This window comes from Dendropsophus ebraccatus, chromosome 1 (genome assembly GCF_027789765.1).
Source record: "Dendropsophus ebraccatus isolate aDenEbr1 chromosome 1, aDenEbr1.pat, whole genome shotgun sequence".
Taxonomy (NCBI): Eukaryota; Metazoa; Chordata; class Amphibia; order Anura; family Hylidae; genus Dendropsophus; species Dendropsophus ebraccatus.
Window position 1 is genome coordinate 64,156,652 of NC_091454.1, and position 144,179 is coordinate 64,300,830.

Genomic DNA, 144,179 nt, shown 5'->3' on the forward strand with positions numbered 1-144,179 from the left:
CAGAAACTGCAGTGGCAGTTCGTGTGTGTGTGTGTGTGTGTGTGTGTGTGTGTGTGGAACCAGCATAAAACAAAAATTATGAAATATGACAACATTGCCCCATATATAGTACTTGTCAATTTCTCATGGATTTTAGGGTCGCTGCTTGCTATCATTAACTAGGAACCTGTCAGGAATAGCAGGTGAAGACAAGACACTTGACAGTGGGCCCTGAATCTTACCCCACCCACTGTCACCTGCCTACTTGCCTCGGTCGACCCTAGGCGGTCGCGGACAACCACGAAGACAATCCCTATGCTGTATACGTGCAAAACATAAAACGCCGACAGACAGACAAACACAATGCGGGGAGTAAACTAGCCGAGTCAGAAACCAAACGAGCAACGCAGTACAAAATCGGAACCGAACGGAGAGTCAGGGGTCAGGCAAAAGGTCAAAATCCAGGCAAGACAATAGAGGAAGGATAGGACAGAATACAAGGAACTGGGGAGCTGGGATCAGAAACAACTAATAGCCAGCGATTAGAGGCTGGTACTGACAACACTTTATACTGGACCAGGAGTCCGAACCAAAGGCTGATTGGTCCGGCCTCCTGAATCCAGACACATAGCAGCTGGTGCACTGCAGGCTGAGTGGCAGAGAGATCCGTCACTCAGCCTGAGTCCAACAGCACTCAGCTGCTCGGCCGGGCGGCGCTCACTGATGCGAGACCCGCGGCTCCCCTGGTTACTAGGGACGCCGTCGGGTCTCCGTGACGTCACCCGGCCCTGCCGAGGAGGGCGGCGCTGCGCTCCAGCCGGGCCAGACGACGCTGGAGCGCGGTCAGGTAAGTTACTGACATTACCCCCCCCTTCAGGAGGGGCCTCCGGACCTCTACCTAAGGGACCAGGCTTAGATGGATTCTGCAGATGAAATTGTCTAACTAGACGTGACGCATGCATATCCCTACTAGCTACCCAAGTGCGCTCCTCTGGCCCAAATCCCTTCCAGTGAACTAAATATTGCAAAGAACTCTGAACCCGACGAGAATCCAGAATTCTCTCTATCTCATATTCTAGTTCACCCTGAATAACCAACGGAGCGGGAGGAGCAGACGGTAACACAGGATTAACATATTTTTTCAACAGAGACTTATGAAAAACATCGTGAATTCTTAGACTCCTAGGCAACAGCAACTTAAATGATACTGGATTTATGATCTCTACTATAGGATAAGGACCAATGTATTTAGGAGACAGTTTACCAGATGGTGTCTTTAATTTCAAATTTCTAGTAGAGAGCCACACCTTGTCACCTACCCTGTACTCAGGGCCAGATATGCGTCTTTTATTAGATTGTGTTCTACAATTTTCTTGGGCTTTAACCAGGTTCTGCAGAGCCTGGGCCCAAACTGTGCACAGTTTTCTGTAGATTCTTTCGGCGGATGGATTAATGGATTCAGACGCATGTACAGAAGAACAACGAGGATTAAACCCAAAATTACAAAAGAACGGCGACATTTTAAGAGACTGACTTTCATGATTGTTTAGGGCAAATTCAGCCAATGGTAAGTATTCTCTCCATTTCTCCTGTGAACCTGCAACAAAACATCTTAAGAATTGCTCCAGTGACTGATTCACCCTCTCCGTTTGTCCATTGGATTGTGGATGAAAGGCTGAAGAAAATGACAAAGATATACCTAGGCGACCACAAAACTCTCTCCAGAATCTAGATATAAACTGTACTCCCCTGTCAGAAACAATATTCTCTGGTACCCCATGCAAACGTAAGATATGACTGATAAAAAGAGAGGCTAAGGTACAAGCATTGGGAAGCTTGCTGAGAGGAATTAAATGACACATCTTCGAGAACCTGTCAACAACCACCCAAATCACCGTTTTACCCTTAGAGGGTGGTAAATCAGTTATGAAATCCATGGAGATGTGGGTCCAAGGTCTAGCAGGCAGAGGCAGGGGTTGAAGAAGTCCCTCCGGTAACCTGCGAGGAACCTTGGACCTGGCGCAAATCTCACAAGCTTCTACAAACAGCTTAGTATCTGTAGCCCAGGATGGCCACCAATAATGGCGAGACAGTAGATATTTGGTGCCAGCAATACCTGGATGACCTGCCAGTACTGAACAATGTGTTTCTTCCAACACTTTTAACCGAAGATTTGGGGGAACAAATAGTTTGTTTTCCGGGGTGTTTCTAGGCGCCATAGACTGAGACTGAGCCACCTGAGCAGCCAGATCGGGCTGCAGTATAGCCACCACCACCCCAGGGGATAAGATAGTTTCGGATTCCTTTACGGGGCCTTCGTTAATATTGAAACTACGAGACAAAGCATCAGCTTTTATATTTTTGGAACCCGGCCTAAAGGTGATTTCAAAATTAAACCGTGTAAAAAATAAAGCCCATCTGGCTTGCCGTGGAGTAAGGCGCTTGGCTTTATCTAAATAAACGAGGTTTTTATGATCGGTTAAAACCTTAATTTTGTGTTTAGCCCCCTCTAAGAAATGTCTCCACTCATCAAATGCCCACTTAATGGCAAGGAGTTCTCTATTGCCTATATCGTAGTTGCATTCGGTTTTGGAGAATTTTCTAGAGAAGTAGGCTATGGGTTTAAGATTAGTGAGTGTTTCTGGACCTTGTGACAGGACAGCCCCTACACCCACCTCTGATGCATCTACCTCGACGATAAAAGGCAGTTCAAAGTCAGGTTGAATCAACACTGGGGCTGCAGAAAAACATGTTTTGAGTTTGTCGAAGGCCAGAATGGCTTCAGGAGTCCAGTTCTCCATATCAGCTCCCCTTCTGGTAAGATCAGTTAAGGGTTTAGCAATCACTGAGAACCCTTTAATAAATTTTCTGTAGTAATTGGCGAAACCCAGGAATCTCTGAAGAGCTTTCAGATTCCTGGGGCGCTCCCACTTTTCAATGGCTGCCACTTTAAGGGGATCCATACCAAAAGAACTAGGGGTGATCTTATATCCCAAAAAAGAGACCTCCTGAACACCAAACTGGCACTTCGACAACTTGGCAAATAACTGATTTTGCCTTAGAAGTTCCATAACCCTGCGGACATGGTTGACATGTGAGGACCAATCTGGGGAGAAAATCAAAATATCGTCCAAGTACACCACTACAAAACGACCCAGGTACTCACGAAACACATCATTGACAAAGCGTTGGAAAACTGCGGGTGCATTGCACAACCCGAAGGGCATGACCAGGTATTCAAAGTGTCCCTCGGGGGTATTGAATGCAGTCTTCCACTCGTCACCCTCCTTTATACGAATCAAATTATAGGCCCCCCGGAGGTCAATCTTAGAAAACCACCGGGCTCCTACAATCTGATCAAACAAATTAGGAATCAAAGGAAGCGGGTGTTGATTTTTAATGGTGATTTTATTTAACTCCCGATAATCAATACAGGGGCGTAATCCACTATCTTTTTTACCTACAAAGAAAAATCCGGCCCCAAGAGGAGAACAGGAGGGACGGATGTGGCCCTTATGCAAGCTTTCCTTAACATAATCCCGCATAGCTTCCCTCTCTGGTCTAGACAAATTAAAGATTCGCCCTTTTGGGTATTTAGATTCAGGAACTAAATCAATAGCACAATCGTATGGACGATGAGGGGGTAACTCGTCCACCGATTTTTCATCAAAAACATCAAGAAAATCAGACAGAAACTCGGGGATCTCCCCTTCTAATGCAGAACAACCTGTTAAATTTAAAGAAAGACAGTGAGCAGCACACTCTGGCCCCCATTGAACGAGTTCTCTGCTTGCCCAATCAAAAACAGGATTATGCTGGGTCAACCAGGGCAAACCTAAAATAACATTAGAAGACAAATTGTCCATAACCAAAAAATCAAGACACTCCGAATGGATCGACCCCACTTTCACTTCCAGAGGAGGAGTGATATATTTCACTCTACCTTGAGCCAATGGGGTAAAGTCCGCCCCAGTAATACTCAGCGGGCACTTAAGCTGAAGTGGGCATACCCCCAGACTGGACCAAAACCCGGAATTAATAAAATTAGCTGATGCCCCTGAATCGACATGGGCAAACCCCGAAATGCATTTCTCACCGAAACATAGTGAGATAGGGACCATTAACTTATTCTTATCGAGTGGTACCTGTGCGCCTGAGTGACCCCCTTGATAGTCACTCAGGCGCTGGAGTTTTCCGGCGATGATCCAGGCTTGGAGGTACACTCCCGAACACGGTGTCCAGCTTTGCCACAGTACAGACAGAGGTTATGTTGAATGCGATGGGCTCGTCTAGTTTTCGCATCGGTAGCACCGATCTGCATGGGTTCCTCCGATGGTGGTAACAGGGAAGGAGGAGGTTTAGAAGGAGACAGAAAAGAGGTAGGGGTTTTACAGAGTTCAGCGGTACCTTTCTCCCTACGTCTGTCCCGCATACGACGATCCACCCTGATGGCTAACGTCATGGTCTCCTCTAACGTTTCAGGGGGTGGATAAGCTACCAACAGGTCCTTTAGCTGCTCAGATAGGCCCACCCGAAACTGATAGCGCAGAGCAGAGTCGTTCCAACCGGATGGGATACACCACTGGCGGAACTCTGCGCAGTAGTCCTCAACTGGCCTTTTTCCTTGCTTTAAGGACGTCAATTGTCGCTCGGCTACAGCAGTCCTGTCAGGGTCGTCATACAATAATCCTAAAGCTGAAAAGAAATAATCAACAGAGGTTAACTCTATGGCATTGGGAGGGAGAGAAAATGCCCACTCCTGTGGTGGACCCTGCAGCAGCGACATGATAATCCCCACTCTTTGAGACTCGTCCCCTGAGGAGCGGGGACGTAGTCGAAAAAACAATCGGCACCCCTCTCTGAAGGTCCGAAAATTCCTTCTATCCCCCTTAAATTTTTCTGGGAGTTGTACAGGTGGTTCAGGGGGAGAAGGGGTGGTCATGGTAACTTGTCGGGGAGCAGCCTCCTGCTCCTGGACCCGTTCAGCAAGACTCTGCACCACTGTGTTTAGGTTCTGCATTTGTTCCACTAATGCTTTCATCGGATCCATTATAGAAATCCTGGTGCACGTCACGAAACTGTATTGGCTGGCTATTCTGTCAGGAATAGCAGGTGAAGACAAGACACTTGACAGTGGGCCCTGAATCTTACCCCACCCACTGTCACCTGCCTACTTGCCTCGGTCGACCCTAGGCGGTCGCGGACAACCACGAAGACAATCCCTATGCTGTATACGTGCAAAACATAAAACGCCGACAGACAGACAAACACAATGCGGGGAGTAAACTAGCCGAGTCAGAAACCAAACGAGCAACGCAGTACAAAATCGGAACCGAACGGAGAGTCAGGGGTCAGGCAAAAGGTCAAAATCCAGGCAAGACAATAGAGGAAGGATAGGACAGAATACAAGGAACTGGGGAGCTGGGATCAGAAACAACTAATAGCCAGCGATTAGAGGCTGGTACTGACAACACTTTATACTGGACCAGGAGTCCGGACCAAAGGCTGATTGGTCCGGCCTCCTGAATCCAGACACATAGCAGCTGGTGCACTGCAGGCTGAGTGGCAGAGAGATCCGTCACTCAGCCTGAGTCCAACAGCACTCAGCTGCTCGGCCGGGCGGCGCTCACTGATGCGAGACCCGCGGCTCCCCTGGTTACTAGGGACGCCGTCGGGTCTCCGTGACGTCACCCGGCCCTGCCGAGGAGGGCGGCGCTGCGCTCCAGCCGGGCCAGACGACGCTGGAGCGCGGTCAGGTAAGTTACTGACAGAACCTTTGTTTAGTAGAAGGACCATATTATATTATTGATATTCCAAGTTGATTCCAAGGCACATGCCATTTTTTAGCACTAGCACAGACATGTCCTGCTCACATCTCCATGAGATTGGCTCTGCTGTAACACAATGCCACATGTCTGCTAGATGCAATCTGTTTTACTGTGAATGTGATTGATACGAAAGGTGAAGAACAACTACCTATTCCTGTAATGGTGGGAGGTTCATTTCGGCTGGGAGCTTATACGAGAAAACTCTTGTCCAGATCATTGCATACAGAGAGTAGACAGCTGGGCAGAGATCCACTTTTATTTTCAACCTTTTATACAAAGCAAAATAAATGTGACTATCACTGAACGGAAGTGTGTCACTGGTCAGCCTCTTCCTGTGAGGCCGTGAAGCTCTAACGTTAGTTATGTTGGGCCACAATCAATCAGTACTCTGTGACAGCCACCTATTCCATTTTGTTTTTCACTAGAGCGATTCTGGTGGCACCTCTTTTCAATGCTCTGTACTTCATTGGCTCTTACCTGTGGCTGGTTTAGTAAGTTGTACTTCCTGTATTGCTTATGTACATGGTTGTAAATAAACTTTTAAAAGAAAAAAAGGCCAACCACTGCACCACCAATGCAAGTAAAGAACAAGTCCTTACAGTGTTCAAGAGGTTGTTCCTCTCATCTAAGTGAAATATATTGGTCTTGAAAGTCCACTGGTTCATCAGCAGTTATGTCAGTGCTCAGTAATGTAGGGGAATCTGCAGCCACAGTCAGCTGTTCACTGTAAGAAAGCCTGGAGCTGCTGCGATGCCCTGGCCCCTGGGGGCCACTTCCGCAGCGCTGGTGTTATGAGCGGGCAATGACCGGGGCAGCTGCAGGGGTTATACTTGTCACGGTATAGGCCTGAGGGCAGCACAGCTGCAGGGCCGGTCTGAGGAATCTGCGGGTGATGATGGGCATGCGATTCTTCGCTGCACTTAGTCAGGGCACCAGTTAGTAGACACCAATGCCAGGGTTCAGTAACAGCGGTTTTATTATAGATGAGGTAACTAGTAGCAACAGTTCTGTCCGGATGCAACCGGTATATAGCAGGCTTTGACAAATAAAGCAGGAGTGGTGCTGCATAGGCTGTGAGAATACGTGCCGGATGATGGGAGTAGGAGTATGAGAGGAATAGCGTTGCTGGGTGGATTAGCTTGAGAATAATACTTGCTGTGAATCCTTGCAGCGATGAGGAGAGATAACGGAATGACACCCAGATGAGAGAGAAGACTCCGGACACTTGAGCAGGCAGATACAGCCGAAGACTGATATATAGCAGCAGACTTAGTCACTCTTCTGTGGGAGAGGATAGAACCACACAACCTCCTTGCTTGGAAGCAGGGGGAAGACCAAATTGTCAGCAGGAAGTGGGAGGTCACATGGTTGCTCTTGGCCAGAGCTAGTCAGCCATTGGAGGAACCATGGCCACAGGTCACGTGATCAACAGCCTTGCATACCACTGTACACTGTAATAATACACAGGAATACATGAGAACACACATGAGAATGCACATTACCAGAGAATACTAGGGGAAAACCAGCAGCAGTTGCAGTGCAAACACTTACCAGAACAGGCATGGACACAGCAAGAGAAATTGCCATAATAGGAGTAGTAGTCTGCATGTTCTGGGACACTGCATACCTCCCTAGCAAATTTGAGCCGACCTCGGCGAATCTAGAAGGCAGCAAACATGAATAGACTGGACAATCAAACAACAGGAATGAATGATGAGAGTGAGTGTGATGAGGTGTGTGTTTCCCACGCCCAAGGCACAGGTGAGAAGAGAGAATGAGAAACCCTAGTGGCAGGACTTCACCTAGGGGTGCCTAACGTACTCTGGCGACCAGGTAGCTAGTGCGTGAACCATCTGACGTGTAAGCCAGGACAACTTAACTGCTGGCGGGGGACCCTCCATATTCCAGCCAGTTAGACAGTAGGTTTTCTGTTAAATGTGTTACCCTACTGGAAAAGAGAACTGTGAAGACCTGTGTACTACCTTGGCATGTCTGAGTAGTGTCTTGGATACCTGGAAGAGAAAAGAACAAAATAATAAAAGCAAACATACATGGGGAGCTCCCTTTCATAACGCTCAATCACACAAACAAGCACTCCACAGGCCAAACACACGAAAAGGTATCCAAGGTGCGATATGTATGGACAAGTGTGAAGGTTAGGTATGACTATGTGTGATAACTACTATGTTGGGACAAGACAGAGGTGAACAAATACTGGAAACAAAAAGGAAGGGAAACACAACAGACAACAAATACTGCGAGGTCTTGAGGAGAACTGGCTCACATGAATCTGAATGAAACCTGAGAGAAATCTGAATGAAAATCTGAGGAAAATCTGAATGAAAATCTGAGAAAAATTTGCATACGAACTGGCTCAACTAAATCTTTCCAGCTATAGATACGATAATAATACACAATAATGAGACTGGATGAGAAAATACACTCCTACAAAAACTGGACTTTCTCTGAGGTATATGTAAACTGACTTCTCTTACTCAGAGGAGGAGCTATCTGACGTAGACACTGGAAAATATACAGTTTTACAAAAGAGGCGCTCTACTCTGAGGCAATCTATGTAACCTTGTGCTTACTCAGAGGAGGAAATACAAAGACTTTGATAACACTGAAATGCCATAGTAGAAAAAAAAATGCAATAATGAAATGAGTGCAATAATACCCTGTGTGGAACACACAATCACAGGAAAGTGCATTAGGAAGGAATGGGTTAAGTGTCTCTGTTAGGTAGAGTCTCTTTTAGGCAATTAAACATCGTCCATGTAAAAGGCTCTGGGACAGGCACTAGAGAACCTTTTGTTATGGCAAGTGTCCATCAGCTCATGGCTGGTTAGTACAGGGAACTGGGTCAGGAGGACCAGGCACGAACCTTGAACGTTGCAGGAACTGGAACAAAACAGTTAGACAACAGAAACAGTTAAGGACTCATCTCTGTAGCGGATACTTAGCAGAAATGTCCTGGAGGACCCTGAGTAGGCTTCTTCTTTTTCTTCTTCCACGGATAGCGATAGCGTGAAGGGCCTGGAGCAGAAGCATCACTGGATGCCGTAGTGACTACAATGCTGGGCGTCACCGTGGTGATAGGAGAGATGATGGGGGCCACATGATAGGTGACGGTCGAGGTAGAAGAGGCAGCCTTAGCCACGGCAGTGGGGGCAGTAGAGGGGACTGTGGTAGTAGACGGGCCCGCTGTAGTGGAAGCTGCAGGAGTAGCGCTAGGCATAGCGGTGGCAGCTGTGGTGGCAGGCGACAGGGCAGCTAGGGCCTGCTGAATGTCCTCGATCAGCTGCATAATCTTAGGCCCTGGCCCGAGCATCCATTGCGGCAGGGGCGGCGAATCACGCCCTGGAGGTTGCCACAGACCCGGGGATATGAAGGCCTTAGCAGAGTTCTCCCCTTTAGGGCCAGGGACTGAGGACAACAGAGTCGGTCCACTTACGATCAGGTCACCCTCCGGTGATGTGAACCCTCCGGTACAAGAAGCGAGGTCAGCGGTGCTGGAGTGACCGGGTCCCGGAGAAATGCTGGTCTCAGGTATGAGCCCCTCATTCTGATCAGCAGAGGCCGGGATGAAGGCCCGGCGAAGACTTCCGTCGTCCGACGGGGCAGCGCCCCAGCTGGTGTCGCTGTAGGATGGGAGCGGTGCTAGCAGGCAGGCAGGGTTGCTCTCCGGCAGCTCCGGCATGACTGGTGCTGCGGCTGTGGGCAAACGTTTCTCGGGGGCCGCCATCTTGTCACGCTCTGGCCGGAACTTGTAGCAGGAAGGGGAGGAGCACCAGGCTGGAGGATCAGGTTCCAGAATCTGCCCAGCAACAGTGACGTCATCCGGCCCAGGCAGCCAATCAGGAGCAGCCAATGGAAAGTCTATGGCGCCGGGCGATTCCCGCGCTTTGGCAGCATGGCTGTTAACCCCCTCCTCACCGGGGTATGGCGCAGCCAGAAATTGAAGAAGACGGCGGCCATCTTGTGTACTGTTTAGGGCCCTAAACACCTCAATCACCCCCATAGTAATCGGCAAAGTCTCTGGGGGGTAGCAGTACAGTTCTGGGGACACTGACAGTTGGCACAACACAGTCTGTATCCTGTTCGTGACGCCAAAAATGCGATGCCCTGGCCCCTGGGGGCCACTTCCGCAGCGCTGGTGTTATGAGCGGGCAATGACCGGGGCAGCTGCAGGGGTTATACTTGTCACGGTATAGGCCTGAGGGCAGCACAGCTGCAGGGCCGGTCTGAGGAATCTGCGGGTGATGATGGGCATGCGATTCTTCGCTGCACTTAGTCAGGGCACCAGTTAGTAGACACCAATGCCAGGGTTCAGTAACAGCAGTTTTATTATAGATGAGGTAACTAGTAGCAACAGTTCTGTCCGGATGCAACCGGGTATATAGCAGGCTTTGACAAATAAAGCAGGAGTGGTGCTGCATAGGCTGTGAGAATACGTGCCGGATGATGGGAGTAGGAGTATGAGAGGAATAGCGTTGCTGGGTGGATTAGCTTGAGAATAATACTTGCTGTGAATCCTTGCAGCGATGAGGAGAGATAACAGAATGACACCCAGATGAGAGAGAAGACTCCGGACACTTGAGCAGGCAGATACAGCCGAAGACTGATATATAGCAGCAGACTTAGTCACTCTTCTGTGGGAGAGGATAGAACCACACAACCTCCTTGCTTGGAAGCAGGGGGAAGACCAAATTGTCAGCAGGAAGTGGGAGGTCACATGGTTGCTCTTGGCCAGAGCTAGTCAGCCATTGGAGGAACCATGGCCACAGGTCACGTGATCAACAGCCTTGCATACCACTGTACACTGTAATAATACACAGGAATACATGAGAACACACATGAGAATGCACATTACCAGAGAATACTAGGGGAAAACCAGCAGCAGTTGCAGTGCAAACACTTACCAGAACAGGCATGGACACAGCAAGAGAAATTGCCATAATAGGAGTAGTAGTCTGCATGTTCTGGGACACTGCACTGCTATCTGTTGCCATCCCTCAGTAAAAGGCTGCAGTGTGTCTAGATCATCACCAGCAGAGGAGGGAGAACATTTCATCAGGGGAAGTAAGCATGGTGAACTGGGATGACAGAAGCGCCAGCACTGGACTGTGCGCTGAGTATAGGACATCTCATCATTACTTTAGGTCCATTATAGGCTGTTGTTTGTTTTTTAATGATAAAAACATAAAAGCTTCTTTCCAGAAACAGCACCACTATTGTCATCAGTTTGTTTGTGATTTTGCAGCTCAGTTCCACTGAAGTAAACATAGCCACATTGTAATATCACACCCAACCTGAGGACAGGGGTGGCGCTGTGTTTTTTGAATCCTGGATAACCCCGAATTATCGAGGAGATTTATCAAAGCGTGTAAAATTTAGACTGGTGCAAACTGCTCAGAGCAACCAATCACAGCTCAGCTTCCAGCTCTGGTAAAATGAAAGCTGAGCTGTGATTGGTTGCTGTGGCCAGTTTGCACCAATCTAAATTTTACACCCTTTGATAAATCTCCCCTATATGTTCTGTCATTGTGATGTAGGAGGGGTCTTCATTTTCTAAAAAGTTTAACAGGTATGCCTCTTTTTAGCCCTGTAAGTACAAAAGACACCGGCACTCCGGTCACATCTGTGGTGCGGTGCACGTAGCAATAATGTTGCAGGAATGAAGAAGTTCCGGCACTCGCAACTGCAATTTCATATGTGATATATCTTTATTTGCGTGAGAGCTGCACGCGTTCCGACCGCACTGGTCTTTATCAACAGCATACAGATCACTGGTTAACGGTACAATTTAAACAGAGAAACTCGCGCCAAATGTGACGTCACTATTACACATCTCCATAGTGACAACACCAAACAAAAACAAAAACAAAACAATCATATGACCGTGGGAAACATGAATGGGACGCATATGATGAACGTGATGATACAGAGCGTCCTGGGTAAGAGGCAACTAGCGTTTATCCTATAGTTCCTTCCAGAATCTGAAGAGGAAACATAACAAGAAAATGTATCACAGTGTCTAACTCAGATTGCTGATTTCATAATCTCTATTTAAACCGTATGGTTCTAATGTACGGAGGCAGTGGATCCAGTACGCTTCCCTCTTCCTCAATAGCTGTTTGATATCACCTCCTCTTCTCGGCTGTTTGACCTGTTCTATGACCTGATATCGTAATTGCGAGATCTGGTGTTTATGTTTATGAAAGTGTGCAGGAACAGGTAATGGTAGATTCTGGCGCCGAATTGAGAATTTATGCTGGACAATCCTTTCTCTGACTCGCTGTATCGTTTCACCGACATATAAAAGTCCACAAAGACATTTCAGACAGTATATAACATTTCTGTTGTTACAGGTAAAATGGCCCTTGATGTGGAATGTCTTACCAGTGTGTGGATGGAATAAAGTGTCACCTTTAATAATGTTGGAACATTGTTGGCAATTCAGACAAGGAAATGTACCGTTTTTCAAGGGTCTAAGTGTCATCTGTCTAGCAGTGCCTGATGTCTGTCCTAAATCGGCTTTAACCAATTTGTCTCGTAAATTGGGTGCCCGTTTGTTACATAGAATAGGTGGTGATTTAAACTCCTCTACTGTGGGATGTGCCTCACTCAAAATGTTACAGCCCTATCTATGACATGATTTAAAGGATGGAATTTCCTTACGAATGGGATCCACGGTAAAGGGTTGCGTGTTCTATTGGAATTGATGGCAGTGGTATTAGTCAATAATTTTCTGGGATACCCTCTCTGTGCAAAACGTCCCTTCATTTCTTCTAGACGTAGTTCACATTTGTCGGGGTCAGTCACTATGCGTTTCACTCGCTGAAATTGGGATTGTGGTATAGATTTTTTCATGGCGTGTGAGTGGCCACTAGAAAAATGAAGTAAGCTATTCCTATCTGTATCTTTACGATACAGATCCGTGTGTATCTTGCCTGTAGTGTCCTTTGATACTGTGGTGTCCAGAAAATTAACTTCAGTCTGACTATAAGTGATCGTAAATTTCAATTCATCCCAGACCATATGGGAGGCCCCTCCCATATGCAAAACACGTCATCAATAAAGCGAAACCAGCATTTTGCATGGCTAACAAAATCATCACGGATATATATATATATATATATATATATATATCTCTTCAAATGACGCCATGTACGTGTTTGCATAGGGAGGGGCCATGTTTGACCCCATCGCCGAGCCCCTTTGCTGTATGTAGTAGGAATCCCCGAATAGGAAATTATTCTCACGCAGTACTAAGTTAAGTAGTTTAATAAAAAAATTCACATTGTGTCGAAGTGTGCTTCGAGTTAGTTAATAGTTCATGTACCGCCTGAATGCCCTTCTCGTGTACTATCGACGTGTACAAACTCTCCACTTCGATTGTCACGAGCCAGCTATCGGCTGTGATGGGTCCCAAAGCACTGAGTTTGGTTAGGAAGTCTCCCGTGTCCAGTAGGAAGGATCTAGTATGTCTTGTCAAGGGAGTTAGAATTTTTTCAAGCACAATCGATAGAGGACTCAAGACTGAATCGGTTGACGCCACAATGGGGCGTCCTGTATTTTAGGTAGTATGTACATAACCGGTGTGATAGGTGTTTTGTTGATGAGGTAGTCTGCTATAGCGGAATCCATAATGCCTTTCTTAGTGTATTTATGTTTGACCTCTTGTATTTTATTCTGGATGGTAGTGAGTGGATTGCATGGAACACGTAAATAAGTGTTAGTGTCTGACAGCTGTCGGTAAACCTCTCGTACATACATATCTACATCCATGACAACTATTGATCCACCTTTATCGGCTGGTTTAATTATGCACTTTTTCTCGTCCAACAGAGATTTAAGCCCTGTCCTGCTTTGCCTCAGTTTAAGGTTTAGCTAGTAGCGTTTATTTTGCAACACATTATACTGAATTAAAAAGTGAGCAAAGGTTCCAGGTGTCTACTTTCAGATACTATATATGGTATGGGGGTGTCATATGATTTCAGACAAGAGTCGTGTTGTCTCTGAAAGAAAGTGGCCATGTTTTTTTTAGCACTGGATAACCCCTTTAAATGTGAAAACTCTCCTTGCAAGAGTAAACCTTAATTGCAATATACAGTACCTGCCTTTGCAAATGTGATGTAACATAAAACTATTGCCACCTTGTGGACAAACTGAATCTCTGCATTGAATTAGTATATACTTGCACCTTGTAAAAAAAAATACTATGGGTTATAGCACCAAACCTTCAGTCAAACCTTCAGCCAAAGTTTTCGCTGTTTAGGCATAATGGGAATTTTAGCTTTGCAACAACTTGAAGGCCATGAGTTTAATACCACTGGGTTATAGGGTTTCAGAACCCTGTGAGAAACCACATTCCCACCTTGAAGCAATGATTCTAGGGAGGATATCTCTGTAATACACCATGTGCCAAACCATGTAACTATTTTTTCGTTCTGTCGAATTCTGTGGGCATTGTGGATCCACTATAATAATAGGATGGGGTACGCAATTCCAAAGATAACTTTTGAAGCTTCATGGTATATTCATGCATTCAGGTTTTTAATTGCAATTAATTTAATATTCTTCAGGTTAATATATAGGAATCTGTCTGTGTAGACACACCCTTAGGTGTGCAATGTGTTTGTTGTGGTTTTTGACACCAATCCACAACAGCATCCTTTAAGTTGAGAGGTGCAGTGTCAATAGATGGGATTTGTCTTCTAGCTCATCCCACCGATGTTTGATTACATTGAGCTGGGGAATATGAAAGCCAAATCATGTTTCTCAAAAGTTTTGCAGTGTGAGGGTGGGTTCACACTGCTGAATAGGGGTGGACAATTTTTTCGGCGGACGGCGGAATGCACCTGACCATAGAATGGAGTCAATGGCACGGGTGGAGATGCATGCGGGCGCGAGCTGTGGATTATCCATATCTATTCAGTAGTGTGAACCCACCCTGACAGGGCACTTTATCCTGCTGAAAGAGGGCACTGCCATAAGGGAATATTGCCATGATGAGGTGTACTTAGCCTGCAACAATGTGATGTACTTGACAATGCAACAATGTAAGTGTTACATGTTAAAATAATGTCCACATCAGTAGCAGGACCCAAGGTATCCCCAGCAGACCATTGCCCAGAGCATCATCCTGCCTCTGCCAGCTTTCCATCTTCCCATAGTGCACCCTGGTGCCATCTGTTCCCCAGATTAACTGTGCACTTGCATGATGTAAATGAAAATGTTATTTATCAAACCATTTAACCTTTTTTTTCCATTTTTCCATTTCTGATGCTTATGTGCCCATTGTAGGTACCAGACATTGTCAGCATAGAATGGACTTTTCATTGGTTGCCTTATATATCCCACCCACTGACAGATGCCACTGCCACAAGATATTGTTATTCATTTCACCAGTCAGTGGTTTTAATGTTACCAGCGTTGAGTGAGCATGCTCTGATGCTGCTCGAATAACTGACGGCCGAATGATAGTTATAGCTCCCGATAAACCCAATTATGTTCTTTTATTTTGTATATTTTGTTACTTCAGGGGATGTTTAAAGGGTACGTATCATTTAAACAAACTTTGTTTTGTATTAGTTTGTATCGGTTGGGGTCCGGGTGCTGAGACCCCTGCCAATCTGTCTCACTGTTGGATGGAATTATAGTGGAGCTCTATGAAACTTCCGGTACAGTGATTACTGGAAGTTCCATAGGGCACCACTATAATTCCCTCCACAGCTACTTTAGCAGAGAGACAGAGATGAAGACGCAGTGCATGTGCTGCTGAGCATGTCTGTCCCTTCATAACGCTCAGCGGGGGTCTCAGCACCCGGACCCCAACCAATACAAACATCGAGGTTTGTTTAAATGATAGGTACCCTTTAACAAAATATACAAAGATTAGAATGATAAAATGTAATAGCTTTCTGCAAAACATATTACAAATGAGACAGGGAGTTCGGGATTGCCTTCATTTGCCCCCTTAGCTGTAATGTGTTTTGCAGTAAGCCATTCCAATTTTTTGTACTAATCTTTGTATATTTAAACATGCCCTAAAATCTAGAACAAAGAAATTGAAAATTAACTCCAAACAATGATTCTGAGTTAACTATGTTAGCAAAGCACTTTCTGCTCTTGAGTAGCAGGCACCTGGTAAAATGTTCGCGTATCCCATTAATTACAATGGAGCTTGTTACACAAGTCAAGCACTCAAGCATTGAAAAATAATGTGGACTGAGTATTTTACAACTTGCTCTTCTCTTGTTACCACTAATTGGTGTATTTTGTATTCAGTAGTATAGCACCATCATCAGAAGCATTCTGGCTGCTGTATGGTTAGCTGTATATTATACAGTGCCTATATTCATCCACTTTGTAATGAGGGTACTGTGACTGTCAAATGCATATGGATAGCCAGGAATACCCTCCTAATATAATCAAATGTAATGTCAGGCATCTTGGTGTGGACATTTGGATACCATGGAGTTCATAGTACAACCATAATTGGTTTTATTACAGTAGAAGGCAGAATAAAGCAGGGGTTATGCATAGTATTTGGTCAGTATTTTTACCCTACAGCAAAAGAAGGTCCAAAACAAAGAAAGAAGTGCAAATGTTTCCATTGTTGTTTTTCTCTGTTGGTTCCACTCCTTTGTTAAAATACTGAGCAAAACGCTGTGTGAATCCACATTGGGTCATGTGCTTCTATGTAGCTTGCTAATATTAGATCCTGTCAGGTTTGTAAAGAACCTAACAGATAAAAAATCTCTGCATGAAAATTGATGGTATACATATTATTAAAGGGGTACTCAAGCTGGGGGGGGGGCAATTTTGGCATCTGGCCGGAGAGGAGGTGGCTGAGAGAAAAGACGTCCACTCACCTCCCCGGATCCAGCGGCGGGTCCCGTATCACAGTGCTCCGGTCCCCGGCCGCTTCCTGGTGTCTGACGCGGGCTCGAGACGTGACGTCTTAAGTCCAGCCAGTCAGTGACAGAGGCGGGATCTAAGCGGACTTGAAACGGATCTTGCCTCTTTCACTGACTGGCTGAGTGGACTCGAGACGTCACATCTCGAGCCCGCGTCAGACACCACGAAGCGACCGGGGACCAAGCGCTGTGATACCGGACCCGCCACTGGATCAGGGGAGGTGAGTGGACGTCATTTCGTCTTTTCTCTCAGCCACCTCCTCCCCGGCCAGATCCCAAAATCCCCCCTCCCCCCGCTGGAGTACCCCTTTAAGTGGTTTATAGAGATTCAATGGGGGAGGGGGTTCTAAGGTCTCTTATTAGAAATAATAATAATAATATAAAAGCTATGGCCAATTTTTTCTTACAAGCTAAAATACACTTACAATTAACCTGTTACACAACTCTCATCATGTGATGGTGAAGAATAAGACACAGAGAAGCAAAGCTTTTGGTGGGACCTCCATTTTATTGCAATTCTTGTATAAAAACAGAAAAGCTTGTTGACAGAAGATCCAGAATTTTCCACAACTAATGAATTTATCCAACATATGTCTGTGTTCAATGCCTCATAAAAAAAAAAACAGAAAACAGAAAATAACCACAGGAGAATGGACCCTTTCCAGACCCTCTCTGGACACTGCACCTCACTGAACTGCATGCACTGGATGAAAATTAAGGCTATGCAATTATGGAGAAATAAAACAGCAACATTTTAAAGCTAGGTAGCAAAAAGCAATTGTAAAACATAAGGCCTGAAGGTTAAGAAATCTTCAGCTTGAACTTCGTTTCAATTTTATCTGATCTGTGAACTTCTCTCTTAAATTCCAATTGTACCATTTGGTTGCTTCCCACTCTTACGGCTCTTGGCTGTTTAACTGAGAGATGTTATATTGGAGCGACCACCAGGGGGAGCTACGATTCTCCTGCTAGCAGAACGTACGCCGCTCTCATCTGCCTGGTTTCCTGTGAACAAAGTATAATGAAGTATTAAGAAGGCATTCAGCGTGGGAAATCCTGTACTTAGCTTTGATAGGATGAACACTGCCAACGTGAATAAATAAAATACCAACGCTTTCCTATTTTATGCTGAGTTTTATTTACTACATTATTACAGTTTCTGCACTAACAAAATGTTAATACCGACAGTCAGCTAATATTAAAAAATACTGTGCAAGAGGCTGTAACAAAAACACCTGGCTCATACAGAGCAACACATCAATCCCTGCAATAATGGTTAATAACGCTGAAACTAGTGCGACATGGTACAGGTTTTGCTTTCTGGAAGTAGGGGCACGTAACTCTGTGCATATGAATTAGGAACCCATCCTGGTTATGCTGCCCAAAGATGGAAGTTTGGGCAGCATAACAGGTAGAGGGGAGGAAGCAGGCAGTAATGACTGCATTTATCCCTTCTGCTGTAACATAAACTCAATAGTCAAGTCGAACACCTATCGAACTTCCTATAAAATTCTTTCTATACAGTGAATATTAAATTAATGAAAGGAATCTCAACATGTTGTGAGATCCTGGTTTGGGAAATCGTGTCTGTATCCCTGCCTTTTATTTATACATACCTGCTAGACTAAATCCGGAGTGGTGCAAGTTTCGCACTGGTGCAGTCTGTCTGGTTGGAGACCCCTTGGCAGAGCCTGCTGGTGTGCCAGCTTTAGGAGTTGATGATAAATCAAAGACTGGTCCGTCATACATACCCCGGGGCACGGCATGTAAATCTGCAATCTGTGGAGAGAACAAGGAACGTATTTGTATTATATGTAAGGGTTTTTGGGTTATACACTAGGAACAGTAAAGATAATGTACTGTCTTCCCTGGCGCATTGCAACAATATAAGGTGCCAATAAAAGCCGAAGGGTTGGTATAGATCATCCTATCCATATTCTCATTTGTCAGAATGGTTTTCCCACCTACAACATGTATTCTATCCATCAGATAATAAGAACAGGGGTTCACTGTCTAGGACACTGAATAAAAAACAGCTTAGTGCTGTACTGTATGAGGAGTGTTGTATTTTAGAAAGTTATAGGTTTGTGGCCAATGTATAAACAAAGCTTTTTCTAAAAAAAAAAGTAATTTTCAGAGTTTTACCTTAGTCCTGGCTTTGATTCGCTTGTACACATAGTCAGTGAATGGAGCACAGGGAATAAAGCGCCCTGTTCCCTGGGTTACATGTAAGGTACCATCCTCCATCATTATCTTGCCTTGGCAGATGACCACAAGTGGGGCTCCTCGTAACTCCATGCCTTCAAAGATGTTATATTCTGCAGCCTAGAATAAATAAAAATCACATACCAATATATATTTGTAATGACTGACCACAATAAACCCAACTTGGGTATAGCATAACAGAAACAGTACAAAGTCAACCTCTGCATGTATTTCATCATGGGCTACCACCAGATAGACACTTTATATTATTGTAAGCCATTATCACAGTATATAAATGAGGCAATTGCTCTAAATCCCTATATAATAAACCTGAGAAACCTTTAAAGAGGTTGTCAGTAAAAATTTACTTTCCCCTATCCACAGGCCCCTGGCTTCTTTGTTATGAATAGACGTATGGCACGTTGGGCTGTGGTGGATCCACCGGATGATGTTATGACAGGTAGTTGTGAGAGTTTAGCAAAAGATGAAAGTGTTGTGATGCTAATGCTAGTCCAGCACACAGGTGTGATGTTAGTACCTGCTTTGTACAGTGTCTAACTGTATTCCCCAGAAATGGTCGGTGACCTGCCGGGTTGTAATGGGTCGCTTGGGCTCTTGTGACTGTAGTCCTGAGTGGCAATTGACCCACCCGGACTATTGGTACCGCCACCCACAAAAAGGGGAAAAATAACCCAAGGTGTACAGTTTGTTTGTATAGGTGCTGGTGCGGAGGAAAAGACGACTCCCAGTGGTGTAAAAATATAACAGCTTTACTGTACAGTCTCTTGTAAGTACAACACACTTTTGCAGCAAATAGATAAATCTTTACACAGACTTTAGTGTTTAAATTTGTTTGTGCTAAGGAGATGCTTGAAGAAGCAGAGTGGAGAAGAGGTAGTTGTAGTGGTGCTTGAAGAGTTGAGAGTAGAGTAGAGCAGCATAGAGGAGAGGCATCCCAACCCAATTTAGCAGTGTGTAGAGAGTGAGATGTTTACTTGTACCCGTGTATAGACTATAGTCTGACCAGACTGTGAAAATAAAGGGCCTTTTGTAAGAAAGAGAATAGTCCCTTAGCAATGGCCCTGGAGTTCCTGGCATGGGCTAGGGTGTCCCTGGACTCTTCTCCCTCACTGTAGTTTAGCACTGTATAATAAGACTAGCTACTTGCTCAAAAGAAATCTGTGTCTTTAGCTGCATCTGAGTTTGGTTCCTGTCAGGGGTCCTGGTCCTGGCTTAACTGCAGCAGGAACTGTTGTCTTGTGTGTCCTCTCTCTGTGAGAATTTGGATAAAACTGAGGCTGCATTTTCTCCACCAAGTAACTAGCTTCCTACGGGGACTAAGTAAGGTACCCTGTGAGTGGTGGAAATGAATATGTGCAAAGAAAGAGAAGAAAAGATAGACTAGAGGTAAAGAGCATAGGTCAGCAAAACACATGGTAAATAGAAAACATTAACCCATTAGTACCTTCAGCCACGCAAGACATAGAAATACATAATACTGTTATCTAGTGGTGAAACCTTAAAATACCTTCATCACCACTTGACCTAGAGTGAGGACAGGTGTACAAGAGAAACAACACCTGTGGTGGGACCCCCCCCAACCCCCCCCCCCCCCCCCCCAATCTCTAATGTTTCCCCTATTCTGCGGATAGGGGAAAAGTTAATATTTTCTGGACAACCTCTTTAAGCCGGCCATACACATTAGATTATTGTCGACCAAACAAGCTGTTTGGGTATTGACAACAAATTACCAGCATTGGTTTTAACACAGAGACCATAAAAATAATAGGGTTGTAAAAGTTTCCTTTTTTATATCTTTCCTCTGAACGTGTCAGACATATTGTGGGATAATAAAAAGCTGGTGTATTTATTTTTATTATCTGGCTTAGTCATTGTTGGCATGTTCTCCCTGCTGCAGCGCTCCAGGATACGCCGTCATACAGTTAGATCATTGATACTTTAAAAGCCAATATATTAACAAAGCAGTAAATTAATGCCGGTTATTGTACAATTTGGACAATATGTATACCTAAACTCTATTGTCTGGGGGTCTGTGTTACTTACTGAGTGATGACTTTTGGCAGACACAATTTTCACTGCATCTGGATCCCAGATGACCAAGTCGCTGTCTGATCCCACAGCTATTCTCCCTTTCCTGGGATACAGGTTAAAGATCTTGGCAGCATTGGTACTGGTTACAGCAACAAACTGGTTTTCATCCATCTTGCCGGTAGCCTAATAAAACAAAGAGTATGGGTAAAAGAAAGATGATAGTTTATATTTTTCCTTCACAGTTGCCCTCCTGTGTTTGTTTAAGTCAGGTAAAGAGGGGTCTGTTTTCCATATTGATTACAATATTCACTAGTAGCAATAAGGGGATGCACATCTTTACAGGTATTTCTAACCTTGTAGATATTCTTAGTTAAAAGGTAGTGGTGATGTAATGTATGATCAAGGAGAACAACAGAGGGGAGGATATCTAGCTTTTAAAACCCTCCAGATAGTTTACCAATATTAGATCAGCCTCTTTAATCTGTCCATTGGCTGCAAGCTGGTTGTACTTGTAGTCCATACAACAACAGCCTCTCTGTTAGCCAACCAGCACACTGATGTAAAAAACCTACTCAGCCAATCACTGACTAAAGCAGTGTTCTACCCCAGCCACTGATTGGCTGAGCAGGCATTCCTGAGCCTGGGTATGCATTCTAAGTATACATTCTTTATTATGGTTTCGCACTTCCCTGCCCACACTATTTTTTGTTTTACCCAGACTTCTCCTTTAAATCTCTAGTCATGTCCTATGGCTTTTGTACTTTGGCTTAAAGGATTTTGCATATCATTTTTCACAATGGAACATTGCATGTGTTCATCTGCCTTTTGCAGCTCTAATAAACGAGAAACATTATTCCTCCAAACCTCAGGTTCTTGGATATGACTGCAAACAGTACTCATAGGCATATATATTAAGCATATTAATCAAATAATAAAATACAAGTAAATATCATTAGATGTGCCTATCTTACAGGACACTGGCACAGTCTCTTACCACTGCCTTGTCCCAGATGATAGACATTCTTTCTTCAATGCCATTGGTCCCCTCAGGAATAAGAGTGAAGTTGTCCTTCCCAATAGCCTTCTGTGCTGTGCTGAATGTAGTATGAGCACTGCCCGTTACCTGCAGATCACCGCTGTGAGGAAAACAGGATCACACAATCAGAACTGTCAGTAGGAGAAGCAGGCCAACAACAACATATGACCATTAGGTGGCAGCATTGTGCTTCTAAAATTGAAGCATTAGGTTTGGATGTGTTCTCCAGATGCACAGTCCGCCCCCCCCCCCCCCCTTTTCAAAAATGATAAAGAGCATCAAATGTCTGCTGAGAAACAATACGTCATAGGGAATTCTCGGAGGAGCAGCTTGTCTGTTTTCTTTCACTATATGACAATGATGTCATGTATCCTGCAGCATGCAGCTAAGTAAGTATGTCCAACCAACCAAGCACTTGTCTCATAAGTATATGCACACAGTCTGGTCCTTTCTGCTGTCTTTCATTGTGCACGGCCCTAGCTACACTGACTGTGCTACTGTCCTGTAACATAAAGATAGCAACTCCTTAGAAAGTAAAAACTGTGACATGAACATCTTTTAACTCTCTTCAGTGTCTGGCAGCAGGACTCCCCTATGTATACCTCCAAACTGCTGCTTATTCCCTTCCCTTCAAATTTGGCTTTAGTTATATCTTAAAGGAGTAGTTTACCAAAAAATTATTTTCTTTCAAATCCAGAAAGTGCCAGAGATTTGTAGTTTATTTAAAAATTTCTTAAAATAATCTCAAGTCTTCCAGTACAGCTGCTGTATGTCCTGCAGGAAGTGGTGTATTCTCTCCAGTCTGACACAGTGCTCTCTGCTGCCACCTCTGTCCATGACAGGAACTATCCAGAGATGTAGCAAATTTCCCTAGAAAACATCTACTGCTCTCCAGACTGTAAAGAATACCACTTCTTGCAGGACATACAGCAGTTGATAAATACTGGAAGACTTGAAATTTTTAATAGAAGTAAATAGCTAATTTCTGGCACCAGTTGATTTGGCACCTAGTCATCTAGTGTCCCCAAGATATTTTCTTACCTGGCCAAAAGGGAGTTGATGTAGTCAGGGGTGGTGGGGTCAGGGCTCAGGGGTGGTGATGTAACAAAAGCTGCAGCTTTAGCCCAGTTCTTGCTCCAGTAATGTGTACCATCAGTGCCCAGACTAGCTGTGACTGGTTCCCCAAAGACAACATTACCTGAAATTAATAGATCAATATGTTAGCAGTGCAGTAAAATTAAGAAAAAAAGAAACACAGTACTGGAATTACAGTCTCAGAGAACACAGCTTGGGTCAGATAGCAATATAAAATATATCACACACAACACGTCAATGATCTGTTCTATTCTGCAGTCTTCATGCTTCAAGCGAAGCAACACAATGGCCCGCCATAGTCATGTGACATAATTATGGGCATCAGGTTACACATGACTGAAAAGAATGTGATTTTTTTTTTATGTCATTGAATGTTGGTAACTGACAGCTGCACAGAAACTGTGAAAGTCAAAATAATACACGTCAAGTTCCAGACAAACAAACACAAGTCATATTCATTGGCGGTACATAATAATGTGTTATCACAGCGCACAATAGGAAATAATGAAGAGCATTACTAGACACAAGCCAATTGCAGATGAGTTGCTAAATGGTTATTATCATTTATGAAGCTCTATACTAGTGTCTCTTAATAGAGAGATGCCCAAGATATTAGTCCTTGTAGAAGAGGGTCTCATTAAGACTATAAGACAGACACAGTTGGGGACCTTTTCTGTGCAACTCAAGACATTCTCAAACTCCCTGACATACAAATATCCATGATGCATCTCCCTAGTCAGCCAGCACCATGTTCTGTACTGATGAGATGCCTACACGTGTTGCATTAATTCTCTCCCTTCTAGGAGACAATGACTTTGCATGCAAGATGCAGTCAGAGTTCATGCACTGCCTCATCAGCCACAACCTTCTTCTCCAGAGTGTATATTGTGGAGCCATTATCAGCTGAATCGGATGGCTTTTTATTCCTGGAATGAACTGCTGCCTTTGATTTCCTGGAAATACTCTCATCTTTTTTTGTTTTAGTGCTGATCTCTGACTGCTCATATTGGCACAGGAACAAATAGCAACATTAAAGTGTCTGGAGATTAACTACGTGGATGCAGTGTGGCAGACACAATGTCTTATACCATTTTGGGTGGTGGACATAACGGGAGGAGTAATTCTGTCTTTTGGTTGGCACTACACTTTGGTATTCTCATATAGGTGTTATAAACTTGTAAATGCTAGGCTAAAGGACTGTGATAAGGAGCTTTATAATTATATACCCCCTAGGCCTAATTCACACCTGCTCAGTCTCTTAATCCCACCCCTCAGTCTCGCATTTACACCTTATTTTGTAAATAAAAAATAAAAATAAAAAAAGTTTCCGCCCATCTATTTACATAGCACTAGAAGTAGGGAGAATAATGTACAGTATCCAGCTTCTCATACTTATCTGTGTGAGAAGCTTGATGCATTATTGTGACTTTATTTGGCACCTCACTAATACTGACCATTAGAGTTAAGTGAACTTTGAGCCCGCTCGGCCGTATTCATATTCTCCAGGACTCCTTAGAGCTGCATCCAACTTCCGCAGCCACCGCTAATCAAATGCCGCACGCTCGGGTTCGGATGAACCCAAGATTGCTCAAAGTTCGCTCAACTCTACTGACCATGCCTTTGTAGGCACTAGATTTAGCTGGATGTTTTATCTCTGGTCATTCACCTTTTTTCCTGGCTTGGGAGATGAGGTCTACTGAGCTTTTGCTCATCACTTTGGTCACATAAAGTGGACAGTTTGTTTGGCTTGCAATGGTTATGGCACGAAAAACAGCTTCTGCTTCCAGCTGAAAGAACAAGAAGACACAAGACACTGAGGAACGTAACACAAAAAGAGTTATCAACTTCTACAAACAGCAAAAACAGTGCTGGATACAACAGGGGTACACAAAGACTACAGAATACATGGCTAAATACTGTAACTCAGACCATCCTGTAAAGGAAACATAAAGCTATTCAGATAAAGAACCTTTATTATAAATCCCTTTTTCAAAGTATCATAGTTAAAGGGGTTATCCGGCGCTACAAAAACATGGCCACTTTTCCCCCTCCAGATTGGGTGGGGTTTCAAACTCAGTTCCATTGAAGTAAATGGAGCTTAATTGCAAAACACACCTGAACTAGAGACAAGAGAGGGGTGAAAATGGCCATGTTTTTGTAGTGATGGATAACCCATTTAAACAAAGTCATAGTTCACTCTCCTATTCAGCTGATCAATAAGCCAACTTTTTCAATGTTTCTTATCATTGACCTTTATGGAACATTACCTAGATATGTCACTATAGTCTGATGTGTGGTGGTATAAACAGCAAGACCTCAATGATCCCAATAATTTGGGATGCTGGTCCCTATCCTAGTAAACTGAGAACATACCCATACCATCCACCTAATGGTGGGCTAGTCTATGCTTCCCATGTGCATTAAAGGGGTTATCCAGCGCTACAAAATATGGCCACTTTTGCACCAATCTTGTCTCCAGTTTGGGTGAGGTTTTGAAACACAGTTCCATTAAAACAAATAAACTGAAAACCCCACCTAAGATGGAGACAAGAGTGGTGCAAAAGTGTCCATGTTTTTGTAGCGATGGATAACCCCTTTAAGGCCAGCATTGGTTCACTGGTTGTCCCTATTGGACCATAGGCGCACTGCACTTCTAGGCGCACTGCACTGTGAAATAAATCCAGTCCTATAACACAGTCACCATGAGCAATAATGGACATGACTCGGCCCAACAGGTGTTCTTTAAAAAACCTGACCATGAACTGTCTGCACAGAATCATCCACATAAGTACAGCTGCTATGCAGACGATTCATCCTTACGTAAATAATATCATTTACGGATCTGGTTCCAATCAATGGCGAGTACTTCCTTCCCATTAGTTCTGCCGGACTGTGAGCTTTTATGGCTGAGGCCTGTCAACATAGTGCATCTCTTATTCATGACATCACAGCCAGTAAAGCCTGTGAGCTTGGGTTATATAAATGCCTGGCAAATGGTTCAGTAAGAGGGAGGTCGACTTCCTGCATTCTCAATAGTCAGGGCGTTCAGCTACACTGCTACGTGTGCACATCTTTTCCTCATTACATAGGACTTCCTCTCCCATTACTAAAATAATCATTACACTGTAGAACTGGCTCATAGTCAAACACTGTTATAGACATGAAACTTTCCCTTTTCTATTATCCAAGTGCTGCTTTTATCTTTGATTATATGCCTCAATGTGCATATCCTTACCTGGGTGTTTCTGAAAGCCTTTAGAGGTTCTTGCATATATTATTTACCTACTATAACTCCATTCCTTGCTGTTAATGTACAGAAAGGTTAACATTAAGCCTCCTATGATGCCCTACCATTAGTAACTGGCCAAGTTAATCAGCACCACATACAAACATGATGAAGTCACCTAGAAATAGAACTTGTTTAGCTTCCATAATGTCTCCCCAACCATTAAACACTGCACACAGTCAACATCTGAAGGTTCTAAGTTTATAAGTACATGTAAGAGAAATACACAGAGTCTGGAATTCTCGTAAACAGGACATGAAACTTCCTACCTCCAAGAGACTATGGGGGATAAATTATCAAAATTAGTGTAGAGTAAAAAGTGGAAGAGCTGTCCATGGCAGCTGATCCAAGCTATCGTTCTTCATTGGTGTCATGGACAACTGCTTCATGTTTCCTTTGAACCAGTTTTGATATATTTCTTGAAACCTTTTGTTCTGGAAGAGGTCTAGCTTTAGTTAGGAGCAGGGGTCACATTGGGAATATGCAATAAAAAAAAACTGATATAATGTGATGCCCAAGTACGATTATACATTACATAGACTGGCTTAGATAGATAGGCTTTATAGTCATAGACAGCACCAGCACTTCTAATCATCATCATTAATAATAATAATGGGGCAGATTACCCTCCTTCTTTGGTTATAGTTTTACTATCATGTACTGCACTTTCTTAGTGAGTTGATGGGGCTGGCAAGTTGAGAATATTGTTGGGTAGTGTATTGACATATACATCTGCCAGCTTTACCTCTTTCTAATAGTTTTGCCAGGAGGAGTTTTCTACCAGTCATTGATTGATTATTACAGTAAATCTCACAACAATAAACTCTATCCAGGCTTTTTCAACTCCACTCACTCACCTCTTCTGGCCGACTCAAAACATGACCCTCTGGTCCAGTGATCCCCATTTCTAACATTCTTTGTTGTTCCTATAATGAAACAAACAATATGTATTATTTTATATTGTTTAATTATTAGTCTTTATGTTTATATATCAGAGTTAGGCTGCATTCCCACGTTCCGTGATCCTGAGGGATCACGGAAGTGGAATGCATGTACCGCAGTCCCCCCGCGCCCGGACAGCATCTGTAATTAGATGCTGGGAGCGGGGGAGACTGTATTCATAAGCGGCGCTTATGAATACAGTCTCCCCCGCTCCCAGCATCTAATTACAGATGCTGTCTGGGCGCGGGGGGACTCCGGTACATACATTCCATGTCCGTGATCCGTTAGGATCACGGAACGTGGGAATGCAGCCTAAGCAAAAAATAAATAAATTCAGCGCTAAAATCATGTACCCCTAACAGATGCAAAAGTCTGAAATCCTATAGCTTTCTAGGCGTTTGCTACACAGTGTTATATAAATGTAGCACAGCGCCATCTGGTGCTATACTAAAGAACTGCAACACTGTTCTTATCTGAGTGATAAAAACATGCTCTATTCTTCTTACTATGTCATCACTTGTCTTCTTATGTTACAATCTCCATGTAATTATTCTTGATTAGATGTACACTATTCTTAATGTACCAAATTAATGCTTGTACAGTTATAACATAAAAAACCTTTAATAAAATATCTTTAAAAAAACAAAACAAAAAAAAAAAACATTGGTCAATCGATGGAAATTATTGTGAAATGGAATTTACTAATTTACTAATTTAACTAAAACTCAAATTAAGAACAGCAATGTCCCATAAGGTCCAGGTAGAGTAAATCAGTCTCTAATATAATGCATAAACAGCAGTGGCTGTGGGGCTGGATACGTTGCTCCAATACAAGGCACACTGTGTATATACACAGCTATAACTTTCTGGGACGTTGAGACATTAGATGTCAAAACAATTTATCTTTCAGCAAGGAAAAATAATTTCTGATAATAATCTAGTGAATAACCTTGGTGTCTGAAATAAGGCATGAACCTTGAAATCATTTAAAAATATGTGACAAAGTATAAACTATACAGCCAAGGCAAAGTTTCCTATATCAGAGAGAAGTCTTTTCTCTACAATGTATTCCAATACGGATGGTGCAGCCCACATATACAAAGCCCTGCACAGTAACTAGTAAGCAGCCAGAAGCCTTCTACTTTCTGCAATGACACCCGGGCTGTGCACTGGAAATCACTATTCTGCTTGATCCTCATAACTAGTGGACACTATTCTCACTATATTTCAGCATAAAGCACTGCCTCTGATCTTTGGAAATGTTCTGTCCTTTCTTCAGGGAGCAGATTTTACTTCAATGACTTCATCTTCTCCATTTTGCGTTCCTGACCTCTTGCTAACATTTTGTATCAATTAAAAGGGATACATGAAGGCGAGCCAACAACTGCAGTTCAGAGTTTGGAAGGGATTCTGGTTAAGATTCTACTGACACACTGGCCAAAGCCGACTTCTTTCATCATTGTTATCCCTTGTTAAAAAAGTGAGAGTCTTAACAAGAACCGTTGAAATGGTCACAGTCAAATCCCTAAAAATATATTGTCTATTTATGGAAAACAGAGCTTATTGACTATATCAAACTTATCTAATGTGGCGCATGGGCTCCTTTTATTTAGGAAGCTTAAAACATTTTGCATAATTTGTAGTCCTAAATGCAGAATGTTTTTACAAATCATGGGTGTTTTTAAAAGTTTAACATATAAGTGAATATAGAAGACATATTAGACAGAACCTGTCAGTAAACAATTTTTTTAGACAAGGCACAAGTTTTAATCAGTCAAAGTGTGAGTGTTCAGACCCACACCAAACAGCAGAACAAATGGGGAGACAACCGAGCTGCCGACCCTGCTTTCTTTGACAGGGGTCCCTGCTCCTGTATGTTGTTTCAGGGATACCCTACATCTTTGACACGAGGCCCTACTCCTTTACTTTGTAATTAGGCTGAAAAATCCCAAATAACCTTAAGGCCATGTTCACACAACATATCTTTTCTATTAATCACATCTGTTGGTGAAAATTGCAACACCGGCTGTATTTAATAGAGAAGAAACGTTGCATTGAAGTCAGAGGAAATCCTGGCTGGAGTCCATACACATAGGGGGAGATTTATCAAACTGGTGTAAAGTAGAATTGTCTTAGTTGCCCCTAGCAACCAATCAGATTCCACTTTTCATTCCTCACAGATTCTTTGAAAAATGAAAGGTGGAATCTGATTGGTTGCTAGGGGCAACTGAGACAATTCTACTTTACACCAGATTGATAAATCTCCCCCATAGTACACAATACGGCCGGGATTCCTTGTGGCTGCACAAATAACTGACCTGTCATCTCCGGCCGCACTCTTTATTGTGTGCTATGGTGAATTGGGATATGGGCACACACGGATACACCTGCATCCCAATTCAACAGAAATTAAGTTCAATCTTCACTGACACCGTCCGTTCTGTGACACAACTGGAGTCACAGAACGGCCAGTGTCATACAGCGTGTGAACCCAGCCCTATTCAGATAAATTCACATCAGTTCAGGATAATTCAATTCACTGAGCTTTAGTTACTAGATCCCTGTAAGTTGGAAGAATTGTTCTCCATTTACATGAGGTGGAAGGTCTATCACTAAGCCCTTATTGTTCACTTAATAGACTTTGAATATAATTTTTGGTCTTTTAATTCACACAATATTGTACGCATTTCCCCAATAATCTCAGCACATATGGGGTCCAGTCGCTTACCTGGGCAATAATGTCTCCATTCTCAGCATGAACCTGAGCAATAGCCCCCAGGCTTCCAAGGAAAGTGAAGATTTCATAAAGCTGAAAGATACACAGATTGTCAGCTTTGAAAACAGAAAACGTAATGTTTCTTGCAAAAAGCTTTTGGCTTTTGTGTGATAGTTATGACGCCATTCCACGAATAAACAATATATAACAGAGACAACACCGGTCCCCTGTTATTGGTTACAACTTGTAAACAAGTAGTAATTCTCCAGATCATAGTGCTGTTTCCAACAGACACAAGCTAAAATAAGAAGAAGGTGGTTCAATCCATTTGGATTGTCGCCCAGAGAGGAAGGAAATATCATAGAACTTACCTCGGTGTTGGACATCTGATACAAATCTTTATAGGCCATGTAAACCATGAAAGAGTTAACACCTGGGAATAAAGAAAAAAAAAAGGAAAGATGGAAACTCAGTGTCAGATTTTTCCTGTGTAATAGCTGGGGACATGTGATAAATATTACACTCCTGTGGAATGGAAGGAGTTGGCTGGAGAAGTTAAACATGTAAGGAGAGGCCTTGTTTGGCACTGCTACTAAGACATTCACTGCAGAAAAACAGAGAAGGTAGGCGAGGTATCCCAGATGAAATGCACTAGGAGGCTAATAAACCCAAAAGCGCAATGTCCTCTTTAAAAGAGTGCTTAAAATAACACGTTTATGGCAGAACATATAAGTCATTATCACCTCCTTAGAAGAATTATGGGCTTGGAAGCGGGAAGCCTGGGCACCGTGACAAGGGAAAACACAGGTTCATTCACTTGCAGCATACTGGTACTTACAAGTGAGATACGGTAAAAAGAGTTTATGCGACAGGGAATAAGTGTCATTTATATTAGAAGAGCAAAGTCTAGACCCTTAATCCAGAACGAATAGTACCAGATAACAGGAAATACCATCAACAAAAAAAATAGTCACAGAATTTACACCCCCCAAAAAATTAAAGGATGCCTATATATTGGTCTGAAATGTCACTTACTCCTCTCCCAATACTTGATGTAGAGAGCACTAGGAGGCGCTCAGTTTCCTCTACATCAGGGACAGTAAGTGGCTTTACTTAGTCTGGGTATCATTCCTCAGGTTCAATTACCTTTTGTCTCTCTCTACATTACAGAGTGGACTTGGATGAGGTTTTCATTGTTATCCCATTAATGCTCCCCAGATGAACCCAGTATTTCATGATGGAAACACATTGGGACAAGTTTTTAGGTTTTTAATCTATTATGGGAATAAATATGAGAACAGCTACCATATCTTCTGTTATCTTGTTATCCACTACACTATGATAGGCCTGCATATGACTGACTATGACATATGACTATGATTGACAGCTCTAGCGTCCAGTCAGAAAGCTGCTAGAGCGGTCAGTGTGCAACAGCTGAGAAACTACTTGAAATGACAAATTTAGTTTAATAAAAATAATTTTTACGGAAAGGAATCTGTGTGTCTCATTTAAACACTTTCTTTTATAGCTAATTTTGGTCTATGTGGTTCGTTAACACAGACCCCACACACCCCATTTGCATAATTAAATAATAATATAATGTAATATGAAAATGTTTTGTTGACTGACTTTCACTATACTATAAATCACATGGCAGCACCTTTTTGCTTCACAAGTGTTTCCACTTCTTGTCTCACGCTGTCGTTCCAGTGGGTGATATCTACATGTAGAGAATAATCACAGCAGGTTTTCCCATCTGCCCACTCTCTCCACTTTTCAAAAGCTTCAATGATACTGGACTCTGGCTCTGGGATCACATGGTCAACTAAGGAGAAAAACATCTTGTGTTAAGGACTGGCATGCATTCTTTATTGATACTTATGGTATTCTGTCACTATACAATTCTGCCCCAGGTTAGGGCAGCAAAAAAATGTCGACTTTCCCTTTCATACTGATGACAAAGCAGGTGAAGATGGGGAAGCTACTGAAAAGAAAAAAACAGACACACATTGAGACTGCTAATGGTGGAGTTTCTTGTCTTCTATCAAGACTGCTCAGTACTGCCCCATAATGTCCAGTATACTTTGGCTACTTTTGTGGGTGTGCCATGAAAATATAAGAGGAGCAGGATCCCCTTTTTCTGCATGTATTGGTGTCATCATAGAAGCTAGTCTCACTCCACTATTACAAATTATACTATTGACAGAAATAGTGCTTCTCCTTATGTACATACATGTCAGTTTATCCTAAAAAGTCAGAAGAGATGTAAAGATAAAGCACACAAAGCCAGTGAAAAAGATGCTTTTGCTTATAGAAAACAACAACAACAAAAAGCCACCTACGTATCATGGTGGTTCCTCCTGCAAGGGCAGCTTTGGTCCCTTGGAAAAAATCATCTACTGTTGTCATTCCTCTGTAGGGCATCTGTAAGTGGGTGTGTACATCGATTCCTCCAGGTATTACCATCTTCCCATTTGCTTCAATAATCTTCACACCTCCTGGCACAATTAGGTTGTCTCCAATCTGCCTATGATGTAAAGAGGAAGAAGAATTTATTGCTATTGTGCTGGATTTGTCCATCTACTAAACAGTGTAGGTAGGTCCGCATCTACCATGAGGCAATATGAAGATCTCGCCTCAGACAGCAGATTATACAGCCCTTGAGGAGACTACTTACTATAATACAGCAGCAGGGAGTTTAGCAATACATTTTCTCTGCATCTCTATGCAAATTCCAATGAGTATTACACTAATAGTGTACCGCACAACAGAATGTAATACTGAAGATGGGACTCCAGTCTAACATCAGACTCCCTGTTCCTGTACTGTACTGGGTGCCACCGCTGTCATCTGTGTCTATGTGCTTAAGATGTTTGGGTACAGACACCACTGACAGAAGGGACAGAGCAGTGATCACTTCCAGGAAAGGAGTGATTATTGCTGCTTGGGGGCACAGGAGGGAGAGTAACACTACTTTAGGCCTGGGAGAGGGATTATTACTGCTTGGGGGACACAGGAGGGGGAATATTGCTATTTGGAGGCACAGGAGTTGTGCTATTGCTACTTGGGGCACAGGATGGGGGATTATTTCTACTTGGGGGTACATGAAGGGGGAAAACTATTTGGGGGACACAAAAAAAGGGATTTTTATAATTTGGGGCAAAGGGGGGGCATTATAATAGTATAGAGGCACAGAAAGGATTAAATGTCAGGGTGAAAAGGCAAAGTGAATGACTCTAATGAGAAAAGAAGATGAATCTAACCTGCTGACACGCCCTTATAGCACTGAGAATGAAGGTAAGTTTCTTACCTTTCTCCTCTGTGCCATTTCTATGCAGCTTGTAGTTTAATCCCTAGGCTAACAAGGCAGTTTGGAGTATCGCTCCAAGTGCACAGACTTGTCCCCGGCTGGCCCACACCTTCTAATGAATAGTGGAGTGGGACAGCTGGGGGGAGGCCAGATCAGTGCACTGGGGGACATAGTCCCGCCCCTGTGCACCAAATGGCCTTACTAGCCTCAGGATTAATAAAATGCACAGAAATGGCTCAGAGGATGCTTCTTTATTCAGTAGCAGTACTGGTGGTATTTTTCAGTCATTAAAGGGGTAGTGCAGCGGTAAACATTTATTCACAAAATAACACACATTACAAAGTTATCCAACTTTGTAATGTGTGTTATGTATGTGAATGGCCCCCTTCCCCATGTTTCCCCCCACCCACCCGAGGGTCGACACGAATGCGGTAAGTATAATGCACCTACACTTCCGTGTCTAGCATGGGTGGCGGGAAACACAGGGAAGGGGGCCATTCACATACATAACACACATTACAAAGTTGTATAACTTTGTAATGTGTGTTATTTTAGGAATAAATGTTTACCGCCGCACTACCCCTTTAAGCAGTAGTAACATGGTCAGGATGTGGCGATGTTATTTTACCCTTGTGTAGTGGCAATATTGCTTGTAAGACTTAGGGTACTATTACACAGAACGATAATCGGCCGAACCAGCCCTAGCCGTCCGATTAATGTTCCGTGTAATAAACACAACGATTAGCCGATGATCGTTGTCATCGGCTGATCGTTGATATAGGTTCTGACCTATAATTGTCAAATATAATATAATTTGCAAAATAAATACATTAGCTATCCATGGTCCAGGGCTCCTCTTGCTTCCCTTCTCCTCGGGTCCCGTGCGCTGCAGCTTTAGAGCGGCCTGTCTTAGCTGACAGGCCGCTCAGCCAATCACAGGTCAGTGATTGGCTGAGTGGCCTGTCAGTTAAGACAGGCCGCTCTGAAGCTGCAGCACGCGGGACCCAGGGAGAAGTGGACCGCAAGAGGAGCCCTGGACCCGAGATAGGTAATGTATGCCAGTTTAGCAAGGGCTGCAAGGACATCAGTAACGATGTCCATGCAGCCCTTGTTAAATGATTATCGGGCCGTGTAATAGGCCCAGTAAACGAGCGCCAATCTAGCAGATCCGCGCTGGTTTACTGTTATTATCGGGCCCCCATCGGCCCATGTAATACCCTTGGTCACTATGGCGTGGTAATATGTGGTCATTGTGTTGCTGTATTATTTGCATTTAGCAGCATGATGGTAATAATATTTGTTTCCTGTAAAGTGGTATTATTTGGTAACTGTATGACTATTATATAGAGGTATACGGTTGGCTGTGCTGATACTGAGGGATTTTGGGGTACTATTTCAGTTTTCACCCAAGTGTAGGCACTAATATGGGTACGGTAATTTCTTTTCCATCATGCTGAGAATGTAAGTCTACTATTCAGTATATGCACTAGTATTGGTACGGTCATTTTTGTTTCATAGTGCTGAGATTGTACATTTATTACACAGTGTAGGCACTAGTAGGGGTGCAGTCATTTCTTTTCAATTGTGCTGGTGCAATGAAAAAAATAAATAAATGCAGAAACCTGAGACTTTTCAGTAACAAAACAAAGCCCTGGGGCTTCTCTCCAGCGGATGTAAATTTCAGCTCCAGCTTTGGAGAGTATAAAGATGTACAGCTGTTCTTCTGTGTTTGTCTGTAAAGACCTTGTGATTCTACTCACATCCTACAGGTCTCATTACAGATGCAAAGTTTTTTAAAACAGAGATTTAATAGGAGACTCATTCCTCAATTCTTATACGGAGATCAACAGTTCTGTTGTGAAGAAACTTTATATTACATAAGATTATTCAGTAGATTCCATTGTCAATGCTAACCAATTCAGAGGTTCCCAAAGGGGTTGTCTTACATACCAGAGAATTATAATTAAAGGGGTTGTCCAGCTGTCCAGAGATTATTAATGTGTTGCCTATTTTTTTTTTTATTTTAATAATTAAAACCACATACTCATACATATTCTTTTATCTTTTTTTTTTTACTGTAGATTTTTATTCTATTTTCAGTACATCATTATGGGGAAAGCTTCCTGTGCTGCTTTTTAGCAGTGTTTAGAGATATGCTATTAAATAGTCACATGGACTTGGAGGTGTCCCACTGACTTCTATGGAAGAATTCTCTAGGCATGCTCTGTGAACTGTGCAGATGTCATAGTGCAGGTGGAGGAGAAAGTGAGCTATGACCATCATTTATTGTGAGTGGTGAAATTCTGTCTAATCTATATAAGTGTCACCTTTCAATGTAATCTTGCTTAAGATGATTATTACTGAATAGTTTTCGCTACAGAACAGCTCAGTGGCTCAGTGGTCAGCATGAAAACAAAGATGTCAGGATTTTTTAAAATGGTTAAAAAAATTTAAAAAGTTGGGGGCCTGTCAGGTTTCTATCTGGTGTCTGTTTATTTAGCTGACAAAAAGCTTGGAGACTTTGTTTTGGGGCCCTTTCTAACAATAAAGGAGGGTTGTGCATGGCAAATAAACCATTTATGGGGGGTGGGGGCGCAGATTAGACATAAATAAGACATTTATTTGAATTAATCACTATACAACCCTGATGCTTCTAAAAAATAATATAATTTATGGCAATGCAGGAGGTATCCTGCCAGAAAACACATGGTGTACTCTATTAATTCCATTTGCAGCAGATTTTCCAGGATGCTGTCCAGGGGGTATAACAGTACAGCAATACTGTCTATTTGGTCATTAGCCTAACTACCTAAAATTGGTCAATTACCTAGTAGCAATAATAAGTTACATCTGTAAAAGTAAATCTAAAATTTAAAAACTACAGGCAAAGACAATCCTTAAATAAGTTTGTACAAAATTCTCAGATACCAAAAATTTGTAAGTAGGCAAGAGGATAATTAATAGAAGAAAAAAAAACAATATAATGTATGCCTAAGCATTGAAAAAAGTCTTTTGAAAGAAATGCATTGGTAGATGGAAGCATGATTTTATAGGACTTACTTGATGAGGCCATCTTCCATATAGATGTCTGCATAGAAAGACTGGTCATCGTTCACTATCCGGCCTCCTTTGATGAGAAGACGATCACTCTGAAAAGAATGGAAAACATACAAGTTCAAGATAGGTCTGGTACTAAAATTAATGTAAATACATTGATATATCAACTCTGATAAAACTGCCCCTGGATTACACAGTATTATCCATCCACAAGTAAGTAGTAAAATGCAAGTATATGACCCAAACAATCCTTCTTACGTTCATATTTCATTCTATCATACACCAACAAGATAATATCAGGGAGCAGAATGTACTTTAAAGGGTGGCTGGTGACACTGCTAGAAGTATCCTGACAACAGGAATTAAAGGGGTACTCCAGAGAAAAAATTATTTATAAATCAACCGGTGTAAGAAAGTTATACAAATTTAAAAACTACTTCTATTTTTTTTTTTTTTAAATACTATTTTTTAAGTCTTCCAGTACTTGTCAGCTTCTGTATACACAGTAAGTTGTGTATTCCTTCCAGTCTGACGCAGTGCTCTCTGCTGTCACCCTTGTCCATGTCCTGCTTTGGACAGTTCCTGACACAGACAGAGGTGGTAGCAGAGAAAGAATACACACACTTCCTGCAGAGCATACAGCAGCTGATAAGTACTGGAATACTTGAGATCAGTTGATTTAAAAACCATTGTTTCTCTGAAGTACCCTATATGGTAGCTTCACATGTAGCGAATCACAGTGGATTTTCAGCTACTGTGAGTTTGAATGGGGTTACATACTAGGAGTGGAATTTTCATTTCGCTGTGAGTATGTAAATGCCGGCCCTCTTAACCAGCTGCCGCCGGACCATACTTTACCTCGTCCGCACTCCAACTGCATGTGAGGCTTCCAGCTCCCGTAGGTTCCACCCAGCCAATCAGTGTCAGGGCCCTGATTGGCTGAGCAGGACCAACAGGAACGGGGAGCCTTGGATGCAGCTGGAGCGCAGACCAGGTAAAGTATGTTCCAGACAGTAGATTTGAAAGAAAAAGATTTTCGCTGGATAACCCTTTTAATAAAACAGATGCAATCTGAATTTCCCCAACATTTGCTTTTAGAGTGTGTCTGTACACTTTATTTTTATATTAACTCTTTGAAAGACAAATAACGTCGGTGGAGCAAAGGGTCATGCATGATAAGATTTTCACTGCCCGACCCTTTTGTTTTCCGAGAGATAAGCAGGTGCCACAGCAGTCTCATAGTGGTTTACCCTTCCCCACCGGAATAGATAATGAAAGATGGTTTGGCATTCTATTGGCAGTCTCAGATTCACTTGGAGCGTGTGCCTTTCATTAAGTCTGACGTGGGGCACGGGGCTTAATGCAAGACTGCCATATGGGTACACCGGTCTTAATACCCCCCTGTTATTTTCACCCTGAATGATGGCAATTTTGTGATGCAGTGATTAAAATCACTGTTTTAAAGGGTGAACATTTAAAAAATGTGGGCTTTTTATACCATAGACCTTTAAAATGTGAAAAAGGCACATAAAGCCTTATACAATAAACACAGAAACTTTTTAATAGTGATGTCTTGCAGGATGCTGAGACAGAAGCGTACAGCAACACTTTATGATACTAAACAGTCTACAATGGTAACTAGCAGGAGATCTGAAAGCCCTAAGACCATTCAGTGCAATTCAATGAAAATTCAATGAGTAAAATGCAGTTCTGTTAGCAGATAAAGGAGCCGGGCATCTCAAATTCAGTTCAATAAAAGAGCGTATTCATTGGACACTGCAGAATTCAGAGCACTGATATATATCTGACCCTGTTGTATATAAAGGATCGCATGTATTGATGCACATATACTAATCAATGGGAACCCATCATTCTTTTTTTCAGCATAGTTAAGAAAATGAAAGCTGGATCTGACTTGATGCTACAAACTTATATAAGATTCTCTTCTTTTATTTTAGAATAGTAAATATAATTCTGTACAGTGTAAAGAGCTAACAGGCGATATTCAGCCCATGAAGAAAGAAACACTGCGTGGTCCCTTATCAAGTCTTTTCGGGTGTCAGACATTACACCCTAAAACTAGACGACCCACAACTGGTAGGAATGGGGTGCTGGCAACTTTTTGGAAGCCCTGAGACCTGAGTGTGGGTTGACCCATGTTGGCGTCAACTAAATAAAGTTGGTGTGAAAGAAAAAGAAAATGTGTGAGAGTGGCTAAACTAATTATCTTTTTTCTGCCATCTGTGTCATCATCAGTTTTTTTTTTTTTGGGGGGGGGGGGAGGGGGGGGGGGGGTGTTTCCTGTCAAGTGACCTGACCTGAAGGACTGTTTGTGACAGTTAGGTTTTGTTCTTCACCTAGTTCATTCTATAGCACCACCTACTTTATAATGATTGACAAAGTTTGTACCCACTGTGTACACGGAAATCACCAAGTTTGCTGTATAAGTTTTTGCAAAAGGTTAAAGATTCTAGATATGTCATTTAAGTTTGTGTCTTCATTTAAATGGAGACCAGAGACATGATTTTATACATTCTTGTTGGGATTTGTCCCACCGTAGAGCATCACTGCTGCTCTAGACAGTTTCTATTAAAAAAAAAAATATGATTTTTTTTTTTGTATCCTTTTAAATTTGTATTAGTCTTCAGTCATGGGCCTGTTATCAATATAGTACGGAAATTATTCACATCCTCTTGAAAACTTGCTGTGTCTAAACACTTTGTATACAATCAGTATAATGATCAGTCTGCTCAACTTGCAGAACCACATGATGTGTCCCAGATTTTACATCCAGAAGATTCATAATCTGATTTTTACTTTGCAGCCTTGAGGTCAAGTCAGAAAACATGTCACCGAAGACAGGAAGTGATGATGACGACATGACAGGAAGCGATGGCGTAATGAACAACAATTATATTTTTAGGACATTTTTGCACTTGATTTTGTTCCCTTGGGGAGCCTCCCAGTTGTTCAATGTTATTCTAAGTACACTGCCCTCCTTCCTTCTCTTCCTGCAGAAAGCCACGCTAACTCAGATTAGTGCTTTGTGAGCAACGCTTATGTTACTATACTGTATGCTAGAATAACACACTACTACCAGGAGGTAAGTGCCCAGAGTTCCATAGAGTTCAATAGGCAACATAAATGGCTCATGTGCTTTGACTAGCATTGATGTATGTATTCATAGTATACATATCACAGTAATGGTGGCCCAATATCAGTGGCAACAATGGACGTACAATAACGTACAGATGTTATTATGTCTCCACAGAACTAGTGGGTGTACTGGAATAATGCAGTGATACAATGTCCTTTATTTATTGACTGTCTGTTATATGACCGTTTGGCATGTACAAAGTACATCAGGTACACATTGTGCGTACTTAAGTCTCTATCTGAATTAATACAGTGTTTCCTGTACAGGGGAAGAAGAACTCTACACCACAGTAGGGACTGGTCTGCCTCATGACTCAGAGCTTAGGGGGAATTCCTCCAAAAGATCACATCATTCTCTAAGTAAAATCTGTGTATTAAATCCTACCAGTCTGCATAGTGGACCTGGAAATGCTGGGGTACAGAACTAATGGCTGCATTGTTTCAGGTTCACAAAAATGGTCGTTTTTTTAAGCAGTATTAATACTGCTCCTGTCAGTTCTGCTGCAGTGTCCTGCAGTTGTTGATGCCCTTTTTAAGGCAAACTCAGAATGGCAAAAACTAAAAAAAAATTGAAAGTCCTGGCTTTGGCTGACCCCCCCCCCCCCCCCCCCAGTAAAAAAGTCTAATTCCTGATCCCAAGTTAGCAATGTGAACAAGAACAACTCCAAGGTTGGGCAGTAGATGAATGTAACCATGTCAGCCATGAAAATTTTAGTATATTATTCCGCAGCAGTACAAACCATTTACATGCGTACGGCATACAGGACGAATAGGTAGAAAATAGTAATAAATGACAAAATGTGTGCAGCACTAAGAGTGTGAGTCTATAACAGAAACAGGAATGGGACAGTCTGTAGTGTTAGTGCTATGTGTGATTTATAGACACTGATGTCATTTACATTTTTCTTCTCTTGTAAAAATTTTTTATAGAATATGGTGAATAACTTATTTTTTATTACCTACTTTCTAGGCTATACAAGAAGAACAAAACTGTGAGAGATACCTGGTAGAGCCAACTACCCCGCCTAAATACTAGAGTGGTTCAGTAACCTATACTGACACTCATTAAACTGCATCCCCTCCTTTTGTACATGCTGCCCAATAGCCATTCTGTAGGGATGTAGAGTCTTTGATCACGTTATATCTTTATCTTTACACCCACGCCATGGCATGAGAAGGTCTAGTTCAGTATATGTGTGCTTTGACATTCGTCTGTGGCCATAGAGGCGAGAGATGGGACTCGGATAAATCTGGGAATAATACCGCATGCCACTTCCTTTATGCTTATAAACAAGAACGTCTTTCATTCCCCTCACATGTTCTGACACTACACAGAGCTGGTCATGCTGAATAAAACTTGGAAAACTTAGCTTGTTCTGAGCAACAAACCAAACCTTTGTGCTCAAAATACACGGAATTTCTTATTTCAAGTGGGCAGATAGAAAGCCAGGGATTAAAAGAGAATAAATAACGTTCAAAGGATTAGGAATAAACAAATAAATAAATTATATGTGATCATCCAAGATATTCTTCCTTTCTGTACATCTCTCATGCAGAACGTAGACCCTGACCAGTCATTGGAGTGATTATTTATAGCTAAAAGCATTATAGAAAAACCCAGTATGTTACATAGTTTAGGGGTTGTGAAACTATAACTTTGTGAAGTCAATAGCTGTAAGTTTCACCACAGCTTGGAGACCACCGACTTAGGCTGGCTTCACACTGCCTTAAAATCCTGGAAAAACGCTCTGTGGCAGTTTTTCCAAAACGCAGCCTGCTGGGTGTGCGGCTTTTTTGCAAACTGTGGCATTTTTTCTCCCGTAGACTTCAATGGGATTATTCTAGCTGTCATTGCTGTACATATGGCGTTTTTTTCTGGTGTTTTTGTCACCTTTTGTGGTCCAGCAGCTAGGTCATATGATGGCAGAGGAAAAACAGTCCAGCACACAAAAACACCTAAACCACAAACAAGATCATTCACACGTAAAGCTTAAAAAGGCTAGAAAAAAATGCCAGAAAAAAACACAAATGCTTGAAGAAAACGCCATGTGCCACTTTGGTATTTTTTATGTCCTTTTTTTGGCCTGAAAAACGCAACACAAAAAGTGTTCGTGAGGACACCCTTAGAGGATTATATACTGCATCGGAAGCTGTATACACACACAGTGTCGGACTGGCCCACCAGAAGCCTGGAGAATCTTCCGGTGGGCCCCCAGCTGTCATTTCTCTCTGGTTCTTCATTGGTGGGCCCCCAGGATCATTCCTCTGGTGGACACCAGATACCCCAGTATGACACTGTATACACAGATAAATGGCAAGGCTGAACTTATAGTTACATACAATGAGTTTCAGAATAAAATATTCAAATGGCTTCCATGTACAATACTTACATAAAACTATGCAATCATCTTGACATGGAGTGGAGCACCTTTCTTGGCTCACTAAATCCCCATGCTTGACTGAACAAGGCACCTTCAAATAGGAACACAGTACCCCTTATTGACCTAGCTCCTTCTAAGGCATATAACAGGTAGACTACAGAAATATGTTTACTACAGTCCAAGCTATGTCCGATGGAAGACCCTGTTCTAAAGATGGCCATACATAATAGATAAAGGTCTGTCACACAAATTGTATATATGACTGATGGCCCTATAGTAGTGGTTATAGATTTCCATCAGCAAAAGACACACATGTTGGGGATTATTGTTACAACGCATGTTTACTGCTCCTTTAGTTCAATTATATTATACTACAAAGTTTTTCATGATGACCAGAGGGTCTTTAGCAGACCCCTACCTACACGACTGTACATTTAATATTGTGTTTTTACCTGTTTAATATCATAGTGTAGATGGCTATGAAATATATTACAGCTATATCAAGTAATACTATAATATTAATAATAATAATAATAATAATATATGTTAAAAAGGGAGCTGAAAAACCATACAACCATAAAACCATATGGTTTTTCAGCTCCCTTTTTAACATATGTTTTTAAACAAAAGAATTAATTTCTGTTGTTTGTAATCAATAAAGTATTTTTTTGATATATGTAGAATACTGTCCAGCATTGTTCATTCATAGGTAGTGTGTATTATTCCTGATGCTTATGGACATAGGACCATTGGTGGTTCAAATTTGTTGGTTAATTAATAATAATAATAATAAAGTCTTTTCTGGCAAGTAAGTCTGTAGGTAAGTGACAAGTAAGCACTTTACTATTAGTTCATACAGGAAACATAAATGAATCCCAGAAGACCTGCTTTGGGCGAAGATATCCAGTATAGTGCATCATGTAGTTTCTTCCATGATAGATTATTTACTACATACTGTACACAGAGAGCACTTAGCTGATGGGCAGCTATAGACTAACATACAATTAGAAGGTAAATGTATCTGGTTTAACAGAGTATATTCTAGTACAGGCGGCTTTTTTCCATAAGCCATTATAACATATTAACTTGATAGAAGGGGTGCCATAAGGGACCCCAGCCCCTACTTGTTGCAGCCAAAGACCACATCAAGCAGAGTGCTCCAGCTTGGAGAATTGCCTGTGTCAACTGGAAGCATCCACTAACTAACTTCACATTGAGTCATGTAATTTTTCATTTTCCAAGACTTAGCAATTACACCGAGGCTCTGCTTATTATAAAATCCAATTGTGGGGGTCTCCAAGTATACGGAGGGAAATGCAAACTTTATATATCCTCTATAAAAGGACCTTGGATCTTATGTCCTGGGTGGGCCGTCCTATATATTTTCTCGTAATAACACAGGCTTCATGCATAAGCAGTTTAGCTGATTATAGAAGTCTGATTAGGATGGAATGACAGTAATCTGGGTCTGAATCATCTCTTACATCACATAATTATGTGTTACCAGCAATAAGCTTCATTCACAAACATCTGCATGTGTGTATAAGATATTATGTGGGAGGAATACAACTACACGCACCCATACAATCCAGTCATAGTATAGTTCTCTCTCTCTCTTTTTTTTTATTGACTCCTATGGAAAATACTTTTATTTTAACTATGTAGTATCATTCAGTTTCACTCAGTGCAAGATGTTAGGGAGTTACTGAGCAAATAGTAAGATATAAAGTAAATAGGACATTCTTGGGTAAAGAGCCTGTTTGATTTATTAAGTGGCTCTCAACTATGACACTTGAATTCATCTTACTTTATTACTTCATATTGCAGCAAAACAGTACATAGTACACAATTGATGGGGTATTCTGTACACAGACACCATGGCACATCTTGGTCTGCAACGGGAGGCCATGGGCGTGGCGAGAAGGGGCAAAGCTGTTATAATGGAAACACATATTCTCCCAATTGACCCAACTACAGGACGTTCACATGGAATATCAAAGTCTGATATCCAGGGCACCCCCACCTTACAGGAGAATGGGAGTCCAATATGCAATAGATGGTAACCTTATTTCTTGGTCGCTGTTCACACATAAGGATTTTGCTAGGAGAAGTGCCAATTGTTAACAATTTCTTTGTGTGTGGTTCCCCTAATTTTTAATTGGTAAAGCCTGCAAAAATATTTATCGGTTAAAGGGGTATTCTCCTTTTGGAAAGGAGTGGAAACCCCAACTTAACCAAACAGAGGAAAACATTCTACAATGGCTATTAAAGCCCTGTAGAGAATGAATGTTGAGGGGATGTGCAGGCCTGGAATGCTCCATTCATTTGGGGGCACCATTTTTCTGCATTCTTGTGATGGATAGGGGGTCTCAGTGGCCAAATTTCCACATATCCGCTAGGAACTATCTATCCTTTGGATATGGGATAACTTTCTGAAATAAAAACACCCCTTTAACACTGGAGTTAAACTTCAACTTTTCAAAGCAACTAGTTGTAGCGTATACACCAAGTTCCAGAAGCCCAGTGAGTATGACAGTATGGAATTAGATACTAGCGTTCAATAGTTATGAGTGAAGTTAGAATTTAAATGTTGATACACTGCTCAAACCATATCTATTTTTACTGCTGTTATCTTACAAAATACAGATGTCTGTACACAGGGGCAGTAATGTAATACCAAACTAAAAATAAACCGTAATAAGTGAGGACAAGCCAGGTCATCAGATCAAAATGAAACCATCTCATATTTATTCTTGTTATCTGGAAATTCCAGAATCCAGGCTTGAAAATTAGTTAGAAAAGAAATGCTGGCTTTGGAGAATGGATTATCAATGGTGAATTTTACCAGTCACTTCTGAATACAGTAGCATATAACACATTTGCTGTGTATTGTGCCAAATACCATGTGTGTGTGCAATGGGCAAAAAAACTTTTGGGATGGTATTGATGGCCAAAAAGCAGGCGGTGACCAGGAAACAAAAATTGCATTACGCAAAATGATAGGACTGGGGTAATACTAAAAAAGGTTATGGTAAGATTTTAGTAGAAAGTACGGTGGTGCCTTGGATTACGAGCATAATCCGTTTCGGGACCGTGCTTGTAATCCAAATCCACTCTTAAACCAAAGCAAATTTTCCCATAGAAATCATAGAAATTTCCACAAAAATAATGATTTATTATTCTGAATACCATGTAGAACAGATGACACAAACATTCAGAAACAGCAAAATATGTGATATTATAAATTACTGTACAGTAATGAAGAGGATGGGAAACACAAGGACTGACAGAGACTGCAGGGAGCATGAAGGAATGAGCAGGACAGATGTTTGCACATACATGCAGCACTCTCTGTCCGGGGAGAGAGGGGTTACAGCTATGGAGAGATTACCTCCACAGTCCTGTCCCCTGATGTAAGCCCCAGCCTGAAGTGGATCTGCTATGATTTGGAAGGTGAGGGAGACTTCCTGGGTCAGAGTACAGTGCTGTAGACCCCGCTATGCAGACCATGCCCCTCCTTCACTCGCGCTCCCATTCAGTACAGGGAGCTCTTAAACCAAACCAATGCTCTTAAACCAAGTCACAATTTTGAAAAATGCTCTTAAACCAAGTTACTCTTAAAACATATACTGTACATTGGTACCTTGGTTTAATGGTTTCAAACGTCACGAGTTGTTAATGATAACCCGCTTCCATAATTCATCAATACTAGGTCTGTTGGGGTCAACTAAGTCTAAATACTATATTGGTTATGGTGGAAAAAAAAATGTCCCCATACATCTTTGTAACAAAGCCTGATGTACCATCAGGCCTGGGCTGAAGCACTGGAGGTGGGCCTATCCCTCCCCAGTGGGAGGAAACCCCCAACCCGTTATGATACAGCTCCATTGATAGTAATGAAGCAGTGTCAAAGAGGGGCGGCGGTTTCCTCCTACTGGGGGTGGATCGGCTCACCTCCAGTGCCTCAGCCCAGGCCTGATGGTACATTCACTTTAAAGGGAACCTGTCACCTGGAAGTACTGACAATGTTACATAAAGTAGTTTTTGGAAAAAGAATAAACCTATTGCCTTTAACTTAGATGTCTGTTAAAAAATACTGTTTTATGTTACAGTGAAATGAAGTTTACAGTGAAGTTTTTGCAGTCACAGACTGTTAAATGAAAGGAAATAAGTGTAATAAATGCAAGACTCATTGCTGGGTAACATTTGGCCCAACACAGTGCTTTATTGACTAGTGCTTCCTTACTGCAACGTGGGCATTGTAAGTATGGACAAAATAATTTTTATTAAAGATGAGCAAATTTACAGTAATAACAAAGCGAAGCGCTTCCTTACCTCTCTTCTCCCATTTTTCCAGGACTGGATCCAGCTTTTCCTATCACCCTGGGAGGAGCAGCACGGAGTGGCAGTGAGTAAGAAGACAGCGGCTGATGAGAGGATTGCAGAGGTAACAAAGCGCTCTGCTTTATTATTACTGTAAATTCGCTCATCTCTAATTGATATTTAACTGATCTAGATTACATATAAAGTTTTTCTTATCTTGGCCATATTACAACTCAGGGAAAGTGCCCAATGTTAAATACTCACACTGAGCGGGACAATCTGCGTCCATGACAGCTACTAACATAAGTATCAGCACACTATTTATAATCATATTGACTAATATTTCCAGTCACTGATTATTTATCTATACTGAGAATCTGACACTTTATATAGATAAGGGTCCAATTCTCACATAACATTAGGTAGAATGTTACAGATGGTCATGTGCAATAACACCATATATCACAAGGTACAAATTGTAGCAGGGCATTGCATGGTCTTCCATAGTACAGAACAGCATCATTGGCTCATCCTTCCCTGGTGATAATTCATGTTTCTCTACCATTAAACCATATGGCGGTGTTAGTGTCTGGAGGACAGAATGAGCACTTGGTTCAGCCGCTGTGACCATATGTCGGGTTGTCTTATGATGCATTCCTTTCCACCATGTATTCTTCTAATGAATTACACTTTTAGCTCATAATGACTTATGAAGTTGCCGTTTATAACTAGTGAGTCACACAATCGTAATGACTAATTTATAAAGTAAAAGCAGCATATGGGGCCCCGCCCTGCTGCATCTTCTCCAGTGCATCTTTGTGCTACAAGAGATGGATTATTGTCCGGACATTAGTGGTCCTGATGACACAGACATCTTCAGCTAGAATACAACTGTGACATTAGATTGTGTTTAGAATCTACCCCACCATACTTGCTATTTTTAATGCACAATGTGTAATAATTAATTACATGTATATTTATGAAAGACTCAGCTTGTGGCCCTTTGTTACCACTGACTTCATACATATGACGCAGCAGGCTTGAGATTTCTATAGGGAATAAAAGACCTGCCTTGTCAACTAACCCAACATGCTAATGCTGTACCACCCAACCCCCTTCATTGTAATAAGCCCTATCCAAATTGATCACGAGCCCTTCCCCCATGTTACAGACGTGCCCCTTCTATTCATAAATAGGTCTGGTCCTAATGGCAATATGTTCACCTGCCTAGCAACAGCCCCGATAGTGGTGTAGAAAAGTGGACAGGGGAATAAAGGGACAAAAGAAAAGAAAATTGTATTTATAAAAGTATCAATTTTCTGCTACACATGAACACAACATTTTCAAATACAGAAAATAGAGTATATGTCACTTCATCTAGATCACTACCAACATCAAGAACCAATAAGTCTTAACTGAGAATATCTCACATATGTGCACTGAACTTAATAAAAGTCATAGTCACCCCTGTTCTAAATGCATTACACCTGGATTATCATGCATGTATTAAAAGGAGTTATCCAGCGCAACAAAAACATGGCCACTTTTGCACCACTCTTGTCTATAGTTCAGGTGTGGTGTGCAATTAAGCTCCATTTACTGTACTTTGAATTAATGAAAATGTCTTATGCTACATTTACACGGAACGCTAATTCGCAATTTTTTTTTTTCATAACGATCAGCGTTTAGACGGTACGATATATTGTACGGAAAATTCGTTTTGTGAATGCTTAAGCCTATCTCACACATTGGTTAAATCGGCGAGCGACTGTTCACACGGAACAATCAGCAAATTTTTTGCGAACGATTAACGACGATTTGAGAACATGTTCAAAGATCAAAATGAACGATTTCTCGCTCGTCGTTTGATCGTCCACTGCGTTTACACATAGGATTATTGTTCAAATTCGATCGTTATCGTGCGAATTTGCACGATAATCGTTCCGTGTAAATGCAGCATAACAATGGAACTGAGATTTAGAACCCCACCAAACTAGAGACAAAAGTGGTCATGTTTTTATAGTGCTGGATAACCCCTTTAAACAAAGTAGCCTTGACTGTGAAGTCAGTATTAGGTTAACCCCTTCTTCCTAGTCACTATGCCCTAGTCTATGGGCCTCCTGAAGATAGCTAGGTACAGAGTTTGCCTATCTTTGGCAGTTCAATAGAAAATAAGTAAATTCAAATGGGAGCTACTGGGAACATTCTTTTTTCCTCTATCCTATAGATGGGAGTAAGCATTGATGGTGACACAACCCATGTGAAATATTTACAACATATCCAGGGAATATGGCGTAAATGTCTGATAGATGTGGGTCTTACCTCTGAGACCCACAACTATGTGAGAAATGAGGGCCCTCCTGCCTGTCTGGCCCGCTTGCAGTGGCTAGAGGTGGTCAGGATGCTAAAATGGACCGATTGGGCTGTTTTACACAATTTACACACCAATAGAGCTAAACTGCATAAAACAGACTGTCTAGCTGTCTTCGGAATCCCAACCACCACCGGCTAATGCAAGAAGGCCAGCTATTTTTTACAGATAGGTATGGGTCCCAGAGGAGGTACCCCCATCTACCAGACTTTTATAGCATTTCCTGACCTGTCTGTTTTTGTGAACACTTGTACTGCCCATGACATTACAATGCAAGAGCAAGTCTTTTTAGACTGAGTTTTCAGATGCTGAAAATGCATATGGCTGAAACCATGCTCCAATGCATTCACCAACGTCTTCACTATGTTCCTCAAAGTTGCACAACACATTGAGGCATCATTTTGGTTCCATACATTCATTGGCATCTGAGAACGCAGCCAAAGGGTCCAATTACACAGAAAGATTATCTGACAGATTATCTACCAAAGATTTGAAGCCAAAGCCAGGAATGAACTATAAACAGAGATCAGGTCATAAAGGAAAGCCTGAGATTTCTCCTAGTTTCGAATCCATTCCTGGCTTTAGCTTCAAATCTTTGGCAGATAATCTGTCAGATAAGAATCAGATAAGAATCTGGACCCTAAGAATCCTGCATTGTGCCGTTCCTGTGCATAAATTGACAACTTTGTGTTACTAGCTGGGGCTGTGTCAGTCCTGACAATGTATAATCGGTGCTGGCAGTGCCAGACTGGGAATGGTTTCATTTATTCATAACATTGAGGAGGAATACAAGGAATGGTTGAGTGTACAGCTCTAAGAAGAGATGCTCCAGAATTATATAATGGAGAATACAAGTAAATCAGATAACAAATACAGACGAACCTTCCTCAAAGCAAATGTCAGCTACAATTCACATTTCTAACTGCTGACACTGTTCGATAGCTGTTAGTTCAAGGAGATGCATTGTTCTTTTCATATATCTGTCTGTGCTTCCAGAGGATAAAAAAATGTTTTTATTCTTCTGTATGTGTATGAAAATGTAGGGGGAGGGGGGAAGCCTTTTTGACACTTTGCACTGGAGAATAGAAGCATTTTTCTACCTTACTACCTTATAGATGTACAGACTGATATGAAAGGAACCATGTGCCTCCTTCGATAACAATTATCTCAGGCTATGTTCCCACAACATCTTTCTTAGGCAAAATAACGGCCGTTGTTTAATAATGATGGCTGGAAATAATGATCATGAACATTATTGATGGCCACCACTGTAAAATAACGGCTGTTATTTTTAAAACTATGGCTGTTATTTTGCATAAAAACACAGTGTGTGAACTTAAGACTAAAGGCCCTATTACACGAATCAATTATCGTCCGTATTGGACCGATTCCAACCGTTATGGACGATAATCGCTTTGGGTAATAGAAGACAACGATCAGCCAACATGCACAATGTCGGCTGATTGTTGTCTTTCAACAGGCTGAAACGGCAACAATCAGCCTATTGACGATCTTCTGCCGTTGCTCCATGTAATAGGAGCAGTGGCAGCAGACCGCTGCTGTCTCCTATGGGCTGCCCAGACAATCTGACACGGCTTCTGGCTCTTACCCTCCCATTGTTGGTGCGTGTAATAGTGCTGGCAGTGGGAGGGGGAATGAGGAGCAAGCTCGCTTGTTCTCCACATCGCCCGGCGAAGTAGGGGCTTAAGGCCTCCTTCACATGTCCGTGTCAGTTGTTACTGTCAGGAAATCCTTATCAGAATTTCCTGGCAGTAATCCGTTTTTTTTGTTCAAGAAATCATCAGGAGCTCCTTCAGGATTTCCTGATGCGCATCAGGAAAGCATCAGGATTTTCTAAGCACTCATAGACTTCTATGGGGTGCATCCATTCAGGAAATCCTGATGGAAATAGGACAGGTTGTACTATTTTCTCACCTGTTTTCCTGAACAGACCCCCTTTAGTAAAAATCCTGAAGGCTGTCAGTGTTCAATGTAACCCTATGGGTCAGAAAATCCTGACAGGAATTCCTGATAAGAAAAACGGATAGATTTTTCTGAGGTGTGAAAGGGGCCTAAATGTATCAGCAGTTTGGAACATGAATAGCAGCTATCAGACTCCCTTTACAGAAATTGTCTTAACAAAGGAAAATATAGAATATCCCTTAACCAATTTTGTCTTGCCATCATGCGATCATTGATCTCCATACATGGTTTCACCTACATGAGGCAGTCGTGACGCATGCAAAACATTGTCTTGTCTTCCTCTTATTATCAGGGTAGAAACTAAACTGCTAGAAAAAAAATCCCCAATTTCCTATGAGCACTTCCAGAGGCAGCAGTGCACGTTGTGTTTATTATTTGCTACACATATAATACATTGCTACACATATAATACATTGTATAACTAGTAATATGATATGAATACATCTGTATACACAAATAATACATTATATCAATACTAATATGATGTGAGTACATCTGTATACACATGTGACATTGGGAGGAACGTCTAGCCTCACAGACATGAATTTTCTAGGGTGTGGTCTGTATGAAAAGCAGGATTCCCATAGCGGCAAGGTTTTTTTATTTAGTTCAAATTAACAAAATAATTGCAGCTCCTGGGAGACCAACCCAGGGGAGTGGGTATGGTATTGTTCTTTACCAATAAGTAATAGGTTTTACATACTGAAATGTGAATCTACAAAAACCTTAATGTAAAGGAGTCCATCAATGCAACAATAACAAGCACAGACGACAACTGTTAACTATCATTCTATTATTGTTTGACAATCCATTTAACCCCTTTAAAGACCAGAATGTTACAGTATTCAAAGACGGGTGACCCTAACTTTTTTGTTTATTGGGCTGCCCTGATCCCCTGCTACTGCCACAAAGGCTGGTATTACACGGGCAGATGGGGGCCCGATAATACCTGTAAACGAGCAGCGATCTGCTAGATCGCCACTCGTTTACTGGGCCTATTACACGGCACAATAATCATTTAACAAGGGCTGCAAGGACATAGTTACCGATCTCCTTGAAGCCCTTGTTTAAACTACATACATTACCTATCCACGCTCCAGGGCTGCTTCTGCGGTCCTCTTCTCCCCGGTTCCCGCGCGTTCTAGCTTCAGAGTGGCTTGTCAGCTAACAGCCCGCTCAGCCAATCACAGGCCGTGACTGCTGTGGCCTGTGATTGGCCGGGCGGCCTGTCAGCTGACATGCCACTCTAAAGCTAGAGCGAGCAGGAACCGGGGAGAAGCGGACCGCAGGAGCAGCCCTGGAATGTGGATAGGTAATGTATATCATCAGTCGCCGACAGCGCCACTATTACACTTAGCGGTGCGCGGTCAGCGCCCGACGAAAATAGGTCAGAACCTATATCAACGATCAGCCAATGATCGTTGTCATCGGCTGATCATTGTATTTATTACATGGAGCGATAATTGGCCGAATCGGGCCAAATAGTACCCTTAGACATTCTCAGTACTCTACGTTCCTTTTAGCCTCTGACAACATGCCCACCCTGCAGGAAGTGCCTGCTTAGTCAGTCACTGGCTGAGGTGGGTCACTGCTGTGGCTACTGATTGGATGAAAGTGCAATTCTTGCTGGATTGGCCTCTAGTAGGAAGCAGAGAGCACTGGGGGTAGGTGTCCCTTTAAAAAAAAAAAAAATACAAAAAAAAATTGTCCCTGGACAACCCTTTTAGGCACTACGTAGGATGCACTTACAAACAACTAGGTCCCCAATTGTCTCGGAGGAGCTTTAAAAGTAGGACTACAGAGTGATACATGTTGCGCAACAGCAAATTACATCCAAGTTGCATGACCAAAGTATATTGTATGACTTGTCTGCGAACTGCTGATGTACAACTTCATTACAGCTGCAATTTGGCTGTCCTAAGGAGACATTTAAAGTCCCAATGTAGTTGTAGCATGAAGGAGGTATGCAGAATTAAAGTGAATGAACCATCAGGCCCGGGCTGAAGCACTGGAGGTGGGCCAACCCACCCCCAGTAGGAGAAAACCCCCGACCCTCTCTGACACTGCTTAATTAAAATCAATGGAGCTGTGTCATAACGGGGCGGGGGTTTCCTCCCACTGGGTTTGGGTCAGCCCGCCTCCAGTACTTCAGCCCGGGCCTGATGGTTCATTTGGTACAGTCACTTTAATAAAAAAAAAATATTACAGCTTGCCTCAGTTCACTTTAAAGGAATGGAGCCGCAATATCTCACACAAACTGAGAACAAGGATAGAGCTCATTCTTGGAGAAATCAGATTTTATTATTATTATTATTATTATTGCATTGTACCTTTGAAGCTCTAGATCTGCTTTATTACACATATAATTGTGTCAGAAAGCAGGTCCGTCCTAGTGGTAATTGTAGCTCACGTTCACATGTGCCCTATTGATGTACTGTATGTTGGGAAAGAAATTCTAGCACTCCATTCAGACATCAAATGGGCTGTATTTCAATGTACAGCACACATAATATAATATACTGAATCTCTGAATATGTGCACTACTACAAACAAAAATTGGGAATAAAAGCCATATGGTGGCCACACCTCCTACTACCCCTCCCTTTGCTCATAAGGAGTGGAAGGCAAAATGGCTATATACTGGAAATCTTACATGGCTGTTGCCTAGCAACACTGACTATTTGCCACCATGCATGTTTATACAATGTGTTTTTCCCCAAACCTGTATAAATAATGCCGTTCCTTCTCCTTACATATAACTAACTGCCTGTGCCAGAAATACCACCTGTATGCCAAGCATTTCTTCAATGATGGAAAATCCCCAAGGTATTTAAATTGCTGCAGGTTATGATTTTATAACCAGTAGGAGAATGATATTATCCAAAAAAGCAGTGAGCTAACTGTGCAGGCTGCCCCCACCCCGGACAAAATGCTATTGTTTTAGCAGGAGCACAGGCATCTTCTGGAGCGCTGAGCTTTCATTTCTAGGACAAGATGGATGCGGCTGAGGAGGATATCCTGAACACTCCCCCCTAGATGCTTTGTACTTAGTGAGCTCTTGTTAGGAGATACAAGAATGCAGCGGATTGTCACAATACTGCAGAGACAGAGACTTGTTCTGGATGACTGCACCTGCCTGCTTGCCTCTCTAGACCTCCACATGCCCAGCAAACCACACAGGCTTAGTGCCAGCAGCAGTCACCGGGCTGCTCATACTGGTTTGCATGCCACATCTCTTCAGAAGTGCATTCCATCCAAATCCTTTGTCATCACTGCTGGGATGGTAGGAGCAGCACATTCCGCTTCATGTCTTATATAGACAGCTAAGCTCCAGAGAGTGTGAAGAAAAATATTATTATGTTGTAACAAATTAAATCAAAACAAATGCAATTAAATATCAATACTGTCAACTAAATACAAAACATTGAAGAATAAGAACTGGTGATCCCTGTCAGCCCATGTTCCTTTTGTCTGACTGGTAAAGATGGAGTAGCTGCTACCTATTCCACTCCCAGTGCATCCCCCACCCATCACCCCACCAAAGGTCTAATTAAATTCAGCACAGACAAAGCCCAGCTGCACATCTACAATCTGACAATGAAGGGCAGGCCTGCTCCCAAACATAAGGAGGCCAATGATTGTCTGCAGAGCATTGCATTGCACCTGCGACAAATGGCTGCAATTTCCAGAGATCTTGAGAAGATGAAGCTAGAAATAGGTGGACGCTCACGAGGCTGCCCAACCATGTCTAAAACGTTCGGCCATTTGCAGGATTTTTTCAGATTTTTTTTTTTTTTGCACACATACAGTACACACTTGCACAGATTTAAAACTAAAAACAATATTACAGGATAAATAGAATATGGGATTTACAGCCCCCGTCTGTCCAAAAATCTGACCAGATGGCTGGCAAATGACGGTGACATTTATAGGTCATTTACAATGTTCTTAATAAAGCTGATATCAGATGGCGATATATATTAAGTAAAATGAATAGTATGTGGAAATCCTAAGTACATGGAAGTCCATTCTGAGTCCATCTAGGTGGTGCAGCAAGGACCACCCCTAACCAGGGTGTCATCCTTTGACATAAGAGCTGCAATAATAAGAAATCACTCCTATAACATGTTACTGTATAATGACAAGTATGCAATATCCATCTAGTGCTTTATGTCCACCTTAAGATATCCATGCACAGTTAGGAATTATACAGTGAATCCATTGATAAGGATGCATCCACCTGCCACACAGTCTGTGCCAGATTATAGTAAGGCAGCCATTGGCATGGCTGTACACTGATCCTAATACAGTCAGGTCAATTTCACCTTCTTAGGATAATCCTGGACACAGAGGGACTATTAAAATAAAGTGTCTATGACAGGAGCTGCTCCACAATACAGACAACATAGAAGAATAAGAAGCATGATCAGGATCAGTAAACCCTGTCCAGTGGCCAGCAGTCACCCCTCCAGACATGACAGCTAAGAACATACAAGAGATGCATAGACGACTCACTGTTATCCTAGGAATGTTCTTCTTGCCCTGGTAAGACATGATGCTCTCTCTCCACCAGCTTCCCTCTGCTGCTTGCTCCCTTTGTGTCTGTTCTACAGCAGATCAGGTGAGGGGATTTTGTTTTGTTATTTTTTTTCTTAGCTGCCTTAGACAATAGTAAATCCCTTTTTGCAGTGCCAGCTGGGACTCTGAAAAGAGAGAACGAGCAGCTCCGGACTCCTCCCTCACTAGTACTCGCTGGGCAGTGGCCTCACCCACTTCTCAGCTCTGCATCTGCACTGCGAGGCTTTGGACACTAGAGGGCGCCAGATACACTGCAGATTTCATTACCGAATCAAAAAACTAGAAAGCGGTTTTTTTTTTTTTCGTGGAATCTTTTCAGGAAACCAACCCCAGGATGGTGTGATGTCTAGGAAGAATAATGCTCAGTGTGACTGGTGTCATCTGAGTGTGCAGGGAATGATCAAATTGTAATGTGAATCAGTGTCATTACTAATACTGTGTACAATGAGGAGGAGGGAACCCTATGGTAGGAACAACTTTAGTGGGAAAAAAGCACACTAAATCTCTACATGGATAATCCCTGTAGGCAAAGAGTAAAACGTTATTTTTCCATGTATTTTTAGCCAAAATCAGGTGTAGGTTTATGAAAGGGGAACACAGACAAACACTTTAAACCTTGCAAGAAAATACCTGATTTGCTTAAAGGGGGTACACCGGCAACATATTTCTCTTTTAAATCAACTGGTATCAGAAAGTTAAATAGATTTGTTATTTACTTCTGTTTTAAAATCTTCAGTCTTCCAGTACTTATCAGCTGCTGTGTGTCCTACAGGAAGTCATGCATTCTTTCCAGTCTGAAAAAGCTGCTCTTTGCTGCCACCTCTGTCTGTAATAAGAACTGTTAAAATAGGAAAGTTTTTCTATGGGGATTTGCTATTTCTCTGGACAGTACCTGACAGGGGCAGAGGTGGCAGCAGAGAGCACTGTGTCAGACTGGAAAGAATACACCACTTCCTGCAGGACACATAACAGATAGACAATACTGGAAGTCTTGAGATTTTGGGTCCATTTACACGGAATGATTATCTGACAGATTATCTGCCAAAGATTTGAAGCCAAAGCCAGGAATGGATTTGAAAAGAGGAGAAATCTCAGGCTTTCCTTTATGACCTGATCACTGTTTATAGTCTGTTCCTGGTTTTGGCTTCAAATCTTTGGCAGATAATCTGTCAGATAATCTTTCTGTGTAAATGGACCCTTAGAAGTAAATTACTTATGTATATAACTTTCTTCATTAAAAAAACAAACAAAGCCGGAGTACCCATTTAAGTGCCAATAACATGCAGTGAAAAAATGCTAATAAAAAAGCAACAAGAACGCTCCATAAAACAAAATCAGTGCCAACACTCCAAAAAGCTAAAAAATTTTTTTTTAAAATAAAATAACTGAGGCTCACTTTGACAAGCATATATAAGCTTCCAACTATACAGTGTTAGCATCGTCTTAGGCTAAATAAACTGCACAGTTAGTGCATATCTTCTGCAGGACTGTTATAAGAGGCTAAGGCTGGCTTCACACTGCCTTAAAACCATGAAGAAAGCCAACAAAATGCCATGGCTTTTTTTTCCCCCCGAAAAACTCCAGCTGCCAGGTGTTAGCTGGGAGTTAATCAAAGTTTATGATCTCCATAACGCACATGGCATTTTTTTGATGTGGCGTTTTTTTTTGGAGCTAGAAAATCACCACAAAAACTGTGTGAGGGTAGCCTAAGGCCCCTTTAAAGGGGTTATTCAGCGCTACAAAAACATGGACACTTTTCCCCCTACTGTTGTCTCTAGTTCAGGTGCGGTTTGCAATTAAGCTCCATTTACTTCAATGGAACTGAGTTTCAAAACCCCGCCCAATCTGGAGACAAGAGAGGGGGAAAAGTGGCCATGTTTTTGCAGCGCTGGATAACCCCTTTAATTATCAGCAAAGAACATTGCTAGAAACACTAATTCAGCTGATAATCACCCTGTGTAAAAGAAAGGGCTTTTACACAGAGATTATCTGACAAATTTATGAAGCCAAAGCCAGGAATGCATTTAATAAGAGGAGAAATTTCAGTCCTTCCTTTCAAAATCTGTCAGATAATCTGTGTAAATGGATCCTATGCGCAGGTCTGGCATGACTGGGTCAGGAGGCAAGTGTAGGGGTAAAAGATGTAGTGAATGGTGTGGGAGACAGGGGAAGGGTATTATGGGTTAAACACAGTCAGTAAGGGAAGGGACAAGATGGTAAGAAGGGAAAAAATTATTAGGTCACATACTGGGGTGGAACTAATGGCCCTATAAGACGAGGTGAAGAAAACGGGATGGATCAGTTTCCCGCTGAAACAGTTTCAGTCCGCCCATGTTGCAGCTATTGAATGTACCGGTGTCTGGGTGTGGGCGACAGCAGATTGTTGCACTCCACGTCATTTGTCTTTTAACATGCTGAAAGGCAATGAAAGACAACGATCAGCCGACATCGTTCATGTCAGCTGAACGTTGCCTTTTATTACACAAAGCGATTATCGTCCGTAATGGCCGATAATCGGCCAAACACGGCTGATAATCGCTTTGTGTAATAGGGCCTTAAACCACTTAATGCCACGGCCAACATTAACTGCAGCAGCTAAAGGGAAATGACAAGGATCAAAGTTACTGTATCTGTTATCATGACCCCTGCAACTAATAAAGGCACAAGGTGAGCCCGCACTATTACATGCACAATGGCTGTCTTTAAAGGGGTTATGCAGGTTTAGAAAAACATGGTGTGATTTCTCAGCTCAATTTAATTGAAGTGAATGGAACTGAATTGTAAAAACCACACTCAACTTGGTGACAGGGGTGGTGCTGTTTTTGCAAGAAAGTAGCTGTGCTTTTTCTAATCCTGGAAAAACCCTTAACTAGATGACAGCATGTTACAAAGTGGAAAAGTAAAAAGAAGTAGCAATAAAAAAAAGGTAAAAAAAAATGTATCAATAAGTGATCACTTAAAAAGTTGTGACAATTATACACCAAAACCGACACGAAAAGCATTGATAATTTCCCCCCATTGTCTGCTAGTAACTGCTGTAAAACAAACATGTGCCACATAGTATACAGTTTTGGGTACAGTTTAAATGAGATGCACAGTAAACTGTGTGACGTTTACTGATAAACCTAGCCCAACAGTGCAGAAATTATTGCAACACATCTGCCACATATGAACATATCCTTACAATGAACTTTGCTGCAGAAACTGGCAGGAAGACAAATCCAGAAGAAACGTCAGAAGAGACACCATCCAAGACAATCAGTATACAGCATTTGCTCACTCTAAGAGAATACTGATGACACTGTAATGAGGAGTCAGATTTGGAAAAAAATGAACAATTTTGTGGAGGTTACTTAATGTTGAGTTCACAGAGTTGCGGTTCTTGTGTGCTAAAGGAGTGGTGCCAAGAACTATTCCTTTAAAGCTCTAGCTGTGGATCAATGTGTGCCAAACCACAATGCCAATTCAGATGTTGGCCTGACTCTAGTAATAGTAAATGATGCTTTATATACAAGTATACAAATCCAGGGGCATGGAGCTTTTACTTTAGGACACTACAGACATGTCAAAGCTTTGGTTATGGTCTGGGTCTTCACCGATTATCAGAATAAGCATAGAAAAGTGAGTGACTGTGACTTACTGTAACCTTTGTCGCTCTGCAGGATATAGGACTCATCATAAGGACCTTAGGCCTAAATGCAGAACAGATAGACTTGCTGCTGACAGCAAGATCTGCGTGAAAAATTTGCATTTCATTATGTGAATTTAAAAAATGGTGTGAAAAATAATGCAAATATTTACCTTCTGCATTTATTTCAATGGGGAATAGTGGAAACAATCTGCAACATTGACATGGTGTAATATTCACACCATTCCATGGGATTATGATATGGCTCTCCGTAGGCTAAGACTCCATGCTTATTGTCACCATCCGGCCTTCTATGACTATACTACAATGCAGATTGTCTGTGGGATATTCCACTTTTAGTGTACATTAACCTTAAAGAAAGAAAATTTTTATTAAAGTATTATATTGCCCCCAAAAGTTAAACAAATCACCAATATACACTTATTATGGGAAATACTTATAAAGTGCTTTTTTTTTTTTTGCACTTACTACTGCATCAAGGCTTCACTTCCTGGATAAAATGATGATGTCACGACCCGACTCCCAGAGCTGAATGAGCTGTGGCTGCTGGAGAGGATGATGGCAGAGGGATGCTCAGTGTCCCTCCAGTGCCCTGTGTCCCTCAGTGTCCCCCTGCCATCATCCTCTCCAGCAGCCACAACCCGCACAGCTCTGGGAGTCGGGTCGTGACATCACCATTTTATCTAGGAAGTGAAGTCTTGATGCAGTAGTAAGTGCAGGAAAAAAGCACTTTATGTGCATTTCCCGTAATAAGTGTATATTGGGGATTTGTATAACTTTTGGAGTGCATTGCAATACTTTAATAAAAATTTTCGCCAGACTTCTCCTTTAATGGCTTATTCCACATTTCGTGCACACGCCATATATACAGACGGTGTGCCTTGAAATGGATGATCAGAACGATGATGATACATGATGTCGGGAGCTCACACAGCTGTGTCAGTAAAGTACCGCAAAGCTTTAAACTGTTTCATTATGTTTTGTAATGAACTGTTTCATTATCCAATAATCTGTTCCGATTACAATGCATACCGTTTATATATATGGCGTGTGCACGGAACGTGGGAATAAAGCCTTGGGCTGGGTTCACACACTGGGAAATGAAATTTAGAAAAAGTAGCCATAAAATAGGTATAAAAAATAATTAAAAGCTATAAAAAAGCATTGTATAAAACTATGGCTGTAATTTCAATGGGAGAAGCAGGAGAGTGGACTACTGACAACCTGCACTGGCCAAGCGTGCACGTGCAGATCACAGTTTAGGGACGCCAGAAAAGGAAAAGAGCAAAAAGCGCACACCACCATTGACGTCACAAGCACTTGCCAGCTGGGCCAGGCTGCTCTGGGTTAGTGCAGGTTTCTATATGTCAATCTAAATTCTGTGGGCGTATACTGGTGGGCCTGAAGGTGTTGATTTGGAGTGAAGGGGTTAAACTATGCTGGGCTTTTGAAGCTCTGTGGGCCTTATCCCCTAGTTACATATTTTTTCTAATGCTTTGAGCTGGAGCACTGGATAACAATAAGAATGGCATCTATAGATTCTGGGTAAGAACCCCTATTGTACACTGCCTTTAGTTTAGGGATAAAAAAGTGCTGATAGGTCGGCTTTAAAGTTACATTTCTCCAGTTTTCTATACACCACACATAGAAGGGTGCTGAAATAAGTGCTTACAATTTCCAGAGTGTACTGTATTTGTTTAGTTAGGCTGCACCGCTCTAATGACTTCTACATCATCTGCCTTCTTTCCAAGTAAGGAGATTTGATCTACAGTCCTTATTACTAGATTAGGTTCATACTGTTTATTTGTATATATGACTCTAATTCTACTTTAATGAGCCATTTTCCAACATTTCCCACAGTTTTCACTTCATGTCTTATACTTTGCATGCCTTATGGCTCTAATTATTATAATTTTTTTTTAAAATAATAAAATAAGCAAATATGGCTAAATGTTTCCGAATGGATCAGTGCTTAAATGTGGTTCTAGGCTGAAAACAAGTCATGTTTTTGGCTCATCTAGTCAACTGCGCTGCCAACTGGCCTTTTGTATGGGAACTCTATCCCTTACTTGTAATAAAGTCCAAAGCATTTTAGTGTACACAAGAGCATAAAACTAATTATTCTTGGTATGTACAAATAAGGTACAAGAAGATACATATAAGCCACAAGTATGTGAGTGTTTACAGTGACCATTGCCCATAAGCACTTTGGATGCCACACACGTAAGCCAAGCTTGTAGATTACCAGTTAGGTTTTCATCTTCTTATTTTTCATACATATGACACGATGTATGGCAATGATCTATCATCACACTGCTTAGATGAATTAAAGCTAATCTTGAGGCGTGTCAGAGACATCTGTTGCCAAGTAGCTGCCTCGGCTACCATCCAGCATCAGCCAGAGACATTTTTTTTTACTGTGTATTCCTTAATATATATATTAGACTGGCTGCTTCCTTCTAGGTTTAATGCATGTGTCACCTAAAAGAACCCAAAATGTGGCTCCTCTATGCTATCACGTAGACGATCCCAATTTCACTTTTAGAAAATGTGTTTTTCATTGCCGAGTCCCTCTCAGACTAGACATGGCTTTTGGAACCACAAATTAACATCTGCCATAAGATACGCTGAAGAACAGGATGTGCTACACTCCAGCCATTCAGCGTCTCACTATTGCCTAGTCATAAAATCTCTTTCATCTTCACTTTTAAAATTTGCCAACGAAGAAAAAAAATGTTGAAGAAATGATTTACATTCACTGTCTTGAGAGAAGGCCTTGGTCAAGCACCCATATTAGAGAATGCTGAAGAGTCCTACTGGGATGGTGAATGGACCTTGACTCATGAAAACCAGAATGTATCACACCTATATTTAGTCCCAGCACTAACATTTCATAGCCTTATGGAATGCCTAAGATGTGGGAAACCTCTAGTAGTGACTACATACATCTTCCATCCACATTCCTATAATTCATGTCTGGCCATGCTCAAAAATTCATAGGCAATTAATATCTGACCTAATGAACTAAGAAAAAAAAATAAAAGCTGTATTCACACAGAGTGCCTTTGTAGTTTGTAGTGAAAAATCACTGAAAATGCATGCGATGTACGTGAAACTAGACTAAGGCCTCATTTATACTACACTATTCTGGTTAGTATTTTGTATTAATAATTGGAAGCAAAAACCATAGAACATACAGGAACATTAAAGGAGTTGCAGAAGCGGCTTATATAGCTTATCAAATTATGGACTTCTGGACTGGGGACAATACCTACAGAGAGGGGAAACTTGGCTAATGGAGAAAATTATCTACAGGGGGGCTGGCTATGGGGGGATTGCATATGAGGGGAACCTACTTAACTTTAATAATGAAGACTAGCTACTGGGGACACCTGTGTATCTACTGGAGTAACATATCTAATGGGGGGACCTACCTTTGCCCCCCAAACCACTTACCTACCTACTTTATTTTATAAGACACCATGGGGCATTATTACAGTTTGAGGCACTATATGTGGGGAAAGGTAAGGAGGGACCTGGAAGGATGTGAACCTAAACTTTTTGTCTGGCAGGTTTGAGGAAGATGAGCTATAGCTGGAAGAAATTATCTAGGCCCAATGGAGAAGAAAAGAAAAGTGAACAACTCCAATATGAGAAAACACCCCCTTTGAGTCACTGGATGGAACTGTACAGTAATCTGTTATAGGACATGTATGGTCTGTGGTGTTTATGAGGGTGGTCAAATTATTTTTAATGCATTATTTGTATGGGGGTGATTTTTTCCTGTTGGCCAGTTTACCTAGAAAGTGCCCACCATGGTGGATCCGCTACATATTTAATGCATATTTGTGCTGCAAATTTTTTTAAGTTTTTATACTGAAGGTCATATAACACATGTTGATTTTGCAGTGGATTTTTCATTGAAAATTTCATATGTGTGGACCTACCCAACCATAGAAAAAGCAAAAAAGCATAATATTTACACCTCTACCATGTTTCAGAACCAATCTATTGTATTTTATAACTCTTCAACTACCTTGTTGCAAAATGTGATCTTGGCCTTACTACATGAGTGCACATGGCTGATTACAGCCTGAACTATGGTACAAGTTAATAACAGACATGGCACATAAAACAGACCCTATTTCAGGGTAGCTTTACACACACCAGCGTATTTTCTGAGGTGGATCCACAGCTGATCTGCAGCAGATTTGATCAAAATAACTGAACACAGCATCAAATCTGCACCATCAAATCTGCTGCAGATCTGGTGTGTGTAAAGGCACCCTCAATGATAATCAGGTACGGGATTCCTTTACTAAGATATGTGGTCACATACAGTAGGGTAAAAAAATGGTTCATGGTTCTAAATCCTATCCAAATGGTGAGTTAGGCTGTGTTCACACATTTGTATTATGTTACTGCATTATTTCATTGCAGTAATTAATTTAATTGCCATCCAGTTGTCCTTCCTTGGGGTTTATTCCCACGTCATGTACAATATTATGGAGGCTACGGATGGGGAATGCCTGTAATGGAGTGCTTCCCTGCCCAGCAAGATGTATCAATATCATGCCGGTAGCTGGGAAACTTATGGTACTTTTACACGGAGCAATAATTCGCCCGATCGCATGATTAATGATTTTGAATGAACAATGTTTTTTGTATAACGATCAGCGTTTAGACGGAACGATACATCGTACGGAAAAATCGTTATGCGATCGTTTTGCGATCTCTTAAGCCTATCTCACACATAGGTGAAATCGTTGAAAGACTGTTTACACGGAATGATCTGCGAATTTTTTGCGAACGACCAACATGGTGAAAGATCAAAATGAACGATTTCTTGCTCGTCGTTTGATCGTTCGCTGCGTTTATACGTACGATTATCGTTCGAATTCGATTCTTATCGTGCAAAAACGAACGATAAATCGTTCCGTGTAAAAGGACCATTAATCTCTGCAGAGATTCTGTGCCGCAGAGTTTCAAACAGTTTCCCCGCTCCTGGCATAATATTAATACATCATGCCGTGTGGGGAAACACTCCATTACAGGGCTTCCGTAATATACGGAACGTGGAAATAAGCCCTTAATACATACCCTAAATACAAGATACCCCAGACACTTGGGCAACTTTAATGAGATCAGTGTCTTTGTATAAATGATATTATACTCTATAGTCTACACAATTCTTGTTTTCTAGAGCTGTTTCATTCATCCCAAAGTTATGTAGCAAGGATGGTCCCACCCAGCAGCACACAGTTGCCAGGATTTTAATGACAGCTTCTAGTTCTTATAATGACCACATGAGATTACCCAGAGGCAGCATGTGAAATAAAATATGGTACTGGCATAGAAATAATAAACTAAGAGCCTAGACAGTCCTTTTAGGAATTGAAGTATCTTTCTAATGTAGACATGAAATGTCAATGAAAATATTAACATAGGGCACATTACTTGGAATAACACTGTTATTTGACTGTTAGAGGTCCTATTGATACCTTTGGGAAAAAATTTACAAAACCAGAGTTTCATATATTGGGCTTATGTACAATCCTGGCACTTCTATGGCTGCTCGTGAGACAATCTCAGAAATGTCAGCCAGGTCCAAGCTGATGTGGGTTTCCATTATAATTTCCACCAGCTACTCACATAAATTATTGTATATGTGGCTGGTGTGTGAGGCCCCCTTTCGAGTTGGCATAGGCAGTGTTGCAATTTATTTTCCTCTTTTTGGGTGTGTTCACACCTACAGGATCCGCAGAAGATCTGCAGCAGATTTGATGATGCAGATTTGATGCTGTGTTCAGTTATTTAAATGAAATCTGCTGCGGATCCTGTAGGTGTGAACTCACCATAATGGCGTCTTTCATTCTACCATAACATGTATGATGTATAAATTGGTGAAATCGTAAAAAAGAATGCAATATGGTAACTTTTGGAGGGTTCCTGCGTCTAAGTAATACACTATATGGTAAAAGCGACATGATACCATTATTCTATAGGTCAGTCCAAACACAACCATATGCAGGTTTACACAGATTCTCTAATGTTATATATATATATATATATATATATATATATATATATATATATATTTTTGTAATTAATTATTAATAAAATGGGCCTATTGTGACGCTTATAACGGATTTATTTTTTCACCTACAGGGCTGTATGGGGTGTAATTTTTTGCGCCATGATCTCTAGTTTTTATTAATACCATATTTGTACCACCGGACGTATTGATTACTTTTTAATACATTTTTATATATCATGTAACAAAAAATCAGCAATCCTGGCGCCTTTTTCCCTCTTTCGCCATTTGCGATGATAATTGTTATATTTTAATAGATCGGACAATTATGCACGCTATGGTATATAATATGTTTATTTATTTTTATATTTTTTATTTATGTTTTATTTATATAAAGTGAAAAGGGGGTGATTTTAATTGGAGGAGGGGCTTTGGGGTACTTAAAAAAATATTTTTCCTTTTTTTTTTTTAACACATTTTAAGTCCCCCTGGGGGACTTTTACCTGCAATCATTAGATTGCAGACACTGTACAATGCTATGCCATAGGCATAGCATTGATCAGTGTTATAGGCATTGGACCGCAATTGGAGGCAATTGGACCGCACGGAGGAAGGCAAGAGACCGCCGGCGGTACGATACAGCAATTGGAACTAATCGGTAAGTTAAAGGGGACTGCCCCTGTCACTTACACCTAAAGGCCACAGCGTTTAAGGGGTTGATGACACGCTGCAGCGCGATCACTGCAGCCTGTCATTAACTGCAAGGGTCGGCCCCCTCCTATGAAGCGCACTTCTCTCCAGAGCGTACTTCATAGTACGTAGTCACCCATGGCGTACCGGTATGTCCTAGGGGTTAAGCAAAATACTTTCCTTATATACTCAAAAAGCTTCTTTCCTAGCTCCCCTCTCACTTTAAAGGAAGCAGGATTTCTGTGTCCTTTATGCTCTATGGAGAGGGTAGGGGTCGAGGGGGTGAGTGAGCACGGAGAGGAGAAAAGCAGGGCTGTACAAAATAACATCCTGCAATCTTCTCTCACCAAGCTCCCACATAAGCACTGACCTTTCTGACCTCTTAATCCAGCATTTTATGTGCCCAGACAGTCTGCAAACCGTACAGCTACTTCTCTGTTCTCCCTGCTCACTCATCCCCCTTGACCCCTCCTTTGGTTTGCTGAGCCCCATTATAACCTATCTTCACTTTGTTCCTCTGTAATGAATACAGCTTTGCCTGATAATGCACTAATAAGAAGGGAGGGGTGCTGAAAAACTTTTTGAGTACAGAAAGAGGCTTTTTAGCCTAATAAAATCTATTACAGAGTTTCTTAAAACCGACGTAATTTTTTTGGGGAAAAAAATGTAAATGATAGTTACACTTTAATGCAAAGGCTCAGTCTGCTTGATTATTTTATAAAACTTCCAGCGTAAAGTGTCACTGTGGTTATACCTTTCAACACCTTAATCAACAGAAGATGTGAAATAAAGCAATTTTGCTCAGAGCGAATATTGACAAAGCCAAGACACACAAGAGTTCTGTATATCGTCAGTTGGTTTACTTTAAAAAAAGTTTATTTAAAATTTTCTTTATTTACTTTTTCCTTTTTTTGTGTGTGTGTTTCTGACGTTATAACTTTCAAAATATAAATAAACAGCAGATGTGATATAAAGCAAGTTTGCAATTTACATTGCCATTACATACTTTTTAGGCCCCCAGTTGCAAGGCTAACCACACAGCACCCCACAGTCATTGACAGACAGAGACTGGTAATCATGTAACAGGAGAGACCAATAACTACCTTACTGACTAGACTGTTGACTATAGCATCTAGGGGGTTAAACGTTGCAGCTGTGTAACACATCCAACCACCACTGTGTATGGAGCAAGCTCACCTCCTGAGATAGGATCTTATGTTGTAAGAAGCAGAAAAGTGAGAAATCAGATGGCGGAGAGAAGATAAGTGTAGAACGGAACACAGTATTTTATATATATATTTAAAATTGGCAACTAAAAAACTAATTTGGCTCTTACATTTATAAGTTTCATTGCCAAGGGCAGTGATGTATTTTTTTCTAGTTTGCAGCACTGTAGTTTAAAATAATTTAAATAGTATGTCTATGTGTGTGAGAGATAGGTAAGTAAGATGGTGCACCCACTGGGGAAAGTGGCTGATGTGCATGATGACAAGCCTTGCACAGCTCTGTGTTATTGTGTTACTGGGCTATTCCTATACAGCACACACATACTAGCTCACATGTCAATGAATCTTCCAGCCCCATCTGCTGGTAGAAAAATCGTTGACATAATTAGATTGAATTTTGCCTTCTATTTGTAATGTATTGAGAATTTTATTATGAATAAGACACCACATACTGAACCCTAACAGTTGTAGGTCCTACATATTTTACCCTCCCAATGAATATAGTATGATAATATATCATACCAAAGCTGATAACATAACGCTTAGCCTCTAACGGGACCCTGTTATCCAGACACACATGGGTGATTTGCCAGAAACATTGACTGCCCTTAGAAGCTCCGCATACTTTTCCTCTGAAATGCACTCCAGGGTTTTGCTTGTGAAAACAATAGGAAGGGCTGACAGATGTAGTGCCTGGAGCCAAGAAAACACTTGCATTATTTCAATGTGCTGTTTAAAATTCAACCTACGGATTTGCAGCCCTTCAAAGAAAGCCCATTACCAGATACGCATTATAATAGGCTATTAAAACTGCAAACAAAGTGCAGTCCCTGATCAGAAGGCAATGGCGTTACTGCCATTACATTATCTAGAGATGACAATGTTTAAATATTCATCCCATAACCAGGGCTCTGATACAATATCTTACAAGCTACTGAACAAGTAGGATTCTGGCACAGAGAGTACGGGCAAAATTTGGTCCATCACACGCCAGTCATTGTAAAAGTAAAAGCTCTCTCAGCTTCTTATAACTAAAAAAAAAATACTATCATACGGAATTTATAGTATACAGCATACTGTTATACACGGCATAGACACCAGCCTGTGTGTTGGGGTGTGAACAGAGCTTTACTTGTAAATGAAAGTTTTAGAAAGTTAACTGTAATTACAAGGGAAATCACACAGGGCACATTTACATGCTATGGCAAATGCCTGAAAACATAGGAGGCGTAATAACCTCTGACAGTGAGGCCTGTTGCTAGGTAGGCGAAAAAAAAGAAAAAAAACGTTTATATGCTGTGCCTGCATGCATTATTCATTAGGGGCATAAAGTACCCCCTATAGAGTAATTGCAATGGGAAAGCATGGTTTATTCCTTAAAGGGTTTTTCTGAGGCTTAGGTATTTGATTGGTGGGAGTTTGACCCTTGAATCCCCCGCCAATCAGCAGAATGAACGGGCTGCCTCACCTTCACTGCTTATACATGCATAGTTCATTTCAGGAGAGGCAAAATAGCATACACAAAAAAGGACAGTGAGCCCTCACTAGTCCCGCCCACTGTCCCTGCCTACTTGCCTCAACGGCCCTAAACGGCCAAGGACAACCACAAAGGCGTTCCCTACACGAGATATGTGGAACACAAAACACTGGCAGACAAACAAACACAATAAGAGAAGTCAGACAAACCAGGTCAGCAACAGTCGGGTGGCGCAGTACAAGAACAATAAGCAGGTGGATAGTCGGGGTACGATGCAAAAGGTCAGGGCTGGCGACAATAAGCAAAGTCTAGGTAGGCAACAGAGGTCAGAAACACAGAGAACAGAGAGAAGGGATAGGGAGCTGAGCAGTTGAGTAAACTCTAATGCTACGTTTACACGGAGCGATAATTCGCCCGATCGTACGATTAACGATTTCAAAGTAACTATTTTTTTTTATAACGATCAGCGTTTAGATGGAACGATAAAGGGTACAGAAAATTTTTTTGCGATCGTTTTGCGATCGCTTAAGCCTATCTCGCACATAGGTAAAATCAGTGAACGACTGTTTACACGGAACGATCTGCGAATTTTTTGCGAACGATCAACGACGATTTAGTAACATGTTCAAAGATCAAAATGAACGATTTTTAGCTAATCGCTTGTTCGTTCGCTGCGTGTACACGGAACAATTATCGCCCAATGTGATCGTTATCGCGAAAATTTGCCCGATATTCGTTCCGTGTAAACGTAGCATTAGGGTCCGTTTACACGCACAAAGATTATCTGACAGATATTTGCCAGATTTTTGCAGCCAAAGCCAGAAATGGACTATAAACAGGGAACAGGTCATAAAGAAAAGACTGAGATTTCTCTTTTTTTTCAAATCCATTTCTGGTTTTGGCTGCAAAAATCTGGCAGATATCTGTCAGATAATCTGTGTGTGTGTGTAAATGGACCCTAATAGTCAGCAGGAAAAAGAGGAGTCTGCTGCTATTTATCCAGAATCAGAGACTGGGTCCAGCAGCTGACTGGACCAGCTCTTATCCCAGCACCAAGCTCAGCTGAGCAGATCTAGCAGTGCAGTAACCCCTGCACTGCCAGAATTCTGACAGGAAAGGCGGGTGTGGCTGGAAATTTCAGACACAATTCAGACAGTGAAAAAATACAGAAAAGCGCAAAGTCACATTCCTAACAGTACAGTTGTGGTTGTGTCTGGTTCCGCATCTCAATCCTGCTGTTCTGTGAAGGCTTTCCACTAGATTTTAGACTGATATGGGGTATGTGTGACTATATGTGGGTATTTGTGTTTACAATACGTTTTGCTGACAAACCTGAACTCTACATTTAGGTGGGGTGTCCACATATGTTTTTTTGTATCTTGTATACTTTATTTTGAGGAGAGACCTGAAGGGGGACTCGGGAGACCCTAAGATGGTAGAGGGATCCCCTCACCATTTTTATTTTTGAGCACTACACATGATGGCTGGTTGTTAAGATCAATGGTATTGCTATGCACTTAACTAGCAGCTGTTATATACCCTTAGTTGTGTCTTCAGTTATAGAAGGTTGCAAGTTAATTATGAATTTAATTAATTGTGTATGTTCTAGGAATGTTGTGTATAATTTCCAGTACGAGGGACATTTATAATTCTTTCCAGGACTTGTAAAGGTCACTTTGTTGGGCAACTGCTACTGCTCTACATGCTGCACTTGTGCACTGTGGAGTTTAAAGTGTCACTGTTGTTTAAAACTTTACTTCAGCAGTAGATGTGATAATTTACATCTCTTTTTTTAAGTTATCTTGCTGTAAAACAAAGCTATACTTACCAGAAATCCAGGTCAAGTCTCCTGAAGGCAGATTTTTAGTATTGTGCTGGTTGAAAAAAAACAGACTAAACACAGGAAATCTGGCCAGTACAGAGAGTCATGGCTCAATGTGTCTATCAATCACATGACTGAGCGCCCAGATGACCTGGAAAAAACGGGACTTCCTGTGGTTAGAGTCAAAACACATGAAGTGTGATTTAGATTTTGAAAGTTACAATCTATAAGGGCCTGCATACACATTAGAAAAAACCTGGCTGAACCTATCAATTTAGGTGGGACTAACTATTGTTTATAAGGGCATCAAGGGTTAATCATACTGGATTACAACTGAAAAATCCTTTTGTTCTTAGACATATAAGCTGCTGCCAGAGGAGTTTGGCAGTGACTTTCTCCTACTCTTTCCACTAACAAGGAATGAACCTAACATTCGTGTGTATGAAGAGATCAGCAGTGAAAGTTGTCGGATAGAATGAACCGACAGCTTTCTCTAGTCTCATATTCCCACTCCATGTCCTTTCCAGGAACAAAGGGGCAGAGCTAAACTCTGTAGTAGAGAGAAAACAGAATGGTGGAATGACAGATAAAAAGGCTAAAATTACATGATGCCATAAATATAACTGTATCACATAGTAAAGTTGCCTCCTGAGGCCTCCTGAAATAGCTATATTTTAGTACATTTTATACAAGTATTTTCCATAACACTCAGCATCACTTCTGGAATTTACTATTATGTCTTTATGCTTTGAAAATGCATAAATATATCAATCAGTCACTCGCTAGCTTTATCTTTTATTTATACAATAGAGGAAATGTTGGGAATGCCCATTCAGGCTTCAGTAGAACTTAATGAACCTATTTTTAACCAAAAATACAACATTTTATGTTATAATAAGAAGGCAGTAACACATTTGTAGTCACAGGCAATCCCTGTACCCTAATCTTGCGACCCCTAACCTAATAATCCCATGGGTGAAAGAGACAAAAGTAAAAGTGTCACTGTCGTTATAACTTTCAAAATCTAAAGGTCCTATTACACATTATGGCCATTACTCATCTTGTGTAATAGAACACAACGATCAGCCGACATGAACGATGTCGGCTGATCATTGTAGTAATATAGCAGCGATCTGCTGCCGTCGCTCCATGGAATAGGAGTGGTGGCAGCAGACCGCTGCTATATGCTATGGGCTGCCTGGACGACCAAGCGATCACTTGGGCACCCCCCCCCCCCCCCCCCGCAGATCCCCGCGGCCCCCCTGGCTCTCACCCACTCGCTGCAGATGCGTGTAATAACACCAGCTGACAGTGCTCATTTGCTCGTCCTTGTAATAGGGGCTTAAGTCAACAGTAGATGTGATATAAAGCAAGTCTGCAATTTACATTCATTATTATTTTTTTTTTAGTTATCATGGAAAACAAAGCACTTGTCCTGTGTATCCCAGAGCATCTGAGCGCTCACAGAGAGAAGGCAGTCATGTGATTGATGGACACATTGAGCCGTGACACTCTACTGGCCAGAATTCCTGTGTTTAGTCTTTTTTTTACAACCAGCACAAGTCAGAAAATCTTCCTTCAGGAAAGTGGACCTGGATTTCTGGTAAGTATAGCTTTGTTTTACAGCATGATAATAACAAAAATAATGAATGTATGTTGCAAACTTGCTTTTTATCACATCTGCTGTTAATTTAGGTTTTGAAAGTTATAACGACAGTGACACTTAAAGTCCAACCTGGTTACACCCTTCTCTGAGCAATAACAGATAGGTGGAGGTTCTGCTGGTGTTGTAGGGTTAGAGAAATCTTGCAAGAATAAAATAATAATAATAATAATAATAATAAAAAATACAAAGATAGACACCTATTTCTTCAAACACAGCATTGCATAATAAATCATCCTATCATTGTTTAAATATCGCAAAGATTTCATGAACAAAAAGCCTACACTCTGTTATAGTCTAAAAAATCGTAAGCATTACATCAAAAACCACAGACTGCAAATACAGCTTGTTCTCTCCGCTGATCACTTTTTGCAGCCCAAGGGATTCAATCATCTCTGGAAAATGAGTCCGGATATGAAGTCCTTGCCCTGTCAGCCTGGAACAGGATTTTCACATTACACATTACGTTTTGGATGGTGTCTGTGTCCAGGAAAGCAGCTTGTGATGTATTTATTTTCCCTGCCTCTGTTTTGTGCCATACACCCGTAGCAACAGCTGTAGCACATACATGTTACATGATTAAGAGGTTTACCTCATCCTGATAAGGACTCTGTAATCTGCAGACATCAAGTGGGGTGAATGTGAAAACTGCAGCTTGTCGATCCTTGTCCTGGCCTTTTCATCTAAGTTCATATTGAGACAATTGCAGTGTCTTACAAGGGACCCCTGCAGAGGTGGTGGATGGGTGTCCTATGTACAGTTTACATTTTGTACTGTAGTTCATAATGTTTCATGCTCTAATGTGTTTGATACTGTGATTGTTAGCTATACACACACACAAACACCGTAGGAACCTTCCAGAAAAAGAAGCAAAGCTTAACCTAATCCAGCCTCTCTAAAGAGAGGAATTCCAAGCACTTCAGGTGAAGACAACATGGAGTGAGGATCTCCAGATACCTAGTTTAACCCAGAACATGGTTTGACTGCAGGAAATGATGAATAAAGATGCTCATACACCTTAGGTTAAAGTTGATGAAAAAAAGATGATTCTAGAGTGATCGTTTGTTGGCTAAGATTCAACAAACCACTTTTATTGTCTGAAAACAAGTCAGCTGTGTTTGACATTTCTTGACGATAGTCGCATGGAAGACTATGGGGGACATTTATGAAGACCAACTTACGAGTACGCTGGTCTAAATTAGGCCCCTCCCCCTCTTCCCTGGCATGAGCCTCTTAGTATACCCGGCCGGCTCTGTGACCGGTGCAAAAAATCTGCTTCTGCTTTCAGCAGGTGCAGATTTCTATCATGATTTACACCTGCGAGCAATCATAAATCATGATAAATTAGGCACAGGATGAGGTCACGCCTCCCCCCTCTTTGCCACGCCCCCCTCCCCCCAGGCAAGCAGCAGGCGTACACCAGTGGCGAAGCCTTACTAAATGTCCCCCCCCCCCCCCCCCATTTGTTCAAGAAAGATTGTTCATTCACAAATGATCTTTTGGGAAAGAACATTCTCAGAATATTGCCAAAAGGGTTGTTCATGTTTCCGGTGTTATTGATCATGTACGTTTAAACAATTTTAAAGTCAGATATGGATTACAATGTGGTTGTGTCTGTGAAGAATTGTTCATCAGACCATTGTTTTTTCAGTAGCTGTCCAACCATCAACTTTTTTTTTTTAATCTAACGTATATAGCCACCTTAAAGTTTACAAACTGTACCCCACAGCTGGGAATTGCAGTACTGGGGAGTCAAGCAATAAGCATCGCTGCCTCTGAGCTACACTATGGGACAAGCAAACTAGACCCTCTGGCCTCAGAGCTTTACAGCAAGACACACACATCAGCAAAACTTTTTGACAGGTCACCGTTGTATACTTTTTTAATTGTTGGTTTATAGGTTCTGTGACAAATCAAATCAATCAAAAGTATTAACCTTTCAGTAATCGTCCCACCTTTAGGTTCTACTACTGCACGTAAAGACTCATCAAAATCTTGTTAAGAGGTATAACACATTCTGCCTGGATGTGCTCCTTTGTAAATCATGATCTCTGCACAGAAAGGTTCCATGACAGTTTCCAGGCAACTTTCCATGATCCTGTAAACAGGCGACCTAATGTAAGGTTTGGGAGGACTAGCCAACACTGCAGGGAGAAGTAATCTGGAGTGTTTCTTTAATGGATACTGGAGTCAGTAACTTCGTAACATAAACTGAAAGGCAACATAACTACAGGGGCAATAGAAACATAACAGGAAACTTTAGAACAAAAGTATGCACAGGGATTCTTCACAAATGCAAAGCAGATGAAAATCAATGGTCAAAAACTCTCCATGTATGAGCCCAGCCCTGACAGGTACCCCACTATAAATGTACTAGCTGTATACTAGACAAATCCAACAACTCATTGCAAGCATCCCTCTTATAAAATGTGCACAACAAAATTAAGGGTGTAACTGTAATCCAAAGGTAGGATTTTTTTAAATGGGAAACTAACCTGCTGATTTGTCTCTATTACGCACGGGGCACTGAAGATAAAGGGGTGTTTCTTACCTTCATCTTTTGCACCATTTCAGTGTGCAGTTTGTAATTAAATTCCTAGCCTAGTAAGGCAGTTTGGTAGAGCTACTACCCCCATTGCTCCAATCTGCCTTGCTCTGTTGATAAATTTTTAGAAGGAGCAGGCCAACTGGAGGTGAATCAGTGCACTTGGGATAGTAGTCCCACCCCCAGTGCACCAAAAGGCTTCATTAGCATAGGGAAAGTTACCTTCATCCTCAGCTCCCTATGTGCTACAGTGACATATCAGTAGGTTAGATTTGTCACCCATAGAGTTCTTTTCTGGAAAAATTACCTGTATGAAATCACCATTGGTGAAGTGGCGTTACCACCAGAAAAAGAACAAAATAGAAAAAGTGTACACTTTTTACCTGGTTTTCATGATAACAGTACAAAAAAGTACTTTGTCAAATAATAATGATAATTACATATATAATTTCTGTTATGGCTTGGCTAATTCTCGTTTTGTAGTAGATTGGCGGTCTTGGTTGTTGTCTGAGCCTAGAAAGGTAAGTAACAGTGAAAAAAAAATCATTTCTTAGTACCATATGTTTTGGGAACAATATTGTTGGGAAGGAAGGGGGGCATAAGGACAATGAAGACAATGCACTGTTATTATTAGCCATATATACACTCTCCCAAAGAGCCTTCTTAAAGGAGAAGTCCGGCAAAAATGTTTATCAAAGTATTGTATTGTCCCCCAAAAGTTATACAAATCACCAATATACACTTATTACTGGAAATGCACATAAAGTGTTTTTTTCTCTGCACTTACTACTGCATCAAGGCTTCACTTACTGGATAACATGGTGATGTCCCGACGCAACTCCCAGAGCTGTGCGTGCTGTGGCTGCTGTTGAGGATGATGGCAGGGGGACACTGAGGGACACAGGGCACTGGAGGGACACTGAGCATCCCTCTGCCATCATCCTCTCCAGCAGCCACAGCCCGCACAGCTCTGGGAGTCGGGTCGTGACATCACCATTTTATCCAGGAAGTGAAGCCTTGATGCAGTAGTAAGTGCAGGGAAAAAAAGCACTTTATAAAAATTTCCCGTAATAAATGTATATTGGTGATTTGTATAGCTTTTGGGGGCATTACATTACTTTAATAAAAAATTTTGACAGACTTCTCCTTTAATGATGCAGTGTGCTGAGCTCAGTACAATGAGTCTAGTGGTAAAGAGATGGAATCCAAATTATTGTTATAAATCTCCATGGTAGCAGCTGCTGTGCAATGGTTTTCCATAAAATGTGGAAAGTTGAACTCAGGTTTTCCACAAAAAGTGTTTTTTCCATTTTAAACAGAGAGAAAATACCACTTGTTTCTGCATGTCAACAAACCATATGCTATTTAGGAGAATTAGCAGATTAAAAGATTAATACTTAGAAAGAACAGCTGGCTGAGGAAGAAATGCCCAAGTCTTGGAAAAGCAGGACCTATTTTCATGTTCTAGTGCCAGACAACATCTTGTGTCTTTACCAAGTGATGTTATCTCCATATGATGACAACCAGAATAGCATTGTAAGCTCGGACATACCAAAGGAGATGAATTATTTAGGGCATAATAACAGGACACTCTTACACTTGGGTCTCATCCTTACTTTTTGCCTCAGAGTAAATGTACACTTAAATTTATACTTGCAGCCATGGACATTTCCTTTGGAAAAAACCTGCAGGAAAGCAGTTACTTAAGAACATTAACATAGGACACAAAGGCATTAAACTGATTCCCTACGGAGCAGACAGATGTCATTTCCATTAATCTTGACACAAAGGATGTGTGGGGATGGGTCTCAGGCCTTCTTTAAAGGATTGGTTGGTGATTGCTGAAATACTGCAAATACCTATTTAATGTATTATACAACTTAAGCTGGGAAATCCTAACATGATTTAGACTACAACTAACCTTCCACTTCCACTTTCACGTCTAACAATATTCTTTCTAGTTCTTTTAATGCTTAAATGTGGCCAGGCTGTATTCGCATGTACAAATAAAATATGATCTCCTGACACCACCATTCCAACAGATAATGTTGCTCAGAACTTCTTGGTCTTGGTCTTGACAAAGAAAGTGCTCATGGCCAATGGGTAAGGTCCCTATTACACCGGGCAATAATCTACCGAATCAGTACAGTAAACAATATACACACGTTAAATCCAATGCTTGAGAAAGAAGCGCTTGCTTCGAAACGTCCCAGACGTGAGCTCTCCGTCTGTTCCGTGAGTGTCTTAGTTTCCTAATGTGAACCTGGATCAGCCCGGCTGGGCGGTGGACGTTTTGGTACTATTTTTTACTATGGTCCTCTCATCAGAGTTATTTTGTATTTATCACTCAGTGGTGAAGTTTTTGTAACTATGTAACTAAGTTTTGCTGAAGAAAAATAAATTAAGAAGCATTGGATTTAACGTGTGTATATTGTTTACTGAATTGGAATCCGGGAGTTCAGGCTCCTATTTAGACACACTGAGAAGAATTCATTAGCACAGTGCATTTTCTTGTGTTGGATACCGAATCAGTACGCCAGTAGATATGAAGTAAAGACAATGATCAGCTGATCGTTGCCATTTTAAATCATTGTCTGCCAGCCGTACATATGACGGCGGTTGACATTGTAAAAATAATAAAGTTTATGCTTACCTATTCTCCCCTGTTGTCCTGCAGCTTTTCGCCCGTATTCCCTGATCACCGCTGGCACTTTAGGCCCAGTCTCTTCATTGGCAGGCTGCTCAGCTAATTACCGGCAGCGGCGCTGTCCCTTCTCAACCAGTGATTGGCTGAGCAGCCTGTCCCTGAAGAGACTGGGCCTGAAGCGGTAATCAGTGCACCAGGGGCTGTATTACCGCCCCCAGTGCACTAAACCAACAAATTAACAAAGAATTACAGGAAAACTGTGCTGAGAAGGGTAAGAAAACTAACACTTTCCTCAGAGTCTCCTGATTCTTCTAACCTGTTGTTAGTTGCCCTTTAAATAAGGGTAAGTAATGGTTACTGTGATTTAAAATAAAGTTCATCCATGTCCACTTAACTTACCAAAAATGACTTCTTACCCGTGAAAAATAGCTCTAAAGTCTTGGCCACTGGGTGTCTCACGTCAAGCTGCTATGTCTGTCTGTTGTTAGAGGAACTCTGTCTCTACAGAGACTAGGGTGGAACACAGGAGGTGACACATGGCTTAGAGGAGACAGCCTGGACTGTGAGCCTGCAAGCTGAGACTGTCTTCCTTCAGAGGGTCTATGATGTGCTCCAGGGGTCCACACTATGCATGACAGGTGAAACAAGGCTTCCCTCTTGTCTGTCAATCCATAAAATTATAGACAGCAGTCCCCAGTATAAATATTTGGGAAAGCAAGTCCAGGTGTCAGTACTGCTAGCAAACAGCTCGGCTTTCTTCTCACCACCTGAAATTGAGGGAGCGAGAAATGGCTGTGTACTATGGAAAGGACTCTCAGGGGTTCAATAACACTTGGGAGAACAATAAAAAGACCTTGAAACCACTCTGAAGAGTTCATATAACAGGACCATGCACGTTTTTTAACTTTTTCTTTTGAAACTACAGATACACTTTAAACTATGCTATGAACAGTCGGGCATGAATCAAGGTCTTAAAGAAGCAGTTCACTTTTTTTTTTTTTTTGCCCCCCCGGGTAGCCGCTGTCATGTATACTTACATAAGATGATCGGTGTCCCGTTCCCGTCGGTCAGTTCCGTCCCGGGGTGCCGTTCACATCGGGCGCGCGCTCACTTCCGCCGGCGCTGTGACTCCTCTTCTCTCCCTTGTCATTTGAACGCCGGAAGTCACGCGCTTCCATAGAGAATGCATGGAAGCGAGTGACTTCCGGCGTATAATCACTGGGCAGAGAAGAGGACTCGCAGCAGCCGGCGGAAGTGAGCGCGCGCCCGATGTGAACGGCACCGCGGGACGGAACTGACCGACGGGAACGGGACACCGATCATCTTATGTAAGTATACATGACAGCGGCTACCCGGGGGGGCAAAAAAAAAAAAAAGTGAACTGCTTCTTTAAATGTAAAAAAAAACAAAACAAAAAAAACTATAACTATCTGTTAAAATCCACAGCTTTTTTGCAACATAGTAAAGATACACTGACAATCTGCATCTGTTTCCAGGTCCAGGATCAGGCCACCATTCCAGACATGTGTAATGCATGACATACAGTGCTTGCATGGACATCTGTAATCTCACTATTACAAAGTATATGTGCCGCCTCCACTGCCGTGTTTGTTGTGCCAGAACTAATAGACCTGTTGATGAGCCAACCTGTTAACTCCATTTTTTGCCTCATGTCCACCTAGTTGCTTTTGAAGGGATGGATGTACTATATTTTGTATTATTCCAACTGTCATGGCACGCACATGATGCAATTTTCTTGGCTGAAGGACCACTATAGATGAGCTGGATGATTCTTCATGACTGCTCTTTGATTTAAGCCAGTGACCTTCTGCTTGGGAATCAACCTTATAACACTGAGCTAGTAGGGAATGTGAGACAGGTTGGAGGTTGTAGTATACAAGAAGCAAAAGGATGTGCCGCCACCACCAGGAGCAAACAGTAACAATGCAGTTACATGACAAGATCCTACATAACTAAGCATATGCTAAATAGCTGCAAGTCAAATTTATGTATGAGAGAGTCAAGATGACTGTCTATAGAATGATGGTAGTCTCACATTGAAAGCTATAGTGGATGGTGAGATATGGAGCCTGAAAGCGAAAAGTTCAACACATTGATACCCTTTTCTTGTCAGTGTACCGCCAAATTAAAAATCCATGTCATGCTCACATTTCTGCATTGATTTCTCTGCTACACGTGGACAAGGTTTTGAAGACCCTGCCCAACTATATTGTACTGACAATTTAAACATAATTTAACGTATCCCATAAATTTTGTTTTCGGTTAAGCCATTTTTAAAATCATTACGAAGACCACCATTGACTAAAGGTTTATTTTTTTTATTAAAATATACTTTTTAATTTTGAAAATTAAAAAAAAAACACATTAAAAATATACAACGTTAATGCTCAAATATACACTGGGGAAATGTATAAGCAGTTAACATGGAAGGACTTGAGGGTGACTTCATGCTTGATTATTATTGTTTGGACAGTTTGTCAAAAACTACAGACAATCTCCCATCAAATATGGTGCCCATAGCAGTAGAATTATATCACAAGTTTTAAAAATAGGTTACGATTCAGTGCATGAAATGCCTTTATTTAGTAAACAGTACCTGTAAACTGCCCCCTGCACCCTGCCGATCAGTGACTAACCTGTGGTTAGGCCATTATATCTGTTTTGCCAAGAAAACCTCCTTTAATAGCCATTCTAGAAATCGGCTAAATGTTGTATATGACGGGATACCTGTTTTTGCTTTAAACTCCAGCCAGCACCCATTTTTTCAAAATACATGGGGATCCCGCCTCTGCAGTATTCAGGTGGCAGCACTGGAGCCGGAGAGGTAAGCGGATGTTATTTTTTTTCTCACACCTCCTCCCTAGTTATTTTGATAAAATGGGTCCCAGACAGAGTTCTCCTTTTAGTTTATTATACTTTATTCATTTATCGGATATGGTAGACAACAGGGTATGTGTATTTTTATGTTTACACTGAAGAAATGATCTTTGCAAAGCTTTACAAAGGGGTAGTAGAAGTCCCACTTTTTGTGAGGCTATAAATAACTTCAGAGAGTACAGCAGGATAAAAGACCTCCTGATAAGGACTATTTCATCCAGAATAAAGAATGTAATTGTAATATATGCTTCTATTTCTAGCATCCAGAAGAAACGTCAGTATTAGTGATGAGCGAGCATGCTCGTCCGAGCTTGGTACTCGTTGGAGTATTAGGGTACTCGATGGTACTCGTTACTCGGACGAGCATCTCGCGATACGTGAGAAAATCTCATCATCCGTTTCCTGTAAGTTTGGGCGCTGTTTCTCAGCCAATAAACATGTAGGAGACTCTTTGGTACATCCTGCGATCACATGGGACCCATACATGTCGATAGCAGCGATTGGTTGGCCAGATCAGATGACCCTGCCGTATAAAACGCGCAGCCTGCAGTACTCGCTTCAGACGTGTGCTGTGAGAGATCAGGGACAGAGCTGCTGCTTCTTAGGGAGAGTTTCAGTGTAGGATTTAGCGTTCCAGTAGGCAGGGTATATACTAGCAATATAAACAAACAGCCTTTTCAGGGCTTTAAATCGTTTTTTAATAGTATTACTACAGACTGCTGGCTGGGACTTGCAGTGCTGCTACCACGATTTAACCAGCACACTGTGGTGATCGGCTGCTGGCAGAAAGGGAACATTAGGTGTTGCATACACACCCCTAAGAAGTGCTCAGTGTACTCCTTTTTTATTTTGGGGCTGGTGGTGCTGCTGTACTACATTGGATTGCTTGGATTTGTAGTACACCTGCATAAAACCTCACTGCTCATTGTAAGGGGGTATCACAGAGTGTGTATCTAGGTCCAGCCACTACCACATTGTACAGTACAGCCCCCCCCCCCCCCTAGACTAGTGGGTACTACACTGTATTGCTGGGATTTGTAGTACACCTGCATAAAACTTCACTGCTCATTGTAAGTGGATATCACAGAGTGTGTATCTAGGTCCAGCCACTACCACATTGTACCGTACAGCCCCCCTAAACTAGTGGGTACTACACTGTATTGCTGGGATTTGTAGTACACTACCCCTCAAGTGATGATCCCTTTGCATGAGACAATTGCCAGATCCTCAATGATCAAAGTCAAATTCAAAATCAAAACAGCGGTGGGGGGAGAGGTGGTGAGTCACATTATGCAGGGAATGTTACCCCAACTGCTGCAGTCAAATTGAAAATCGAAAGGGTGGTGGGGGTAGAAGTGAGTAGTTATATTATGCAGGGAATGTTACCCCAAATGCTACAATCAAATTGAAAATCGAAAGGGTGCTGGGGGTAGAAGGCTACTTGTTGGCTACTGCTGGGCCTTAACTGGCATCCATGTTGACTACTGGTGTGCCTGCCCTTGCCTCCTTGTTGCTGGGCCTTAACTGTCATCCATGTTGACTACTGGTGTGCCTGCCCTTGCCTCCTTGTTGAGGGGCCTTAACTGGCATCCAGGTTGACTACTGGTGTGCCTGCCCTTGCCTTCTTGTTGCTGGGCCTTAACTGGCATCCATGTTGACTACTGGTGTGCCTGCCCTTGCCTCCTTGTTGCTGGGCCTTTAACTGGCATCCATGTTGACTACTGGTGTGCCTGCCCTTGCCTCCTTGTTGCTGGGCCTCAACTGGCATCCATATTGACTACTGGTGTGCCTTCCCTTGCCTCCTTGTTGCTGGGCCTTAACTGGCGTAACTGGCATCCATGTGTACTACTGGTGTGCCTGCCCTTGCCTCCTTGTTGCTGGGCCTTAACCCTTAAAGGACGGGGCCACTTTTCGTTTTTGCGTTTTCGTTTTTTCCTCCTTGTGTTTAAAAGGCCATAGCACTTGCATTTTTCCACCTTGAAACCCACATGAGCCCTTTTTTTGTGTCACTAATTGTACTTTGCAATGACTGGCTGAATTTTTGCATAAAGTACACTGCGAAACCAGAAAAAAATTTAAAGTGTGGTGAAATTGAAAAAAAAAAACGCATTTCTTTTATTTGGGGGGATTGTGTTTTTACGCCATTTGCCCTGGGGTAAAACTGACTTGTTATATATTTTCCTCAAGTCGTTACGATTAAAACGATATATAACATGTATAACTTTTCTCGTATCTGATCGCCTGTAAAATATTCAAACCATTGTTAACAAATATACGTTCCTTAAAATCACTCCATTCCTATGCTTATAACGCTTTTATCCTTTGGTCTATGGGGCTGTGTCAGGTGTCATTTTTCGTGCCAAGATGTGTTCTTTCTATCGGTACCTTGATTGCGCATATACGACTTTTTGATCGCTTTTTATTACATTTTTTCTGGATTTGATGCGACCAAAAATGCGCAATTTTGCACTTTGGGATTTTTTTGGGCGCTTCCGCCGTTTACCGTACGAGATTAGGAATGTGATTAATTAATAGTTCGAGCGATTACGCACGCGGCGATAGCAAACATATTTATTTATTTTTATTTAAAACCTGGGAATAGGGGGGTGTTGTCAGAGCGTGTCTTCAGTGCAGCTGGTGCCATCATCACTGATAAGCGTACCCGCCTGTCAACTGACAGCGCTGACAGGCTGACGTTTATAAAAATGAACAAAGCCTGGATTTCACCTGAATTATACTGTCCACTCGGGGAAAGCAGCTCAACATGAAGATTCTTGTTATCTCCTCTCCTCCTCCTCTTCCTTCTCTTCCTTCAATTCTCAGCCAACAGCCAAGTCTTTTTCCGCCATGTAGTGTCTGGCCTAATTATTGGGAGGCTTAATTGCTTCCTCACTCACTTCTAATGCTTCTCTGTATCCTCACTGCCATGCTCTGATGTCACACTACGTCTGCGGAGGAGCGGGACTGGTTGCCGATCGCGCCCCCGCCAACCAGCCAGTTGCTTTATTTAAATTTTTTTTTGTCTAGCCGTGGCCGGGGCATCACCACCCCTGGTCAAGAGGTATCAGGTGTACCCTTGATGGTGACTTACAGCTGGCCTAGCCAGATTGTACCGTAAAGCCTCCCCAAAACTCGTGGGTACTACACTGTATTGCTGGGATTTGTAGTACACCTGCATAGCACTTCACTGCTCATTGTAATGGAGTGTAACAGAGTGTGTATAGGTCCAGCCACTACCAGATTGTACCATACAGCCCTCCCCCCAAAAAAAACTTTAGGAGTATTTTTCCTGATTTCTGTATTTCATACCCAAGGCCTATCTAAGTTCCATACTGTGCAGTGTCCATAAAATGGTGAACCCCAGGGGTAAGGGTCGAGGACGAGGGCGTGGGTTTCCAAGTGATGCCATTGCCGGAGGCCGTGGATCAGGGCAGGGTGACACAGCAGAGCCTGTTGGGGAGGTAGCAGTGGCACACCGCAGACGTCCACTCCCTAGCTTCTTTGCCCAACTTACGGGGTCTCAAGGTAGACCGATATTGAAACCGCAGCAGCGTGAACAGGTGATCACGTGGATAGCGGATAATGTGTCCAGTAACTTATCCACCTCCCAGTCTTCCACGCTATCCACCCACGCTACCCAAGGGAGTGGAACCCTTGCTCCATTATCTCAGCCTCCTTCCCCACAGCCTGGCCCCTCCAGGGAAAGAGGGGATTCAGATCAACCACCATGCTCCCAGGAACTCTTTTCTGGACCTTTCCCTGAGTCAGAGCAACCGGAGCAGTTGATCTGTCATGATGCCCAAACTATGCAGCTCACGCAGTCAGTGGGTGATGAGAGTGGGGACTTGCAAGCGGGGTTGTAAGAGGTGTCTGATGATGACGATGAGACCCGGTTGTCAGACAGTGAGGTTGTTGTCATGGATGTAAGTGAGGAGGAGAGTGAGGAAATGGAGTTGACAAAAATGACATTTAGCATACACACCACCACAGTTAATAGTTTGTTAATGCTGTTTGTGCCTTAAAGGGGAGGGTAACTATCACTTCATAGTACGATTGACGTGACTATAACTTTCATATTGACATGTCAGCCTTCTTACCCCCAAGAGTTGTCAAAATAGGGCAGAGGTTGTCAGGTCGTCACTTTTTTGTTTCTGTTTGTCTATCCGGGAAGTGATGATCAGGAAGGAACAGATGCCGCACTCTGCTGAGGGCCCTCTGCCCCTTCCTTTAAGCAAGTAGGGTTAGGGTCAGCACTTGGACCCTAACAAGTTTGGTGACATGTCAGAAATTTGGAAATGATGGTTACCCTTCAGTTTATTTTGTTGGGATATATACATATTGTAAGTTTGCACAGTATGAGAGAGAAATCTATCTAGCTGTGTTCATGCTTGTTTGTTAGCACTTAAACCAGTTAGCACTTAGAATTGTCACATTAGTCAACTAGGGAATGGGATGTCACTATTGTTGGGTGACTGTTTTCAGTTCATAGTTCACATTGTAAAAGTTTAAAGTTCTGCACTTATCTCACTTTTCATTGGTTGTTGTTGTTGTAAGACACCATCTATAGATATATTGTACTAATTTAATTTTTTATTAATTTTTCTTAATGGTTCTCTGTGTGCTCACTGCCATGCTCGTTCTGGTATCAATTTTGTAAGGCTCACTGGCTACCGCTTCTACCTTGTTCACTCTGTCCTCACTGCCATGCTGTGTTAGGCAGATTTTTTGGGTGTTCCATATGCCTACCTCTGTTTTAACGAGGCTGTTACACAGAATTAGGCATAATGGTGCCATTAGGCAGCCTCAGAGGCATGCATACATGCTGCCCCTGCTGTATCCTGTCCATTTCTGTTGTGTTTTTATTCATTTCTGAGGTTGACAGGTTTTCACATGACCTTCCCTCTACCGAACCTGAGTCCCCTGCAAAAATGCTCGAGTCTCCCATTGACTTCAATGGGGTTCGTTACTCAAAACGAGCACTCGAGTATCGGGAGATATTCGTTTAGAGTAACGAGCACCCGAGCATTTTAGTACCAGCTCATCACTAATTAGTATCTTTCAGACACCATACCATTTTATATCCCTACAATTTTCAGCCAGATCATTGATATATTTCAATGCTGTAACATGTGAACATATAAAAATTTTACAGTGGTCCCTCTTCTTAGATATATATATCTTTTATATTTGGGAAGAGAAATAAATTAAAAGTAAGTATAACATATATAATAGCCTATACATGTTATTAAACGAAAAAATAGTATTGGTCTAATGTAATCAATCAGTAACATTCTTTATGATAGATAACTGATGTCCCAACTCCTATAATTCTACTATCCTATTTTACCACTTCACGACCACAATCTGTATATATATACTGTACGTTCCTACTGCACATGCCCTGTACAGTAGGAAAGCATATATACGTTCCGGGACTGAAAGGGCTTTAAATGTGTACGGGACTGCTCCAATGCGGGCGGTCCAGCACACATCAGTGTGGCAAGCTGCAAAGCTAATTACAGGCAGCTGTGTTCCCGCAGCTGCCTGTCAGTAACCCCCTTAAATGCTTTGATGCACATCGATCGCAGCTCTCAGGCAGACTCTATGTACAGATCGCTGATAATAGTGATGAATCCTATGCTATGGCAAAGCATTCATCAGTAGTGATAGTAGCATAGTAGTGATTTAAAAGACCTATAATTTGTAGTAAAACAACACTTACATAGCTTAGAAACTCTCAGAAATCAGAATAAAGTAAGGTTGTTTTGTTTTCCAGCTAAATGTATATGACAAGGATTTTTGGCAATTTTCTTACTGGGAGATTCGGTTAGCAAATTCACAAATATTACCTTGCATGCAGTATTTCTCCCTGGAGAAGTGGATCCTTTAGGCTACAATCAGTAAGTCACTGGCTAGATTGGGGTGCAAAGCCTAAGGAATCTTCATGTTTTTCACCCTTAACCCTCTGTGAGGGGTTATGACCATTCCTGTTGGATTCTTGGTTATACAGGCTAGGCACCAATAGCTAGTCACACATGGAATAGCAGTCAGAAACTGACAGAAGATGAGACTGAATCTGTAAGGGAAAAAAACTGAGCTAAACTTGACCAAGATCAGTAATAGAGGAATATATAGCAGAGCAGCACTTTAATTGGTATGCAAGGAGTTAAAGACTTGAGATTTTTTAATAGAAGTAAATTGCAAATCTATAAAACTTTCTGATATCAGTTGATTTATAAGAAGGAGATTCTCTCTGGACAACCCTTTTAAGGCTGAAGAAAGAAGAGGAAGGACAGCAGCAGCAGCATCCAGCAGAGGTCCTAGGAGAGCTAAAGAGGCATTGGGCTGACTAGGAACTAGACACAGTTGGGATGCACCACTGGAACTGGGCAAGGTGAGTAACATTAAAGGTGTACTCCAGCATTTTAAACATTTTATATAATCCTAAAACATTTTATATAATGCTACAATATACAACACAATAAACATTATTATTCTTACCTCACCAGGCTCCTACTGCGGTGTCTTCAGATCCCTCGCTGACCGCTGACGCCACCACTTCCAAGGCTAGCAGTGACAGCCTGCTCAGTCAATCAATGACTGAGATGGGACTGTGCAGTGAGCTAAGAATAAAATGTTTATGTTGTATATATGGGCCGAAGTTTATAAGTTTTTAAGTGCTGTAGTACCCCTTTAAACATCTTACATGGCCATGATGTCCTTATCGCACATCCACTGTTGTTGAAAAAAATATGCATTTGCTTTAGGAGGTCTTTATGGCAGGAGGTTGTGAGCAACTCTGTCCCTGCTATCCACTTTTTTGATTTACCCCCTACACTGTGACTTTACGGCCCTAAAGCCACACAGAGTAAAAGGGATGTCAATTCCGCCTCTTTTATAGCCCTATTTCACGGAACGATTATCGTTCATAGACTTGCTCCAACGACCGCTCATTAACGAGCACTTAACGATTTTTTAAGCGAACGATAACACATAATACATGTGGGAACATGAACGATATCTGTAGTGTAACGATTTTTTTGCGATCGTTACATGGTCGTTTAAAACGTGGGGAAATGTAGGTAGACATTTCAAGAACGACTGAAAGATTTTTTATTCAACGAAAAGATTAGCGAATTATTGTTGAAAGACCAACGATTTTTTTTCGACATGTTAAAAAAAAAAAAAATAGTGAACGACTCAACGGCGATTTCGCTGTTGTCGTTCGCTCGTTTACAGCTATTCCACAGAACGAATATTATTAACGATCGGTCGTTTGAACGATTTTATGAACGATAATCGTTCAAAAAAGTTCTGTGGGATAGGGCCTTTACTCTGTGTGAATGGGCCCTTACAGACTGCCCCTATATAGCTGGTTCTTTTGCCACTGTCATAATAATCTGTACTTGCTATATGGCATTTTGATATTTTATATTGTTGGTCCCCATTCTGTGAGTATTAGAGGGAGGAGGGGTATGTCAGACATTTCTGGTGGCAGTTTAAAACAATAGGGTCAGGTAGTTAAAATCCATCATGCCAGACCATTCTGTCCTCCAACATGATCTGTCAGAGGAGGGTCTAAAGGCCCTCCATCACACACTAAAACTGACTGGGTTTGCCGACTTATCTTTAAGGTGCGCGGAGATCTTTAGAGGACTTCATAACATCCATTGTCTTCAATCTCTTTCTGTTTGGAATACACCAGCTGTGCCATTTGGTTTTCTATACATGACTTGCAAACAGTTAGTAATACCAGTTAGGGATCTGTATATCTATCCTACAAAGAACGAAATATTACTAATTCCAAACCACAGTAGTGTCTAGAAGGGCGTGATTCACCATCTGACTGACTGAGATGCCAGCTGACCATTCTCTTCCATCTACATAATGTATGAATCATACTCCTTACACACATTATTTTAGTCTACTATATTTCTAGAATGTGGTTTTAGACAGCTCCACAAGTCAATCCCAAAGTCTTTTTTTAATATGCAGTAGAAATATTTTATGTTCTTAATAAAACTCTTTTACGGGTGGTGGATTTTTAATGGACATAGAAATCACTCACAAAATATCCCTATTTCATCTGTGTTTATGACACTGCAGCATTTTGATCAGTATTCTGCATCAGCACTTGTACAGTAAGTCCTTGTCCTTGTTCACATACTGTATTTTAACATGAAACCAAGGCCTTTGTTGCAGGTTGCAACATGGCCTGTGAACATGGCCTAACAAGGTGGATCTAAAACAGGGATGAAGTGAAAATATTTTTGTTATAGTTTTTTTCCCTGTGTAAGTTCAAAAAAAAAATTTTAAGCCAACTTTTTGGTCAGAAGTTTTGTAGGGTTTCCCACCATTCATTTACAGTCTACTGCCAGTGACAAAGACCATTTTAACACTTCTCTAACAGATATGTCCCAATAAAAAAAAAGAAATATAAAAAAAGAAATGTACTGCACACTCTATCCATATCTGTATCCATATTTTATATCTTTATCTATTGCTGCTCAGTAAAATCTATAAAATTAACATGAGCAACTTAGTCCAAGCTTTGATCAAACTGTATAAGCCTACTTGCCACTTCATGGAGACCCCTGTTAAGCAACTTTATACTACAATAGAAGTAGCAATACTACACAGCACCATCACCGGTTTTTCAGCAACCGGTAATCAAATGCCTAACAATCAGACTCGGGCATGCTTGAGTTGTGCCCATTTAGGGTGCGTTCACACATAATGGATCTGCAGCAGATTTCTCGCTGCAAATTCACAGTGAGGTCCGCTGCGGATCCCTGCCCTGTACACTTATGGGCAGACAAAATTGCAGCTGGATGAACATTACCGCTGTGAGCATGTCCGCAGCCCGCCCTGTTACCCCCCCCCCCCCCCCCGCTGCGGGAGCGTATACTTCACCTTCTCCACGCTCCGTCTTGCTTTGGGGCTCCTGGCTTTGCTGCCTCAGCACACTGATTGGCTGAGCGGGACGTGAAGATGCTGGGAGCCCCAAAGCAAGCCAGATCGGGGATATGCATCCCGCTGCGAGTTTGTCTGCCCATATAGTGTATAGGGTGGGGATCCGCAGCGAATTCACATTGAGAAATCTGCTGCGGATCCGTTACGTGTGAACGCACCCTATAGTGGATATGTACATATATTTACCCATTTTGTCTAGGTAACCGACAACTACATAAGGATCTAAAAAACTGGACATAATCATTTACATAAAAGTTTTGGAGCGGTGCAATTTTTCCCCATTGTAGGAGACTGGTGTTTCCATCAGTTGATGTACCCATCTCAGTAGGTGTGCTGCTAACTGCTGATTGATGACCATGGCAGCATCATTGTGATCGGCACCTAAATTGTAGATATGTAAAAAAAAAGGGTTCTTGCTAAATTTTTTTCTTTAGATAAAAGAGTTATTTAGTGAAAAAGGTGTTCATCAATGATATTAAATTGCAATAATAGACTGTTTGCTAACGTACTTGTAGCACTGGTCTCCATCCATTCCTATGCTGTAACATAGGGACATAGGGCTGCCTCCACCTTGTGTTCATGTTAGCTTGTGTCTGCATGGGGTTTGAACTAAGATTGCCAGCCTCTTAAAGTCTTGTGATTGCTGACATTTTGGCACAAATGGGATGGAGAGGTAATACGCTGGCTTCATAGAAGAGTAATGGATTTATTGAACCTTCTGAGTCACACTGTGCAGGCTGCAGCTGAATAGCTGCTATTGCCATCAACTACTTACGTCATTGGGAATCACCAACAATACAGACTGGTGATGATACAAGATGACAGTGACCCTGGAACATAATCCACCAAGGTCACTGAATGTAATAGACACAAGTCACTGCGAGAATTTGTTTGTCACATCACAGGCTGATAACACATCCAGACCTTGTTACACATGAAAGATTTGTGGGAAAGCTGCTGTATTGCTTTACAGAACAGGAGGACAAACAAGGAAGCGGTGTAGTTATTAACATAGTAATATGCCCGCACCATGTAATATTCTGGTCAGTATTCTCTTGAACAGGATAGAAGGGGTTGCTGGCATTTGTAGTCTCTTACTGTGCACTGAAAGGCTACGTTCACATACAGTATTTTAGTCAGTATTTTGCAACCAAAACCAGGAATGGATTAAAAACACAGAAAAGCTATGTTCACACACTGTTGAAATTGAGTGGATAGCCACCAATTAATGGCAAATTATTGCCTTTATTTTAAAACAACTCCCATAAAATGACGGCCATCCACTCAATTTTAACAGTGTGTGAACATAGCCTTTATGTGTTTTCAATCCACTCCTGGTTCTGGTTGCAAAATACTGAGAAAAAATACTGTGTGAGAGCATAGCCAAAAGACTTAGTGCTGCCTGTAAAAAAAAAAAGTAAAAATAAGCACAAGCATCATATCGGTGATAGGTGAGGAAGCAACTGTTTCACAAATGTTCCAAATTAAAGAATGAAAACATCTGTGTAGTTGTGCTTAGGACCATTTTTTCCCTATTCTCTTAACCTTTACTGTTAAAATTCAAGACATCCGAGAAATCATTTTCACTTGCATTTTGCTTCTTTTAGACTACACAGATTCTATGATACTGTAGTAGTTTAGATAGTTAAATCAGTGGGTATAAGTGTCTTCAAAAGTGGTTCATGGTTTTTCATCTACCGTTGGCCACCTAATGGTTTAAAGGGGTAGTGCGGTGTTCAACATTTATTCACTAAATAACATACATTACAAGGTTATACAACTTTGAAATATGTGTTATTAAAGTGATTAGCCCCCTTCCCCGTGTTCCCCCCACACCGGAGCTGTGATGACGTACACTAACCGAATCACTGTCAACCCTGGCCGCCATCTTGGGTCAAACACAACATCTCCAGGAGGCCGGCCGGTCGGCTCCAGCCCTACCTCATGCCGGATTTCCTCCAGCCTCGGCCTCCTGAAGATGACGTGTTTGACCCAAGATGGCGGCCGGGGTCGGCAGTGATTCGGTGAGTATACGGCATCACACTTCTGGGGTGGGGATAACACGGGAAGGGGGCCATTCACTTAAATAACACACATTACAAAATTGTATACTTTTGTAATGTGTGTTATTTAGTGAATAAATGTTGAACACCGCACTTCCCCTTTAAGGTGGTTATACACTTTCAATGACTAACGGCCGAACAATTGTTTGACTGTCAGTTAACTCTCCTAAACAAAATCACCACCTGAACTCTTTTAATAAATTTTAGGATATTTTATATCACTATCACCCCTTGGACCTGCACCTGTTTTACCCGCCTTGGAGTGGAGGAGGATACTGACCAGTGTCGGACTGGCCCACCAGAGCACCGGAGAATCCTCTGGTGGACACCCAGCTTTAGAACCTAAATTAAGACTGACTGACATGTCGTTTTCCACTGGTTCTTCATTGGTGGGCCCCCAGGGTCATTTCCTCTGGTGGGCCCCACATACCTCAGTCCGACACTGATACTGACGGTCTTTAATCGGGAGTCGGGAGTGGCTGCGGTTCATTCACATGCTATCAGTGAGAGTTGTGCCTTAGGGCCCTATTACACGGGACGACTATCATGCAAAAAATCGTTAAATCGTTCGAATTTAAACAATAATCGTTCTTTGTAATTGCAGGCAACGATCAAAAAATCGTTCAGATGTCGTTGATCGTTGATATAGATCTGAACCTAAAATTATCGTTAATCGTTTGCTGTAATTCCATGTTCATTCGCTCAAGTTCCGCGTTTTTTCACTAATCGTTCAGTGTAATTGCACATTGTTCATTGTTTTTCTGGGATCAGAAGGAATAAACGATCATAGTAACGATCGCAACAACGATCATAGTAACGATTGTAACTAGCGATTATCGTTCTGTGTAATATGGTGAACGATTTCAGGCTAACGATAAACAATCTCTTTGGGATCGTTTATCGTTAGTCGTTAATCGTTAAAAATCGCTCAGAGTAATAGGACCCTTACACCAGCACAACCTACTCAGGTTAGAGTTCTATGTGCTTTCTTTCACCACTTCAGCTGTGTCTGAATTATGGAGTGCTGTCTAATATTTTGTTTCTAGTTAACTCTCCTGTCCTTCTTGTAGACAGGATTATTCGACAGTATTTAGCCTTGTGTTCTCTGTGGCTTATCACTCTGAGAACAAAGGGGTAGGGTGGTGATTTTCTATCTAGACAAATCTAACTTGTTGATAGTCCCTTATAGCACCGGGGATGCTGAGAAGAAAGGTATGTGTCTTACCTTCGTGCTCAGCACCGATCCCCCACTGTTAGTCAGAGTAATCTTCGCTCCAGAGCACTGTTAGGAGCACTGTTTCGTCCTCCGGCCCATCCCTTCTAATGATAATCAGACAATTACTCTGAGAAAACATGCATGAAACGGGAACAATCTTTTTGCCATTGAAATGTGTTTTTTAGATTTTTTGATAAATATCACAACTATTGCCTAATACATCAGTAAGAAGTCAAGGATGAAGAAAGGCTAGTGAATGACTGCAGGTCATGAGAAGTTGGCCAGACAAAGCTCTACTTTCCATACTCTTCTGCCGAGAAAAAGCTCATGATTCAGATTAACGGCTTCCAATGCAGAAAGAATAGAAATAATTTAAGACTATCCACTGGCCGAACATTTATTTTCAACTGTTTTCTACCCCAAGGGGACTCTGTCTGGTCCGGGACTGTCAAATAACCAATGGATATGCAAATATCCATTTACATGTCAGTGAGGGTGATTTGCATTTGAATAGTGTGAACTTGTGTACAAATTTCAGAGCAATTCCTTGTTATATATGTTTGTAATACATCAATGTAAATCCAGACCTGGAAATTTGCTTTATTATAGACAGTTTGAATGATGGATTCATGGATTTGATAACAGATGAAATGTAAAACATATGAGAAAGAAAGCTGTATAAGAAAAGTAGGAAATTCCATACAGACCACAAGGTTGCCAAATAGTGGCTGATATTGTTTTATCTTTTTTTTGGTTCCAATTTATTAGTCCTTTATTCCAAATGGCAGAACCTAGCAACAAGGCTTTTAGTTTTCTCTTGCTAAATTATTCACTAAATGTGAAAGTTTCAAAAATTCTGCTTGCAAATATGTTTCTGTTCTACTTCCTTTTTACTCTCTTTGGCGAGTTTCACATGAGCTTAATACAGGGGCATATTATGAGACTATGATCTGAGATTTCGGGTCAGCAAGCCTGTGATTGGGCCAGGACACTCGGCATAAAAATATTCTCGTAAAATGATCAAGCAAAACCAGACTTTATATGCAGAAGTATAATGTAGGCAACAATTGTACCTTCTACAGCTATGTCCTCCATGGCCTCCACAGAATACCTCATCTGTAAGCTGAGCAGAGAGTATAGACTAGGAAAAGGGGTGACTGAGTAAGACCCCCTTCACATTTCAGGAAAATCCATCTGGATTTCTTATCACATTGGCCAGAGGTAGCATTATACCTCTGTCTACAATAGGCTGCTTTCTTGTGAAGCCAATGGCTTCTTGCCCTGTCAAACATGATTAGAAGCGCATACAGTTAAAGGGCCAAGCACAGCACCCAAAGGTACTTGCTGATGGCTTGCAGCACATTCGGAAGTCCGGACAGTTTCTGGATGTGCAAAATTCCAGATGCTCCCATAGACGAGGATGCTCCAAATTAAAATAGAACCTGCTCTATATTTTATGGGCCTATTTTCCAGAATGTACACCCTTCAGGAAAAATCGTGAAGGATGTCCATGTCCAATATAACCCTACAAGCCAGGAAATTAATCTGGATATCCTGATAAAAAAATAAACTGCCTAATACTTTTTAAGATAGTGGTGACATCAACGTATACAGGCAACATGAGAGAAGTATTAAAATTATGAAGAAGAAAATTGGCAAAAGGCCTTGTTTTCCATGATAAGCCTCTCTATTGTATATGAGGAGGAAACACTGCAGGGAACAGGTGAAACAGAACTCACACTATCCTAGAGGTCTGCCATCTCATGGACCAGTACTAAAGGGCAGATAAAGTCTATCAGTACCCACAGTAGGCTGTGTGATGGTGGTATGGAAAAGGGCCAGAGAGGGACCTGGGCAGGGGGCTTCCTGCCAGAGTTCCTCTTATTAGTATAGTCCATTATTCAGGGTATAGGAATTTGTCAGGAAACCAAAATTATATATTTAAAGAAAGTAAAGAAGTGCTTTTTTATTTGTAAAAAAATTAAAACTGAGTTTTGTTATAGGATTTTGCTACAAAACATACACTCTAGTCAAAACTGATTTCAATTACCATTGTAAAGTAAACACACCCCACATAGAATAACAAAAGGGGAAATTAATTTTGCTTTCTTTTTATTGAATTATGAATGTTAAGACCATCATTTGTGACTATTAATTATTTTCCACAGTGGAAAGTTTTCCCTCCTGAAAGATCTGGGAGTTATTGTCATGTTCTGCACATTTTCAGAATCCACTAAAAGGATAATTTACTTATCCAGATGAATGTATAGATCCTGATAATAGATAAAAGCAAAAACAACAAAGAGAGAATCTGTTGTGGTAGAAGCTCAAGGGAAAACATGACCCCAGGTATTGTAACAAATCTGTTTTAATCCCATATAAAGAAACAAGTTGTAGCAACAAGATGTGTGGTAAAGAGCAAATATTGTGATATATTTTGGAATCTATGTATATATAAATCAGGGGTGGGGAACCTTTTCCCAGTCGGGCATTAATAAAATCATTTGAGGGCCCCATACTGTGCGCCGCAGTTTGTATCGTGGGTTAGCAGCACCCGGGGCAAGGCGAAGTATTGTTCCCCTAATGCCCCTGCTATTGTAGTTAACCCACTGTGATGCCTCTAGTACCTGATGTGAATCCTTAGTGATGCCCGGTAGCAAGGGTTTACCCCCAGTGATGCCCCCGGTAGTCCTAATAAACCCCCAGTGATGCCCCTGGTGGCTGATGTTAACCCCCAGTAATGCCCCTGGTAGCTGAAGGTAACCCCCAGTGATGCCCCTGGTAGCTGATGGTAACCCCCAGTGATGCTCCTGGTGGCTGATGTTAACCGCCAGTGATGCCCCTGGTAGCTCTAGTTAACCCCTTATTGATGCCCCTGGTAGCTCTAGTTAACCCCCAGTTATACCCCTGGTAGCTCTAGTTAACCCCCCATTCATGCCCCTGGTGGCTCTAGTTAACCCCCACACACACACACACAGCCATGCCCCTGGTGGCTCTAGTTAGTCACCCCCCCAGGTCTTGCCCCTGGTGGCTCTAATTAACCCCCCCCCCCCAGTCATGCCCCTGGTGGCTCTAGTTAACCCCCCAGTCATGCCCCTGGTGGCTCTAGTTAACCCCCCCAGTCATGCCCCTGGTGGCTCTAGTTAACCCCCAGTTATGCCCCTGGTAGCTCTAGTTAACCCCCAGTCATGCCCCTGGTGGCTCTACTTAACCCCCCAGTCATTCCCCTGGTGGCTCTAGTTACCCCCCCCACACACACACACACACACACCCACCCAGTCATGCCTCTGGTAGCTCTAGTTAACCCCCAGTGTCTGTCTCAAATAAAAAAAATAAACTTCCAACTCACCTTTCCTCGGCTCCCATGCTGCCCAGGTCCTCTTCTCTCCCCTCTAGCCTGTGACCATCTACTCCTGCAGGCGCCGTGCGATGAAATTACGTCATCGCGCAGCCTGCAGGAGAAGGAAGACATGCGCTGCTCTGGTGGGGAACGGGACGGCACTCACAGCATTCTCCTGTGTCTGGCAGCCATCTCAGACACAGGAAGATGCTGTGTATGCCGGCTCCTACCCCACTAGAGCGGCGCAAGTCACAGGAGAGCCACAGGCTGCATCAGGAGGTCTCAGGGGCCGGATGCGGCCCGCGGGCCAGAGGTTCCCCACCCCTGATATAAATGATAAAATAATGACAGAGCGTAAGATACTGATTTGTAATAAATGTTGTTTCCTATAATAAAAACCATACATTAATAAAAGAAGATCAAGAAACGCACCAAACTTATGGAGAATTCTATAATCACAACTTCCGCCAAAGGCTCCAATAGGAACAATACGATATTAGTAGCACTGTGTGATATCATTAGAAAGAAATGTTATAATCGGACGAATCAGGCCGCGGCCAGTGATTGGCTGAGCAGCTGGTGGCCTGTCAGTGTAGAGACTGAAAAAGAAGGCAGAGCTGCAAAGACCAAGAAGATCACTTTATGATCGTGCCTCGTAATAGGACCTTTAGGCAAAGACAGTGGTCAGAGCAGGATTGTCTTGTGACTGTAAATATTGGCCATGCTCTTCATACAGGAATCAGCATAATATTTTACATATATATAACAACAGTTATTTATTTAATGTTTGCTGTTAAATTGTAACTGTCATTTCAAACAACTTTGCAGAAATCAATAGTTCAAGTGACTATAAGAAACTGTAATAGATTTTAATGGGCAAAAGAGCCTCCTTCTGTACTGGATGTTTTCTGTCCATTAGCCCTGACTACTGGCACCTTGATCCGTGTTCCGCGGCTACGGAGAGCGCTACAGATGTTTGAATCAGGCCTTATTGTCAGGCACATTATTAACATGATCTTTCTGGTAACTTTTTTTGGTAATTGAGGGTATGGCGGCATATGAGTGTTTAGTTTGCACACTAAAATTAAACGTGCAAAAACAGTGAAATGCACTAAAGAATTCTGTGTGAACCCAGCCTAAATTGCTATAAGAAATGCCAAACAGTACTATATATTATCAACATTATTCTCTGCAGCCATTTTCCTTATATCCTCATAAATATAGAAAGCACTAGTTCTCTTCATTATATATGCATGCTCTTTGTCCTTCATCCACCTACCACTGGTTGGCAGCTTCTTGCCTATACTTGTTCATTGGCTGACTGCTGGGCTTATGCAGCCCTAAAAACAATTGCTTGTCGCCTACACATCTTCACTTGTAAACAGTGAATGTAATGCTGACAATGATATAAGAGCCATTTAAAAGACTCATTATTCAAGTGCCAATCTGCTAACTTGGTTCTCGTATTAAAGAGAAACTGCATATTGTACGTACTAACCTGCTGATATCTCCCAATAGCTGCCTTCCTCCTCCTCTCACCAAGGTTTATCTTATGTCAATATGTCCTGTTGTTTTTGAGAAATTTACAGAAATATTTAAATTAGCTCCACTGGTACACTGGGGGCGTTCTTTGGCACCATTCCGCCTGTCCGTCTCGATGCTCAAACCTACTTATAAATACATAATCAGGAATGTCTTCCTCGTGTATGTGCAGTAACAGCACCTGTGTGTAGAAGGGCTGCTGTTCCTACGAATTCACAACTCAAAAAGGAAGATTTGCTATCCTTTGCAATCTTGAATCTGCATAAGTAGGTGTGAGCATTGGAGACAGCGAGGGGCAGCGAAACACCCCCAGTGCACCAAAGGAGCTAATTTACATATACTTATCAGGAGGAAATTCTTAGAAATGCCTCGACTTTTCGAGATTAGAAGAACAGTGTTGAAAAAAGGAGGTAGGTGGCTACTAGGAGATATCAGCAGGTTTGTATGCACAACCCTGATGATAGTTTTCCTTTAAGCATGGGTCTGCCCCCTAAATGGCCCCATACTTTTAAGGCCTACTAGCTTCTTTGCTTCACATGATGGTAAAGTCAAAAGAATTCAGCAAAGACACAAGAAAAAATTTGTATGCAGTCACCAGTCTGTGGGCAATTTCTAAACCCCTAATGATCTCACATTTACCTGATAAATGATAATATGCAATTTTAAACACCATTGGTCTACAGAGCCATGATACCATTCAGTAAAGATGACACATTCTATGGCATAGAGATAAACATACCTTGGTGTGTAAAATCTTAATCGGTCCGAAAAACAACAGAAAAAAATTGGTAAAATGCTGAATGAAACAGGCACAAAAGTATATATATAGTTTTCATAAAATACATCCAATATTGAAAGACTGCTCAGCAAGGAAGAAAAAGCAGGGAAGTCAGGAGTAATGGGCCAAAACTCCAGCTATGTATTGTGGGAAACCTGTAGAAGGCTGGACAAAACATTTACCCCGCTTAAGACTACATAAAGGCAATGCTACCAAATACTTACCACATGTATGTAAACTTCTGAGACACTGGGAATGTGATGCAAAAAATAAAAGCTGAAATAAATTACTACCACTAGTAATATTATTTCTGACAAATTCTTGTTACATAGTAGTGGTCTTACCCGAACTAGGAAAGGGAATGTGTACTAGAGTAAATTTTAGGAACTCTGAAATAATTAGTTTTAGTGAGCGTGACCAAGGTACAGTATATGGAAACATGACTACGCTATAAATATATAAGAGAAATTGAGATATTGCTTTAAAATGGTCAAAAGGCGTAACTTCCTTCTAACCTATCCTATGTTAACAGTAAGCGGATGACATACATAGTAGTTATGGAAACAATACACAGAATGTGGCAAATTGAAGAAAACAGAATTAAACACTTACTGGTGCTATCCTGCAGTCTTATATAACAGAAAAGAAAACCCCAACGCCCCTAATAAGGAAATACTTGCCACAACTTCTAATTTTACTGTAAGACTGGCCAAATGCCACTTGGAGTCTCATCACAAAGCTCCAACCGAGCAGCGCTTTATTGTACTTTGGAAATGAAGAATAGAATAAATCTGACTTGTTGAAAAGCTGAAACTGGCAGCATGGAAAGCACACTGGCACCTACTGCAACAACTTCCATCAGTTGAGATCACGGTTCAGGTGCTTTAACACATGTTCTGTTATAACAGTCTGCTCCTGTATTCACAACCAGTAGATTGGGTTACGCTGTTCAGTGTTACACTTCAGAATTATATGGCCACAGTTAGAATCCTTCATATCATCAGATTATCATAGGATTTTGTATGAAGTGGAAAGAATAAGTTTATAAAAACAGTCTGATACCATAGTTTATTTCATATATATTCCTCGGAAATCCCCTCCCCTCTGTGACGCTGCTCTGTTAGAATCAATGGAGCCGTGTCATGAGGAGAGATGAAAATGCAAAAGAAGAGCCAGTGGAGCCTCATCAAAGAGTCTCGAAACACAGGACCAGCCAGATATCCCTCCGGGAAGAACCCAGCCAAGCGGTGGCTCCTGTAAGGAAACCACCAAAACCACCATATTAAGTGGCCCTATAAATAAATGTAATGACAAGGGAAGAACCAAGGCAAGGTAACCATCCACATACAGCTGTTTCGGGGTGTTGCCCCTCATCAGTGTGGAGCAGGATTCTGGCTAGGTGGGAGCAATGCCTAGTAGAGCCACAAGAGAAATAGATCGCTGATCTCAGGGAGACCAGCCAAACCCTGAGATCAGCGATCTGTTTCTCTTATGAGGAGAGATGGGCACACTGGGGGCAGGTGGGTACATTGGTACATTCACTGTAAATATAAGCTCAGTTACATAAATATATAGGAATGTGCTGACAATGAGTCCTCTCCTTTGATAACCCAAAATGAGCTTCAACACTCCTCTCAGCTCTATAGACATGCATGTGTTGAATAATTTAAAAACTGATCTTGTGTATAGATGTTGCAGTTAGATAATGGTTATAATGCCTCTAGTGTTCTTTTGATCACCTGTTAAAACATTCATATAGTTAGTCCAGTGTTGGCTGTGGCACATGCCTGTCAGACCTGTCCCCTCTATCCTCTTAGACATGGGCAGGGTAATTATACCTGTTATTGTACATGTCAAACATTACGAATCTCTGCATAGAATTGGCCTTTTCACATTAGCTTTAAAAATATTAGGTGGGAGTGCTAAGAGGTAATGAAGTGAACACCAAAGAATTCCAATAGCAGGTCTGTGTCAGAAATGTCCAGACAACAGCCTGTTTGGCTTGATCTAACAGAGTCAATATTTAAAGGGGGTGTCCAACACACCAGACCACCCTTTTCCCGAAGGTGCCTGGTCACCACTGCTCACCACTTACTGGTGATGTTTTGACACAAGGAAGTGCTTTTTCAGCCAATCACTGGGGGTGGTAGTGATCTATCTCAGGCAGCAATTGGCAAGGTGGCCACTGCCTTGTGTTGAAAGGGGTTAGCAGTGAAGACCAGGCATCAGAATGGCAGTGGTGGGGGATAGTAAGTACAGAATCTGCACTTTATGAGCCCTTACTGATACAGACATGTTTGAAACCCCCACCAATCACTACAACAAACTGGGAGAAGCATTTAATTCTGTGCCACTTCTCCCCACTCTCTGCAAAACATAGGTTGTTTAGAAAATCCTAGAGCCCATCTTCTGCAGCAAGGAAAGAACACTGTTTCTGCACTCGACTTAGAGCACTATTACACAGGACGATTATTGTGCGAAAAATCGCTATATCGTTCACATTTAAACAATAATCATTCTGGGTAATTGCAGGCTAGGATCAAAAAATCGTTTGTGTGTCGTTGATTTTTGATTTAAGGCCCTATTCCACAGGCCGACAGTGAGGAGAAAATGAGCGCTGTTAGCGTTAATTTGCTCCTCGTTCCTCGCTCACTGCCGCCGCTATTACATGCAGCAGCGAGCGAGTCCGGGGAGGGCCAGGGAAGCTGCAGAGGGGCTGTCCGGGTGATCGCTGCCTCGCCGGAGCGCACTGATTGGCTTACCACCGGGAGATGCCGGGAGGCCCAGAAGCAAGCAAGAGCCTGGACCAGGCATACATTATCTGCTGGGCGCCGCGGCTGTGTGAAGCTCCCGGCTCCTGTCGCTCCCCATCAGCCAATCCGTGTTGCTGTGCACTGATTGGCTGATGAGGAGAGAGGGGAGCCGGGAGCTTCCCACAGCTGCGGCGCCGAGCAGGTAATGTGTGCTTCGGGCCGGGGCTGCCGACTGCCGGGGGTTAAAGGGGCCAGGTCCCATATCTGCAGCGAAATGAAAATTCCGCTGAGGGTATGGGACCCCATAGAACTTCACTATACCAGGATCCACAGTGAATTTCGCTGCAAATAAAATCCGCTGCGGATCCGGTATGTGTGAAGCTACCCTAAGAACTTCTCCCTATTTCTCTTTGAGATCTGTGCGTGTCTCAGCACCGAGACCCCCACTGATAAAAACTATTCAAATATCTTTATGACATGACAGTAACTATTTAAACTCAAGACTATCCAGATTATTTATTACACTGAAGAATACTGCTTTTTACATACAATATTATACCATCAAGCAATGACATTCAATAGTCGGTAATTACAATGATCACTTTTAGCCACAATTCCTCAGTGTACCTCCTTTTGCTTTGTCACATGTATTTCTTTGTAGTGTTTTCATGCACTTGTGTTTTCCTGTATATGAATTGCATGTTTCAAACTACTGGACTTGCCTCTATAATTTAGGTTTGTGGTATAGCACTCCATGACCCTAAATTCCTTTTTCCAATCCACAGAATAAAAAATTCATTTGGTTAGCATGTACTGTATGGCTAAATTTCAGTTTGCTCAGTACATGCATATTTGATAAGGATTCACTGAGCTTCAAGGGTTGAATGGACATCTGTGTAATACAAGGATAGCTCAAGTCCCCCAGAACTAGAGCTGCTCTTATATATTGGCTTTCTATTGTGGCTGATAGAGGGTGGTCAGATCTTTATGGTGTCTGCAGGTCTATTTAAAAATATCAGCATTTTTAAAAAATTTGCTCCACTAAGTTATATTTCCATGAATAGAACACACCTTCATAAAGCATTATACTCCAGACCCATAGATTGTGTATGGAATACTATCAATACCATTAAAGCTTTCCCAAATAATTCTTTTAGTATCAGGGAGGTTAGATCAGTGGTCTGTCAGGGCATGCTGGGAGTTGCAGTTTTGTAACAGCAAGAAAGCCATAGGTTGGAGAAGACTGAGTTATGGGAGCAGCTATTATCGGCTATTACTGCTATTGCCTGTTTATGAGCTCACCAGGCCAGTAACAAACCATCTGTCATACTGAGTACAGGCTAATAAAAATGGATGGAGAATTGTCTGGAAACATTTGTGTTAACAAACAGCCTGAATAGCCAACATCAGTGGATGATGTTATCTAATATACTGTTATCCCATGAGTCATATGGGCAACCTGTTTCTCCATTAGCTGCTAGACTTTATTGTATATAGGTAACAGATATGAGCAGCTATTAGCACTGACCAATAAGGGTAACTCTAAAATTGAAGATGAATGGAAGATCAGGCTATTCCATTGGGTTTATTATGTCTCATGCATGAGAATAAGACAGCAGCCTGCTTACATTTCTTTCTAGATAATGTCTATATGGTACTTGATGAAGCTTCACATAGAGGTCAAGTGAATAGTAATAATAAGCACACTTTTCAAAAGTTTAGTTTGGCAGGTTCCGAAATAAACCTTAAATGAACTGCACTAAAACAGTGAAACAAGGGCAGCTATAGCGGAGTTATAGGGGTTCTCTTGACGCCTTTTTTCGGGGCAAAAACTTGCTTTTTAATGTCGCATTGATCTTAATGGAAGAAGTGGCTTTTTGAACGTTTCTGCTTGCGCTTTTGCGGCAAGACTGCTGTGAAAAAAACATCAAAACCCATGGCAGAATAGCGTGGTGTAAACCAATGGGGAGCTGCCTCTCTGGGCCTGTGTTTCCACCTCTATATAAAAGTGAAAGTAGAAGAGTATGGTGAGCGGTGTGCGGCATGGTGCAGGTACTCCTGAGTGAGATGGCTACCCTGAGTCAGGCTGTACACCAATGCTTTTGGCAGAACATGAGGAGGAGTTGGACACATGGCATGTGGCACCCTCATCATCACTGCCCAGCTATAGGATGGCTATTAAGTCCAACTGGATTAAGGACCCAATTCCAGACAATCCACCACATATTTGGAGGCAGCATGAAGCACGCACACTTATGATGCTTCTCAGAACCAGAGTGGTATGTCTGTGCATGCCGCAGTCTTTCTGAGTTTGCCATGCTCGCCTGAGCTCCCACCCTTGCCTGAGCCCCCACCAAGATTCCTTACCAGGAGAGAAATAAGCAGGAGTGGGATGTCATAATACATCTGGAGCATCTGGTCCCAGGTGAACAGTGTCCTGAACTGTACAGGAATTTGATAAATGTAAAGGTTATGGCTTTCTGAGGGACTTTCTACATGTTTGTTGGCAGGAGCTCTGTAAAAAGCAACTCCCTCCCAGAGCTAATGCCTAATCTTGAACCCAGTAAGTATGGTGGAACACTGGCGTACAATGGCTCACTGCGTGTCAGGGATCCACCACTGTCCAGAGCTCTCCTGCATTAAGTTATTCCTGTGAGTCACCTGCCAGGTTTTGTCAGCTAGTCTGTTCTAATACTGTGTCTGGTACCAGAATAAGTGTTATTGACAATAACACTGCTAGATATGGTTTTATGCTACCTGACATAACCTGGCAGGTGACTCACAGGGTTAAATTCACCCAAGAGAACTGTGGACATTGGTGAATTACTGGCATACAATCAATTAATTACTGGCATACAATCAATGAATTACCGCTGTTTAGAAAAATCCTGGTTGAAACTAAGCCTGTGAAGCACCTGCCAGGTTATGTCAGGAAGCCTGCTGTAAAACCGTGTCTGCCAGAAAAATAAGTGTCATTGACAAAGACACTTATTCTGCTGCCAGGAACGGTTTTGGGACAGGCCACCTGATGTAACCTGACAGGTTCTTAACAGGGTTAACTTCACCCAGGAGAGCAGTGGACAGTGTGTACTGACAGACAAAGTGACAGTGTATGTGTTCAGTTCACTGGAGATGACTTTCTCCAATATATATAGTGAAGGAGAAAGTGACATTTTGGGCCAGGTTTTGTCAGCTAGTCTGTTCTAATACTGTGTCTGGCACCAGAATAAGTGTTATTGACAATAACACTGCTAGATATGGTTTTATGCTACCTGACATAACCTGGCAGGTGACTCACAGGGTTAAATTCACCCAAGAGAACTGTGGACATTGGTGAATTACTGGCATACAATCAATTAATTACTGGCATACAATCAATGAATTACCGCTGTTTAGAAAAATCCTGGTTGAAACTAAGCCTGTGAAGCACCTGCCAGGTTATGTCAGGAAGCCTGCTGTAAAACCGTGTCTGCCAGAAAAATAAGTGTCATTGACAAAGACACTTATTCTGCTGCCAGGAACGGTTTTGGGACAGGCCACCTGATGTAACCTGACAGGTTCTTAACAGGGTTAACTTCACCCAGGAGAGCAGTGGACAGTGTGTACTGACAGACAAAGTGACAGTGTATGTGTTCAGTTCACTGGAGATGACTTTCTCCAATATATATAGTGAAGGAGAAAGTGACATTTTGGGCCAGGTTTTGTCAGCTAGTCTGTTCTAATACTGTGTCTGGCACCAGAATAAGTGTTATTGACAATAACACTGCTAGATATGGTTTTATGATACCTGACATAACCTGGCAGGTGACTCACAGGGTTAAATTCACCCAAGAGAACTGTGGACATTGGTGAATTACTGGCATACAATCAATTAATTACTGGCATACAATCAATGAATTACCGCTGTTTAGAAAAATCCTGGTTGAAACTAAGCCTGTGAAGCACCTGCCAGGTTATGTCAGGAAGCCTGCTGTAAAACCGTGTCTGCCAGAAAAATAAGTGTCATTGACAAAGACACTTATTCTGCTGCCAGGAACGGTTTTGGGACAGGCCACCTGATGTAACCTGACAGGTTCTTAACAGGGTTAACTTCACCCAGGAGAGCAGTGGACAGTGTGTACTGACAGACAAAGTGACAGTGTATGTGTTCAGTTCACTGGAGATGACTTTCTCCAATATATATAGTGAAGGAGAAAGTGACATTTTGGGGAGGGGGGGTTGTAGCTGATTTCCCAGCTGCAATGGTTTATGGATAACCCCTTGCACCTGGGTTTTTAATGTAATGTACAGTGTGTGGCCACCATCTTGGCCTGGGTTTGTATGAACTTTTCAAAAAGTTTGGTTCTGTTGCGAACCAAACTTTTTGCAAAATTTGTAAGGAATCTTAGTTCAGTAACTTCAGTTCGCTCATCTCTAGTAATTAGAAAACCACAAGCCTTCTGTGAGCTTTTTTGCAAAGTGTTGTGTGCATAGGGCTAGTACAGCAGTGCACACAGGCTATGTGTCTCCATATGCCAGCAGATGGGGTCCATCAGGTGCTCTACATAAGGATCTGATCTCCTCTACAAAGATTCTAATATTTATTTCAGTTAGATACTGATACTTTGCATTAAAATGAACTTATGTGTGTACAGCCTAAAAGGGCAACTAAAATTTTCTAAAACTCGTGACAAGTCATAGCGACATGTTAGAAGTCTTGGTCAGTTTGGGTCTGGAAATGCTCAGCTAAGTACTGTGCCCCTTTGTTTCTGATCAGATCTGCTAAGAGAAGAGCAAACAGTGAACAGGCTCATGGGAAGTCTGTAGCATCATTGAAGGTCTATAGAGTCTGTTGAACCAAGAAAGATCTCTCACCCCTATTAGGATGACCTATCAGAAACAATGTTCAGCTGACCACTTCTGTCCCTTTGTTTTAGGAAGTGATTGTTTCCTTTTTAATTCTAAGTCTTCTATTGGCCTATTCTGGCTTCTGGTAACTTTTAGCCTATAGAATTGGTGATATTTATTTGTGTGTTTTGTTTCTGTCTCTTGCTCATTTCACACTTCTGGCATATGCCTAGAAATCCCCTAGCTTATTGTGTTTATAGGCCCCATACACCCACCATATGTCAAAAGAGTGTCCATTTATCATATATTGGGCCAATATGCATCATATGCATATAAAAGCTTAGACTACAAAGTTTTGCTCTGTGTAGTGTGGTATAATAAAACATCAGTGGGTGACATATGCCAACATATGCCTATACAGTGTGATATATCAGAAGCTTTGGTAAATTACTAAGCTTTCCTGTACAGACAAAATTATACTATGCAGTAATGTATACATATTTTTTTAATGGAGGTATGTATGCCAATGTACAATGGGGAAGATTTATCAAACTGGTGTAAAATAGAATTGTCTTAGTTGCCCCTAGCAACCAATCAGATTCCACTTTTCATTCATCACAGGCCCTTTGGAAAATGAAAGATGGAATCTGATTGGTTGCTATGGGCAACTTAGACAATTCTATTTTACACCAGTTTGATAAATCTCCCCCAATATGTCTATATATAATATGCGTCAGAGGTATGTAGTATGTAAAAAAAAATGGTATACAATATATCACCAGCATAAAAAAAAGAGGTGAAGAGAACCATAAAGTAAGAATTCCAATTTATTATGGCACATAAGTCTTGCTGTGTAGTCTGGACCGCCCTCTTATAACTGTTTAAAGACAGACATAGAGTGATGCAGACTACAAGACCAGATAAATGTGTGCAGGCTAATAGACTTCTCATGGAGCTCTCAGAGTACCTCCCACCTTGCAACTACTACATGTGGCAAAACATGCCTGCATTCAGTGACCAATGAGGACACAGCTTTATCACACAGTAGTTTTACCAGAACAATTGTAATTATTTCTGCAAACAAAGGACAGAAGCCAATAAAAAAAATATTACAAATGTGTTTAGGATTACCAGCTCTATCTGAATCTATATTTTCATTTGTGTCAGAAATTCTCATTGGTGGAGTCCAGGCTAAAATCACCAGAATGGAAGGATGATGGTAGCATGCACCTTTGGCTTTCATCAGCTTCTCTTGCTTTTATTAGACAGGGGTCAGGAAGGGGAGGAAACTCGAATTACTGTTTACCATACGTTAAAAGACAACCATTCATTCATACATCGGCAGGGCAGGCGACACCAACAATGTCATTTTAAGACAATTTCAAGTTGTAATATCTGATCTTTTATTAAGCATTGATCATCTTAGTCTGAATTGTTCCATCAGAATGTCGTTTGTTGTATATGGGCTCCGTCAGATGGAAATGTAATATAAGTATAATATAAGAGCTGGGACTATTGGATGATGGGATCAAAGTGACCCCTGCACCTGGTAAATGGGGCATCTCCTTGTACTTTGCATTCCTTATAATTGGCGGAAGGGGTTTAGATACATCCAACAGACATATAGATTAAATTTTAAGTGAAAATCCCCTTTAAGGCTGCAAGAATGTAGGAAGCAGACACAATATCCAGACAGTCAGTACAAGAAAAGTTCAGCTTACAGGCTAAATGATTCAAAGTGAAAAAGTTTGTTCCCCACCCTTACAGAATAGGGGGGCATATAAATAATGCCCATTCACAGCAGTGAAGTGTATTGTCCTATAGACTGAGCTGGCATGCATCTGAGGGATCATTCTGGGCACTTCATCTCATAGACAGTGCGTGGCTCTCAGCCTCTCCTTACCTTGTCCTCGGTGAGGTTCTGCAGCAGCTCCTTCCCTGAAGAAGTTTTAATCTCCACCCCATGGTTCTCCACTTCTTTGTTGCTGCTCGTCTTCTCCGGAGTTGGGGTGTTTGCCCCTTGGCGGGCAGAGTTGCTCTTTCTACCCCCTCTCTGTCCCACACTAAGGGAGTCAAAGTCTATAGTCTTACTCTCATATGCACCCTCCACATTGCAGAACATGCCCCCGTACTTCACCCGGGGAACCTGGTCTGCCGTGCCTGGACGGGCTAGGTAGAATGGCAGATCGTCTTCCTTGTCCCATCCCCTGTTGCCCGATGCCATGGCTGAGACAGAGCGGAGCTGGAGCCGAGCACAGTCCTGAGAGCAGGGACAGGAGGAGAAGAGCTGCACAGCTCAGCCAGAGGAAGGGGGAGAGGGGAGGGGTCAATATGGCTCACAGTAGTCAGAGAATGTAAAGTCACACTAGTCATCATCATTATCGATTAGCTAGGTATAGCTAGGCAGTATACTGATCAATGGAGGCTGGGGTACCGGGGAGAAAAGATACCTGTATCTATCGGTGGAGGTCACAGAGTAGGATATGCTGAAATAGATAGTGAGGAGTAGTAAGTAAAGAGAACATCTAGGCATGAAAGGATAAAAGAGGACGCAGAGGGAGGAAATTAGCTGTTGGCAGGTGTAACTTCATGTGGCCATATGAATTGTGGTGTTCGTGCTAGGTCTATCTCTTTTAGCCTATTTTCCTATCATTCCTCCCCAGTACCCCAGCCACCACTGATCAATATATTACCTATACCTTGTCTATACCTAGCTAATCGATAATGATGATGACTACTGTGGCTTTACATTCGATAATGATGATGGCTATTGTGACTTTACATTCTCTGACTACTGAGAGCCATGCTACGCTATGAGACTATTATGACTACTGCGCACAAGCCTGAGTGATGATGACTACTGCTATATAGCTTAGTAACCATCCACTCCCTTTACTTTTAGCTTCTTGTCTGTGCCTACTGTGCCTTGCATTATAATATGTCATTTTGTGTACAGCAGGTGTCTTTTTCTTATGTTGGATTGTGATTTTATATTTTTTCTACCAAAGACTCCTTGCTAAGGTGTAACTACCACCGAAATATCGGGCAACTAATTTATGATCTGTAATAAGAACCGAACAGTGAAATAAATATGCACTAAGCGCACTTTCAGTTTAACAAGGACCATTGAGAATTCCTTTGTTGAGCACATGGAGTGGATACTATATATGATAAGAATATTACTTTCCACTAACGTTTCTTGAGTGTGATCCACCATCTTATTAGATCATACAGACTTAGGCTATCTTCACACTACGTAAAACTACGGCCGTAGTTCTCGCCGCAGAACTACGGCCGTAGTTTTGAGGAGTTGAACATAGCCTTATGTGCAATGGGATCCCGGCCGGAGCGTACACACATCGTATGCGCTCCGGCCGGGATCCCACGCGGTGCCGGAAAAAACTGTTACGTGGTGTGAACATAGCCTTTTATTCCACATTGCACACAAAATAGACTTCAATGTCTTTCCAAATACCATTGTATAATAATGATGAATCTGCTAAAATTTGGGCAACAGTAACAAGTTCAAGCCAATTTCTACATGTACCGGCTGGTGAACTATGTGAACACTATTATGTACGGGAATATAAACAGAGTACATCCTTAGAACTAAACAAAGTTACGCTAGCAGAATATCATCAGGTACAAAGAATATCCAGGGGCCTTAGAGTTCATCTCAGGCCGACCTTCTTCCAAAATAACCAAGAATATTGCACTAAATTTGAAGGTATTCTGAATAAATGCTCAATCTTTCTCTCCTTAGAATTTTTAGATAAGGAGATACAAGAATCAACAACCAAACTATGAGCCACTGAAGAACAGCTACGATAAAGCCTTTCAGCAGATGATTGGACCTTATTGAAAACCAAGACAGATAAACTTTTTGAAGACTTAAATAAAAACTACAGTCCAAGAAGAGAGGAAAGTTCACCAGAGATACTGAGGAATATCTTTGTAATCAGGTTTACAAGCGGCACAAACCCACCTCACATAGACCGTTCCTAACGCTCATACTACTTATCAGAAGACCAACATTTTTCAAGCTTTGGCGGTGAGCAAGGATGACAACAGTTTTCAGGCAGTAACAGAAACAGAGGCACCCAGGGAGGTTGAGGAGGTTCCACCAGAGACACAGGAGGCAACAAATCTGTCAACAATAACCTGCTACAAAGGGACTCTCGTTCTGTCCAACACTGATATTTAATTTTTTTTTTTACTGGAACAAGAACTCTAAGACTCAGGGCACACTTTCACAAATCATATTTGGATACCAATGAGACTAACACCCCCCCCCCCCCCCCCGGGATTTTTACCCTAAAGAGTACAGGCCTGCGTAATCGCAGTATTTTATGCCACTAAGACACCACCACTCAGTAGAACGTATATTAACTTAGTCCAAAGTAACATTAACCGCACGTACTAAGAAAGGTGGGTATCACCTCTAACACAATTTAAGCACTATAGAACAGAGAGCACTACAGAAATTATCTAAGGACAAGGAACTGATCATCAAACAGCAGTTAAAGGCAGGGCTATTGTGGTCATGGATAGCAGATACTATATAAAAGAGACACAATTTCTATTGAATTACACACAGCTACTAATCAATCGAGATGCCACAAATGAAACAAAGCATAGAAATACCACACCTACTAAATGAATACAAATACCAAAATGTTATTGATGCCCAATTGCAACAATTCCTTACAAACCTTCATCCTATTATCCCGTCTTTAACATATTGCCTAAAAAAATCCACAAAAATTTCCAGAGACCACCAGGACGCCCAGTAGTGGCCTCCACTGATTCTGTTTTCTCCCCTCTAGCTAAATTCCTAGAAAAGTTAATGTAATTGTAGCAGCACACCATTACACAGTCCGTGGGTGCCTGTGGATTAACCCTAGCCAGGTTTGAACTTGATAGAAAGGAATTTCCAACAGTACTCCAATATAATGAAAAAATAGCTTCATGTTTTATTCCATCAAACGTGAGAACAGCACAGCAAACATCAGGTACATACGACAATTCTAAGGCCTTTCGCCTCCACCTTTAAACCCTTTTTGTTGAACACCTCTGATTTCCTAACATGCCTCAACAATAGCAATCACATTCCTCTTAATAGCATACTGTTCATCATGGACATCAATAGCCTCTACATATCTATACTACATACCCAGGGCATTCACTGTACTCAGGTGCTTCCAAAAAATCCACATTATTGTCCACATAAAAGAAACTATTTTGTATCTCCTCAACTATTCAAATTGCCATGCAGGACAAGTCTAGGATTCCCTACCAAAATCTCAATTTTGCATACAGTTGTTTCCAGAATTGTCATTGACAACACCATGAAACAAACCAGATTAAAGGAAATGGCCAATAGGTTTAAACAAACAGGATATCCACAACAGGACCTCCAAACCAGCCAACCCAATCCCATTTCCACTAGCACCTATCTGAAACCCCCACAAGTGGCATTCGTCAACAAATGTCATCCCTTTTCTCCTTTGATTCATCATGCTGTCCAACAACACTGGAATATACTCACTAGCTCTTACCCAGACACTGAAGAATTCAGTACTGTCCCCTTAATCTTGGAATTTAAGTTGAGTCACACTATGGTTCCTAAATAGTGTAGTATGGGAAACCAAGTCTTACCAACAGTGCACACAGTTGAGGCAAGGAAATGTGCCTTTCTGTTTGGAACCAATGTACAGTAGGTCTGTTTAAGGATTCTGGTCAGGGTTCCTATATCTGCTCTTATTAGAGAATTGGTTGGGAGGTTCTGAGAGCTCTTTGATGTCGGGCCTGTGTAACAGGGGCCAGTATTTAAAAAATACAGTTTACATTTTTGGGACCATGAAATGGTATATGTGTACAAACAATTCACGGTTTCTGTTGTTTCTTTTGGGACAAAGGGTCTGAATAGTAAGGTTAGAGTGTACTTCATCCTGTAGGAGTTTCTCAGGGTAATTCCTTTGTCTAAACTTATTAGCCATCTGTTCAAGTTGATTTAGTAACAATTCTGTATCTGAGATGATGCAAATTAGTTTCTTAAATTGTGATGTTGGTAGAGACATTTTTGTGGATCTAGGGTGACCACTGCCAAACTTGAGCAAACTGTTTCTGTCGTTGGGTTTTGTGTAGATGTCAGTGTGTAGAATGCCTTCGGTGTCTTTACAGATCAGCGCGTCGAGGAAGCAAATCTGTTTGGGTTCATATTGTAGGGTAAACTGTAATTCTGCTCTAATGCTATTGAGGTCTGGGGGAAAAAAGTATGTAGAGAGTTTTTAATGGCCTTCCAGATTCAGAACATATCGTCAATAAAGGAGTACCGGCAAATTGTGTTTGTTTGGAAAAGGAGATATTTTCTTGTATATGTTCTTGTTAAAAAAAAAGCCATGTACCTGTTTCCATACGGTGAACTGTGTTCTAACAGACTGTTGTAGGGTAAAGTTGTCACTGAAGAGAAAAGATGTGTAGGAGTTGTAAGCAAAATTGGATGGACTCAGGGGACATTGTTGTAGAGTGTAATAAGGTCTCAGCTGTATGTATACCTTTGTCATCTTTCATAGAGGTATAGAGACTACTGACATCTAGTGTGACCAGAAGGTTAGATGGAGGAACTGAAGCAATGGTTTTGGGATTGTGTAGAAAATGTCCCATGTCAAGAATAAATGAGGGAGCAGTTAATGGTACTAGGAGATGGCCTGGTGGGTTTGTCAGTGATTTGTGGATGTTAGGTAAGATACAAAACACCGGAGGGGTGGGATGTAGATTGGGGAGAAAAATCTGTGTCTTAGAGTGTTTAAACAAAACACAGAAATCACTGAGCTCAAGGAGATCAGTGAAAAAATTCTAATGAAGTACTCAATCAATAGTCTCCACTGATGCCCCCAAAAATTTTAATATGCAAAAAAGCAGTCCGTGGAGCCTCGGTTGTAAGTCTCAAAACACAGAAATAGCCATATATGCCTAGCCTGTTGCCATGGGGTGCCTCCATGATGGGGAGAGCCCCACACCACCCTGATAGGTAGCCCCTTAAGTCCCACTTGGTTGCGAGTATTGGAATATAAAGGGGGAACAACAGGGTGGCCCCTTTTGTGCCAAAGTCTAACTCAAGGTGCGAGTATTGTGACATGAAAAGGGCCTGTCAAGGCAGGCAAGTTGGAGGATTCAGCTCTGTCCAGTACTTTGGTAATGAGTTGACATATGATAGGTGTGGGGTCCCTGGCAAGTTGGATGTAGGTGGAGGTGTCAGATAACTGGTGGACTACCTCCTTGATGTAAACAGTTTTGTCAATTACCACCGTGGCGCTGCCTTTATCGTCGGGTATGATAATGATTTGCTTGTTAGATTGTAGAGATAGTCCATATCAATTTAATACTTACCCCCCTTTTCCAATATGCTGCATACACAGGACAAGATCCATTCCACAGTGAAACACATCACCGCCCGACTGCATATGTGGCTGTCCGGCAGTTCCACACAGGGCATACACATATTGCATCACAGGAAGTGACGTCACAGACGTGTAACTCATGGCCATATAGCCAGCGTCCTGTTTCCACATGCCCACTCTGTCTAATCTATCCCCAGTACGGAAATTCAGAAGCCCCAAAGTGCAGCATTGGTTATATTATCTCTCTATGTCTCTCCCTGCCTCACCCAATTTGCTGATTCCCTTCTCGGACCTTGACCCTACAGTCCATCTGCCAGTGTTGGTTCATTACTACACTGTTCTTATATTACTAGAGCATGTATAACTGTATCGCCCAGATCGATTACTGCATATCCAGCTGTATGAATATCCAACTGTACTTTGTTTACTGTACCAGTAATCCATATTTCTTTTCCCTTTATATATAGTTACATATTGATTACTGTTTTTCCTTTATTCACAGTAATGTTGAAAAAGGCCTAGGCTAGGCCAAGACTTCTAACAGTCCCTACTACATTTATATGCTTATATTCATGCTTAAAGAGGATGTACCATGGGTGGAATCCCCCGCCCCTGTATGACGCGGCTCCATTGATTCTTATAAAGCTGCATCATGATGCTTAAAGAGGATGTACCATGGGTGGAATCCCCCGCCCCTGTATGACGCGGTTCCATTGATTCTTATAAAGCTGCGTCATAGAGGGGAGGGAATACCCTCCCACTGGGGGCGGGCCAGCCCGCCTCCTGTGCTTCAGCTTCGGCCTGGGACCCGTGGATAGAACGGCGACGTACACGGTAACCGGGCCGCGGTTCAAAAAACTGACTGCGGCACCGGCTTCCCCGTGATGGCGCCGATCTATCCCTTGGTCAGATTAAGGAGGATGTACCTGATGGTGCATCCTCTTTAAAATTAACAAACTATATACCTGGACCTATGTTTATGAGAAAGGCAAGCACATATTACTCATTTTATGCATTTAAATAAAATTTATTGCATTTACAAAACAAGTGTGCTACAGACTTTATTGCTATTTAGATTAACGGAGCATACAACTCATTCCAAAAATACCTTAACCAGTATACAGTACTTGTAGCAAAGTCCTATTATCTGTTACAGCTCAACCAGAGGTGGCGCTAATGGGCCTGACTTGCGCTCAGTGACACAAATACAGCAGGCATGGGGGGAACTGCAGTTGAGGTCACAGGACTGTAACAATGAATCCTGCGCTGACCGTGATAGTCTATATATTGCTACTATCTGCTGAGGGAGATGTAACACCAGACTGTACAATGTATTCTTTTCTGCATACATCTAGCATTGTTCAGGCTACATTCTAAGCTGCAGATAAGGCGTGGCAATGTACGTTGTATTCAAGTCATGTGTTTGTTTGTTTTTTCATGAAAATCTCAAGATGAATAGAAATACACATATTTATCAGACTGTATGAATACAAAACCCCATTCACTGCTATGTCACTAAAACATTACACAAAAAGTTTGCCCTATCCTGTGTATACTCTAGATAGGACATAACTTCCCCAGATGGAAAAACCCCTTTAAGTGCTGCTGGTAGTTGTATATGAAGCTCAGTTTGTTAGCTAGGTTGTTGCTATGCTAATTAGCTCAAACTTTGCTTTAGAGCAGTGCTTCTCAATTCCAGACCTCAGGCCTCACCAACAGGTCATGTTTTGAGTGATTTCCCATACAAAGGACACCTGTGCTCATACCTGATGCACTAAGTATAATTATATCACCTGTGAAATACTAAGGAAATCCTCAAAACATGACCTGTTGGTGAGGCCTGAGGACTGGAATTGAGAAGCACTGCTTTAGAGGATTCCCACAGAATTCGCAAACTGCGGTGTACTGTATTGATGTAGACTTTTACTCAATGTCCCTGTCATTATAGCTTTCAAAACCTAAATCAACAGTAGATGTGATATAAAGCATTTTTGCAATATACATTCATTATTTATTTTTGTTATGCTGTAAAAAAAAAGCTGTACTTACTTGTATTCAGGTCCAGTCTCCTCAAGGCAGATTTTTAGTCTTGTGCTGGTTAAAGAAAAGAGACTAAACACAGGAATTCCGGCCAGTACAGCCTTCTCTCTGGGATTTTGGAGATGACCTGGGAAACACAAGTTTTCTTGTATTTAGACTCTTTGGGGAAAAAAGAGAACACAAGAAGTGCCATTTTTTCCATGATAATTAAAAAAAATAATGAATGTATATTGCAAACTTGCTTTATATCACATCTACTGTTAATTTACATTTTGAGGCTGCGTTCACACTACATATATTTCAGTCAGTATATGTATATTTCAGTCAGATATTTCAGTCAGTATTGCCAAAACCAGGAGTGGATTAAAAACACAGAAAGGATCTGTTCACACAATGTTGAAATTGAGTGGATGGCCGCCATTTAATGGCAAATATTTGCTGTTATTTTAGAACAACGGCTGTTATATTGAAATAATGGCAGTTATTTACTGTTATATGGCGGCCATCAACTCAATTTCAACATTGTGTGAACAGAGCCTTTCTGTGTTTTTAATCCACTCCTGGTTTTGGTTGCAATACTGACTAAAATATACTGACTGAAATATACATAGTGTGAACGCAGCCTGAAAGTTATAACGACAGGGACACTTTAAGGTTGTGTAATAGTCCCACCGCTAGGCACTAATGCAAACCTAAAGTGTACAACAGGGTTTCTTATCCTGAAACCATAGATGTAATTCTTATTGCCATCCAGTGCTTCAGGATTGAAATATAAGCTTTAGAAACAATATACAAAGTCTAGCTCCTTTACTCTAAAGTACTGCTTCCAGGCCCACCATTATACACCCACAGACATGTACAGCACAAGCACTTTGGATGCCACTAATGTCACATGCTTTCTGTCCTACTCTTCTCCCAGTGGCTTTAAGCTTTGCCTAGCACAGGTCATCACTAGAGGCAACTAAGAGAACTCAGTCTGCATGTGTGCTCTGCTTATCTTCTGTCTGCTTAACCTGACTGGCTCTAATGACAACCTGTGCTGGGCAAAGCACATAAGTGCAGATGATCATAGCTTCAAGCTACAGAGAGAAGAACAGATCAGAGAATGCACCACCGGTGATGTCAAACACACTTGGGCTGGGCCAGGTTACAAGTACCGGCTTCTATCTGTCAATCTAAAAACTGTGGCTTTATCCTGGTGGGCTTGGGAGTAGATATTATTTCTTTAATATTTTTTTATGTCAATTTTAAAAAGTTGTATTTCATAAATGTGGCTAAATGATGGCAAGCAGTAAGCAATGTCCAGTTTTCTATGCACTTTTACCAATGATATGCATGGTGAAAATTCAGGCTCTAAATTCAGGCATTAATGCTTCTTTGCAATAAAAAGCACCCAAAACAGGCAGAAACACAATAACAAATGTAAGTCATGCTAAGTTGAAAACATTTATTGTACTGTCACATCTTTGTTGGGAATCATGTTTCTCAGTTTTGTCATATGAGCAGAGAATTTAAGCCGTAATAGACCTGTCACATGATGGTGTACAACATTGCCCGATGGACTTCATTGATTTATAATAGTACCTTCTGGATTCCCTTGTTTTGTCCATCATTTTGACCAGAAGAACAGTGTTGCATGCTGCAATATTTTATATGGTGTTGTTTAGGCCATTAGATTATATTTGCCTGACCAGTGGGGTCTTATACTTTTGTGGAAATGCACCAAGGCTGTCTACCATCATTTCAGACCTTTGCACCTGAAAAAATATGCACACCCCCTAGAGGAGACAATGCACATTGCATGCTTAGACATCACAAAGCATAGTGGATGTTCTAGCTGGACTCGTGTCTTACATGGATTGAATCTACCTAGGGAACTCCTGATTTATTACTGGATTCTAATCCAGTGACTCACTCACAGTTTCAGCTTTTTTCAATAGTATATACTTGGATGGTTCCACCATTTAGATTGCATGTGAATATTTTTCTTCTCATGTTGGTTCATGGATGTGCATGTGATTTTATAAGAATGTGTTTGATATTAATCAGGTTCATATGTGGTGGGTGCTGCAACAATGTGACATTGAGGTGCACCTGGTTTGGCCATTCCCACTTGCTGCCATTATTTTACTTGCTTTCATATTTTGTACTTAAGCCATGAGTAAGGGTGTTTAAGGGCCCTATTACACGGGACGATTATCATGTGAAAAATTGCTATATCTTTCGAATTTAAATGATAATCGAACCATGTGAATGCAGGCACTTGATCTTGCACCATTGTTGTTACTTTTAAGAGATATAAATGTTCATGGGATTCACTTTGAATAAAAACCTATATTTTATATAAGTAGAAGATACCATGCTGTATTTCTTTTTATTCTGTTATATACTTTATCTCCAGAACAACTGGTAAGAGATGTTTAGGCCATCCAGCATTTCACCCTCTTAGTCCATATCTGAATATAGACAGTGTAGAGCCGTCTGCACAACAGCGGTGTGATCCCTCTTTCTATGTACAGTGCCCACTTCACACTTATTTATACTGCTGTGCCCAAAACCATAAGAGCTCACTTGGACAAAGATCTAATGTCAGGAAAATGAATGGAATGGACAATCTCAAAAATAAAAGTGCAGACATATTTTATAGGACTGATGAATTGCAGATAGAAACATATATTTAGGATAATTTTTCCTTTCACTCTTGGCAGCAGAAGAAAACAATATATTTGGCCTTGACTCACTGATACAGTCTTGAAGTGATTGTTTCTTTCTCTTTGACAGGCGTGACCTGTATAATGGATATAAAGTAATATAACACATTATATACACATTCCCTGTGTTCAGTTCTCATACTTTTCTAGACCTTTACTTTTGGCCAAAACCCTGAGGAATGTAAACAAAAAAACTCTGTAATATATATATATATATATATATATATATATATCTGCCAGCAAACTATAGTTGTTAACCTTTAAATCTCTGTAGCACAGGGTGGAAGGTCAGCCTGACAAAAGAATCTTTTAATTTCTATCTTCTAATCACAAATGTGCTATACACGCCTAGAACAGGGGGCATACAGAGTTCTGGACTATATGATCTTGTGAAGTCCACAAAGGCAAAAGTTCATTCTGCGGCCTTATGACACAAGCAGTTCTATATGTATGGAGCCTAAATGAGGGCACATATACTGCCTCAAAGTCTGAACTACAGAACCATAGGCACTCTGCTTACTGCCATATGATGCCTGTTACCGTGTTTCCCCGAAAATAAGACAGTGCCTTACATAAATTTTTCCTTTCAAAGAGGCACTATGTCTTATGTCTATGTCTCCCCCTTGGGTCTTCCCCATTGGCTCTCCCCCCTGGCCTCCCCCCTTGGCTTTTCTCCCGGCATACTCACCAATGTCCTGTTGAAGTGCAGCAGGACAAAGAGACCAGGAGCATGAGACGGGACATTGGGACAGACAGCGGGGCAGCAGGACGTCGGAACGTGTGGATGTGGGGGTTATGGACCAGTGTGCCTGCGGCGCCGGTGTCAAGATCCCTGAGCGGATTAGGTGAGTGGTTAGAAGCCTTACTTTCGAAGGGTGCCTTACTTTCAGGTGGTGCCTTAGTTTAGGATGGGGGATGCCTTATTTTTGGCTAGACGGTAGGCTAGCTAAGGTGTCTTATTTTAGGATGTCTTGTTTTTGTGGAAACACAGTATATTATGAGGATATATCCCCTAGATGCAATGTGTTAATGCAGAGAATGCACAAAGCAGTAATATGGTTGTATGCATGAGGCCTACCTTTTGCCCTGATTTGGCTTTGATTCTTCTTTATATTTTTCACAAACCCACTATATAATATATATCATCCACAGATCCCCATTAAAAAATAGAAAAACCTTGACCATACTGTACATATTTTTCTAGTTGACCAACCATAAAGGAAAGTGAAGCAGATTCTGCCTTCTAAGCTTTTTTTTTTTTTTTTTGCAAAGTACCTACTTCAAGCTATGGGATTTTTATCTTATTTATCCATTTTTATATGAACTGTACAATATACTTAATAATCTGATGGGATGCAAAAGCTATAAGATAAGATCCAAGATACAAAATCCTTTTACATTTTCTTATGCCAAAAACAGTTTAAACATTATTAATGTGTACCACAAAATGTTATTACATGTTGAAAACAAAACTTCTTCCAGAATGTATAGTTTCAGAATGAATATTAACACAGAAATACTTGAGGTAAAACAATAAAGAATGAGTTAAAGAAAGAGAACCACGAACTAAACAAGATGGGAAAGTACTATCTGAACCATAGTGGTTGGACTATGCTGGGCCTGGCATAGAGCTTGTGGAGAAGCATTGTGGGATGAGCCTCAGCTTCAGAAATTTCCAGACAATTGACAGTCCTGCCCAAAACAAGTCTCTAACAGCAACAGCTGATAGCTTCAAGATGGAATTCTGAAGAGTGCTAAAAATTGTTGTGGCACTGAGTCACAGTTCCTGCATTTTAGAAATACAGATACAGGGACAGGTAGTAATTAACCCCTTCAAGACCAAGTCTATTTGAACCTTAAAGAGAACCAATCATGGCCGAAATTTAAAAATTTTTTTTTTGCTATTTAGGTGTAAATTAATATTTTATTAATATTTGTAATTTGAATTATGTCATTTTTGGCCCGCGTTTTTGCAATATACACATTCTCTTTTCCTGTCTCGCGCCGGCTCTTTTCAAAAGAGCCGGCGCGAGACAGGAAGCTCCCGACATGCAGAGCGGCGGCTTAGGGTCACATGATCCCTTTGCCGCCGCTCCGCTGTCAATCACTGACATCGCGCTATGCGCGCGATATAAGTGCTATGCATTGCTTATATTAGCGTGATCTCGCGAGATCACGCTAATATAAAAGGCGCTGTATTCAAATTTCCCGGCATGTTGTATTACCGCCTAAACAGTATTACAACATACCGAGCAGAGCGGAGAGAGCGGGAGCAGCGAGCGGAGAGAGCGGGAGCAGAGAGCGGAGAGCAGCGAGCAGTGACCCGGTCCCTGTTTGAATCAGCAGCAAACAGTACTTTTCAGTACTATCTATTTTTTTTCTATTTTTATTTTTTATTTTTTTTTTCTCCCTGTCTGCCGGTTCCCAGAAGGAGAAAGAGGAGTGGGTTCCCGGCGGGGAGGGGGGGAGAAGAGACAGAACGTGCTCCCGGCGGAGCGGGAGTGCCGGAGGCAGACACCAGCGAGCGCCAGCACCCACCCAGCCAGCCAGCACCCAGCCAGCCAGCCAGCACCCAGCCGCCAGCCAGCACCCACCCAGCCAGCCAGCCAGCACCCAGCCAGCCAGCACCCACCCAGCCAGCACCTACCCAGCCAGCACCCAGCCAGCCAGCACCCACCCAGCCAGCACCTACCCAGCCAGCCAGCACCCAGCCAGCACCCACCCAGCCAGCACCTACCCAGCCAGCACCCAGCCAGCCAGCACCCACCCAGCCAGCACCTACCCAGCCAGCACCCACCCAGCCAGCACCCACCCAGCCAGCACCTACCCAGCCAGCACCCAGCCAGCCAGCCAGCACCCACCCAGCCAGCACCCAGCCAGCCAGCCAGCACCCAGCCAGTCAGCACCCAGCCGCCAGCCAGCACCTACCCAGCCAGCCAGCACCCAGCCAGTCAGCACCCAGCCGCCAGCCAGCACCCAGCCGCCAGCCAGCACCCAGCCAGCCAGCACCCAGCCAGCCAGCACCCAGCCAGCCAGCACCCACCCAGCCAGCACCCACCCAGCCAGCACCTACCCAGCCAGCACCCAGCCAGCCAGCACCCAGCCAGTCAGCACCCAGCCGCCAGCCAGCACCTACCCAGCCAGCCAGCACCCAGCCGCCAGCCAGCACCTACCCAGCCAGCACCTACCCACCCAGCCAGCACCCACCCAGCCAGCACCTACCCAGCCAGCACCCAGCCGCCAGCCAGCACCTAGCCAGCCAGCACCCAGCCAGTCAGCACCCAGCCGCCAGCCAGCACCTACCCAGCCAGCCAGCACCCAGCCAGCCAGCACCCAGCTAGCCAGCCAGCACCCAGCCAGTCAGCACCCAGCCGCCCGCCAGCACCCAGCCAGCCAGCACCCAGCTAGCCAGCCAGCACCCAGCTAGCCAGCAGCCAGCCAGCCAGCACCCAGCCAGCCAGCACCCAGCCAGCCAGCACCCAGCTAGCCAGCACCCAGCCAGCCAGCACCCAGCTAGCCAGCACCCAGCCAGCCAGCCAGCACCCAGCCAGCCAGCCAGCACCCAGCTAGCCAGCCAGCACCCAGCTAGCCAGCCAGCCAGCGAGCAGCCAGCACCCAGCCAGCCAGCACCCAGCAGCGAGCAGCCAGCCAGGCACCCAGCAGCCAGGCACCCAGCAGCCACCCAGCCGCCAGGCACCCAGCAGCCACCCAGCCGCCAGGCACCCAGAAGCCACCCAGCCGCCAGGCACCCAGAAGCCACCCAGCCGCCAGGCACCCAGAAGCCACCCAGCCGCCAGGCACCCAGAAGCCACCCAGCCGCCAGGCACCCAGAAGCCACCCAGCCGCCAGGCACCCAGAAGCCACCCAGCCGCCAGGCACCCAGAAGCCACCCAGGCAGCCAGCACCCAGAAGCCACCCAGGCAGCCAGCACCGAGGAACAGCCAGCAGCCACCCAGGTACAACCTAGCACCCACACCCAGCTACCACATTGCTAATATGTATTGTTCTTCTGCATATGTAATCATATTCAGAAGAACAATACATAAAGAAAACAAGTCATCCCTCAAGTGCTACACACCATCCAGCACACAAGCTGTCACCAATCGCCCAATATTTACCCACAAGCCACCTGTTGTGCACCAGTCACACCACCCACTCACCAACCAGCCGCCTGCCACGCACGCACGCTCACCAACCAGCCGCCTGTCATGCACACTCACACCTGCCATGCACGCTCACCAACCATCCACCTGTCATGCACACTCACACCTGTCATGCACGCTCACCAACCATCCACCTGCCATGCACGCTCACCAGCCTGCCATGCATGCTCACCAACCATCCACCTGTCATGCACACTCACACCTGCCATGCACGCTCACCAACCATCCACCTGTCATGCACGCTCACCAACCATCCACCTGTCATGCACACTCACACCTGCCATGCACGCTCACCAACCATCCACCTGTCATGCACACTCACACCTGCCATGCACGCTCACCAACCATCCACCTGTCATGCACACTCACACCTGCCATGCACGCTCACCAACCATCCACCTGTCATGCACACTCACACCTGCCATGCACGCTCACCAACCATCCACCTGTCATGCACACTCACACCTGCCATGCACACTCACCAACCATCCACCTGCCATGCATGCTCACAAACCATCCACCTGTCATGCACACTCACACCTGCCATGCACGCTCACCAACCATCCACCTGCCATGCACGCTCACCAGCCTGCCATGCACGCTCAACAACCATCCACCTGTCATGCACGCTCACCAACCATCCACCTGTCATGCACACTCACACCTGCCATGCACGCTCACCAACCATCCACCTGTCATGCACACTCACCAGCCTGCCATGCATGCTCACCAAACATCCACCTGTCATGCACACTCACACCTGCCATGCACGCTCACCAACCATCCACCTGCCATGCACGCTCACCAACCATCCACCTGTCATGCACACTTACACCTGCCATGCACGCTCACCAACCATCCACCTGTCATGCACACTCACACCTGCCATGCACGCTCACCAACCATCCACCTGTCATGCACACTCACACCTGTCATGCACGCTCACCAACCATCCACCTGCCATGCACACTCACAAACCATCCACCTGTCATGCATACTCACAACTGTCATGCACGCTCACCAGCCATCCACCTGTCATGCACACTCACACGTGTCATGCACGCTCACCAACCATCCACCTGCCATGCACGCTCACCAGCCTGCCATGCACGCTCAACAACCATCCACCTGCCATGCACTCTCACCAACCATCCACCTGTCATGCACACTCACACCTGCCATGCACTCACACCTGCCATGCACGCTCAACAACCATCCACCTGTCATGCACACTCACCAGCCTGCCATGCACGCTCACCAACCATCCACCTGCCATGCACGCTCACCAACCATCCACCTGCCATGCACACTCACAAACCATCCACCTGTCATGCATACTCACAACTGTCATGCACGCTCACCAGCCATCCACCTGTCATGCACACTCACACGTGTCATGCACGCTCACCAACCATCCACCTGCCATGCACGCTCACCAGCCTGCCATGCACGCTCAACAACCATCCACCTGCCATGCACTCTCACCAACCATCCACCTGTCATGCACACTCACACCTGCCATGCACTCACACCTGCCATGCACGCTCAACAACCATCCACCTGTCATGCACACTCACCAGCCTGCCATGCACGCTCACCAACCATCCACCTGCCATGCACGCTCACCAACCATCCACCTGCCATGCACACTCACAAACCATCCACCTGTCATGCATACTCACAACTGTCATGCACGCTCACCAGCCATCCACCTGTCATGCACACTCACACGTGTCATGCACGCTCACCAACCATCCACCTGCCATGCACGCTCACCAGCCTGCCATGCACGCTCAACAACCATCCACCTGCCATGCACTCTCACCAACCATCCACCTGTCATGCACACTCACACCTGCCATGCACGCTCAACAACCATCCACCTGTCATGCACACTCACCAGCCTACCATGCACGCTCACCAACCATCCACCTGTCATGCACACTCACACCTGTCATGCACGCTCACCAACCATCCACCTGCCATGAACGCTCACCATCCATCCACCAGCCATGCACGCTCACCAGCCTGCCATGCACGCTCACCAACCATCCACCTGTCATGCACACTCACACCTGCCATGCACACTCACCAACCATCCACCTGCCATGCACGCTCACAAACCATCCACCTGTCATGCACACTCACACCTGCCATGCACGCTCACCAACCATCCACCTGCCATGCACGCTCAACAACCATCCACCTGTCATGCACGCTCACCAACCATCCACCTGTCATGCACACTCACACCTGCCATGCACGCTCACCAACCATCCACCTGTCATGCACACTCACCAGCCTGCCATGCATGCTCACCAAACATCCACCTGTCATGCACACTCACACCTGCCATGCACGCTCACCAACCATCCACCTGCCATGCACGCTCACCAACCATCCACCTGTCATGCACACTTACACCTGCCATGCACGCTCACCAACCATCCACCTGTCATGCACACTCACACCTGCCATGCACGCTCACCAACCATCCACCTGTCATGCACACTCACACCTGTCATGCACGCTCACCAACCATCCACCTGCCATGCACACTCACAAACCATCCACCTGTCATGCATACTCACAACTGTCATGCACGCTCACCAGCCATCCACCTGTCATGCACACTCACACCTGTCATGCACGCTCACCAGCCTGCCATGCACGCTCAACAACCATCCACCTGTCATGCACGCTCACCAACCATCCACCTGTCATGCACACTCACACCTGCCATGCACGCTCAACAACCATCCACCTGTCATGCACACTCACACCTGTCATGCACGCTCACAAACCATCCACCTGTCATGCACACTCACACCTGCCATGCACGCTCACCATCCATCCACCAGCCATGCACGCTCACCAGCCTGCCATGCATGCTCACCAACCATCCACCTGTCATGCACGCTCACCAACCATCCACCTGTCATGCACACTCACACCTGCCATGCACGCTCACCAACCATCCACCTGTCATGCACACTCACACCTGCCATGCACGCTCACCAACCATCCACCTGTCATGCACACTCACACCTGTCATGCACGCTCACCAACCATCCACCTGTCATGCACACTCACACCTGCCATGCACGCTCACCAACCATCCACCTGTCATGCACACTCACCAGCCTGCCATGCATGCTCACCAAACATCCACCTGTCATGCACACTCACAAACCATCCACCTGTCATGCACACTCACATTTGCCATGCACGCTCACCAACCATCCACCTGCCATGCACGCTCACCAGCCTGCCATGCACGCTAAACAACCATCCACCTGTCATGCACGCTCACCAACCATCCACCTGTCATGCACACTCACACCTGCCATGCACGCTCACCAACCATCCACCTGTCATGCACACTCACCAGCCTGCCATGCATGCTCACCAAACATCCACCTGTCATGCACACTCACACCTGTCATGCACGCTCACCAACCATCCACCTGCCATGAACGCTCACCAACCATCCACCTGTCATGCACACTCACACCTGCCATGCACGCTCACCAACCATCCACCTGTCATGCACACTCACACCTGCCATGCACGCTCACCAACCATCCACCTGTCATGCACACTCACACCTGCCATGCATGCTCACCAAACATCCACCTGTCATGCACACTCACACCTGCCATGCACGCTCACCAACCATCCACCTGCCATGCACGCTCACCAACCATCCACCTGTCATGCACACTCACACCTGCCATGCACGCTCACCAACCAGCCACCTGTCATGCACACTCACACCTGTCATGCACACTCACCAACCAGCCACCTGTCATGCACACTCACACCTGCCATGCACGCTCACCAACCATCCACCTGTCATGCACGCTCACCAACCAGCCACCTGTCATGCACACTCACCAACCAGCCACCTGTCATGCACACTCACACCTGTCATGCACGCTCACCAACCATCCACCTGCCATGCACGCTCACCAGCCTGCCATGCACGCTCAACAACCATCCACCTGTCATGCACACTCACACCTGCCATGCACGCTCACCAACCATCCACCTGCCATGCACGCTCACCAACCATCCACCTGTCATGCACACTCACACCTGCCATGCACGCTCACCAACCATCCACCTGTCATGCACACTCACACCTGCCATGCATGCTCACCAAACATCCACCTGTCATGCACACTCACACCTGCCATGCACGCTCACCAACCATCCACCTGCCATGCACGCTCACCAACCATCCACCTGTCATGCACACTCACACCTGCCATGCACGCTCACCAACCAGCCACCTGTCATGCACACTCACACCTGTCATGCACACTCACCAACCAGCCACCTGTCATGCACACTCACACCTGCCATGCACACTCACCAACCAGCCACCTGTCATGCACACTCACACCTGTCATGCACGCTCACCAACCATCCACCTGCCATGCACGCTCACCAGCCTGCCATGCACGCTCAACAACCATCCACCTGTCATGCACGCTCACCAACCATCCACCTGTCATGCACACTCACACCTGCCATGCACGCTCACCAACCATCCACCTGTCATGCACACTCACACCTGCCATGCACACTCACAAACCATCCACCTGTCATGCATACTCACAACTGTCATGCACGCTCACCAGCCATCCACCTGTCATGCACACTCACACCTGTCATGCACGCTCACCAACCATCCACCTGCCATGCACGCTCACCAGCCTGCCATGCACGCTCAACAACCATCCACCTGTCATGCACGCTCACCAACCATCCACCTGTCATGCACACTCACCAGCCTGCCATGCATGCTCACCAAACATCCACCTGTCATGCACGCTCACAAACCATCCACCTGTCATGCACACTCACACCTGCCATGCACGCTCAACAACCATCCACCTGCCATGCACGCTCACCAGCCTGCCATGCACGCTCAACAACCATCCACCTGTCATGCACGCTCACCAACCATCCACCTGTCATGCACACTCACACCTGTCATGCACGCTCACCAACCATCCACCTGCCATGAACGCTCACCAACCATCCACCTGTCATGCACACTCACACCTGCCATGCACGCTCACCAACCATCCACCTGTCATGCACACTCACACCTGCCATGCACGCTCACCAACCATCCACCTGTCATGCACACTCACCAGCCTGCCATGCATGCTCACCAAACATCCACCTGTCATGCACGCTCACAAACCATCCACCTGTCATGCACACTCACACCTGCCATGCACGCTCAACAACCATCCACCTGCCATGCACGCTCACCAGCCTGCCATGCACGCTCAACAACCATCCACCTGTCATGCACGCTCACCAACCATCCACCTGTCATGCACACTCACACCTGCCATGCACGCTCACCAACCATCCACCTGTCATGCACGCTCACCAACCATCCACCTGTCATGCACACTCACACCTGTCATGCACGCTCACCAACCATCCACCTGCCATGCACGCTCACCAACCATCCACCTGTCATGCACACTCACACCTGTCATGCACGCTCACCAACCATCCACCTGCCATGAACGCTCACCAACCATCCACCTGTCATGCACACTCACACCTGCCATGCACGCTCACCAACCAGCCACCTGTCATGCACACTCACACCTGCCATGCACGCTCACCAGCCATCCACCTGTCATGCACACTCACAATTGTCATGCACGCTCACCAACCAGCCGCCTGTCATAAACACACCTGTCATGTACACTCCCGCCTGTCAGGCACGCTCACCAGCCTGCCACCAGTCAGGCACGCTTACAACCATCCACCTTACACTCACCACCTGCTCACCAACCAGCCACCTTACACGTACCACACACACACACCTGTATTATGCTATAAAAAAATGTTATTCAATCAGTTCAGTTAAATTTAGCATTTACTAAAGAATATTTTGCAGGTTTATTTGTATACCTCATTTATTTTTATTTTCAGATTCTGTGTGTTTTTGTCACTAATAAAATTATAATCTTTTATCTTTTTCTATTTTCTTTTCATTAAAAAACTAATTTATTTATTATTTGGATCATTAATAAAGTAATATATTTTATGTGTTGTGTGTTGGTCACTAATAAAAAAATTATTTTATTTTTTGGTTCTTCATTTATTATTTTTTATAATTTGTACTATATTGATGAATAGCAGGTTGTAGTAATGTTTTGATAATACAATATTTGTTTTTAAAATATAAAGTGTATATGATTATTTGGGAAAAAAATAAAAAAAATTATATATATATATATATATATATATATACACACACACACACACACACACACACACACACACACACACACACACACACACTGGTACCATGGGTAAGGGTTATCTTCCCGCTCTGCGCAATGTTTTGTCTTGCACTAGATGGGGGTTGCGGAGCGGACGTCATTCCTTTCTATATGTGTATATATAAGTGTTTACACAAGAAACCTCCTGTTTCGTTCCCCCCCCCCCTTGTACACACACCTGCCATGCACGCTCACCAACCATCCACCTGCCATGCACGCTCACCAACCATCCACCTGCCATGCATGCTCACCAACCATCCACGCTCACCAACCATCCACCTGGCATGCACTCTCACCAACCAGCCGCCTGTCATAAACACACCTGTCATGTACACTCCCGCCTGTCAGGCACGCTCACCAGCCTGCCACCAGTCAGGCACGCTTACAACCATCCACCTTACACGTACCACACACACACACACCTGTATTATGTTATAAAAAAATTTTATTCAATCAGTTCAGTTAAATTTATCATTTACTAAAGAATATTTTGCAGGTTTATGTGCATACCTCATTTCTTTTTATTTTCAGATTCTGTGTGTTTTTGTCACTAATAAAATTATAATCTTATCTTTTTCTATTTTCTTTTCATAAAAAAAAACTAATTTATTTATTTTTATTTGGATCACTAATAAAGTAATATATTTTATGTTTTGTGTGTTGGTCACTAATAAAAAAAATATTTATTATTTTTTGGTTCTTCAATTATTATTTTTTATAATTTGTACTATATTGATGATTAGCAGGTTGTAGTAATGTTTTGATAATACAATATTTGTTTTTAAAATATAAAGTGTATATGATTATGTGCGATAAAAAAAAATATATATATATATATATATATATACACACACACACACACACACACACACACACATACATACAGTGGTACTATGGGTTAGGGTTATCTGCCCGCTCTGCGCAATGTTTTGTCTTGCACTAGATGGGGGTCATTCCCTTCTATATGTATATATAAGTGTTTACACAAGAAAGCTCCTGTTCCGTTCCGTTCCCCTCCCCCCGCCCCCCACCCCACGGTGAATGGCCAGCATGGTGCTAATGAGACCTGGGAGGGGAAGCCGGGGTTGCCCCATCTAAGCCGCAGCAACGCCATGCTAATAATTGCTTCATATGTAATAACAGTTGCAGCCACCGAGAAGAGGAAGCAGGAGGATACAGGATGGATGGGGGTGATCAGTATATAGCTGCATGCAGAGGGGATTATTATATAGCTCCATACATAGGGGATCAGTATATAGCAGCATGCATCCATCACGTCTGGATGTCAGCTCACTGGTCACCTCTATACACATTGAGTCCTGGATATAATGGTCTCATTTACAGCAGAAATATGAGAGATAATCGGTACAAAATGTATTTACTGAATCAGATTCAGGGGTTGTTTACTAAAAAAAAAAAAAAAAGGTTCTTTCATTTTTTTAACGTGCCAAAAAGTGCCATAAATTTGTAATTTACTTCTTTTAAAATATCTCAAGTCTTCCCGAACTTATAAGCTGCTGTATGTCCTGCAGAAAGTGGTGTATTCTAGGCTTGACTGAACATCGGAAAAAGCTAAGTTTGATCTAACACGAACCTAGCCGGACATTGCGCATTTGCTTGCTGATGTCTTCATGGTTCGTGCGGAAGGAGGAGACATCCCGGGGGCCGCCTGGAATTCCGGTATACAGCCTATTACTTAGGCCTATTACCCAGGTGGTCCCCAGGATGTCTCCTCCTTCCGCACGGACCATGAAGACATCAGCAAGCAAATGTGGAAGGTCCAGCTAGGTTCGCGTTCAATTGAACCTCGCTTTTTCCGATGTTCAATAAAGCCTAATGTATTCTCTCCAGTCTTCTAGTACTTATCAGCTGCTGTATGCCCTGCAGGAAGTGGTGTATTCTCTCCAGTCTGACACAGTGCTCTCTGCTGCCACCTCTGTCCATGTCAGGAACTGTTCAGAGCAGGGGTTATGTACTGTATACTAGGGGTTATGTATTGTATAATAGGGGTTATGTATACTAGGGGTTATGTATACTATTGGTTTTGTAGTGTATACTAGGGTTTATGTACTGTATACTAGGGGTTATGTAGACTCGGGGTCATGTACTACTTATACAGTGGTACCTGGGTTTAAGAGTAATTTGGTTTAAGAGCGTTTTGCAAGAAGAGCTCACAGTTTTCCAAAATTGAGACTTGGTTTAAGAGCATTGCTTTGGTTTAAGAGCTCCTTAGGTGGGAGCGTGAGTGGGGGAGGGGCATGGCCTGCATAGCGGAGTCTGCAGCACAGTACTCTGACCCAGGAAGCCTCTCTCACCTTCCAATTTATAGCAGATCCACATTAGGCTGGGACTTGCATCAGGGGACAGGACTGTGGGGAGTAATCTCTTATAGCTTTAACCCCTTTCTCCCCGGACAGAGAGTGCTGCTATACTGTGTCCACATCTGCCCTGTTCATTCCTTCATGCTCCCTGCAGTCTCTATCAGTCCTTGTGCTTCCCATCCTCTCCATTCCTGCTATAATGTGCTTGCACTCACACTCAGCTATACACACTGCTGCTATAAAGATTATAAAATGATTTTTGGGGTGAGGAACCAATTGTCTACATTTCAATGATTTCTCATGGAAAAATTTGCTTTGGTATAAGAGTGGATTTGGATTACAAGCACAGTCCCGGAACAAATTATGCTCGTAATCCAAGGCACCACTATATATATATATATATATATATATATATATATATATATATATATATATAGTAAAAAATTTACTAGTATTAGTGATACAAAGAATTATTTACTATGCTGGAATTTATTAATGTTTTAAAATATGAACATATAACAACCTCCCTAGGGATGGGTGGTATACTTTGAAAATACCGATACCGGCTCTGGCGTTGGTTAACCAACCTCAACTCTGCCAGGACGGTATCTGTTGGATTTGTCATCCGACGGCCACATCCTCAGTCCCCTTATGTCAGCGCTTCCACCCTGCCTGGGTTATTATATTCTGCTGCCCATAGAGAGGCACAGGGCAGTGGATGAGAGATCCCCTGCCTCCATATTATTACTGTTTGAAGCATCATATCTCCTCCTCCGACACACATGCTTCTCACCTGACTGTCACCTACCAGCACCCTGGACAGCCGCTGCACTGGTCTCAATCGGCACTGAGCACACACGCTCCCCTGCAGGTAGTTTGTGCACGGAGGTCCACGGTTTCTGGAGGAGGAGGACACAGGGACCACAGGATTGGGTGATGCTATTGCTGCAGGTGCTGGAGCTGTACAGCGGGATTGTGGGTCTGCACTTCACCCCCCCGATCTTGCTTTAGAGCTCCAGCACCCACAGCGATGGCATAACCTGATCCCGTGCTGCCTGCGGCCTCTTCCTCCAGAAACCGGGGACCTCCGTGCACAAACTACCTGCAGGGGAGCGTGTGTGCTCAGTGCAGTTTGAGACCTGTGCAGCGGCTGTTTAGGGTGCTGGCAGGTGACAGCCATGTGAGAAGCATGTGTGTCGGAGGAGGAGATATGATGCTTCAAGCAGTTATACTATTGAGGCAGGGGATCTCTCATCCACTGCCCTGTGCGTCTCTATGGGCAGCAGAATATAATAACCCAGGCAGGGTGGAAGCGCTGACATGAGGGGACTGAGGATGTGGCGTCGGATAAGAAATACCACAGATAACGTCCTGGCAGAGTTGTGGTTGGTTCAGTGGCTGTCTGGGGTGTAGGGAAGTGACAGCCGAAGCATGTGTACCCGGGGGGGGGAGATATGATGTATGTGCCCCTCTTTATGATGCATTACCAGAGATTCGGGCAGGCTCATATAGAATTCATTTGGCCCCATGAATCCTAGCTATGCCCCTGCTCCACCTCCAGCTGTCTCTTGTGATCTTCAAAAACACATAAATGCTCAGCGTAGCTGAGTGTGCATGTGTTTTTATTGGAAATAGGAGGAAGATTGGACCAGCAATAGTGGGTGGGGATCTGCATAGCTGTATATACACACACACCCTGTAGTGTCCATACTATATACACACTACAGGACTTGTAGACACAGTACTAAAGTCACTACAGGATGTGTATACACAGGTATACAGCTATGCACACTACATGACGTGTATATACAGATATACAGCTATGTAGTACATAGCTTTACACCTGTGTATAGACGTTCTGTAGTGCGTACATAGCTGTATATCCACGTCATGTTGTGTGTACATAGCTGTATACTTGTATATACACGTACTGTGGTGTGTACATAGCTGTAATGCCTGTATATACATGTTCAGGTATTTGCTGAGACCCCTTCATAATGACAACAGACGCAATTGGAACAGCCTTGGGTTGCTGCTCAGTAAAAACCTATTTTTTACCTTTAGAGAAAAATATCCCCAGGTTGGCACGACCAGGTGGGTTTGTCATGCAAAGGGGCGTGGCATAAATATTGTTCAATTATCGTTACCACGTCTACATGTGGGAAAAACAGCAATATTAATTTAGGTCAATATCGCTCAACACCCTAGTTTTGGATCTATAATTTTTGGTCACCGCCTGCGCATCGCTGTGTGTAGTAGTGTTGCGCAGCAGGCTCCTAAACATATGCAAAGTGCATACATTACCTAGCCATACTGCACTCTCCTACCTGAGACAGCAGAGACATGCCGCTCTGAAGCTGGAGGGTGCGGGACTGGGGGAGAAGCAGAGCGCAAGAAGAGCCCTGGACCATGGAGAGGTAATGTATACAGTTGCAGCAAGGGCAGGAAGGATATCGGTAATAATGTCCATGCAGCCCTTGCTAAACGATTATTGGGCCGTGTAATAGGGCCAGTAAACGAGCGATAATCTAGCAGATCTACGCTCAATTACTGTTATTATTGGGCCACCATCGGCCTGGGTAGCAAGACTTATCTTTTAATACTATAACCTATATTACACTCACCGGCCACTTTATTAGGTACACCATGCTAGTAACGGGTTGGACCCCCATTTGCCTTCGGAACTGCCTCAATTCTTCGTGGCATAGATTCAACAAGGTGCTGGAAGCATTCCTCAGAGATTTTGGTCCATATTGACATGATGGCATCACACAGTTGCCGCAGATTTGTCGGCTGCACATCCATGATGCGAATCTCCCGTTCCACCACATCCCAAAGATGCTCTATTGGATTGAGATCTGGTGACTGTGGAGGCCATTTGAGTACAGTGAACTCATTGTCATGTTCAAGAAACCAGTCTGAGATGATTCTAGCTTTATGACATGGCGCATTATCCTGCTGAAAGTAGCCATCAGATGTTGGGTACATTGTGGTCATAAAGGGATGGACATGGTCAGCAACAATACTCAGGTAGGCTGTGGCGTTCCAACCATGCTCAATTGGTACCAAGGGACCCAAAGAGTGCCAAGAAAATATTCCCCACACCATGACACCACCACCACCAGCCTGAACCGTTGATACAAGGCAGGATGGATCCATGCTTTCATGTTGTTGACGCCAAATTCTGACCCTACCATCCGAATGTCGCAGCAGAAATCGAGACTCATCAGACCAGGCAACGTTTTTCCAATCTTCTACTGTACAATTTTGATGAGCTTGTGCAAATTGTAGCCTCAGTTTCCTTTTCTTAGCTGAAAGGAGTGGCACCCGGTGTGGTCTTCTGCTGCTGTAGCCCATCTGCCTCAAAGTGCGACGTACTGTGCGTTCAGAGATGCTCTTCTGCCTACCTTGGTTGTAACGGTTGGCTATTTGAGTCACTGTTGCCTTTCTATCAGCTGGAACCATTCTGCCCATTCTCCTCTGACCTCTGGCATCAACAAGGCATTTCCGCCCACATAACTGCCGCTCACTGGATGTTTTTTCTTTTTCGGACCATTCTCTGTAAACCCAAGAGATGGTTGTGCGTAGAAATCCCAGTAGATCAGCAGTTTCTGAAATACTCAGACCAGCCCTTCTGGCACCAACAACCATGCCACGTTCAAAGGCACTCAAATCACCTTTCTTCCCCATACTGATGCTCGGTTTGAACTGCAGGAGATTATCTTGACCATGTCTACATGCCTAAATGCACTGAGTTGCCGCCATGTGATTGGCTGATTAAAAAATAAGTGGTAACGTGCAGTTGGCCAAGTGTACCTAATAAAGTGGCCGGTGAGTGTACAATTATATACTACCTATACTGTAATACAATAGTTGTAAACTTCCAACATCAAGTCTCAGAGACTAAGGCCCCCTTCACACATCCGGAAAAACCATCCGGATTTCCTATCAGGAAATCCGGACGGATTTCCGTACGCATAGACTTTTAATTAGTCACGGACACCCCTCCAGATTTTTCCGGAAGGTTGTCCGTTTTGGAAAATAGATCCGGATTTTATAGGACCTGTCCTATTTTTATCCGGAAACATGGTACGGACGCTCCCATAGAAGTCTATGGGAGCGCCCGAACCCTGGACGCTTTCCTTTCTCCCTGCGCGTACCCCTCTCACCCACCAGTCGGCTCCCCCGTCCTCCTGCTGCCGCTGCTCCTGGGCTGCCCCAGCCTCCTGCCGCTCAGATCTTCACGGCTCTCCTGCCTCTGCCCCGGGACCTATAACCCCCGAGCTCCTGGTGCCTCCTCCCCCCTCCCGGACCTCACCAGCGCCGCCCGACCTCCTGGGCCAAACCCCTTCGGTGCCCGACCCCCGGACCTCAGCAGCCGCTGGCGTGATCGCACCCCGCCCCCCGGGAGCCGGTGGCCTGGCCGCACATCTCATACCCCGGTACTCACTCCTGCCGCTGCCATCGTCTGCCACTGGGCATGACTGACGATGGTCATGATATGAGTTGTAGTTCTGCAGCCTGTGGCCATTCAGGTTGCAAAACTACGACTACCATTATGTCCTGCTGACAATCCATGATGGGAGTTGTAGTTTTGCAACATGTGACCATTCAGGTTGCAGAACTAAAACTCATCATGTCCTGACAGTCCATGATGTGAGTTGTAGTTCTGCAACACATAAGAGGATGACATGTGGCATGAGGGGGAGACGGTGACAGGGTACACGAGGGGTGACGGTGGTAGGTTACACGAGCGGGACACAGTGGCAGAGTACACAAGGGAAATGCAGTGGCAGGCTACACTAGGGGCGATGTAGGTACTTGTGATGTATGTTGGCATACTACACCATATTGAAATCACTTTTTTTTACCCCTCATCAGGAAATCCTGATGGCTTTTCCTGATGGTTTCCTGAAGGTAAAAACGGATTACTGTCAGGAAATCCTAATACTTTCCTGATGCCTTTTGAGGCCTCCTGATCAGGATTTTCTGACAGTAAAAACTGACACGGACGGAAGAAAATAGTATGCCAACACACAGCCCCTAGTGTACCTGGATAGCCACAGGCTGCAGAACTACAACTCCTATCATGACCTGTTATCAAGGCATGATGGGAGTTGTACTTCTGCAACCTGGATGGCCACAGGATGCAGAATTACAACTCCCATCATGACCTGCCAACAGAGGCGTGATGAGAGTTGTACTTCTGAAACCAGGATTGCTACAGGCCGGGTGATCCGGCGCCTGCTGTTCGGGCCTGGGGGTGAGGGGTGAGGGTGGAAGCTATCCGGTCCGGGGGGGGGGGGGGGGGGGGTGCTGGGGTCTGCTGATGAGATTAGAGGTTCACACAGTAAAATAGCGCCAATGTTGGCACGGTATCTGAGGGGGAGATAAATGCACGTTACACTAGGAAATATCTGGTTACATGTGATGTATGTTCAATGTTTACTAAATTAATGTTTAGCGTCAATTAGGGCTTGGCAACATTGATTTTAAAAAAATCTCGCTTTTTATAAAAATCGTGGACAAATTGATTTTTTTTTTAATAAAACAAAACAATTTTTTCCTGTAGTATCAGATAATATTCTAATAATATTTCAGACAAAAACTGTTTTGTTTTCCAGTGTAACAGAGATCCCTCCCCAACCGTGTCCCCATATAATTATTTTTCCTCAATATGTTAATCTATCCCCCCATATTATATAGGAGATTTTCTTTGTGCCTACATCTAGGTAGGGTGTAGTAGTGGAGGTATAGTGGAGAAAGGGTGTAGTAGTGGAGGTAAATTGGATAATGGGTAGGACTGGGCGATATTGGCCCAAATTCCAAACACGCTTGCAGCATCCACAGTGAGTTTCTCACTGCGGATCCCAGCTCTGTGTACTCAATGGCAGACAAACTTGCAGCAGGGATGCACAGCCTGAAGTTTGGCCGCCGCCCACCCCGTTAACCCCACAGCCGCCGGAGACTATACATCACCTGGTCCCCACACCAGCTTGTTTCTGGGCTCCCGATGACTTTACGTCCCGCGCTGCCGCGGGGCTGCGCACTGAATGGCCGAACAGGACGTGGAGAAAACCACTGAACCAAGCCAAGTGGGGACCAGGTGATGTATAGTCTATGGCGGCTGTGGGGTTAACGGGGCGGGATTTGGACAAACTTGCGGCAGTTTGTTTGCCATTGAGCGAATACACAGCGTAAAATTTGCTGTAGATACGATAACTGTGTTTGTAACCTAAATCAATATTGCAAAATTGGCACATGCTACGGTAACGATGATTGAGCGATAATTCTAACACTCCCCTTTTGTAAGCCACTCCCATTTTGTAAGTCACACCCACTAGCCAAGCCAAACTACCAATATAAAAAAAAAATAATAAAAATGTTAATACCTCAGCAGCCATACAAGGCTGGGCCATATAGTGTATAGTCATTATTATTATTTTTCATTGTTATGGATCTCAGCAGAGATCTGAACAGGTATACACAGGTATACTGCTATGTACACACTACTGGACGTGTATACACTGTGTGGATAGGTGTGTATGACTATGCGAGGAGCACATACAGATGGGGGCCATATAGATGTGTATTACTACACAGGGGGACACATAGGATAGGGGTGTATTACTATGTGGGGCCTGTGCACAGTATATGGGCACGGCGCACCGTAAATGCTTAGTATATGGGAACTCACAGCTCTGGCAGATACCATGGCAATTTAGATGGCACACATAATATGGGCATGTCGCTCAGTACATGGTCACGACATGCAGTATATGGGCACGGTAAGCGGTACATGGGCCCAGTGCACAGTACATGGGCACAGCTGACATATGGTCACTCACAGCTCCTGCAGACACCAGGGGCAGATACACAGAAAGTCCAGCACCTGAGCACAGGGAATATAGTAGGAGAAGAGGATCTGCAGGCGCTGGCTGCTTCTGCTTCCTTCCTCCAGACTACGGAGAAGGTGCAGCAGCTGCTGCATCTTCCACAGGTACAGCGCATAGCACAGGTTTTCTGCCTTGGGCTTCCCCAGCTCCAGTGTGTCCCACTACAACTCGGACACAGTTGACGCAAGAGCCACAAGTTGCAGGTCTGGACCGCCCCTCTCCTGTCTGCCCACCCAACATCTTGCCCCCGCGCACCCATCTCCAACCTGCCTTTGTTGCGACCCCCCCCTTTATGCTTGCCCGCCGGTAGACAGATAAACTACCCCCACCAAGAACAGAGCTCAGTCTGCTCAATAGAGGGCTAATGCCTCTCTTTACACGAACCCATTCCCCAAAGACACACTCGACTAGCTGGAGAGCTTCTGGAGAATAGCAGAGGCCTCTGAAGTACTAAAAGTCTTTGCCATTTTCATGAAGATTTTCCAGTGGTCAAGCTTCTTAGATTAGACGCTCGGGTGCTGGGAAAGTTTTGTTGATCTCCGGCAAAGGCAGTGTGATTCACAATTCCTGTGTGTAGAACGTTACGAGTGGGAAGCAGCGCTGCTGTTAGAAGCCTGTGTGGTCACATGACAGCAGTGAGGTAGGCGTTTGTGTTCAGCATGGACCAATCAGGAAGTGTGAATCACAGCTGTGCAGGAGGACAGTGACACAAACCACTCTATACAGTGGTCTGAATGTCCGAGTGTGACTGCACCCAGATTAAAGCAGCAGTGTGTTTATCTGAGTGTGAGTGCACGCACATTATAGCAGCAGTGTGTATAGCTGAGTAAGTAAAAGCACATTATAGCAAGAATCAATGAGCAGGGCAGATGTGGGCACATACATACAGTGCTCTATATCTAATGCGAGAGGGGTTACAGCTAAAAAGAGATTACCTCCAAAATCCTTTCTGGAGATGTAAGGTGAGAGGGCATGGTTTGCATAGCAGGGTCTACAGTAAAGTACTATGATCCAGAAAGTCTACCTCAACCTTCAATATCATAACCGATCAACTTATGGATGGGTCTTGCTTGAGGACAAAGGACTGTGGAGGTAATCTCTCTAGAGCTGTAACCCTTGTCTGCCCAGACATAGAGTCCTGAATGTGTGTGCCCACATCTGCCCTGCTCATTAATTGAAGCTCCATGCAGGCACCTGCACTAACAATCAGCTACACACACTCTTGCTATAATGTACTTGCACTTACACTCAGACATTCACACTTCTGTACAGATAAGTCTCTGTCACTGTCCTCCTGCACAACTATTAGATTCCCACTTTGAGATTCATCCATGCTAAGCACCCCCTTCCCCATTGCCGACATGTTACCACACAGACTTCTTACAGCAGCCCTGCTTCTATATGCTATCCTGTTGCAGTACGCTACTGCATATTTGGGATCTGAAGTTCCATCCTGTATCTACAAAATATTTTGATTTCTAAGGGTACGAACCCACACACCGTATACGCATTTTATTTACTGCTGCGATACGCAGCAAATACGAAACAAATACGCAGAAGATTAAATCTAAATAACTGAACACAGCATCAAATCTGCACCACCAAATCTGCTGCTGTTTTCCTGCGTATCTGCTGTGTATACGGTGTGTGGGTTTGTACCCTAAAGTTTTATGCACTTACTGTACATTTTACTTCACATGGTAATTGCTACTGTACATTCATTTATATTATCACATATCCAGCATTTTATAAATCTTTGCTTTATTTGTTTTACATGTTATTCAGAATAAAAAAAATCTTTATTTGTGGGTTGTTGAAAAAATTGTCTGCATTTCAGTGTTTCTTATGGGAATATTTGCTTTGATTTCAGAGTGTATTTGGATTTCTAACACAGTTCTGGAACGAATTATGTTCCGAATCCAAGGCATCACTGTGTGTGTGTGTGTGTGTGTGTGTGTATTTGTGTGTGTGTGTGTATATATATATATATATATATACACACACACACACACACACACACACACAGGGGTGTCCAAAAGTAGGTGGACAGTATGTGTAGTAGGGTTATATTGCTGTTTCTCATTTTATCTGCTCTACATGACATAAATTTTTCAATACTTTTTTTTCTTTTGTATAATACTACTTTCTAACCCCGAAAAATCTTCTTATAAGTCGTGGGTCGTTTTATACGCTGCGTATGGTCAACCCATATGTTGTGAGCACTCAAAAATGGCACCATCCCCACCGTTTGGGGCGTCAACTATAAAAAAAAAAAAATCACCTTGGCCCAATTACTATTGTCTGGGCGCCTCCAGTAAAGTTCGCTGCTCAGGCAGTGTGACGTACCCCAGAGACGTCAATCGCCGACCCTCTCCCGGGTAGGCAAGCGTGTCATTGAAGACGCCTGGCTACCAGGAGAGGTTTGGGAAAATGAGAGAGGTGACTGTAATTCAAAAAGCTTTTCTCATTGCTCTCCTGCCAGTCGAGCGTCTCCGAGCCTCTCCCATGAGACACTCGGCTGCCCGGAACAGGTTCGGCAAGGTATGTCTCCGGCGCAGGTGGTGTACGTCACTCTGCCAACGCCAGGAACGGTACGGGAGCCCAGAAAACAGGAACTGGGCCAAGGTGAGTTAGATATTTTTGATATTTATTTGATATATGTTTGTTATTTTTTAATTTCACTGCAGTTAACCCCTATGCGGACAGGCAGGGGTAAACATTTTCCGATATATAAGGTGAACCACTGACAATATGATTAAATCGCATTATATGCAGCAACATACTATATATATATATATATATATATATATATATATATATATTATAGTAAATTTACTGTAGATCTAAAAAATGGATCTACATTTCAATACATACACCTATCTTTACTGCAGTATATTTTTTGCACAAAGAATATTTAAAAAAAAAAAAATAATATAAAATATTTTTACATTTTATTAATTAGATACAAAAATGCCGTCCTGCATTGTGATTGGATGTCGAAACAAAGGAGTGAAGAAAGGTGGCAGAAGTTACATCATGCATGTCTTTCCAAACAATAAAGCACAGATAAGAAGATGGCTTTTACAAAGTGGACAAGACTACGAAGACATCGATGCAACAACCAATATTATTTTTGAAAGTAAAAATACTGATACTTTCAGAATTTGTTCTGACCATTTTTCAGAAGATTGCTACATTGTCTCTGAGAGTGGTAAACAACTTAAAAAAGATGCATTGCCTACGATATTTCCAAGTACGTCGTCAGGTAGTACAATCTTTCGAGACCCACTGATCAAACGAAAAAGAAAGAGAGTAGAAACAAGCCAGTCACCCACTTGCATTTGTTGCAAATGTACTGTGCAAAAAAAAGACATGGAAACACAGACTGATGATACGTTTCAGATTGATTTACAACGTCTAGAGTCAGCTAGAACAACTATCGAAAAAGACCACACTTATGTGAATGTACCCACATCTTCACATAGCACAGAACTGACCCATACTCAAACTGTAGAATTTGAGAATGCAGAAGCTGATATTCTATCTGCTGAATTTCCTATGGATGTCACCCAGTCTCAATCTTCTACACTGTCAACCCAACAAAATTTATCGCAGACATTATCTGGACAAAGCGACCCTAACGACACTGACTATAAGCCAGAGGACACTGACGCTGAGGACAGAAGTGGACCATCACCCAAATTCTATAGCACAGAAAGAATTGCTAAAGATCGTAAATTCCTTGTATTTGAATCTTGCTTAGATTCTTTATTATACAAAGTTCGCTGTCAGGCGTCTGAAGATTGTCTAGAAAATGTTACCCACATCTCAAAATATGTCCAAGGATCATATTTATCAATCAAAGGAAAATGTGGAAATGGACATTCATTCAAGATATGGGAAAGTCAACCAAGAGTTAAAAACTTTCCAGCTGGAAACATTTTGATTGCAGCCTCTATACTGTTTAGTGGAGGAAATTTTCAAAAAACGTACGAATTTCTAAACATTTTAGGAGTTCCCTCTATTTCTGAGTCTACCTACTATAGATATCAGAAAAAATTCTGTTTCCCGGTTGTGGACCTTGCTTGGAAACAAGAAAAAGAGACTGTCAGACAAATGTTTACTAACGAAGTATCTTGCTTGATTGGCGATGGCCAGTGTGACAGCCCAGGACATAATGCCAAATATTGTGTATACACTCTCATGGATTCACTTTCAGAGAAGATTGTGGATTTCGAGGTAGTACAATGTACTCAAGTTTCATCATCTGTGGCAATGGAAAAGTTTGGCTTTGAAACTTGCATGGACAGAGTACTGTCAAATGGCATCGATATTGCGATACTGGCTACAGACAGACATGTCAGTATTCGTAAACTCATGAGAGAGAAATACACAAACATCATGCATCAATATGATGTTTGGCATTATGCTAAGTCAATTCACAAGAAACTTCTAGCTGTAAGCCACAAAAAACAATGCAAAGAAATTACTCCGTGGATTTCTAAAATTCTTAACCATTTCTGGTGGTCGGTGAAGACATGTGAAAGAAACGAAGATCAACTCCGTGAACGATGGCAGTCTCTGACCTACCATATCGCAAATAAGCATTCCTGGCAAGAAGGCACCTGCTATTTCAAATGTCAACACAGCCCTATTTCTGAAGAACAAGAACCAAAAACTCTCTGGTTGAAACCGGGGACACCTGCACTCAATGAAATACAGGAAATAGTGCACGGAGCCCAAATAACACAAGACTTCAAACATCTTGTCAGGAACTGTCACACTGGGGCCATTGAAGTTTTCCATAGTAACGTTCTGAAATATAGATCAAAACGGATTCATTTTGGAATGGATGCTATGGAAGCCAGAACAAAACTTGCTATTCTGGCACATAATAACAATGTTGATCGTCACCAAAAAACTGTCACCAAACCAAAGAAAAACTCTGCACCCATCGGCACAAAACAGACAAAATTAGCCTTCCCAAAATCACAAAAGAGATGGATTGTCCGCCACGTCTATGAATCTATGTCATATCAGCATTTGGAAGACATGTTCATCAATGTTTTAAAACTTGCAAATGGTGAACTAACATCTGAATGGCAATCCCGAGTCCCAGATCTTCCACCCAACATTGCAGCTATTGAAAGACCAAGCAAGGAAGAGATCCTCAAAAGCCACTTCTCCCGATTTGGTTCGCAAGACACAGAGGAGTAAAAAGGTATTTTTTTTTTATAGAAAAGCTTTAATTAATTTATTTCAAAAATTGTATTTTAATTTAATTGCATTTTTTACATTTACTTATTTTAAAATTTAATTGCTTTGAATAGTCAGTTGGACACAGAGAGGGGACTCCTCGGACCTTTACGGAGGGGGAGCTGAATGCCGGCTGACAAAAGAGCAAAGGTAGGTGTCTGAGCCACCAATACCTGATGAATTACGTTGTAGCTCTGCGGTGAACTAACTTTCTATGTGTTTCCTTGCAGGTTTGTCAGCTGCCCTCAGGAGATGATCAAGAGTGTGGGTGACACAAAGAGGGGACTCCTCGGACCTTTACGGAGGGGGAGCTGAATGCCGGCTGACAAAAGAGCAAAGGTAGGTGTCTGAGCCACCAATACCTGATGAATTAGGTTGTAGCTCTGCGGTGAACTAACTTTCTATGTGTTTCCTTGCAGGTTTGTCAGCTGCCCTCAGAACATGATCAAGAGTGTGGGTGACACAAAGAGGGGACTCCTCGGACCTTTACGGAGGGGGAGCTGAATGCCGGCTGACAAAAGAGCAAAGGTAGGTGTCTGAGCCACCAATACCTGATGCTTTAGGTTGTAGCTCTGCGGTGAACTAACTTTCTATGGGTTTCCTTGCAGGTTTGTCAGCTGCCCTCAGGACATGATCAAGAGTGTGGGTGACACAAAGAGGGGACTCCTCGGACCTTTACGGAGGGGGAGCTGAATGCCGGCTGACAAAAGAGCCAAGGTAGGTGTCTGAGCCACCAATACGTGATGCTTTAGGTTGTAGCTCTGCGGTGAACTAACTTTCTATGGGTTTCCTTGCAGGTTTGTCAGCTGCCCTCAGGACATGATCAAGAGTGTGGGTGACACAAAGAGGGGACTCCTCGGACCTTTACGGAGGGGGAGCTGAATGCCGGCTGACAAAAGAGCAAAGGTAGGTGTCTGAGCCACCAATACGTGATGCTTTAGGTTGTAGCTCTGCGGTGAACTAACTTTCTATGTGTTTCCTTGCAGGTTTGTCAGCTGCCCTCAGGACATGATCAAGAGTGTGGGTGACACAAAGAGGGGACTCCCCGGACCTTTACGGAGGGGGAGCTGAATGCCGGCTGACAAAAGAGCAAAGGTAGGTGTCTGAGCCACCAATACGTGATGCTTTAGGTTGTAGCTCTGCGGTGAACTAACTTTCTATGTGTTTCCTTGCAGGTTTGTCAGCTGCCCTCAGGACATGATCAAGAGTGTGGGTGACACAAAGAGGGGACTCCTCGGACCTTTACGGAGGGGGAGCTGAATGCCGGCTGACAAAAGAGCAAAGGTAGGTGTCTGAGCCACCAATACCTGATGAATTACGTTGTAGCTCTGAGGTGAACTAACTTTCTATGTGTTTCCTTGCAGGTTTGTCAGCTGCCCTCAGGACATGATCAAGAGTGTGGGTGACACAAAGAGGGGACTCCTCGGACCTTTACGGAGGGGGAGCTGAATGCCGGCTGACAAAAGAGCAAAGGTAGGTGTCTGAGCCACCAATACCTGATGAATTACGTTGTAGCTCTGAGGTGAACTAACTTTCTATGTGTTTCCTTGCAGGTTTGTCAGCTGCCCTCAGGACATGATCAAGAGTGTGGGTGACACAAAGAGGGGACTCCTCGGACCTTTACGGAGGGGGAGCTGAATGCCGGCTGACAAAAGAGCCAAGGTAGGTGTCTGAGCCACCAATACGTGATGCTTTAGGTT

The 144,179-nt window shown here is 42.9% G+C and overlaps 2 protein-coding genes across 3 annotated transcripts; one reads left to right on the forward strand and one right to left on the reverse strand.

The window, feature by feature from the left end:
* Positions 1 to 17,220: 17,220 nt before the first annotated feature.
* Positions 17,221 to 107,695, reverse strand: DPYSL3 (dihydropyrimidinase like 3). 2 transcript variants are annotated; one of them, XM_069972122.1, is made up of 14 exons: positions 107,270 to 107,695; positions 36,435 to 36,523; positions 32,407 to 32,591; positions 31,725 to 31,889; positions 30,436 to 30,497; positions 30,077 to 30,157; positions 27,264 to 27,332; positions 24,787 to 24,907; positions 23,067 to 23,223; positions 21,984 to 22,125; positions 21,002 to 21,172; positions 18,878 to 19,057; positions 18,349 to 18,511; positions 17,221 to 17,737 (listed from the first exon to the last, which is right to left on the reverse strand). In XM_069972122.1, the coding sequence occupies exons 1-14, from the start codon at positions 107,588 to 107,590 to the stop codon at positions 17,646 to 17,648; spliced, it is 1,998 nt and encodes a 665-aa protein (XP_069828223.1). In that variant the 5' UTR covers positions 107,591 to 107,695; the 3' UTR covers positions 17,221 to 17,645. The 2 variants fall into 2 exon arrangements, with proteins under 2 accessions (XP_069828223.1, XP_069828232.1); XM_069972131.1 differs by lacking the exon at positions 107,270 to 107,695 and adding an exon at positions 55,161 to 55,365.
* Positions 107,696 to 119,018: 11,323 nt separating this feature from the next.
* On the forward strand, positions 119,019 to 120,947 carry LOC138782899 (uncharacterized). Its single transcript, XM_069956844.1, has 2 exons — positions 119,019 to 119,045; positions 119,949 to 120,947. The coding sequence occupies exons 1-2, from the start codon at positions 119,019 to 119,021 to the stop codon at positions 120,945 to 120,947; spliced, it is 1,026 nt and encodes a 341-aa protein (XP_069812945.1).
* Positions 120,948 to 144,179: the final 23,232 nt, after the last annotated feature.

What these genes read in the sequence shown, in the direction of transcription:
- DPYSL3 (XM_069972122.1), bottom strand. Translation starts at nt 107,590, where the DNA reads ATGGCATCGGGCAACAGGGGATGGGACAAGGAAGACGATCTGCCATTC. An exon ending in ATCAACTCCCTTTTGGCCAG is followed by an intron (nt 22,126 to 23,066) that starts GTAAGAAAATAT and finishes TTTTCCTCACAG; the next exon opens with CGGTGATCTGCAGGTAACGG. An exon ending in TCATCTGGGACAAGGCAGTG is followed by an intron (nt 21,173 to 21,983) that starts GTAAGAGACTGT and finishes TTGTTTTATTAG; the next exon opens with GCTACCGGCAAGATGGATGA.
- LOC138782899 (XM_069956844.1), top strand. Translation starts at nt 119,019, where the DNA reads ATGAATATTAACACAGAAATACTTGAG. An exon ending in TTAACACAGAAATACTTGAG is followed by an intron (nt 119,046 to 119,948) that starts GTAAAACAATAA and finishes GCCGGTTCCCAG; the next exon opens with AAGGAGAAAGAGGAGTGGGT.